The sequence below is a fragment of the Megalops cyprinoides genome, chromosome 18 (assembly GCF_013368585.1).
Source record: "Megalops cyprinoides isolate fMegCyp1 chromosome 18, fMegCyp1.pri, whole genome shotgun sequence".
Lineage (NCBI taxonomy): Eukaryota > Metazoa > Chordata > Actinopteri > Elopiformes > Megalopidae > Megalops > Megalops cyprinoides.
The window spans coordinates 27,543,391-27,668,641 of record NC_050600.1 but is presented as its reverse complement, the minus strand read 5'-3'; the positions used below and the strand labels follow the sequence as shown (position 1 = coordinate 27,668,641).

At 41.4% G+C, this 125,251-nt stretch overlaps 4 protein-coding genes, 1 non-coding gene and 1 pseudogene across 5 annotated transcripts; 2 read left to right on the top strand and 4 right to left on the bottom strand.

The window, feature by feature from the left end:
- Nucleotides 1-3,951: 3,951 nt before the first annotated feature.
- fnta (farnesyltransferase, CAAX box, alpha) lies at nt 3,952-17,480 on the bottom strand. The gene is made up of 9 exons (XM_036551361.1): nt 17,278-17,480; nt 14,540-14,625; nt 13,911-14,025; nt 13,234-13,338; nt 11,668-11,794; nt 10,230-10,378; nt 9,229-9,291; nt 7,509-7,680; nt 3,952-4,501 (listed from the first exon to the last, which is right to left on the bottom strand). The coding sequence occupies exons 1-9, from the start codon at nt 17,409-17,411 to the stop codon at nt 4,352-4,354; spliced, it is 1,101 nt and encodes a 366-aa protein (XP_036407254.1). The 5' UTR covers nt 17,412-17,480; the 3' UTR covers nt 3,952-4,351.
- A 1,255-nt stretch (nt 17,481-18,735) lies between these two features.
- On the bottom strand, nt 18,736-25,339 carry LOC118793048 (annotated as a pseudogene).
- Nucleotides 25,340-26,759: 1,420 nt separating this feature from the next.
- Nucleotides 26,760-26,832, bottom strand: trnak-cuu. Its single transcript has one exon. It is a non-coding gene; the product is annotated as a tRNA-Lys (tRNA).
- Nucleotides 26,833-27,189: 357 nt separating this feature from the next.
- LOC118793285 (zinc finger and SCAN domain-containing protein 21-like) lies at nt 27,190-39,095 on the top strand. Its single transcript, XM_036551396.1, has 3 exons — nt 27,190-27,590; nt 35,957-36,065; nt 37,381-39,095. The coding sequence occupies exons 1-3, from the start codon at nt 27,204-27,206 to the stop codon at nt 38,811-38,813; spliced, it is 1,929 nt and encodes a 642-aa protein (XP_036407289.1). The 5' UTR covers nt 27,190-27,203; the 3' UTR covers nt 38,814-39,095.
- A 7,275-nt stretch (nt 39,096-46,370) lies between these two features.
- On the top strand, nt 46,371-63,015 carry mmp17b (matrix metallopeptidase 17b). The gene is made up of 11 exons (XM_036550993.1): nt 46,371-46,559; nt 46,838-46,970; nt 48,941-49,088; nt 49,612-49,720; nt 49,858-50,035; nt 51,299-51,470; nt 52,573-52,646; nt 53,245-53,394; nt 54,642-54,872; nt 62,642-62,773; nt 63,008-63,015. The coding sequence occupies exons 1-11, from the start codon at nt 46,413-46,415 to the stop codon at nt 63,013-63,015; spliced, it is 1,482 nt and encodes a 493-aa protein (XP_036406886.1). The 5' UTR covers nt 46,371-46,412.
- Nucleotides 63,016-65,621: 2,606 nt separating this feature from the next.
- Nucleotides 65,622-75,268, bottom strand: LOC118793045 (mucin-2-like). Its single transcript, XM_036550992.1, has 7 exons — nt 73,154-75,268; nt 72,704-72,861; nt 72,263-72,384; nt 71,921-71,982; nt 67,069-67,169; nt 66,549-66,754; nt 65,622-65,633 (listed from the first exon to the last, which is right to left on the bottom strand). The coding sequence occupies exons 1-7, from the start codon at nt 75,190-75,192 to the stop codon at nt 65,622-65,624; spliced, it is 2,700 nt and encodes an 899-aa protein (XP_036406885.1). The 5' UTR covers nt 75,193-75,268.
- Nucleotides 75,269-125,251: the final 49,983 nt, after the last annotated feature.

Below are 125,251 nucleotides of genomic sequence, written 5' to 3'. Positions count from 1 at the left end.
GGGCGGCCAGAGCGAATTTTGACGCCTCGCCGCTCCCGGTGAGAACGTACAGTTAGCGTTCAGCTTGAATGCCGCGAAAACGCACACACGCACACAAAAAACACATCTAAAATGGGAAAGAGCTGTTGTGCGATTGACTGTACAAATACATCCAACAAGAAATCGGAGCTCTCTCTTTACAGACTGCCGAAAGCTAAAGAAAAGAGAAGCAAATGGATCGCCGCAATTCGCAGAAACAACTGGAATCCAGGCACCGAAACGTGGATTTGCGGTTGCCATTAAGGATAAGGATGTTTTATTGTCATTCCAGAACATGTTGTACATGAAAGGGAACGATATTTTTAATGTTAAATTTTGTTTCTTCAAAGCGAAAATTAGCTAGAATTTTTCCCATCTAGTTTTCTAATCGGTTTTAGCATACGTGCTAAATGGCTAAAGCCTGATTTATGCTTCTGCGTCGAATCGACGGCGTACCCCCGCAAAGTCCTCTGCGTCGCCGAGTACCCCTCCGCCGTCGCCTGACGTGCACCCGCAAGGGATGTGATTGGTCCGCTCAGTACACCATTTCCGGCATTTAGCTTTTCCGGTTTCTCCCACCCGCTATACCGCCATTTTTAAAGTGCTCGTATCGACCTGCGTGAAGTTGGCACCCCAAGTATTTAAAAAGTTCGAAATTTCGTTTGTGCTGCTATGGATTTGTAGATATAAACATTATATTTTTAGGTGATTAAGTCACCCAGCACCCAAACCTCCGAATTGCTCCAAAATGGTCTCATTCGTTTGTGCTACGTTTGTGCCGTAAAAAAAATCGTTTGTGCTGCTATGGATTTGTAGATGTAAACATTATATTTTTAGGTGATGACGTCACCCAGCACCCCAACCTCCTCCGAGTTGCTCCAAAATTCTCATTTGTTTGTGCCGGTTTGTGCCGTAAAAAAATCGTTTGTGCTGCTAATGGAATTGTAGATATAAACATTGTATTTTAGGCGATGACGTCACCCAGCACCCCAACCTTCTCCGAATTGCTCCTAAATGGGCACGTTAGTTTCTGCTACGTTTGTGCTGGTTTGTGCCATGATAATTTTCGTTCGTGCTTTGGATAAACACTGTACTTCATGGAAAAAATTCTGTGACAACTTCCAGAACGCTGCTCTCTCCATAACGAAGAAAGTGGGTTCTACTGTACAACGTTTTGCTGGTTGGTGCCCTGAAAAAGTTTTTTGGCATTACATTATTTTCTGATAGGCCTACACAGAGCGCTTCAATGCCAAGAGCAATAACGTTACATGGGATCCCAGTAAACTTACGTTGCAAAGCTATTTGGAAATGTCCAACACTTAAAAATGACAAGCACTTGTAGCTATTTTTTAAGCCAGCTAATTACTTACAAGGCCTGAGTTGGGGGGGGGGGGGGCAGCCGCAGCCTGCTGTACGCTCTGTATATTTTCCAGCTTTTTGTCCTTTGCCAATCACATGCCTGATAAACTGATAACATTTTAAAATGGTAAACTATGTAAGTCGCCTTGGATAAGTGTGTCTGTTAAGTGACAATAATGTAATGTAATGTAATATGTCAACCAAATTAACTTGGAATTTTTTTTTTGAGTTCATGAGGAGGATGTTTGCTGAGGATTTCATAATGTCATCCACCTCTTTAAGAACCCTACCACATATTCTGTCTTGCCTTTCATCTGCTGTAATTCTGCTCCTAATGCAATCCAAAGGTCTGCCTTTATCTGCCTTACAGTTTCAATCAGGGGAATAGAAGGCATAAAGAGGTGGGAGCAGCAGCAGACTGAATTGTGGTTTTCCATGCAAACTCATTCCACTCCAGACAGAAACAGCATTATAAACACAGAGTGTGTGAAGACACACTGCAAGGTATGCTGGGAAACAGACACCAACTCTTTCTTCATCTTTTCAAACAATGCAGGTCATAATTCACGCTCCTTTAACAAGAATCATATTCACTCAAAGTCATTTGAACACTCGTAAGAGAAACCTGTGTTGACGTCTTAACCAACATTTTGATGATGTACGTGAAACTTAAAGGGGACTCCCACGGGTCATCCAGCCTGTTTAGGATTATCCAGGTGACTGACATAGTGAGACCTCTACAGGTGTATAATATAAGAGACATGGTGGCAGACAGAGGCTGGGGCTGAAGTAAATTAAATAACATGATGAATGTGGGGTGGAATAACTGCCATGCTGATGTGCTAGTATTATTATTACTGCTCACGTATGTGGTTGTAGTGCAGTAATATACAGTATTGTTACAATTGCTGATCACATATGTATGGGGGTGATGGTCAACAGCTGCTTTTCAGCTTAATTTTGACTTTTTATTTCATATGTTTCAATACAAGTCCAAAAGAGCCCAGGTTGAGGTGCCTTCTAAAGTCTCGACACCTCCTGAGAAGGTGCACATTTCGGCATCAGGATATTGCTGCATATTGCCTTGTATAATTGCCATGAGTATGTCAATATGTACTCAACTTCCCATAGTTTTCTAAGATGTCTAGTTTCATATTATCCCACGGTAACTTGTTGTGATGCTTGAATGGTGTTGTGCTTGCATTTGCTGGTCTGGGAGTGTTGTTAGCCTCATCTGACACCGTTGCTCACATAACGTGGATGGATATGCTTATGTTCTTTTGTGCTGGAAGTCACTCTGGATGCAGACGCCTCTAAGTATGAATGTATGAAGTATGAACATATCTCTACCTTTGTCCTGATTACTACTGCACTTGCCCGCTGTCTGTGCCACCATTGAAAGATTTTGTATGCTACAGTTCAGACTTCTCCTCCCATAAACCAATGAACCTGTGCTCGCTTTTCTGAAGCCAGAGTTTAAACATTACAGTTGTGCTGTATTCACAAAGTGCAAATGTGATCGACAGTGCAAGTTTCAGCCATGATAAGTCATCAGCATCATCACTGAGCTCCCTTAGAATACGCTGCAGGAGCTGTAGCTATGATAGGAGTTACCACCCAAGGCCACATTCTCCCCTGGGATGTAATGGCCACACATGCACATGTCCATGTCCTTGGACTCATTCAGCAGTCTGATTAGAAAGGACTTCCCAATTTCTGAGTTGGAAATAACAGAAATCCACCCCTCCCCAGGACACACATCATGGTGTACAGAGCCTATGGTAATGTATAGCTTTTTCCAACGCCCAGTTCACAGAGTGACATCTGTGAGCTTTTCACGTAGTATAGAGGTTCAAGAGACATGCTGCACAGAAAGGCTAACTGTCAGAGGTCATGTTTGGAGCTATTGTCACCTTATACAGTCTTTTGTGCACTCAGAATCCTGAATGGTCAGAAAGTAGACAGGCTATTTTGAAAAGGATTAATGACATGAAGCCAAGGAGCCACACAGAACATTGTTCAAACTCAGACAGGCAAGCGCATGCCAGTACACACACACAAAAATACATGTATACAGGTCACACTGGTCACTATACAAACGGCTATCTGAACTACAGTCAAACTATTAGACATACAGCCATCATCACTTGCATACTGGAAAATGCTTACATTTCATTGTTTTTGCAAATGTAGCCATGTACCTGGTTTGATGGGAGATGTGGGGCTGTGGTAACCCTGGCGACGGTGCTGGTTTGCCAGGAAATATGGGGCTGCTGTAACCCTGGAGACAGGGCTGGTTTTACCAGGGAAAATCGATGGGGTCAAGTTGTTCCTTTTTGTGTGTTAAATGACACCCTAGAACAGGGGTCTCTCTGTGAAGCTGGACAGAGGGGGAGATCTCACAAGCTGCAGGCCATGCTGGTGACAAACGGACAAACCCAATTGCAGTGTCTGTGTTCCAACACACAACTCAGTGACAATATACCAAGGAAAGAGACCAGGACAACACAATCAAGATCAGAACTATTTTATTATTAGTTCTAGTGTACAAAAGATAACACAGTCTAAGCAACGCAGTTTGGTTATACAGTATTTTGGCAACAATAATTCCATCCTAATTTAGAGCTTTAGTTTTACTTCCCAGGGCAGGAGGTCCTGAGTTACTAGCACACATATACACATTTTCTGTTTCAGACTATTCTCAAATCAGGAAGCTGACCCTTCTGTTAATCTCCTGCATTATTATTCACCTGCCTGCGGCAGCTCTTACTTTATTGTAATCACCTTCAGGGCCAGGGAGCGCCAAAAGCTTCCGTGATTATCAGAGAAGTCAAGCTTTAGATTTGGTGTCAGGGCTCCATACAGAATATGCCAGCAGTTGCCTGGAGATAAGTACTCTGTTTACCAATGTGGTAACGATACAATGCTGCCTCAATGGAGCGCTCCCTCCCTGCACCACCAGGGAGCGTGGCACTCAATCATCGCCAGCCGTCTCCGGTGGGGCGGAGGAGGGCGAGCCGCCAGCACCATCACTGCTGCCATACCGGCTCTGCAGGGAGCGGCCCACATACCGCCAGTACTCCCGCCTGATGGTGTCTGTCTCCGAGGCCAGGAGCTCGCACAGCTGCCAGAGAGAGAGAGGACCCATTACTGCACCCATGCATGTGCACACCACTGTTGCTAAGAATGCCTAGCTGTAAAGTAGTCATTATACCAGTATACATCAATTTCGTGTTTTTTTTTTCAGAAAAAGTTCTGTGTGGAAAATACAGAAAATTAATATGTCCAGTATGTTTAGCAAACAAATGACTGCTAAATGATGTTTATGATATACAAGTTAATCAAGTCACAGGTGACACAACTCATAGGACTGTAGTCACTCACACACACACACAAGTGCTGGGCGGTGTACCGGTCCATCCGGTATACCGGTTTTAATTTCCCGTATGGTATGAATTTTTCATACACCGCCATACCACACATGGGATAGCTGAAACTACAGCTGTAATCCTGCGTTTTAACCGAACGCGAATTTTCGCTTCGCATTCCTCGCCCGGATTTGATTGCTTGCCTGAAAAATGAATGTGAGTGAATTTCTGCACGTCACAGCATTTTTAATTGCCAACGCTGCTAGCAAGCTGCTGAAGAGAGGGGGGCTTGGTTTCTAGCCCTACTTGAAGGCGATTGGCTTTCGCCAGGCGAAATTTTCGCTCGAGTTGAACATTTTAACTCAAGCGAACCGTTGCAAACGCTCATTTTGCGTCACTCGCAGTTTCGCCGCGATTAAGTCCACCCATTCGCCTACTGCCATTGATTTTTCGTGCGTTCGCGTCGCTCGTAAATTTCGCTTCGCGTTCGGTTAAAGCGCAGCTTAAAAGAAAAAAATGTGAAAGGCTATATTATATGTCAATATCACATTACGGAAAACATGGAAAACAGTGCAGATTGTCTGTAGTTTGTGTGCTTGCGAAAGCTACAACGTGAGATCGTTTAACATGGATGGCATTTATCGATTTAAATTACATTAAATGCTCATGACATCACAGCTTTTGTGAGGTCTGTGTTCTAAACGTTGTTGCTCATTGCACTCAACCTAACCTAAAAGTTTATTCTCAGTAAATTAAACCGATTTAACCAAATTTAGCTCCTTTTATAAATTTAATTTTGTAACACATTAAGAAAGCTATAAGATGAAGCATTTAAGAGAAAGCTTTGGGATTACTTGCCACTTAATTGTTCAAATTGCCATCCTTGTTAATTAAACAATCTCATGCTGTAGCTTTCGCAACAGCACACAAATTTCTGACAACCTGCTATGTTTCGCGAGCATGATCATTTATTGTAATTATTATTCTGTAAAGTATTTGTTTTATTGTTAATCAATGAGGATAAAGGGGAACAGGTTGAAAGTAATGATAGATTTAAAGGTAGTGTTTCCGCTTCCCCTGCTTCCAGCTCACCAGCCGCAACTGTGTAACACTTTGTACGTTTACAAAATTACACCGCCGAACGGCATACATGGGTACAGCTCGCTAGGTAGCAAGGTAGCATAACAGTCTTAACTGCTGGGAGAGGCTCCGTCGCTACGGTAGATTAAAGAACAGAAATCAGAGATGGAGGATGAAGAAAGTGAGACCGGAGATGTACCAGCAGAAATTGTGTGTCTGCAGTTATAGTTTATAGAACCATCTTAACATATTTTGAAAAAGAAGCAATGTTAAAGTTGTTGGCATATCTATTTTTAAGTTCTGTTTTTACTACGTTGCAGTTTGCACAATAAAAATTGTTTACATTCTGCAACTATTTCATGCATACTGATTCCTTCATATATTGTGTCATTTTGTGGGGCCAAGCAAACCCTGTGTTAATCAAAGCCTTCATTAAATACATGATGAAATTAAAATGTTAACCCGTGATATGCCGTGAAACCGCCAGAATCTTAAAAAATACCGTAATACAAATTTTTGGTCATACCGCCCAGCACTAACACACACACACACGCGCGCGCGCACAGGCTCTATGCCAAATAAATACACCTTTTATTACAGCAAATAATGAACCTGCCTCATTTGCATATAGCTCAGATGGAATTCAAATCTGTACGTAAGGCCCAATGTTGCAGTTTTGGACTATACCCATGTTGATGAATACAAGTAGAAACAAGCCTTTTTCAAAGTTGAATACAGCACAGGAGAAAAAAAAAAACATTCTAAGAAACCCAATTAAATCACACACATACACCAGAACATTTACTTCCCCAAATAAAAGAGATATTTCAGCTCTCAGTCAACTGGAAGGGGTGCAACTGAAGAATACTGAAATGAGCATAAATCATAAAAAAGAAAATGGTGAAATATATTTCCACTCTGTTACTAAGCCCTGCTGAATAATTCTGACTTATCTTTCTGACTTATTTGCATATTATTGCTATCAAGTTGTGCTGTTCATAACCTACAGTTTCCTACAGTTAAAGTAGGTGTGTGAAGGCAGTACTCCATATTCAGACCAGGGCATACATGCACTGTCCAATACTCTTTTGGGCCGTAAATCACATCACAATCACACAGTCATATTTCCGGGTTCAGGTTTTTTTTAATTTTTCTTTTGTTAAAATGAGAATCTGGGCTCACCTTCCAGCCTGCTGCAAGTGGCATAATTAGAGCCCTTAATCCTCTAGCCGACACCACTAGTAATTGGGACACCCTGTGAACTGTTAAACCCCCCTAGCACTCCCCATTTCATCCCATTCAGCCTGCAGCAAGAGAAGTCCCTCTACAGATGAAGGCGGCACAAAACCCCAAACCAGCTCCAATCAGGTAACATTAATGAATGTCTGCATTATACACCAGACTGGAAAGATTCAATCCAGCATTCGTATCCTGTCAGGCCTAGCCCAGTCTGGGTGATACCGTATACTCCAGCTGGACAAAACACAGAGCCTATGCTATACCCTTTGGCTAGCCAACACAATCAATGAGTCTATAGCACACCCTCCAGCTCACACCCCATGCAACATTACCCTTATAACACTGTAAGAATATGATGTATTACCTGGGTACCTAAGGTAAGATATTTAATTTTCTTAATTAATAATAAAAGTGTTAGCAATATGCTGCATGCCCAATGCTCACTTCCAAGGCCTTGCCCAGGGTCTCCTCCTGGTTGCCACTCGAGCCCTCTAGCATGTCCTCATAGATGTCCACCAGGAAGGAGGTCAGGTAGGGTGAGCTGCAGCTCTTCTGCAGCTCCAGCACCTGCTCCAGTAGGTTCTGGTAGGAGGCCAGCCCACGGTCCTGAAGAATCCTGCAGCAGGAAGCGGGAGGACCCACAGCATCACACCCCACCCATTCTTTGAGTAGCAAGCGTAATGATACTCCACCACAATGTGCACTCAGAAATATCTGGCAACTTTTTTAGTTGGACATACCATGCACTTAAAATTAAAACAAATAAATAATGACTAAAACAACTGTGATATAAAAATTGCATTAGGGCAATTAACTTAATTTTGGTATAAAGTACAGTACCTTTTGGATTATATTGAAATTTTTGACTTTTTCACAGAAAATCTTAATGTGCATCAAGCTTCAATTAGATACACGTTAAATGATAACTGTGACAGTAGTGATCTTTCTTCAGAATGTCACCTGATGTGCACTCCCTGGTGTGGAAGAGCTTATTATTCCACAGTGCAGCATTACATCACCTGCTAGAGAGGACAGTTCCTGTTTCCCATGCTAATATATACAAGCTAATCAACACGAAGAAGACAAGAGTCCCGCAGCCATTCCAGAACACCTCGACAGCAATGCACTGTGCCAGCTTAATAATGGTCCTCTAATGCCGTCATTTTACTTCAGCATCATTCCACTGAAGGCAATGCTCTGTCTGGCTCCAGTGAATATACACTGCCTAAAACATTTGCAGCGGCTAAATGATGGACCAATCCACACCAAGGAGTAGACTTCAAACAAGTTCATTTCAACAAACACAATCTAATGCATTTTCAGTGTGCTCCATTCTACAGACAAATCAGTCATTACCCCAAACGCAGAGCAATCACTTGCCCAAGTGGATCATTACTTCCATCTTTCATCTACACCATTTGAAAATTTCTTCCATATATGAGGAGAAGAAAAAAAAAACAGTACAAATACATATTAAATTCACTTCAATTTAAAAGAGCTAACTTAAGAGAAGATCTCATTCAAATCCATGTTTGCATTGATTTTTATTAGTTATGAATGTCAATTCAGAAACTTGGTATAAAACATTACTTAGTGCTAATTATACTTACTAACAATAAACACACACAGTTACTCCCAGAATGCAAGCCTCATCCTGTCTTAATGACAGTATCCCTATAATCCAAAAATCAGGTGCACCATGCTGCGATGCCGTCCATATCCACACCAAGCCTGAAACCTACACTTGCTCCTGGGGTGATACTAGTCTGAGGAGGTATTTCAATGCAGTGGTAATCCAATTAAAAGTGACCACAGCAACATCTACTGCACGTGTATGGAATGTCACTTAATTCTTGTGCTCACCTGTTTCTGAATATAAATTACATTACATTACTGCCGTTTAGCAGACAATCCAGGGTGACTTACATCAGTTTTTTTCCATTTATACAGCTGGATATTTACTGAGGCACGGGTACAGCAGCAGTGCCCCAGCGGGAAACTGAGCTGGCAACCTTTCAGTTACAAGTTCTGCTCTTTAACCACTATGCTACACTGCCAAATAAGAGTGTAAGTGACATTCACATTGATGTTACAGCTCAGAGCATGATCACATACCCTTTCAGATATTGACATTGATATCACAGCTCAGAGCTTGATCACATACCCTTTCAGATAGTTCCATGCACTCTCGTTGTGCGGGGCCTTTTTGATTTGCTCCAAACTGTACCTATGCAGGAGAAACAGAGAGAAACAGAGGTTTTAATGAAAGAAACAGACATCAGTCTTTTCTGTCTGAACTGGAATGAACACCACCTGAGTTATTCTAGAACCTTGTACTAGACTACATTCTTTATCAAGAGTTCCTTATCTTCTGTCAATGATACCAAATCGCAGATACTCATATTTAATGAGCTCTGATTGGCTAGTCACTTCCTGAGTGTGACCTCACTATAATAGTAAGTATAAATCAGTTCTAAAACCTCAATACATAAGGTCATGTAAATACATCAATGTTTATATAAATGTAAATAGAAATGGGCCCTGGACGATCCTTGATAGACCTGTTAAAGTGTGTGAATGGGGGGAGCATATACTTACAAATATAAAAACATATTGTTTATACAACTCCAATAAATGAGTTTATTTATATCATGCTACAGTATTCGGTAATTCACTGCCAAACTGATAAGTGTTCTGAAAAGAAATCAATGCATTCATGGACAGAGAAGCAGTGCTATAAAAGACAGCCATGCAGAGAGACTGAAGCAAATGGACCAAGCGAACCAAGCAAGAGGATCAAACCCCTGCAGCAGTATAATAGCATAGCAGAGCTCATCATAGTATAGCAAAGCATAATATAGCAAAGCATAGCATAGCGTGGCGCACACAGCATTGCACAGCACAGCATATCACAGCATAGTACAGCAAAGTAAGGCTTAGTGTTTCAGCACATAGCATTACATATCATAGCATAGCATAGTGCAATACTGCATAGCACAGCACAGTTACGCATAGCACAGCAGCATATACTGTAGCATTGCACTGCAGGGCCTTCAGCCAAAACAGCAGCAGGCCCTGATGGTTCACTCTTAGCCACACATGTGCATCCAACTGCATTAGACCCCTTAGTAACATGGGGTTGCCTGGGAGTGGGCCAGTACTCACTGCACTTCTCTGTCTAGCACGGCTGGATCCGAATATCCCGTGGTGTGGGAGATGACAAAATATCTCTGGTTCCAGGCCGAATTATTCCTCACATCCTCCTCTAGCAGCTGCTCCACAAACTCCAGCTCCCCATCCCACAGCTTATACTCCTGTAACATACACACATACACATGTAAGGCTCCAGCTCCCCATCCCACAGGTTATACTCCTGTAACACACACGCATACACACACAAACATGCACAATAGGGATGGGACAATAAATCAAAATTCGGTATATCACGATCCAAAAATATTACGATCCATCTTGTAAGTCAGAAAATGATATCACGATATTTGCTACTTTGTATTGCCCAATGATGCGCTAATAACTAGTTAATGCAAGTAGAGCTTTACCTGCACATGTCAAGTTCAATTAATTGTCTCTTGTTGCCCATTCACAACCAAGAAATTTATTTTCATTGTTGCTTTTGGTCCGAGCTAACTTAAGCCAAAGATAGTCTTTGCGTTACCTATCATACTGGACCGTAACTCCACCACATCCTTGGCAATGTATTTATGTAGCTAATGAAGTTGTGTAGAACAGTGGTTCTCAACCCGTGTGCCGCGGCACACTGGTGTGCTGGGAGGCAAAGTGAAGTGTGCCGTGGAATTTTGAGGAACCCGATGCGTTTTTATATAGATGTGTGTATGCACTTATACTCTGTGAAAAGACTGATGTTTTATATTGTACTATTAACCCTTTCACACGTAACTTATTTTTATGCTATGTAGCCCGCGTCATGGTTTGGTATACGTTTTCATTACCGTTATTAAGCTTCTCACAGTTTTCATTTAGCATTTGCTATATTTTTTAACATTAAATCGCTGTTTCCTCAAAGCTAAAATTAGCTAGGATTTTTCCCAATCTAGTGTTTTAACCACACCGGTTTTAGCATACGCGCTAAACAGCAAACCACACCGGTGTGACCATACGTGCGAAAGGGTTAATGGAGTAATGTTTTATTTTATTTATTTTATTTTAGTATGTTGCTGTTCATAATGTCGCACTGTCGGACAAGTTCTTGCTCCAATGCACTTCAATGCATTTTTAATAGATTATACGATTGCCTGTCTGATTTAACCATCTGTTTGATAATTATTTGACAGTCTGCTGTAGTGCAATATGGGTCTATCGAATCGTGGTGATATTGAATTGCGAACCTCATATCATATATCAAACTGAATCGGGAGATAACTATAGTGTCCCATCCCTAATGCACAATATGAAAGACTCCAGCGAACCAACCCACAGTTAATACTAATCAAACATATAAAGTATCTTGAATTTCTCTTCATACCTGGAACCAGTTTTGCTGCCCTTGTTTGTTTTTAAGAGTTTCTATGTCCTTCTAATAGTGTGGACCCAGACTGCAGATACTGCATCCATACATGCTTACCTGAATAACCCACTGCCTGTGCTGCCAAGCATGATAGTTCTTGGCGTCCTGGCTGAGGATGTCTGCAATGAATTCCAGCTCCTCAGATGGGTCATTCAGCCACTCTACCACCATGCGTCTATGGTGCCTGAGAGAAACACCACCACAGATGTTACCCCTCAACTCACAGAGATACCCATTACAGGTAACAGGGCGCACAGCCATAAAATAAAATAAACAAGTAGAAACAATCTAATGTTTTTTAGTTTGCCAGTGCAGAGAACGCCCACTTCACAGGCAGCCAGTGGAAAGACAATCCATTTTACAGGTAGTCAGTGTAGACACCACCCACCAGTGTAGAGACCACCCATTTTACAATTTTACAGACAGCCAGTGTAAAAATGATCTGTTTTACGAGTAGCCAATGTAGAGAAATGAGGAGAGGTGCGACATGACAGTAATTAGGTTGGCTGTAAAACAGGGAATCAGCTGCATTCTGAATCATCTGGGGAGGTCTGCTAACACTTCTGTGGAGGACAGGACAGGGCTTAAACCAAGAGTTGAGATATATGGGATGTTGTACAGTATGGATGTTGAATCTGCAACTCTGCATCACTGTCTGTGAAAGAAAGGTTACTATCAAGCACCACCCCCAGGTTCTTCGCACGCTGGGATGATGACAGTCATGACCATAATCACGACCACTTCACCAAACACTGTAACGGGACTATTTCACACTGCTGCTATTATTGTGGTGATGACAGCAGGATACAGGTTAACTTTACTCTTAAGCAAAATCTGGCACCATGTAACAATATTATTTAAACTAATACTAACCTACTCTCAGAACCTGCTTCGGGCCAATATTTCCATCCCCTGTCAACCTCACTGGCTATGGAATGGAACAGTTCTGATGAACAGTAGAGATGAACTGATGTCTTCTTACATGTTATGCCAGTGTTATCTTTTCCAATAATATTTTCCAGGAGTCTCTCAACTGCCTTTTCCTGGGGTCAGGGAATAATTTTCCAGTTCTTCCCCAATTGATCTGGGTTTTCTGGTTTTTTGATTCCATCTGGAAAATGCTCTCTGTACAGCACTTTGTGACAATCTTGATTGCAAAATGTGCAATAACAAATCAAATGTGTTTGAATGCTTGATAATGTTGCTTTAACAGATCACTGTTAGATTCATTTTATGTTTGTTTTAATATGATGCAGGCATTGCATGATGGCAGTCTTTTTCAGGTCTATCTGCTGTAATTCAGGGTGCCCTGCATCTGTAACTGCTCCGTGTCTCTCTCTGTATGTAACATTTCAGCCCACATCAATTACATTACATTACTGTCATTTAGCAGATGCTCTTATTAAGGAGAGACATAGGTCACAATTTTAAATATTTATACAGCTGAATATTTACTGATGCAATTGTGGGATAAATACCTTATCCAAGGGTACAACAGCAGTGCCCCAGTGGGGAATTGAGCTGGCAGCCTTTCAGTTACGAGTCCTGCACCTTACTGCTACGCCACACTGCTGCCTACTAGTCACTCTGAATGAAATAAATAGAGCATGTGATGGTGGTTACCAGACTTGGTAGTTCTTAGGCTGGTCCTCAATGATGGCGGTGATGTAGCGCATCTCCTCCCGCAGGTCCTTGTCCAGAGCCTGCAGCAGAACTCGCCGGTAGTGCCTGTGCAGCAACACACAGCCCAACAAAGACCATGCTTCCATCACACTGAAAGACGCATGCAAGATGTGAGGCTGGAAATTACATTTTGGGTCCCGTTGCAATCTCATCATTCCATGCCCTCCTAATGGCAGTAACATCTTCATAAATATCGTAATGTCCTAATGGTATTTATGTCATACATACACTACTTGTCAAAAATACCAAGAGTCAAAAACAGATAATCTGAATCAAAACAATCATGCAATCGTGAAATTCTTTATGAAGACTACAACTCTTGATCAGAATTTCATTTACAATTACATTTGAATTTATCACACCACCACTCATGAGCAGATTACCATATATCACAGATCAGTAACATTTTTCAAAGGGCATTTTATCTTATATAGGGAAACACCCTCTTAAGGAACTGAATTCACCTCTTTGGAAACAGTGGGATACTACAAATGTTAAAACTATACAGCATGGTTCTCCTGAGGACACATGGTTTCATTAAGGGTCTATGGTTTCCTTAAGGACCCTTGGTTTCCCTAAGGGTGCATGGTGTCCTTGAAGGCATATGGTTTCCTTACCATACAGTGTAGTTGGCAGCGTTCAGTTCAATGGCTTCAGCTGTCAGTGCCAACGCCCTCTCACTCTTCTCATCATTCTTCAGCAACGCCCGGAAATAATCATATACATCTGTGACTATGGGCAGCAGGGGTACACAGGACAATTTGAAAAATAAAAGAAATGAATTTAGAAAGATGCAAAAATGTGATTATAAAGAAGACAGACTCAGGCATCTCAAATATCTGAATTTCAGAAGGTGACCCAGGTTAGAGTAAAACCTACAGCTCATAACAAGCAATTCTAATTTGTGCTCACAGACCAAGCATATGTCTGCTTAGTCTTTTAGACTTTGACAATGAAAACTAGCTTCTATAAATGACTGCAACAGTACTTTCCTAATGCACTTTCTAAGAAAGTTATTCCTACATTTTTCTAAGCATTACACTTGCAGTAGGAAAATGAGGCACATGGGATGCAGCTGATTATTAACTAACTCCCTGGGTTTTCATTAACCATCAACCCAATGCAATACATCCAATTATTAATAGGGGGCAAGACTACAGTTTGGGAACCAATACCATAAAATTATCGTGTTGCCTCAGATGCATTAAGTTTGTAAGCACAGTTTCCTTCATGTGGTGTTTCTTACACTTCTCAGAGTATGCAATTTTCACAATGGGGTTGGGACCGTCATCCTGTGGAACTGGCTCAAGGTCTGCCCATTCTTTCCTGTCTCTGTAAGGATATCAGAAAACAGGTTCAGTGGCACATAGTATCCATAACTAGAAATGTTCCACAGATACTAACAGAGCAGGGTGTCATGATGATGATGATAATAAAGTCTGAATTCATGTTAACATGGGCCAGGACCATGGTATGACAAAGATCTCAAAGAAGACCACACTGGGGTATACAGAAGGTAGACCAACTTGAAAAAGACACAGACAGTGAAAGAAACTAAATGAACTTGCTGCGGCTCAGCTATTCCATTTGTGCATTTTTCGCTGCTGCTCCCATATTCAATTTCTATTTGACGTTGGTAGTAATGACATTGCGTGCAGGCTGTGGACCACCCCCCTCCTCTCACTCAGGTCTGCACCACCTGCAAGGACTCCACCCCAGTTCTGAACCCAAGCATTGGGGGGTTTTTCAAAACCTCAACCACCTCAGCAGCCCCAACTGAGTCTGTGAGCTTCAGCTTCCCTACAAGCTGGTGATCTACAATTCATTGTATTATAGGCGAAGACAGCTGAAACCACTGACGGTGATCAGTGATCAGTGATCAACATGAAATCTGAAAAAAATTAAGAGAAATCTAAAACTAAAACAAACTGCTGACACATGTAAATTCAAACAGCAGTGCATGGGGTTGTTTGTATTCGCACATGTTGTGATAATCACGTGACAACCAGGCGATCATGCTGCAGGCTAACTCTAACACAGGAGCCATGCAGAGAAAGCAGCCGCTTCCATTTTACTGTGTTGCATCCCTCATTTCATGTAGGCCACATTTCTTTACTCCATCTGTAGTGATCCACAGCTAAGCCTAAGGTGCTTTCACACTAGAGCTTTTGGTGCGGACCCCGAGTCTGCTTCAGCTGTTAGTTCGGTTCGTTTTGTTGACGTAATGCTGTTTTCCGAAGCCGGATGCACATCAGGGATCGTACCCGAGTCCTCCAGAAAACGGGGGTTTGGGGTATGGTTCACCTGAACCTCGCATTTGGTGTGAAAGCTATCCGATCTAACCAGGAAGTAAACGCTATTGATGATGTGTAATTTATTATTTGCTTGTCGTATCTAAAAACTATTTGGAAAATAACTGCAGGTAGCCACACTGTTCGCTCACCATTGAGGGTATGCGTGTACGCTCTGCAAGCAAAGCTGAAAATTAATTTCGCATTGCCGCCTGTCTCCGCAAAAACCTCCTTATCCGAGCAGCTCAGACAGCGGGAAGCATTTATGGCAGTGAAAATGCCGAACACGGTTATTTTGGTGCTGACACCATATTAACAAAAAGATGAATAAGATAAATATAGTGTGGCTTTCCATTCTGCCTCCCTTTTGCGTCGTTGCCTAGCGACATTGGTAAATAAAAGCTGCATGTTCCTTATGTGTTGATGATGTCAACGGACCAGGATTCGCAACCAAAAAATGTAACGTGAAAGGAGACCAGCGGGGGCAGGGGGAGGGGGGGATAATTGCACTTGAGTTCGGACCAGCAAAACGGTCCAAGTGTGGAAATAGCCATCAAGACGACTGTCTCTCTGCCTCTTGGACCACAGCTTTCCCTGAGTCATACGAGTCATCCTTCGATGACACCTTCTTCCTGTCCTTATTACTTCTAATGACAGCATTTATTTAAATGGATTATATTAGCACTGCTTCTAGTATAATTGTTAGTAGGAGGCATTCTGTATACAACCGCAGCACAGACCTTTAATGAATGAAATTCTCTCTTTATTGCTACCCAAAAGATAATTATCATCTTGGATTTCACGCCAAATAGAACACGATTATATCTACAATGTATGAAGTAGTGTGCAGTACATTAGTATGGATTGTACACTGTTTACCACTTCTCATCAAATGGTCTCAAATGGTCTGGGCAGAGTTAACCTACACTTGGTTGACACATACATTCTGAACGATCTCATTCCTCTCCATGCTTCGATCGAAGTTGCATGCGAGCTTTTGGGAAGCACTGGGTAATGTGCTTTTCCAGTCTGTGTGAAGAAACGTGGCCCTGGCTGTTCAATTGCTACGGTTTAGACTATGTAGCCTAACGTCTCTAGTTATGACTATTTTATTAGTGAATGTGCGTGACTAGTGATGGCCGCAGGGTTTATAAGGAGCCTATAGTAACGTTACACATATTTGAAAGCTCTACCAAATGGCAGTTTCATCAAATAATCCGTGTGACGTAATCAACAATCAAGCCTACTTTAACTATCTTAACAGCACATATGGTTTCTTAAATTTAGAGAGTCATATTCTTACGCTGGTAATGTGGCTAGTTACCTGCAATGTATTGGTCGCTGTGTACCTCACTACCTTATCTTACCGACCGTCTAGTCTCACCCGGTTATTTTACCAGATAGCTTACGCTACTTTGTTTTCATAATGCAGTTGTCCTAAATCTCCGGATTAGCTCTGCTATCAGGCAAGTTTTTTGCTTAACGTGTCATCTCTTTTCAAGGAAATAAAAACATGCTAGCTAGTTAGCTTTAATTTGCAACAGCTGTTTAGAGGAGCAAAATACAATGAATCAATTCATATTTCCTTGTTGAGTTTAGTATGTGTACTTTCGATTCGTACGGTGGAAATCCCTCACGGCATTGTAGCGGGTCCTTCTCCAGATTCAAGCGTGGATCCTTCCTACAAACCTACCTGTAAAACACATATCCTCCTCGAGGCTGGTCGCCTGCGTATTCGATCTCAGGATCCCCTCCAATCTCTTCCTCGCTTCGCTTCTCCTCCTGCACTTCTAGCACCACGTTGGATGGTTCTTCTAACCCCGACATTATGAGGCTTTCCTACCTCGTCCTGTGGCCGTAGATTTGTAGCTAGACCAACAGCAGGATGTCGGACCATCATTCTGGTGCACCGCAGACGTCATTTCCTATTTCCAACTATGCAATGCTTTGCTGTATTTGGAAGGGGTGGTCCGTTAGTCCTTACCTTTACAACAATGCAAGGTAAATCCACCGACTAGTGTAAGCAGTCATATTACAGCGCTTTGTTTATTCATTTAAATATAAATATGGAAGTTAGTTTGTGCTGCTTCAGAGTTTATATTAGTCTTATACCATTAACATTTAAGGAATTAAAATTCACATTTATTTTACATAATGCTGATTCATTTTAGTGCAAACCAAGTCATTTTGGCTGATTAGTGTCGGGTCTAAAAAAAACTTTTATTCGTATATTTTTGTTTAGGGTGACAGACTATTTGAACATAAGAGTGCAGAAAGTTCAGGAATACCAATGGCTTCACAACTAATATTACAGTACAACACAGAGGGTACTTATCTGTATCAGTAATAAGCAGTGTTCCCCCTGGGTGTGCTTCAGTGCTATCGTATCACTCCAACCAAAAGATTGTGGGCAAATGTATGTATATGTATTCACAGTCTAAAGGGGCAAGTCTTCCTTAAGTGACAGAGGGTGGTGAATTCTGTTCTGGCCATAGGATGCAGCTCACTACTGGGGAGCTAACCCTGAGACTATTTCCAAGCTAACACCTTCCTGTACGGATGCCAATGTTCAAGAATGGTTACTTTACAATTGCTCAATAGAGAAGTGGTATAAACATTTTGCATGAATCTGCTGTCTCAAAAGTAACACAACATTCCTGGATAATTTAAAACCCCCTGTACTGCTTTGGGTACCTTGCAAGCTGTAACTCATAGTCAATGCACACAGACTAGTTCTCGTGAATACAATACACTTCTTAACTTGGTTAATAGCCACAGTAGCCAACTGCTACAAATCCACTTTGACTCGAATAGTTGGGGACGAGAAATGCCTCATCATGATGAATGCATGACAACAGGACACCCTGAAAAGCATTCGCAGGCATTATCAAAATTGCATAAACCCCAAAGAGTAGTAGATTTCCAAGGAACATTTAAACAGAATAGCTCATGATTTAGGAAATCTGATCAGACATACCTCCACCTAGAAAAATATATTCATTTCATCAATTTCATATTCCTTCACACTACACAAATGTGCCTTTGATTGTTTAATTGAGCACTTAACCAGAACAGCTAGAAGTAAGTAACAGCATAACAGCTATAGTAACAGTGGAGACAAAAGCCCCAGTGCAATCTCCTCACTGGCCAATCACTGCTTGCCATTTCCATTGATGGGCAGCTTCTTGTAATCATCAGAGTCAAAGAAAGCCTTGATTTTCGGTCGGCTGGCCATGTTCTCAGTGAAAGCCTTCAGGGCAGGAAAGGAATCCAGGCAGGATGAACACAGAACCTGGTGGTTCAGCAGGACCTCGAAGAGACTAGTCAGCATATGAAATCTAGCCATGAAGAAGAGGACAATGATCATTACAATGGCAAAATTAGTCCAATTCACCACCACAGACTGCAGAAATTACAAACTGAGTAAAGGGTTCTAACAGCTTCCCCCAATATAGCATTTGAATCCATGTCTTGTGGAAGAACCAGCAATAAGTGTTTAATAGGATAGTACTGTGGCTTACCTATGTCATCAGTGAAAACACATATAGGCAGCAAAAAACAGTGTTCAGCACTTTCAGGTTAGAAACCAAATGGAATCCTAATTTATAGTGCCCATTATTCTAAAATCCAGAACCCTCACATGAACACATGTTTTTGTGAAATATTAAATGAAAACTCCACACTCCACTCAGTGTGGTCACAGGTGACCCTCAGTTTATCTACAGGTGCATATAGGTGACTGTCACATACTCCCAGTGTTTGATTAGAATACAGGTGACCCTCACCACTTGCAGGGATTCTACAGATGTCTGCAACTGAGGATATTTGTGAGCACTTGTAGCAATAACAGACTCATGCACTAAGACTTACACACCTGTCTTACCTGTGTTTAATCTAGATTCTTCAGTAATTGAAAATTTAGCTTAACCTAAGTAATATTCTATAAATATAAACATCAACATCAAAAGCTAATTAGCTAGCTAGATAGATAATAAGACAAAAGAAAAAGTTATGAAAATGAACTGAATAATTAATTAGATAGCTCCTGCATCATAACTCCAGGAAAAAGTAAACATAAATGCAGTTTATAAAAGTGAAAAATTTCTTTTGTTAGTTACAAGAATAAGCTATCTAGCTATTCAAAAGGGTGTTTTTGAAAGGACTTCTGAATAACCGTCTTGTCATAACCCCATAGTGATTCTGAAGTCTGAGGAAACAACTGCCAAGTCTGGTCTTTTGGTTTGCTGCCTTTTCAGGCCAGCACATGATCCTCATGAACACTTAAAGAGCCACTTCATTCCCTTTGTGTCTGAGAACAGTCTTAAACAGTGAGGCTGAGTATGGGGGGTATGACACTAGCACAGCTGTCATGGCGCAACTATGAGACCACAAATGGAAAGACTGTGAATGGCAGGGGCTTCTTGTAGCTAGAGAACCCTCATTGCATAAACTGTGGAAAGGCAGTTTACTGACACCAATCTAGAACTCTAGACACCATGTTTCAGAAGCCACTGTAATGCACTTAATGTATATCTTCAGAGTATTATCTTAGTTAGGTTGTTTCAGCAAAAAAAATGATTTACCTGGTCACCAACAAGAAAACCACTTTTGCTGCGGGCCAGAACTGCATCAACCTTAGCAAGATGGCCTGGGAGATCTTTTATGTACTGGTCTTTACCAGTTTCCTGAAAGAGAGAGTAACATGAAGGGAATGTGTCAGTTGCATCCACATGCTAACCTAGCATATTAGTTATGGCATGTTTACTGTAACCCAATAGTTCTGGTTCACCTAGGCAGTCCAATTTTTTCTACAAAAACCTACATAAGTTATTCTAGCAACAGTTAAAAGAAATTGTTCTGTTTCTAGCATAAATACATAAAAACTCTTCTATATGAAAGTTGTAAAAATTTTTGCCCCAGTATAATATACAATATTTATACAATATCTAGTGCATCAGATTTTGAGAAAAGAAAAAACAAAAAAGAAAGGAGAAGATTACGTGCAGGTATTTGACACGCAGGTCCTCCACACTGTCATTCATCATGTCAATAAGGGCTGCTTCTTTCTTATCTTTCCCATAAGTCCCTGGAAGGTCAGATGCTGCCTTTACTGTCTCATACCAGTTGGGATTTTCACACCCCTTGGACTATTAAAATACAGAGTATTTCTTTTCAAGATTGGCACAACAAATTATAGTGCAAATTGTTTGTCACTAACAGAAACTGATGCATGGCTTCCATAAAAGTGAAAAACATTGTTACCATGTTTGCGGCCCAGGTACCTCAGGATGGAATTGGAGTGGAAAAGAACAAAGTCTCCATCTTCAAACTTTGGCAGCTGGCCAAACACCTAAAAGAGGTCAACTCAGTCAGTCATTTGACAGCATCTCTTTCAGCTGCCTGAAAGACCACATTTTGTTCATATAAATCACAGCTATTACCAATTCTGCACTCACCACTATACAGACAATTTGATTAAGATGAACTCTTTCCAAAGCAACATATTACAGCCTCATTAATGTCTGTGGTAACTGACATTGTACTTAAAATTGCTCTACGAAAGTCATTTTTTAAAAACAAGTGAAAACTCATAAGCAGCAATATTTGCTCCTTGCATATGTGTATAGTGACCATGTATGGCCAGGTGGGTGCTGCTAGTAACATCTTGTAGGAGGACATTCATCTCTTGCAACAAGGCCCAACTTTTTATTGATGAGGTCACTGCTTTCTGAGACTGAGGTTCAGTTTCCAACTCTGTAAATATGCCCTTCACCACCTCAGACGTGTGTGCTCAAAGAGTCATTTATTTAAAACAGCTTGATACTGCCCCCAGGTGGCACAAGGGGTTCAATCACTTAAGGATTGTTCTATGAGAAAATAAACCTGAGGAAAGCATTGGTGCATTCTGAGTCCAAAGCTGCCTGAGCTGTGAGCTAGGGTCGCGTACTCTGGATATGATCAACATTTCCACTGGGTTTGTTTCTTAATTAGACAAAGTTGAAATTATAACTGTAAGATACTGTTTCTTTCCATGGTATATGGACTTCCAGATCACAAATGATTATAAACTCTCTACACCCACACAGCTTGCTTTCAGATCCCCTTTCATCCAGTCCTCGAAAGCCACCACATTCTCCTTTCACTCCTGGTCCTGGTCTGCCAGCATGAACCTCATGGCACCACGTCGCCCTGCCAGGACACAGGACACACCCATCAGCACCAACCCCAGAATGCATTATGGAACGTATCAGACACCAGGGATATATTCCATTACTTCAGAAATACCTTTCTGCCATATCTTCCTTATACCTCTCCCTTAATCCCTCAGTGAAACATGTTGAGGAAATGAAGTGATGCAAAGATAAAAAAGGGAGTTCCTAATGCAGTGAGGGAAATGGAGCATCTTTGCTCAATTACACATCATCATGTTCCAGTGAAACATTTAGCAGCTAGCAAATATGTGGGAACTTACATCACAGATCCTTGACAATGCCTCTCCATGAGGATACTGCTACGCATTTTCCACAGGAGGGGACAATTTTTAAAATGAATATATAGGTCCAGATGTTACAAGATAACTGGAATAAGCAAGACTACTTCCATGTCATTCCCACTCCATATCTCTTTTTATTTCAAACTCTAATGGTTTGCACATGAGTAATTTACATTGTTGTATAGGTGCACTGAATATACAGTATTCCACTTTGGTGAGAGCCATTTCTGAGCCGCATCATCACGTGATGTTCACAAGGAAGAAATTAAGGAATGGTACCTCTGAGTAAAGTATGTATGTGATGGTATAAGGAGGCACTGGAATGAAGAAAGAAAATTATTAACAGAAAGGTTGCAGCAAAAAAACGGGTTCCTTTTCTAGATTCGTCATGGTGCATTTGTGCAACCCAGTTAGTTCAAATACAGTTTTGTGACATAACAGCTTGCAATCGCTGAACTAGCTACTCGCTACTTACACTATATGGACAAAAGTATTTGGCCACAGCTGTTTTTCAGGGTTTAGGCTAGGCCCCTTATCTCCAGTGAAGGGCAATCTTAATGCTTCAGCATACCAAGACATTTTGGACAATGCTATGCTTCCAACTTTGTGGCAACAGTTTGGGGAAGGCCCTTTTCTTTTCCAACATGACTGTGCCCCAGTGCAAAAGTAGTGGTTTGATGAGTTCGGTGTGGAAGAACTTGACTGGCCCGCACAGAGCCCTGACCTCAACCCCATCAAGCACTTTTGGGATGAACTGGAACGGAGATTGCGAGCCAGGCCTTGTCGTCCGACATCAGTGCCTGGCCTCATAAATGCTCTACAGAATGAATGGAGCCTGAAACAGGAGACATAACATGTACAGATCCTCAGATATCTGATCAGTATCTGACTGCACTGACAATGAGTAATGCACAGAGAGACATAAATGTACAGGTCCTCAGATCAGTATCTGTCTGCTTTGTTAAAGACCATTGCATAGAGAGACATGAAAGGGGGAATGTATAAATTACCAATCTTTTTGGTCTTGGGGGAGGAACAGAGGTGTTTATTATCAACACAAGTAGTATAGATAGAAACACTATTGAAGTTGCGAAGATAGGCCTGCCATTAAATGTATTAATATCAAAATGAAATCATGGGGTCACATTACCTCACACAAAGTCAATATGCACGATTCCAAAGCAAACTTATCCAATGTTTTCTGAAGTCTTTATGAAACCTTTTCGGTAAGGCAACTAGCTAAGTTGTCTTAGAGACAGAGACAGTAGGTTGATTCTAGCTGGGAACAGCAAATCTCGATGCGAGGTAAAGGGCCCAATTCTCAGAGTTGTATAGGTATGGGGTAAAGGGCCTAACTCCTAGTGCTCTATAGATAAGGGGTAAAGAGCCTAATTTTCAGTTCTGTATAGGTATGGGGTAAAGGGCCTAACTCTCAGTTCTGTATACTGTAGGTATGGGGTAAAGGGCCTAAATCTCAGTTCTGTATAGGTATGGGGTAAAGGGCCAAACCGTCAGTGCTGTATAGGTATGGGGTATGCCCCACCAACCTATAATGTCACAGATGGTGCCATCCCAACATGACTGTGCCCCAGTGCACGAAGCAAAGACATGGTTTGATGAGTTTGGTGTGGAAGAACTTGACTGGCCCGCACAGAGCCCTGACCTCAACCCTATCGCGCGCCTTTGGGATGAAATGGAACGGAGATTGCGAGCCAGACCTTGTCATCCAACATCAGTGCCTGACCTCATAAATGCTCTACAGAATGAATGGGCACAAATTCCCACAGAAACATTCCAAAATCTTGTGGAAAGCCTTCCAAGACGAGTGGAAGCTGTTATAGCTGCAAAAGGGGGACCAACTCCATTTTAAAGTATATGTATTTGAATACAATGTCATTACAGTCCCTGTTGGTGTAATGGTCAGGCGTCCGAATTCCAGTGCTCATGTTAATAGTAGTGCTCAAAACCATACATAGTGTTCAAGTAGTGCTCAAAAAACATTTCTCCACCACAGTAGCTCAGTGGTAGAGCGCATGCCCCGCATGCATGAGGCCCTGGGCCCCTGTGAAGCAAACGAACCATACACATTTGACTTGGGAGATTGAAATATTCTATTCTGTGCACCTTCCCATGGAAAAATGGAAAGCTTTGTTTCCTTATTAATCTTTTTTGTTAATATGGTGTCAGCACCAAAATAACCGTGTTTGGCATTTTCACTATGCCATAAATGCGTCCCGCTGTCTGAGAGTGATGCGAGCTGCTCGGATAAGGAGGTTTTTGCGGAGACAGGCAGCAATGAGAAATGAATTTGCATGTTTGGTTGCAGAGCATACAGGCACAGTGTGGCTACTGCAATTATTTCCCTGAATAGTTTTTTGATGCGAATTGACACGTAGCTGTCCTCTAGTCACATTTAGTCATCAATAGCGTTTACTTCCTGGTTTTAGATTGGATAGCCTTCACGCCAAATGCGAATTGCACTGGAGTTCAGGTGAACTGTACCCCAGAACCCAGTTTTCTGGAGGACTCGGGTACGGTCCCTTGGTACGCACCCGAGTTCGGAAAACACCTTCTACATCAACAAAACAAACTGAACTAATGACTCAAGCGGACTCGGGTCCACACCAAAAACTCTAATGTGAAAGCACCCTGAGAATGGCAAGGGTTCCATCTGGAGCACCTGGAGTTTCATCTTTGAGCCCATTCCTATTAGTATCCACATCAGCCAGGATGTCTATGCAGACACTGTCACCACACTCAGAAAATGTCTTTATGTGGATGATCTTATCTGTGGAGCAGTTGGAGGCTGCGGATACTATACACAAAAGCAAAGGAAATCATGATGACTTCAGGTATGTCATTGTGCAAATGGAAAACAGATTCAAGTGAACTTCAGAAGAAATGAAAATAGGAAAAGGTGATAAAAAAAATTCTAAGATGAAAATTCAGTGATCTAAAGGTTCTGGGATTGACATGGAGACCCAGCTCTGATGATTTCATTGTTGAATCAAGCAGCCTGATGTAAATCCCAAAATAAAGAGGAAGAACACAAAATATGAGCTGCAAGAATTTTTAATCCAGTTGGACATCTGTTACCATTCACAGTTCAAGAAAAATATCTCAGAGACTTGGGAACAAGGTCTGAAGAGAGATGCACCACTGTCTTCCAACCTGTCCAGTAATTGGCAACAGTGGAACAGACTGACCTTAAATCAAAAGGTTCACTCCGGAGAGCTAAACCCATTTAACCTGCATCAGCCATATTGCTTTCTTGCTTTTCAGGCAAACCTAGAATTGTAAATAATAGGAAATAAACTGTATAAGAAGAAGCTTTATAAATATCTCCCATTGCCTACTCTGGGGTGAACTTTTTAAAAGTCAAAGCCTAAATTTGTTTTTGCAGGCCTAACACTTAAACACTCAGGGTTTCACATAGAATCATGACGTTGACATGACGTTGGAAATTATGGAATTGAAAAAAAGTTCAACCCCTTCCAGCCCATCAATCACATCCAATTAACAATACATGTAAATTGAGTTTTTGTGTAAGTATCTTTTTATTTGTTCTCTTTTGGCTGCTATTACGTCATCTTCGTATTACGTAGGTGATGCAGTGTTCAACAGCAAAGTGGGCATTTGGGGATGTACTTCAGCGATAGAGATTATGCTTTGCAAGTGTGAGGCCTCTCGTTCAATCCCCATTATTTCAAGTTTTGTCACAAGAGCAGTTGATCAAGAGCATGATTTCCCTGTTAACTACTGAGAAGCAGTAATTCTAAGCATTTCGAAAATTAGCCGCATAGTAACATGTAAATACGACTCGCTAACGAAAAGAACAAGGCCAGCTTGAACTGAATGTAGGCTTATTTTTAAAACAAGTGCTGAAGATAAACGTAGAAATCTGCCAGCTCCACTTTGCATTTCTTCAGTAGTGACAGCAATATCCATTATGGCTATAAATCATTGCAGACAGAACAAGGACAAAATGTTTCACGACCGGTACCTAAAACCGCCTATTGTGCAGATATTTCCGTCAGCGATTACAGTGTATTCCTCAGATTCATTCTGGCAACATGCTGCTACATTTACATTTACATTTATTTATTTAGCAGACGCTTTTATCCAAAGTGACTTACAAAAGTGCATACAGCAAGTATAGCGACAGTACGGGGACAGGATGTGTACAGTTCCACAATGAGACAGTTCTCAGCTGAGAGTAGCGTCTGTTTGAGGACACAGTACTATTAGATTTGTACAATTACAGCCTATAGGGCAACTAATACGATACACTTTCAAACGGCGGACTTCGACAACTTCAAACGGTGCAATGAGCGTCAGGGTAAAGGCGGCAACAAGAGACAATTTAAAAAGCACAGCAATTTACGACAGCACTGATGGGCGGGGGGGCAGCAATTGTGTGCTGGGTCAGTCCAGGTAGAGTCTGAAGAGGTGCTACCTTCGGCAACGCGATTTCACGGGTTTAACTTAATGTTGTTCATCCTCAGCAATGTGCTTATTGACATAGTTTGGCATTTTATTGTCCTTGGGGGTTTACAACCAATGCATGAAATGTCACACGTGCGCACAGACCGATACTGAACTTCGTAATAGTTACAGCAGTTTGGCATAAACTATAGCATACCATTGGGTAAAACTCCGAACGTAAAGGAAAAGGTCGTGCTCGCCCAACGTGGGGCTCGAACCCACGACCCTGAGATTAAGAGTCTCATGCTCTACCGACTGAGCTAGCCGGGCTACCATATAAATGCTTTTGTAATTCAAATCCAGGCTCGTATTGTAGGGAGCCGCTGGACCTGTCGATTCCTGCAGGAGACTGGTTTTTGGGGATCAACTGTTCTCCGCAAGTTTTAATTACTTTTAGATATATGTTGCAGGTGGCTTGAAACTATATTAGTCCCTGGTTCGACTAAACTTTGAAATAATAAAGGGACTAAATTACACAAGAGGCCAGTTGAGCAGTCGGATAACGGTTGCCTTCCTTCAGGGTAACTCAAAAGTATTTACGATGATGCTCCAATAGTTACGGTAGGTGCTCCGGAAACTAACTGCTTGTTTTCATTGCGTCACGCATATGCAGGAAGTCATGTAAGAATAGCCTACGTTACATGTTGAAATTCAGACTTGTCATCGTTCAGACGTTGCAAGCTCAAAACCAGCACATAGAACGCAATTCTAAAGTTATTGACGGATTTGAAAGGCGTGTGAAGTGGTCAGGTGGAAACTTTAAAATGTCAAACTGTGTCATTTTTCAGTCCCAGTTAGCCTCCATAATGGAGGTACTGGTTAAAGCGGCGGTGGCAGACATTAGCAAACTTGTGGATGACGGCTCTGCTGTTTTACGTTTGGAAATATCACAAAGCCAGAAAGAAAATAAACTGCTGAGGCGGAAACTCCAGCTGATGGAAGGCGAACTCAGGTCAGCTCGACAATGTTGGATGAGAAGCGCTGGAGGGCGAGAGAGCTCTGCTCTCAATCGATTTGGTGGTGCAAAGGTTTGCGATGCGTCTTTTAAAACGACTACTTATGGAGTTGTTGCTTGCTGGTCTTATGTCTTACTTGTACTAACATTTGAATTGCATTTAGTTTTACAAACAAATAAAAGAGAATTACAGTCAAAATCAATCTTGACATGAATGAGCCTGAATAAACCAATGTAGAGTTTTTGTTGGTGGTTGGCCAACAAAAGCGTTTAACTGCAGAGCAAAATAGGCAGGAGTGTGCGACCTATGGGCCCTTTTGTCCGGGTTTTGTGGTTGAACTGCCTTTGTTAGGGTATGTAGTGCATACTTCACCAACATGACCGACACATGCATATGTCTATTTGTGTATTGGCTCTTTCTTCAATGAGTTAGTTCCCCGTCCTTCCTTGTTTACCAGCATCTTCAATTCTACATCCATCACAGTACAAAGAACTACTTTTGTTTACACCTCAAGCTCAACCCACCTTTGACTTCATTGGGCAGACACTCCCTTCTCCCTTCCTGTCTTCTAAAGTGGGAGTGCAGTATGCTTGGTTCATTCACAAATATTTTTTCAGTAGTGTGAAATAAGTGGAAAGAGAGATTGTTTTTGCTTTCGTTTTGTACCAGTAATTAACTGTGATCAGAACTTGACTGGTTGATATACAGAGGACACATACTGTAATTGGTCAGGACAATGTTGCCATCAGTATATGCAATGTTGTAATCAACCATACTATTATTGCAACAGAATACATAAAGTTTGATATCAAGGACATTAAACCTTCACATTGAGACAAGCTATTGAGCAGGCCAAGCAGTTACACTGTTAATATCAATCATGAGGTTGTTAGTATTTAACTTTATTTGTCTGCAGTCAAGATACCCTGATATCAACCACTTTCACTGCTTAGTGTAATGCAAAACAGGTCTGCTAACCAAGATTCTGTGATGTGACACATGCAAATAGGAACATCAGAGGAGACATTTGCAATGTAAGTGGGGATACATGCAATTGAGATTGCAAGGACACACACATGAAAGATGTGTAATTGTGGTGCAATTAATTTGTAGTGGAAACATAGATTGACTGGTGTCAATTCAAAGGTAAATGGAAGGCAAGTGTCTCCTTTTACAATAACATTTGCATGTGTCTCCACTTAAAAGACTTAACCTGACTGTTTGATTTCCAGCTAGTTTGCAAAAGACATGAGAAATGTTTGACTATGCGACTTTGTTGTTTCAATCAACGACCAACACGTTGATATGCAGGAATACAAACATTGATGTCAAAGAGTAGTGTCGCTTTGTGAAATGTGACTCATGCTTTCAAATGATAATGATAACAAAGTAATTGGTGTTGCCTTCAAACCGAACTATAATGCGATCAACCGGAGACAGGTTGCAATCAGTTATTTGCATGGGGTATTCCACAGGCAGTGTTGATAATGGGAAGGTTGAGTAAATGTTAAAACTCCTTGCCATAGTTACTATGGATACCCATAACCAACTAAGCCCCCGTCCCAAGCTACCCACGTTCTACGGGTAGCCATCTCTCTAGCCACCCAGGACTATTGTCCGAGTTGATACCTAGCTATCTTATTTGACCACACAAGGCTGATTTCCACCAAAGCACTGAACTTACCTGAAGTAGAAGGCTGCCGTCTAATTAGGCCTGCACGATATGAGGAAAACCTGCAATGTGCGATAACATTGTTCAATATTGCGATGATGATACGACTTGCGATAAATAAACAAATACTGAAGTATGCATATTAGCTATACAGTTCATATGCCTTTCTGCTTTAATAGGTACACTGCTAACATAGACCCCAAACATTGATTAGCCTATGCTCATTGAATAAAGAAATGAAATAACGGAACGATTTGGTAATTATGTTTTATATAGTAACGTTGACTAACTAATAACACCAACAACAGATTATTGGTCGGAAATACAACAGAATCCGCTAACCCGGGCTGCCAGGTTTGGGATAATTGTTTTGTCTAATTGGTAGTGATTTCGTACTGGCTTGTGTGGCTGAAATGGCAATAGTTTGGTTTCCTTACTGAGATCGCGTCAACTTAAAATAAAACATGCATTTTAGCCATCAATTTCAACACTTGTTCCTGCGCAGAAATAGCCACAGTTTGTTTCCACGGTTAGCAGTTTATTGTAAGTAAACACTTGGCAGAGTGTTGTTAAGAGTTAGTGCTTTTTCCAAAGGGAACCTTGTCGGGAATCGGTTTTGATAGCGTGTAACACGATTTCATCTTTTTATTTGACGTCACTTGAAATCGGGCTGACTGTAGTTTATCACAAACACACGTATAGAGGGTATGCGTCGATGTCACTTTCCCACCATAATACGCTCCCTTAGTTGGACCGAGTGCAACATGACTGCGTTTAGTACGGGAAACTGCGAAACTGGGAGTAAAACAAATGATTATCTGCTTGGTCCATGGACATTGACATGTGGCCAGTAATCAAAAAAAGCAAAACTCCGGCCTTGCTAGCTAGAGTGTGGCTAATCATCGCTATCAGCTATCACTATAGCGGCTAACTTGCAGGTTCGTCTTTAGTAGTCATCGCTATCAGCAATAGCAAGTGCAACGGGTGGTATCTTGCGTTGTGTTTAATACAATGATACGTCGGTCGGCGAGCGAGCGAATTTCGAACCGAGGTTCTCACTGCTCGCTGCCAACCCCTTAAGGCCAGCGTCGTTGCCAGTTGAGCTAAAGGCAATTTGCCCTTAGCCTGTCGGCAACCAGGTCTCGGGGAAGTGACGTAGCCGCTGCAACCGCTCGGCTACCTGCTACCCGCCACCTAAGGCTTTTACGCAGGACTCACACGAGCTAATCACTTCAGCTCTGCTACACAAGTTCATCTTTATTAGCAATGGTGTCGCTTAGCCATATTCTCCTCTTCTTTAAGGATGAGACCCGAAGTTTTCAGCGGGGCGAAAACCATTATAAATCAGGGCATGTCGAGGAATTCAGTTGTTTTGAGGGCCATAGAGACAGAGCGCAATGCGTCATCGGAGGGAATACCACGCCCCCCGTGGGGGAAAACATTCCGCGAAGCTGAACGGGAGTGAATGGGAAACAGCTTTAACAAAAAATGTCAAAGCCAGCCTATTTCAATACCTTTCTGCCCGAAGAAAGGGCCAGATATATAGAGAAACTAAGTCTGATTGGACTCCCTCAGTGTCCTTTTTCTATGCCTAAATCAGTGTTATATGCATATGTTAATATATATATGTTTTTTTAGTTAAAATATAAATTGCAGTTACACTTGAGGCATAAAGACTTTGCCTGGTGAAACTGATGGCTGGCAACCAGTAGTGTATTGGCCATCGGGCATGCCGGGACAAATCCCGGTGGACCGTCAAAAAAGTTTTTACCGGCCCCCTCTGTGTGCCCATCATCTGATGGTTCATTTGGGAGGACTGAGAAATGAACGTTTATTTCAATAAAAAGATACCATAATTTCATGAATGCTTTCACTGTTAAGGCATGTTGCACAGCAGTTTTCAATGACACATGTTCGTATGTAATCCTCTGACACCGACAAAGTCACGTCACGATTAGTTCAAAGAGAGCTTAGTTGCGTAAGCGTACCAACAACACGCCCATCTAACCTAAGTAAAATAATGCATTGTCACCCCGTTTTTTTATTAACGCTAAATAAAACGAGACAAGTTTTCAATGTTAGCTGTGTGCCGTTATCACGGCAAGTAAGCTAGCTAGCTAAGAAGAAGGCCTTATTAAAAGTGACTAATGGATAAGCCATTTAGTCCGTGCAAACATGGAGATCGACCATAGATTGAGTACTTCGGTAGCTAGCTAGCTAGCTAGCTAGCTAGCTAGCTAACCTAGAGCAAGCTAGCTAGATAGCTAGCTAACTAACTAGCTAAACTAATATCTGGATAATTGGAATCAACCATATCAACCATATACAAATTTTTCCTTATGGGAAATTACAATGGGCTTCGCACACTATGCATTTTTTCTCAAGTTCGGATTCATTTCAGGAGCTGGGAATTTCCTGAATTAACCTGTTCGGTATGAGGATATATTTGGACTCATCAAATGTTTCGATATTTTCCGAAAATGTTAAGATTTAAGACTTGTAGTCCACTTTTCGAACGACATATCCAATAGAGCAATGCGGGGGGAACGTCCTGACAAATCAGATACCACCATCTCATTCGGGCATTCTGGGATGTTCAGTTTAGAAAACCGTTGGTTCTGAGCTCAGGTTTGCTAGTGGACGACGATGACGGCGGTTGGTAGTTGGCTAGCTAACAGACAACCGTAATCGTTATAAAATGGTTCAGTGCTTTGTCCCGGACTGCAGATTTTTCAGATTTCCAAAATAGTTTTACATTATGGAAACCGTGAATGTTATCAGAGAGACGTCTATCAAATGTAGCTAACTTAATGTGCATTTTCACTCGACTTGAGTGCCCAAATGTACACGTGTAAGCAGAATTATCTTTTTGTAAACATCAAGGTGTTTCTGACTGTAGATATGTCTCAAAGGCTTCCGGCGTTTTTCATCATTCAAAATCGTGGGCTAACAATCGGTCCACTTAGCAAGTTCGATGGGTGATGATGTGGTAACCTGACTTTGCTAGCTAGATAACTGGTTAGCTGTGCTACCTAACGTTACACTGGCCTACACTCACCGACACCCTGTAGTTCTTATCCCTCATGCTCGCCCTGACCAAACCGATGATATGGCCCCTCAAAATAACTAGATTCCTCCACATGCCCTGTTTTATAATGATTTTGCTGAAAACCTCGGGTCTCATCTTTGAAGAAGATGATATGGCTAAGCGACACCATTGCTAATAACGATGAACTTGCTATTGCTGATAGCGATAGCCGTTTTCACATATGAACTCCGGAGAAAGTGCGGAGAATCAGGTCCGCAACTTGGCTGGAACAGCCCTTTCACACATGTAGCACACAACAGGAGATGACACAGGCGTTCTCACCTACAGGGAATACTCCGGGAATGTCCTGCCTCCTGCACGCTCTACCCAGGCGCCGCCCCTCACCTAAACCAAACCGGAATATTTCCAGTAGGTGAGAACGCGTCTGTCACGGACAATCTCCTGTTGTGTGCTACATGTGTGAAAGGGCAATTCCGGCCAATCTCCGGCCCTGATTCTCCGCACTTTGTCCGGAGTTCATATGTGAAAACGGCTTATGGCTAAAAGACACCAATGCTGCTAACGATGAGCTTGCTGATAGCGATGACTGCTAAGAACGAGCTTGCAAGTTAGCCGCTACAGCGATGATTAGCCACACTCTAGCTAGCAAGGCCGGAGAGCGGGAATGAGAACGCTCCGTGGCTTCATGGGACGTGTAGTTTTTAGCCCGTGGTTGTACTAGCATATAAAATAAAAAAAAAATTAAAGTACGTAAAATTTAGTTTGAAACAATTAAAATAAACAATATAAGTCTCAAGTTGGGATCACAATATATAATCCGGAAATTGATGGTAAGCCATAAATCACTAGAAGTACTTCAAAAGTGCGTTTTAAAAAAAAGTCTATGATAACAACCTCAATAACTTCTTCGCACGCTTTGAAGCAAACAACTCCTCACCTGCTCACAAATCACCACCCCCTCCTGATGACCAGGTCTTGTGCCTATCTCCAGCCAGCGTGAAGAGCTCCGTCTCCAGAATCAATGCCCGCAAAGCTGCTGGGCCCGACAACATACCTGGCCGTATGCTGAAGGACTGTGCAGAGGAGCTCAAAGATGTCTTTACAGACATCTTCAACACCTCCGTGAGCCAGGCAGTTGTCCCTACCTGCTTCAAAGCAACCACAATAATACCTGTGCCAAAGAAGCCATCTCCATCCAGCTTCAATGACTACCGCCCTGTTGCACTGACGCCCATCTTAATGAAGTGCTTCGAACGGTTAGTCATGCAGCACATCAAATCCATCCTCCCTCCCTCCCTGGACCCATTCCAGTTTGCATATCGAGCCAACCGGTCCACAGATGACGCAATCTCCACTGCTATACATTCAGCCCTCACCCATCTGGAAAAGAAGGACTCATATGTGAGAATGCTGTTCATAGACTTCAGTTCAGCATTCAACACAATCATCCCCATGCAGTTAATTCAGAAACTGGATCACCTGGGCCTTAGCACTTCACTATGCAACTGGTTACTGGACTTCCTCACTGGAAGACCACAGGCAGTTCAGGTCGGCAACCACACATCCAGCAACATCATACTGAACACTGGAGCCCCTCAGGGATGTGTGCTTAGCCCCCTTCTCTTTACGCTGCTGACCCATGACTGCACACCAAAGTACAGCTCCAACATCTTCATCAAGTTTGCGGATGACACAACTGTGGTGGGTCTCATCACAAACAAAGATGAGGCTAACTACAGGACAGAGGTGAGCCAACTTGCCAAGTGGTGTGGCGACAACAATCTCTCCCTGAATGTGAAGAAAGCAAAGGAGATGGTCGTTGACTTCAGGAGAGAGCACACCCAGCATCATCCTCTGACCATCAATGGTGCAGCTGTGGAGAGGGTGAGTAGCACCAAGTTTCTGGGTGTGCACATAACAGAAGACCTCTCCTGGTCAAACAACACCACATCACTGGCCAAGAAAGCAATGTCTCTACTTCCTCTGCAAACTGAGGAGAGCCACAGCCCCAGTTCCCATCATGTGCTCCTTCTACCGTGGCACCATTGAGAGCATCCTTACCAGCTGCATCACTGTGTGGTTTGGGAGCTGCACCACCGCCAACAGGAGAACCTTGCAGCGCGTAGTGGATGCAGCAGAAAAGATCTCTGGTGCCTCACTCCCCTCCCTCCTGGACATCTACAACACACGCCTAGCCCGTAAAGCACAGAGCATTGCTGCTGACCCCACTCATCCTTCGCACACGCTCTTCAGTCCCCTCCCATCGGGGAGGAGATTCAGAAGCCTCCAGGCCCGTACCTCAAGGTTGAGGGACAGCTTCATCCACCAGGCTGTTAGGAAGTTGAACTCTCTTCCCTCCCTCAGCCATCTGCTCCAACACAGAACTGAACTTTGAAACCCCCCCCCATACTGAAGCCTGGACTATTCTCCACCCATCCCTACTCCCAACATTAATCACACGCAAACTCACACAGATCTGCACAGTCACTTTACTTATATAACAGTCTACATCATATTCCTGTGGAATCTGTATTTATATTTATATTTTTATATTTATTTTTTATATTTCTAAACCTACCATGTGCCTTGATGCCCTTGCTGTAAATATTTGTAGCTCGTTTCTGTGAAAATTCTTGTTCATGTCTCTCAGTGTCACAATGTCGAACTGTTGTATTGTCACCGTGGGCCTGAGAGAAACGCAATTTCAATCCTCCATATGTCCTGTGCATATTGGAGAATTGACAATAAAGTTGACTTTGACTTTGACTTTGAAAATGAATGGGGAATTTTACTTCCGACACCAGTGTGACGTAGTCACCTCGGTATTCTATTCAACCAGCGCTCGCTACGCCCCTGCCCCTTTCCGCTCATTGGTGGAGCATCAGTTTTAAGGGGTGCGTCATCTTACCTGGAAGAACGTGGCGGCGGGAGCACATAGCTCATGGGCCAAAACAAAGGGAGCGAGATTGGGCAGCCCTGTGATAGGTGAATTGTTCACGATTTTTCGGTCAGCACTAGGTCTAATTTTCATTTATTTTCTAGCTGTTTGACCTGAAGATGCTGTAAACACTTAAAAAGGCACTGACTTTCAGAAAAGGGCAGCACTGCACCCTGATAGCTGTAAGCATAGTGGTTGGGAAGCCAGTTGTACACTGGATTGTCAGCAGTGTAACTGGAGAAGAGAAGTGGACTGAGGCGATCCATGCTGTGTGTACAAAATATCAAGGCATGTGTCAGATATACCAGAGCACTTCTGCACCTGGAGAGCTAGAACACATCTTTGTGTTCTTCTGTATTGTCTATAACATTTTTGTGTGGGAAAGCATTATAATAGTGAATTAGCTTGCAGGATTCCAGGTACATGCGGCACAGTAAAACCAGGAAGAGAGACTTATTTGCTGAGTAGAAATACTTTGCGTGGTTTGATAAAGCAACAATTGAGACTGATCACATGGATAGTTCACTGAAAATTTCACACAAAATAACCCCTCATAAAGAGAAGTCATCTTCAACCTTTTTCTCTGTGTCTATGGACTTTTTTCTTAAATGAAATTTTTATTAAATGTAACTTTTCCATTGTCCACAGTACATGCATTCTTTTTTGTCTCATGATATGCATTTATTTAATTAAGCTCATGTGCTAAATGAATACATAATTAACTAAAATTTGACAATAGTATTTAATGACTCATAAAGATCATTTTATTTTTCTTACAGAATGCAGACATGGAGGATTACTTGCCTGAATCAGTTTTAATCAAGGAGGAAAGACCTGAGGACATGGAGAGTAATGACTCAAGGGGAAGACTAGAGGATAAAGGCCAGGGTAAACCACAGGAAACACAGTTTTTACTCTGACTTTAACCCAACACACATCAAATAACACATGATTCACTGTTGAGTCATTTCAACCCCATACACATCACGTTGCATATGAATCAATACTGAGCCACTTCAACCCTTCACATATGGCTCACGTGTCATTAGATGACCTTAAGCAGAGGTGGAAAACCCCAGCTTCAGAAGTAAAAGTCCTACCATGTATTCGTTCTAGCCATTCACTAAACAAGGTGATTTCACTAATTAGCTCCTCTACCTGGCTGAAGAGTTGTGCTAATTAAATTCAGCTGGTGTAGTGCAAAGGTGGAACAAATACATGGCAGGACTTTTACTTTCTTAAGCCGGGGTTTTCCACCTCTGACCTTAAGGTTTGAGTCAACATTTTGAGTAGACGTGAGTCACTCCAGGCAATGCTGGCACCCTAGTACTCACTGTGGCCAGGCCATGATTACACTACATTTGGCAGACATAGATTGTGCAGCTGACATAGGAGGAAGTAGCCTGGCACACACTGGTGGCTAAATCACAGGATCCTCAGGATAGGACTGATATTTTGAGTAAACATGTGTAGACATTGTTCACTATGTGGGTGGATGCAGATCTTGTGTTGTGTTAGAATTTGAGTCCCGTTTTGGGAAAGATTAAGTATGATGGAATTAAAACCACCGAAAATTGATATGAAATAAGTATTCAGCTCATACATCACATAAGGTGGAGTGAAGAAATACTGTATGTGCAGAAATTACATTTTTTTGTGGCACAATTCTGTAGTGATTTTGAATTATTTTACCTCCCTACCTAAGGTGTTCAGTACTTAACTGATTTTATTAAATGGCCACAGTAGGAATTCATTAGTGCTTGAATGTATGTATGTGCTACTGATAATTTGCTACAGGAATCAAATGAATCTGTTTTTGGAACATTAAATCACTCAAAGTGAGTACAAAGGGCCTTAAAATAACTAAACATGTGATGTCTCCAGTATGCTGCCCTTTATATATTAATGTGACATTTAAATAACATGGAAATGGTATCTTATTATTCTGGTTTGCAATAATCCTTCTTTATGAAGGTCAAGGTCTGATAGCAGGCAGACAGTGACCTAGGGAAAATAGAGCCTTGTGAAAGTTTACTTTTTAATTGGAAAAGGCTTGCCATGGGAAAACGCAGAGCAGATGTGGATTAGATTTGTATTCCAATCATTTCTGTAGATGGGAATTAGAGTGTAACGTTTCCTTCTTATTTTGTTGTAACGTGTGTAATTGTCCATTGAACAATGTGTGTTTTTGCATTAACTTCAGGTGTAATGGAGTCTAGTGCTCTGAAAGAGGAAGGGAAGAAACCTCAAGGTGAACAGCAGTTCTCTGTGCACCAGTGGGATGCCACACCTGCACCTGCAGAGAGCTCTCAGGGCCAATGGGACACAATGTCTGCACCTGCAGTGAGCCCTAAGGGCCAGTGGGCCGCAATGCCTGCAGCTGCAGAAGAGTTCACAGAGCCACACGCCACCAGCCAGGCTGCACAGCTGCTCAACAGACTGGAGGTGGTCCACAAGTCCGAGGAGGAGAATGAAAACAGTGCAGGGACTCTGAGTCACTCAGGCTCTCCCATGCACGTCAGTCCTCTGGGGTCAGCACTCACAGGCGCAGGAACAGAGAGCAGAGATCCAGGCCTCACTGACTCCCACAGGGAGGGCTCACAGTGTCCTGTAATTCTGAGAGACCAGCATCCTGTTCATACCACGCAGGCACGCTGCAGTCTGGCATCTTTAGGATCATTTGACACGGAATCTCTACACATCAAACAGGAGGTAGAGATGTCCTTAACTTGCAGTGATGGGGACTGTGCAGAGGTTGTGCATTCACCAACTGTACTGTCCAGACAAGGTAAGGAGAGAGAACAAGTGCAGCCGAAAGGTCTTTCTACAGTGTGCCCTCCTCAGGACATTATAAATCTTCTGAGGCTGCAGCAGCACACACGTATAGAAAACCATTATCAGTTGACCAGCAGGACTGGGACAGACAAGTTAAACATGGACATACCTGGACCATATATGAACAGACATTCCCCATGTGATGACAGCTGCAGTTTATCAAAAAGATACAAGGCTCATCACAAAGCTAACTCAGTAGAAAGACGGTTTGGTTGTTCATACTGCGGGAAAAGTTTCAGTCAGCAAGGTCACCTTAGAATACACCAGTTTATACACACAGGAGAGAAACCGTTCAGCTGCACTCAGTGTGGGAAGAGCTTCACTCATGTCCATGTTCTCAAAAGACATCAGAGTGTTCATACTGGACAGAGACCATACATTTGTGCTCATTGTGGGAAAAGCTTCACTCTGCAAGACAGCCTAAGAAGACATCAGCGAATTCATACAGGAGAAAAACCGTATGTTTGTATGTACTGTGAAAAACGATTCACTCAGGGAAGTCATCTTAAAATACACCAGCTAATTCACACGGGAGAGAAGCCTTTCAGCTGTGAACAATGTGGGAAGAGCTTCACTCAGTTGCATGTTCTCAAAAGGCATCAGAGTGTTCACACTGGACAGAGACCATACAGCTGTGCACATTGTGGGAAAAGCTTCACTCTGCAGGACAGCCTAACAAGGCACCAGAGAATTCACATAGGGGAGAAACCAGTTTTTCCCCCACAACTGTATGGTGCTGCAGGGTTGCCATTACAAGACTACTCCGCACCAATGTTGAATTTAAATTTTGAATTATTCTGAATTTTTTTAATCAGTAAGTTTTATTTTGGTTTTATTTTGCCCAGTAAAAAAGAATTTGTGCATGTTTGAGATTTTTTTTATTTACAAGTTTTTAAACTACCTTCAGACTTAACTGCATGTTTGTTTTGGAAAGAGAGAGCTGCTGTTCCAGTCGAATGTCTTGATGCGAACGCCAATATTAGTCGACTTTTGTTTCACAAGAGTACAGTATCGTTACTCCTTTGAGCTGTGTTATGCAAGGAATCCTGTTGTTGCTCAGGTATCACCACCTTGTCACATGCCATTTCCTGTTGTTAAATAATATTTTTACATTGGAATCTCCGATCCTTTTAGTAGCTAACTTACAAATTTCCTTCATTTAGTTGTCAATATTGTGAACAAATTGTTGGATAAAATTCATCCCTTTTGAGTTCTATGACAAGGTAATAAAGGTAAAATAAAAGTAACCAGTGTCTGATCTGTTATACCTTTCATTAGTTTGCCCACATTTGCTTGTTGAGCAACACTTTACCAGTGCCTAAGCCCCATCACGTATGGGTTTATTTTTACTTTTATCTACAGATTTATTCGTGTTCATTTTTCAAAATAGGGAACATCTGTTTTTTGAAAGAAAGTGCAAAAAACTCATAGTAAAAATTGGATTTAATTGTGATGAATATGAGTATTTTTCTTGCTGTGCTAGCTCGGCATTTGTGGATAGCTCAGTGTGACTAGAACTGAAAAATGAAAGCAGAAAGAAGCTTCACCATTTGACTGTGTCCCAAACCGTGCCCTGCATCCTACCCCACCCACCATACTGTGACTGTCTCAATACTATAGGAGGCAGAGTAGGACAGGGCTTGTTGTGAGTCTACAAAGGTCCTAGCTTTGCACCAGGGGGCTGAAACTGACAACCCATAACCCTTTGTGTTAGAGACAGTTCCAACTGTGGACGGCAACTCAGACTTCAAGCAAATATGAACAGTAGCACACAGGCTGTTAATGTCTTCACCATTGTTTATAAATAGTGAACCAAGGTTAATGTGTTGCATAAATGTCTTTGTATGGAAATAAAGCAACTGCCTGGCTATTTTTATTTATTTATCTACCAGGCTAGGTAAAGCTAACATGACACAACCAGGGATGCTGTTGTGGATGGGCAGTACTTCAGGCAGCAGTGGCTTTCAAGCCAAGAGAAGGAACAGGGGGATGAGCCATACCTGGCCCTCACTAAGAGGCTATAAAAGGAGCACAGCTGGCTGTGTCGGTGGAAGTTAAGAGAATTTTTAGTGTGCGTGTGAGGTGGTTTCTTATAATGTGTTTGACTGTTCCTCTGGATGGCTACCCACTCTGAGACGAGACCTGCACCTGTTCCTTGACTATTCTTTGGCTGGTTCCCTGAGTTATGGCTCTGGTAAGCGGCTTAGCTGTCCAGAGGGCTAGGAAAGTGGTAGGTTGGTTCCAGAGGAGTTAAGTTTTATTTTGTTTTTGTGTTTTTGCCAATAATGTGTTTTCCCAGTGCCCAGTGTTTTCACTGTTGGGATCATATTTGTTGCTGTTGACTGAATATTATACATGCTAGCCTTCCCAGCGGCCTGCCTTCTGTGGTATCATATATATATATATATATATATATATATATACACACTATATAGACAAAAGTATTTGGCCACAGCTGTTTTTCAGGGTTTGGGCTAGGCCCCTTATCTCCAGGGAAGGGCAATCTTAATGCTTCAGCATACCAAGACATTCTGGACAATGCTATTTGTTCAAAATGCTTCCAACTTTGTGGCAACAGTTTGGGGAAGGCCCTTTTCTTGTCCAACATGACTGTGCCCCAGTGCACAAAGCAAGGACTATAAAGACATGGTTTGATGAGTTCGGTGTGGAAGAACTTGACTGGCCCACACAGAGCCCTGACCTCAACCCCATTGAGCACCTTTGGGATGAACTGGAACGGAGATTGCGAGCCAGGCCTTGTCGTCCGACATCAGTGCTTGGCCTCATAAATGCTCTACAGAATGAATGGGCACAAATTCCCACAGAAACACTCCAAAATCTTGTGGAAAGCCTTCCAAGACGAGTGGAAGCTGTTATAGCTGCAAAAGGGGGACCAACTCCATATTAAAGTATGTGTATTTGAATACAATGTCATTACAATGTACAGGCGTCCGAATACTTTTGTCCACATAGTGTATATATATATATATATGTATATATATATATGTATATATATGTAGTTAATTGGCTTGCTGAATAGCTATATTCACTGGCTAGTTCCTGACCTCTGTGGATGATATAGCTTGCTAGCAGTAGACATTTAATCATGTTGGCTTTCGTAAGGGGTTTCCAGAGAGGGAAGTAGGAGAACGAGGGTCAATTGAGATGCCCTTAGTACTGTTATTTGGCCCATGACAGGCCATGCCCACCCACCTGCAATGGGAGAATGCCCTGACCTCCTAAAACAATGCAGCACCCCCCCCCCCTCCCAAGCGGGAATTTAACATAGCTATGTTGGCATGAGGGATGACAGTAAGAAAAATAGTTCATAAACCCATAAAGAAATTACATTTTACTTCAAATTAGATTTTTTTGTATTAATCAATGGCATTAAATGAAAAATGAAAAGAATTTTTCCAATGAGCAATTCACAGACACAAATTCATGGTCTGAGTGTGCTAGCCAACCCCATAAAGAAAGTTCTTGCATTATTGTAGTGCAATCTGAGGGTCAGATTAGCCTAGTATACCACATTAGGAAGACCCTGAGCTGTAATGAAAAAATTCTGAGTGAAAGTTACCATCCAACTAACACATATGCAGAAAAGTAGTCATCTGTCTGAAGGTGGCTTTGCTTTCTGACAGTGTCATGACAATGAATGATCATGTATGTTTTTCACAGCATTACAGTAGTGGGGTCAGTGGAAGAAATTACAGATATTTGTCAAAACACAATGATGTGTCAAATATAAAAATAGAGAACACTTAAGTTCTAGCAGAAAAACAAATTATTTGCTCCCTGCAGAAGAATCCAAAAAAGAACAGTAAAATACCACAGCTTAATGTCTTTATTTCAAAAGGACATGGCCATGGCCTATTTTTGTTGTACCCATGTCCTGGAGTTAACAGTACAGTACCTCATTCTCACATACACACACAGACTGGTGCATGGAATAAATCAGCCAGTGCATTTTTCTGATTTCATAGTCCTAAAGGCTAACCATTTAATCAGGGGGTGTGAACAGAGACCAGCTCTATCAAGTAGGTAGGGCAGGTGCCATTTAAAACCTTAAAAAAACAGAAGCAGAGTCTTAGCTTCCACTATGAATTTTACTGATAACCAGTTCAGGTCAACCAGGACAGGGCTGATGTGGGCAGTTTTACACCCTGACAGCTCTGGTTTGCCTAGGAAGTAAGCTGGCAGGCTTCCAAAGATTTACTGCACTGCAGTAATCAGTCTTAGAAATCATATGTTTGCTATGTAGATTTATTCAAACCGCATATTATTCCAAAGGTGCTATGCATATTTATTGCAAAAAATTTTTAAAAAGTTTCCTTCATCTTATATGAACCCAGGTTCAGCCCTGCCTTCCTTATAAAATGATGGACACCACCAGCTGCAAGTAAGGTTCAGTATGGGAAATCTGCATAGAACTGAAGGGATATGGCACTGCTTTGTGGGGTCTCCCACCATTGCATTCATAATGTATAGCCAAGCATCAAAGGAACCTCAGTTGCCAAGACGACAGCAAGTTCAACTCAACAATTGAAGGACTCCGACATTCCCTTACAACACACACCCCATTCACACTTTAACTCCCTCTTCTTTTGGGAGGTCTAAAAATACAGCTTTGCCTTGTTCATCCCTCCCTCCTCCCACAGGACCTTTGACCCCTCTAAATGACCACATTCAGATGGGTCAGATCTGTTGTCATGACAACACAGAAAGGTTTTTTTTTCTTTATTTTGTAACACAACACTTCTAGCTGCAGCCAAGTAACTGACCCTGGAAGCAGTGTGAAGTTTATCCAGTTGCTGAAGATAAGCAGCATTTTATTTGGTGAAGAGGGGATACACCTTACAATGTATTGTATTTGTCAAGAAGCATTATTGTATACTGACGTAGTGTAACTGTTGCTCTGGTTGCTCAATAAATAGACACATATACCGGCACAAGGTTGTAAATGTGTTTCCTGTTCCTCTAACTCCCTGTGGAAGACCAGTTTGCATGCAGCAGAGCACATTACATCTGGAAATGCTCTGTTGCCCCCCCCCCCCCCCTCCTCCAATCTCTGTCTCTCTCCTAATATACAGTGCACGGTTTCAGCACATGTAAATGCACTTAACTCACCGCCGTACTCTCTCACCCTCCTCTCACTTTCTCCATCACTCTATTTTTGCCTCTTTCTCTGTCTCTTCCTCATTTCAAATTCTCTGTGCTGGCATAACAATAAAGTGAATTGTGTTGCCAGAACGTGTCATGACAGAACAGAATATAAATTATGTCAGGCATAATGGCACACTATGCCTTCTTTCTGCTTGCTCCTTTCATTCTAGAGGAAGAAAAGAGAAACATTCACTTTATTTTTGAACAGTACAAATTCCCCCTTTCCTTGCCATACACCCCTGCTGACACAGGTCTATCTCTCTCTCTCTCTCTCTCTCTCTCTCTAGCTTTCTGTCTCTTGCTCTCTCACTCTACTTGATAATATAATTAGCAGTAGCACTACTCACTAATAATTATTACATTAAAAATAATCTAAAATAGTAAATTGCAGTCCAAGTTTTGATGCAGATGTGTAATAAAGGTTTGGAAAAAGTATGAAATAAAATATTCTTTCGTTTTAATGTCACAACCTTAATGTGTATGTATGCATGTGTTTTAATGCTAAAAATGGTTAGTGGGTTGGCATATATTGTTTTGTTACACATGACACAATGGCAAACAATGCATTGACTATAGCAGAGAAAGAGAAAGAGAAATGGAGACATCTGTGCAGATCTTCATCTTTTAATTTTTTAAAATCCTTTCATTAAGAAGATTTAATGCTTAACCCCCCCCCCCCCCCCAACCACTGCTATCTGTAATCTCAAAGAAGCCTCAGTCACAGGCTAAGTGCTCTTCTTCTCTCTCTCTCTCTCTCTCTCTCTCTCTCTCTCTCCATCTGTTTGTGTGTTAGGCCAGCGGACTCTGGGGGACCAAAGTTATACCCTGTCATTTGTTCTTAATACCAGGCAGGAGAAAAGAGTGGAAGAGGGGGAACGTTTGAGTGTGTGTGTGAGGGACAGAGAGAGAGAACATAGACAGGAGGTGATCACACAAAATCCTTTTAATAAATGTAAAGAGGCTTTTTTGAAGTGATATTTTCTTCACTCCCCTCCCTGCCCTGAGGCAGGGGTGAGGGGGTGTGGGGTTTGAAGAGGAGCCTATTGTAAGAACTCGAAGTGGGGGGTAGAGAGAGGGAAGGAGAAGGACACATCTGACCAGAGGGCAAGAGGGAAAGATCGCGCAGACACGGTAAGCAACTCATCACAATCATCCTTGTGAACTCTTTTCCTCTTTGGCCTGTACTTCTCTCTGCTACACCCATGTGTATGTTTGTGTGTGTGTGTTTGTGTGCGTGCGTGTGTGCGATGCTGTGAATGAGTAACTAAATGTGTGCATGTGTAAGTGTATGTATGCATGTGTGTGTGCGTGCGTGTGTGTGTGTGTGTCATACTATGAATGGGTGATAGAATGTGTGCATATCTGTGCGTGTGCATGTGTGTGGGCATGTGTGACGCTATGAACAAGTGAATGTTTGCATGTGAGAATATGTACCTGTTTGTGTGAAACCATGAATGGGTGACTGCGCGTGTGTGTGTGCATGTGTATGTGTGATACCATGAATGGGTGACTGAATAAAATGGATAAATGGACCAGTGTGTAGGTAAATGAAGCTATTAACAGATGGGTTTGTTAATGCAAGTGGACCCGCTTTTCTTCAATCACTTAACAGTCTGCTCGTCATTTCTCTCTACTTTCTGAGCCCTTCTGTCCCCCCTCCCCTGGGAATGGAGCCCACAGTTTAATTTTCTGCTCTCTGTCTCCACTCCCACATCCCGCTCCTTAACAAAGCCACACCAGCTAATTTAATTAAAGCCTCGCATGTCCTCTCTCTCACCATCACTCCTGTTTTGCCTATGAAATTAATCCCTTCCTTCCCCCTCGGCCGCAGAAAGGGTAGCACTCTCCCTATTTTTCCTCAGCCTATGTTGTGCCTATCTGTTCACAATCCCTGTATTTTTCATTCTCTTACAGTGCCACTGTTATACACTGCTATTTGCCAAGCAGAGGCTGACTGATACTTTGAGAATTGTACTGAACTGAAGTAAGGAGAGAGTGGTAGGTCATCTCTCTCACTGCAAAGTCAAAACACTAGTTACAGAGCTGTTGTAAGCCTTTGTAGCCTAATTTGGCCTACAGTTTTTGTGATATAGTCATTTTCAAATGTCTGAGGTAAAACATATTCCTCATTTCAGTGTTTTTTGGCTCCTGAAAAGTGAAATGAGATGAAAAAAATACAAGCAGAGTCAGACTAAGGGGAGATTTCTGTTTGCAGACATAAAACAGTGAAAACCAGGGTTTCATCTAGAGTGCAACTTGTTCTGTTGCTGTTTAATGGCACAATACCCTGTATGCATATAATACAGTGGTGCTTGAAGGTTTGTGAACCCTTTAGAATTTTCTATATTTCTGCATAAATATGACCTAAAACATCATCAGATTTTCAAAAAAAATATTATACTACTATACTACATACATACATTTATTTATTGAGGAAAATGATCCAATATTACATATCTGTGAGTGAACAAGTATAATATTTTTGTCTCATCCATAATCCATAATATTACTCATGTTAATTATTTTTGATTGCTGACACCGAAGGCTAAGGACTGCTGCAATCCTCCTCTCTGCCTGTCTGTGAGGATCATAGACAGTGCAGACTGGAGTTTCTCAGCTGCAGCTCTTTCAGACAGTATATTTCCTCCTCTAGCAATGTGGACTAGCATTCAGCACAAAACTTTTTCTCTGAACCTCAATGCTTCTGTTAGTGACACATACTAGATTCATTGTATTCAAATATGAATGTTTTCTCACTTATTATGTGCCATTGCACTTGCCTGAGTACCATGAGTCACATGTTATCAGTGAGCCCAAAATGATTCTTGCAAACAGATCGCCTGATTCTTACAATGGAAAGTAAAAATAACATTGGTATATGAGTGATTCTTTTCCAGTGTTTTGATCACTATATGTGGTGAATTCTTTTATCAGTAATTCTTAGAAAGGGCTGCACTGGATTTACAGTAATTATTATTAAAAGGATATTGCTGGATTGGAATTCATAAACATCCGACTGGATCGCTGGATATTGGTGGATTGGCAGATTTATGCACTGAAGGTAACAGAGATAACTTAGTTTTGATTATTGTTATGAACTGGACATAAATAATGGGCAGACTGACTGATTGATGCACTTGTAGAAACAGTGTTGATTTAATATTTACTGTTACGAGCAGGATGGTTGCTGGGTTGGACTAACCGGTTGACTGAAGGAAACGCAGTGCCGACAGGATGAAGGTGCCACTCTGGATCTCACTTCTTTTGTGCGTCTACAACTGTACGGGAGCCGTCCCTGCTGCCATGGTAACACTGACCAGCCAAACTGCCTCTTCTTCTGCCCCTGTGAGCCCTACAGAGGATGTGAGTGCGGAGCTGGTGGTGAGTGCAGGGAAAGAAAGAGATCTCAGCTTATTCGATTGGCAGACAGGACACTGCTGTTACCTGAGTAAATACCTCATTTTATGGGTGATTAATAATTACAAAGACCTGTACACTGTAAGAGCTCTCTTACAGTGAAATAACTGTGTAATGGTAGGTTTGCATGCTCAGGTCTTTATGACGCATAATGCATGTCATATAGGCCACCCACGGTACATTCAGCCTGCTCTCACTGTCCCTAACCATTCTCTATCTGTCTCTCCTCTTCCCTGATGTAGGATTGGCTGACACAATATGGCTACCTCCCACCTGCTGATCTCTCCACAGGACAGCTACAGGCCTGGACAGCCGTCACTCAGGCTGTTAAAGCCATGCAGAAATTTGCCGGTCTCAAAGACACAGGAGTAGTAGGTAAAACAATGAAGAAACTGGCCTCCCATGAGCCTTTGATAGCATCCAGAATACAAGCCTGTCTAAAAAGCAACATTTGGGTATCTGAGATTAAGTAATGAGCGTGTCAGGACTATTTAATTACTGTGTGCCTATTGGTCTTTCCTGGCCCATAGTGAGCACCCATGAACTGAATTAGGAGGGGGTGTGAGACCAAACTGGAGCTGCAGAGTGGGTCATGTGATGTCACTGCCACTACACTTTAGAATAAGGATTTCATACCAGCAGAGTATACATCATATATTTACTATCATTAGTGAGTAAATCTTTAATTTATAGATTTTTGTTAATGGGAGAGCTCTGCCCTTTTAAACTTGGCTGGAAATAAAAGAATAGATTTGAACTGTTTTGTATGTCATAGTGTAGACAGGCTGTTACTTTCAGATTTCACTCTAAGCATCCCAAAATTCAAGCACTGGGTTATTTTCTATCTGTTACCAACAGAACTGAAAATTAGTTTTTTTGGACCAGAACCCCACAACTAAAAAATAGCAGTGAACACAAATTGTAAACTAATTTGCTGGACAGGGAAAAAAACTGCCCCACTGCCCACTCTGAGATTAAGGGAATGAGTTGTCCCTTGTCCGTTGTGACCTCATTAAGCTCAAGAAGCTTGGATCTGTTCCAGACTATAAACGGTTCATTCTTAAAAGCAGAGTGACAAATTAATGCATTCTAACAGCCTAAAGTAACAGCCTGACTCATTACTTATGAGTACCACCATACCTATTGCAAGTGGTATGTAGGGTACAATGCCATAGCCCAGTCAATGTCCTTAAATTGTTTAAGTCATAAAATAATAATTTCACTCACGTTATTTACTTGTCTCCATGATATTTGCCACTCTGTAATCTACACTACTATAGCGCAGTAAGACATCAAATCCTTAACTAAACGCATGTCACTTACTTGTCTCAATGATATATGGCACTGTGTAATCTACAGTGGACTAGCACTGTCACTGACCAAAACCAGTCTAGTGTGACAAACGTTACCACAGTCATAGCTGCCTCAGTTATAGGTGCCTCGGTCACAGCTGCCACAGTCACAGCTGCCTCAGTTATAGCTGCCTCGGTCACAGCTGCCACAGTAGCAGCTGCCTCAGTTATAGCTGCCTCGGTCACAGCTGCCACAGTCACAGCTGCCTCAGTTATAGCTGCCTCGGTCAGAGCTGCCACAGTCACAGCTGCCTCAGTTATAGCTGCCTCAGTCACAGGTGTCTCAGTAATAGCTCCCTGACTCACAAGTGTCTCAATGATACATCTGGCAGTCATAGATGCCTCAGTAATAGCTGCCTTAGTCAAAGGTGTCTCAGTTATAGCTGCCTCAGCTATGGGAGTTTCAGCAGTCTGCACTACATTCTGTCCCCTTAGTTCTCATACTTCCTATCTTAAGATTCAATGAGGGGTTTTCATTTCATTGGTAATTACTTTACATGTTAGGTTTCATGGTATTCAATTCCAGTTCCTAGATTCAGTTTATTTGAATGTATTACAGTATAATGATTTTTTGTTCATTACATGCCATTACCCTCAATGGAGTATTGTATTGTATATGAATCAAGCCAAGATTATTCTCATAAGTAGACTGCTTGGATTCTCTCAAGTCATCAAGTCCCTCTCCACAGCAGGTTTGATTGACTAAGAGAGACTCCATCCATTTATCATGGTCTCTTCCTTATAATCCTGTCTGTTCAACACAACTGATATGTCTTTATGTGCCAATGGATTTTTTTTATACCCTATGCTATTCTGGTCTAATTTGTGACACTGTAAATGCTCGTCTCCCTCTATTTATTTATTTATTTAGAAATAAGAAAATATGAATTTTTAGTATAATTATGTATTGATTATGAATAAATAATAGATTACATTTATGTATACGTAAATATTTTCTTATTTACCTTGTTGGCACATGACCCCTTTTCTCAGATGAGGACACCCTAAATTTAATGCGCACACCACGCTGTTCACTCCCAGATGAAGATGTGAAGCACACACACTCACTGGATTCCCAAATGCCTCTGCACAGACAGAAGAGGGGCACGTCTACTTGGACTCACAGGAATATCAACTGGAGGTTTCTGTGATTCTATTTGTATAATACTCTCCTGCTCTTCTCAATTTCAATTACTCTTTCACAGTAGTACAATTGTGGATTCTTCTTTGGTGTTGTCAGGCACCTTCATTTGAGCATTCCCATGTTTAACACCTGTGGGTTTGAGCTTTTCCATGTTTAACACCTGTTAGTTTTAGCTGTGCATTTTTAACATCTGTGTATTTTAGCCGTTCCATATTTAACACCTGTGTGTTTCAGTAAGGAGAAGACGCTGTGGTGAACTGCCAATAGATAGTCCTGGTTTCTGCTGTTGCCTCTGTGATTTACTTTGCATTTTACCTTTGTCAGCTAAACCACAAGAAAGTTCATGTATGAACAGTGTTAGCTGTGGAACGTGATAAGCACTTGATTATCACTGATTATTGGCCTCATTCTGTCTTAAATGTATTGGTGGGACTTTTTCTCTGTGCTTATTGGGTATGTAAAGACTATGGAGTCATCTCTGTCTCTCTCATTACTGAATAGTTACTGCTTGTGCCTCTAGGTTGCGGTCATACCCTGTATCCTCAGTACTTTCCCGTGAGATGATTCGTTCCCTGGTGTTCTACGCTCTGAGGGTCTGGGCAGAACCAACCCAGCTAGAGTTCCATGAGGTTCACTTCAACAATATTATTCACTCTAACCTCCTGAGAATCTGTGATGATTTGTTAGCATTAGAACTGTAGTCAGCATTCAGAGACATTAATGGACTGACAGGTTTCTGTTTTTACCTGCCTTCTTTCTTGGTCAGGTGGGAAGTCCAGGGGCAGCAGACCTACAGGTGGACTTCCTACATGGTTCCCATGGCGATGGTTACCCATTTGATGGACTTGGAGGCGCAGTGGGCCATGCCTTCTTCCCGTCTGACCCTAAAAGAGCAGGTGGGGTTCACCTTGATTCAGAGGAAGACTGGGCCTTCCGACAACCAGGTGAGTCTCCAAGAACCACCAAAAGAGTGAAAAAAGGTGTATGACTAAATGTTTCTTACAGTTATACATCTGTCAATCATGCTTTCATCTTCAAATGCTTATTGACGTGTTTCCAGAAAAGTTATACTTGATTTCAGCCTGGAAAAACATGCTATTTTACAACTGCTGCACCTCACCATGGCTGTCTAGTAGGTCACCTTCTAGTATGGTAGTTCACATGGCTAGCAGTGGGTCACTCAGAAGCAGACATGTTTGTTGTGATGTTTTGGAATGAGGAGTCTTAATGTTTTCATTTATGTGGGTATCACTGTCACAATTAAGCAAAACAACAAGTAAGGTTCCTAAAAATGTATTTCTACTATCTTAATGCATACAAAGAGGAGAGAAAAGATGAAGTAACTCATTTTTATAATTATTACTTCCCTGATTGAGTTAAAGTAAACAAGCTGTTTGTGCACAGGTGCTGATGCTGACATTAGCAGATATTCTACAGCACTGATTCTCAATCCTGCTCCTGGAGCCCCAGTGCTCCGCACGTTTTCCATCTTTCCCTGCTCTACCTACGTGACTGAACTCATCAGTGGCACTTTTGATTAGCTGAGCACACCTGATTTAATCAAGAGCATGTTAATCACACTAATTTCAAGCAAGGATAGATAGATGATATGCAGGACAGGGGGTCTCCAGGAGTAGGATTGAGAAACACTGTTCTACAGGTATACTACTGCAGCTTAAGCACACAGAGAGCTGGACTGGAGAAACACAGCTCTGTTTAACATGGAGATGGGGCTGTGTGCATTCTAATGCTGTTGGGAAAACTTTTTATACATTTATTTAAGCAGTAATTTAGCTGATTTCTTCACATGAAACCACAGAGTTCCACTGATAATGATATTTAAAGATGTCAAACTGCACTCCAAAATTAATATGTGGGATTTCTTTATGGCTCTCTTCATTTCATTTAACTGTAATTAATAACATAAATCGATAAAGTGTACACAGAATGATGTAGATGACCAGTAGCCTGCATTTTTCTCTAATGCTCTGTTAACAGCTGCCATGTAGGGATAGAATGAAAGCCTGACCTCTGCTCTCTTGAGTGGATCTGAGGTCTGATGTGTAAATAATAAAATTGTTGGAACTGCAGAAACCTGAATGCACATGGGCCAGGATCACTGAGAACAGAGCGTATGAGAGAGTGACCCTGTCCTACATCAGTCACTGCTGACCTGTCAATGCACCCCATCAACCCCCTCCCCCAAGCCTCAGAGGGCACGGACCTGTTCACGGTGCTGGTGCATGAGTTTGGCCACGCCCTGGGCTTGTCCCACTCCTCCGCCCGGCGCTCTGTGATGAGGCCTTACTACCAGGGCCCAGCGGGAGACCCTCTGCACTTCACCCTGGGCCCCCCCGACAGAGAGCAGATCACCAGACTGTATGGTAAAAACACTCCCCCTCTTTGCTGCCTCCCTCAAACCCTCTGCTGCCTCTCTGCCTTGCTGGCGTGCTGTACACTCTCACCTCTCTACTGCCTCTCTGCCTCACCACTGTGCTGCACTCTCTCAACCCCTCTGGCTGCCTCTCCACCTCACTAGCATGCTGTAATCTCTCAATCCCTCTGCTACCTCTCTGCCTCACCAGGTTGCTGTACTCTCTCAACCCCATCTACTGCTTCTCTGCCTCTCTGCTTCTCTGAATCACCTGTGTGCTGTACTCTCTGATGATAAATAGGTCCTGTGGGGAAATTTTTTATTACAGAAGAGGTGGCCAAGCAAAGCAGGGGCCAAAATTTACAAGTGACTTTGCCAAATGGTCAGTGTAAAAATTTCAGATTATGTTATTATTCATCCACATATTCATTTGCATGTCATTTAATTTTATGCTGTATTTGAGGCAGAGGTGATGGACTGGAAGGTTTACCTGAGATACACTGTAGCTGTCAGGATAACTCCTCTCCTTGCTTAAGAGCTCCCTCATTTTTGTCTGCACTGTTATTTCATGTTTTTCACAAGACTAACATTTATAGTCATAGCAGTAATCCATTTCTTAATGGATTTGTTTTTTTCCTTTCACAGTGTTTCAGGGGCCATACACACAGGCGCCTCGATCAGCTACCCCTGCACCACAGCGTAGACACAGTTGAATGAGATTGCACTGAGTATGCCATCTCTGGGGGAACAGGTCTTAGAGATATAACAACCTAACAAGCTACAGTAAAAGACAGAGGAGTATTCTGGGGCATCATTCCCCCTGTACTCTGTGTTTCCCCTGCTGTTTCGCACAGGAAATAGGGGCCGATTGATTGGATGATTTTGGCTGTGTTTCTGATTGTGCTTGTGCTTGTGTCTGATGTTGTTGTGCAGGTAAGAGGGATCACCTCCTGACCACAGATCTCCCTGGTCTGGCTCTGCAGCCTCGTCTCAGACACAGAGGACACAGCACTGGAGAAACACAAAGGTGACACACAGATGCAAATGCACTTAATATATCAATCTATAGTCTGTCATATATTAACAACTCCTCTCTTTCACACGCAGCAATACTGTTGATCGCTGTTCCACCACCTTTGATGCAGTAGCCAAGATTAGAGGGGAGACTTTTTTCTTTAAAGGTAATGAATGAGTGGAATTTGACTGTTTTTAAGGCAAGTATGCTATCTGTAACATGGCAAGTTATTTGGGGAAAAGATATACTGTATCTTATAGGATGCAGAACATTCTGTTGCCCTCTGTTGGTGATCTCTAATATTGCAGAATTTAGCTTTATCAGAGTGCAGTACATGTAGCTTCAAGTTCATAACCTCAGCATGCTCCTCAGCACAAGCAACAGGAACACAAGCTACACACACACATACATATTTACATATATATGCATATATATAAGAATGCAGTCTTATTATTATGAGATAGCTTCTGTGGGAAGCAACACACTGAGTGTTAAAATGCTCACATTGGTAGGATGTCACCGACACAGGGAGGCTGTGCAGAGCATAATAAGAATCTGATAATAAGAAAACCCTGGTCTCAAACTTACACCTTGCTGGTCCACCTCAGGATTTGCTTGTCTCATTGCCACGCCACAAGCAAAAGCTTTTCTGTAGTTTGTAAATATAGTATGGATCATACATATGATGATAGTTATAATTATAAACATAAGAGTGATCAGTTGTTTCCCTATATCTCCCTTCCCTCCTCTCTCCCTTCTCTAAGGGCCCTACATGTGGCGTGTCAGCAGCGGGGCGTTGGTTTCAGGCAAGGCTGCCTCAACGCGGAGGCTGTGGAGCGGCCTGCCTCCTAACTTCACCCCTCTCCGTGCCGTGCTGGAGAGACACTCAGACCATGGGATAGTCTTCATCACAGGTTTGTCTCTCTCTCTCTCTCTCTCTCTCTCTCCAATACAGATGAATACAGGTAAACAGTGCACTCATATGGCCTGACGTGTGCACATAACGAACAGACACAACAGTCAAACAAGGCTAACTAGAAATACACTATATGGACAAAAGTATTTGGACGCCTGACCAGTACATCAACAGGGACTGTAATGACATTGTATTCAAATACATATACTTTAAAATGGAGTTGGTCCCCCTTTTGCAGCTATAACAGCTTCCACTCTTCTTGGAAGGCTTTCCACAAGATTTTGGAGTGTTTCTGTGGGAATTTGTGCCCATTCATTCTGTAGAGCATTTATGAGGTCGGGCACTGATGTTGGACGAGAAGGCCTGGCTCGCAATCTCCGTTCCATTTCATCCCAAAGGTGCTCGATGGGGTTGAGGTCAGGGCTCTGTGCGGGCCAGTCAAGTTCTTCCACACCGAACTCATCAAACCATGTCTTTGCTTCGTGCACTGGGGCACAGTCATGTTGGGATGGCACCCTCTGTGACATTATAGGTTGGTGGGGCATACCCCATACCTATACAGCACTGACGGTTTGGCCCTTTACCCCATACCTATACAGAACTGAGATTTAGGCCCTTTACCCCATACCTACAGTATACAGAACTGAGAGTTAGGCCCTTTACCTCATACCTATACAGAACTGAAAATTAGGCTCTTTACCCCATATCTATAGAGCACTAGGAGTTAGGCCCTTTACCCCATACCTATACAACTCTGAGAATTGGGCCCTTTACCTCGCATCGAGATTTGCTGTTCCCAGCTAGAATCAACCTACTGTCTCTGTCTCTAAGACAACTTAGCTAGTTGCCTTACCGAAAAGGTTTCATAAAGACTTCAGAAAACATTGCTTTGGAAAGCTTTGGAATTGTGCATATTGACTTTGTGTGAGGTAATGTGACCCCATGATTTCATTTTGATATTAATACATTTAATGGCAGGCCTATCTTCGCAACTTCAATAGTGTTTCTATCTATACTACTTGTGTTGATAATAAACACCTCTGTTCCTCCCCCAAGACCAAAAAGATTGGTAATTTATACATTCTCCCTTTCATGTCTCTCTATGCAATGGTCTTTAACAAAGCAGACAGATACTGATCTGAGGACCTGTACATTTTATGTCTCTCTGTGCATTACTCATTGTCAGTGCAGTCAGATACTGATCAGATATCTGAGGATCTGTACATGTTATGTCTCCTGTTTCAGGCTCCCAGTACTGGCTGTTCAAGGACCTCTCTCTCCAGCAAGGGTACCCTCGTCCCCTGTCTGATCTGGTGGCAGGGGGAGAGAGGGCAGAGCAGGGTCTGGTGTGGGACACAGACAAGGGGGCAGTTTGGGGGGAAAGAGAGACAGTGAGGGTGGCAGGAGCTGGAACCAGTGAGGCCTGGAGGGAGCTCCTCAGTGCAGGAGTTAATGGGATTACCACAGAGAGAGACGGTGAGAAAAATGGAGGGAGGGTGTGTGAATGTGAGGGAGTGTGTGAGCATGTCTGAGCCAGTTTGTGTGAATGTGAGGGAGTGAGTATGAATGTGAGGGAGTGTGTATGAAGGTAATGGAGTGTGTCTGCATGTCTGAGCTAGTATGTATGTGTCTGAGCGACTGTGTGTGAATGTGAAGGAGTGTATGTGTGCATGGCTGAGTTAGAATGTGTAAATATGAGGAAGAGTGTGTGAATGTGAGAGAGTGTGTGTGTGTTTGAGTGAGCGTGTGTGAATGTGAGGGAGTGTGTAGGCCTGTCTGAGTGAGCGTGTGTGAATGTGAAGGAGTGTGTGTGTATATGCATGTCTGAGAATGTTAGTATGTATATGTGAGTATGTGAGAAAGTGTATGCATATGTCTGTTAGTGTGCAACTATTTGTGGGAGGCAGTAGTCCCTGTTCCTACCTGAGCTGTCTGTTCTGTATGCTATTGCATTTGTTCTTATCTATTAAAAGAATTCACAGGTATAGCTTGGTTAACCCTGAAAGAGTGAGGGAATAGTGGCAGGTTCGTAGTATCAAGTATCTAGCTAGCGCTGGACGACATGTATTTTCCCTGTACTTCAAGCAGAAGCCACAGTCTGTTGCCAAATACACTTCACAGAACTGAAGAAGCAGGTTAGCTGCATTTGACGCGCAGTATCATGCATCAGTTAACAGAACATTCCCAAAACCACTGCTTTCTGGTGTGTTTTTTGTCATGGAGACAGTTGCCACCGCAGATTCTTGATGTGTGAAAGATGAAAGAAAGGTAAGGTTATGGTATTGTTAGCGTGATTGTGAATCACGCTAACAATCCGATAGTTTTATTCTTCCTCTTTTTCTTCTGACCCCGATCGGGTTGCTTGTATACAGCTAAGCCGTACCCACACTCGTTCTCCGGTTTTTGTTGTTTTTTCATCCCTTTTTTCCCATAGACTCCCATTCATTTTCAAAATCACCCCCCTCACACTTCATGGCCTTCTCACTCGGTCACTTTTCACCCCACAGCCACCAGACCTCACATGTTGCCTCAGAGCAAATCACCCGACACTCATCCAAGACTGACTTGACCTGCACTCTTCTTTTTGTCATTTTCTCATCAGTTTTTTTACTCATTTATTCATCCCTCCATCCTGCCATTGACTTAAATTCATTTTTCAAAGCCCTATCACACGGTCACACTTAGGCCTTCAGCAAACGTACCTCATATGCTGGCTCAGGTCATGCCACCCAACACTCATTGAAACCCATACTAACCCACACTTGTCTTTTTGTCATACACTCATCCCTCCATCCTCCCATTCACCTCAAGTTCATTTTTAAGGTCTTACCACTCGGTCACCTTTCGGCCTACGGTCACAGTACCTTACATGCAGGCTCAGGTCATCCTACCCAACACTCACTGAAACCCATACTGGCCCACACTCGTCTTTTACTCGTTTATTCATTCTTACATCCTCCCATTCACTTCCGTTCATTTTTCAAAGTCTTACCACTCGGTCACCATTTGACGAATAGCCACGGGACCTAATATGCTGCTTTGGGTCATGTGACCCAACACTCACCAAAGGTGGGTGTGTCCCAAGTAACCATATTGTTTACCCTAGCAACCACTCAGCAAAAACCTAGCAACCACCTATCAAACACTTAGCAACACTTTGGCAAGCGCCTAGCAACACCCTAGCAGTGCCCCAGAGACCATATTGTTTACCCTCGCAACCACTTAGCAACACCCTAGCATCCACCTAGCAACCACTTAGCAACACCCTGGCAACCACCCAACAATCCCCTAGTAACCACCTAGCAACAGCCTAGCAACCACCTAGTAACGCCCTGGCAACCACCTAGAAACAGCCTAGCAATACCGTAGCAACCACTTAGCCACATCCTAGCGATCGTCTCATATATGTTAGCATGTTTTCTCAGCCAGGTCGCAATCACACTCTGCATTTTCTTCAGCAAATGCACTTTTCTAGTTTCACATGTACCTGTTTGTAATTTAGCCTACATTAATCTCATTAATTCATTCTGATCAACGATACAACCAAAAGTCAGAAAACGTCATCATATATGATTCTTTTACATGTAAAATTAGCAAGCGCATTTGTTTCTGATTTAGATTAGATTAGATTAGATCAGATTCAACTTTATTGTCATTGTACAGGTACAAAGCCAATGAAATTTATGAAAGTTAGCATCTAACCAGAATTGCAAAAAAATAGTATTATTTACATAACGTGCGGTTAAGAGTAATTACTCCAGTATAAGTGATGCTATATTTTACAGTATGTACAGTGTTAACAGATTATTAAATATGTATAATATATTAATGTGTTATACATAGGGGGGTGAAGTGGACAGAGTTGGAAAGGGGAGTGTATATATAAGGGTTGAATGTACAGTATAGACAAGATATGTACAGATGATTGTATGTACAGCAGTGCAAATATAAAAGTAAAAGTACAGAGACAGTACAGTAATGAGTGCAATAATGCTTAGCGCTGTGGTGCAGAGTTCAGCAGGGTCACAGCCTCAGGGAAGAAGCTCTTCCTGAGCCTGCTGGTGCGGGAGCGGAGGCTCCTGTAACGTCTGCCTGATGGGAGGAGAGTAAAAAGTCCCTGGTTAGGGTGGGATGCATCCTTAATAATGCTTTTTCGCCCTGCCCAGGCAGCATTTGTGATAAATGTTCTCAATGGTGAGCAATTGGGTGCCGGTGATCCAGTTTTCACCACCCGGTGGAGTGCTTTGCGGTCTGACGCGGAGCAATTGCCATACCACACTGAGATGCTGTCAATGGTACAGCGGTAAAAGTCCACCAGTATCCTAGGACACAGGTGAGCTTTTCTAAGGCTCAGCAGAAAGTAAAGGTGCTGCTGCGCCTTTTTGATCAGAATGGAGGAGTTCAGGGACCAGGTCAGCTCTTCCGAGATGTGGACGCCAAGGAATTTGAAGCTTGATACACGCACCACTGCAACTCCGTTGATGTAGATGAGGGCGTGTGTGTGGCTCCTAGCTCGCCTGAAGTCCACAATGATCTCCTTGGTCTTCTGGGTGTTAAAGGCCAGGTTGTTGTCGGCACACCATGCAGCCAGGTGCTGGACCTCGTCCCTGTAGGCTGTCTCGTCATTCCCTCTGATCAGGCCTACCACTGTGGTGTCGTTTGCAAACTTGATTATGGTGTTACAACTATGTACAGGAGTGCAGTCGTGGGTGAAGAGGGAGTACAGAAGAGGGCTCAGCACACAGCCTTGCGGCATGCCAGTGTTCAGGGTGAGAGTGGAGGAGGAGAGGTTGTCTAATTTAACAGATTGGAGTCTGTTAGTCAGAAAGTCCAGAGTCCAGTTGCAGAGGGATGTGCTAATACCAAGCTGGCTAAGCTTGGAGATCAGCTCGGAGGGGTTGAATGCTGAGCTGAAGTCAATGAACAGTATTCTGACGTAAGAGTTGGGACTGTTCAGGTGGGTCAGGGCAGAGTGGAGTGCTGTGGAGATGGCGTCCTCTATTGACCTGTTGGTGCGGTAAGCAAACTGATAGGGGTCCAGGGTAGTGGGCAGACAGGATTTCAGTTGTGATAAGACCAGTCTCTCAAAGCACTTTGCAATGATGGGGGTGAGTGCAAACGGTTGGAAGTAATTCAGGGCCATAGCAGTGGAGTGCTTCGGCACAATGGTGGTGGTCTTGAAGCTTGTGGGGACAAGTTGCTGGGCCAGAGACAGTTTAAAAATGTCCGTGAAGACCCCGCCAGCTGCCCTGCACAGACTCTGAGCACGCAGCCAGGTATTCCATCCGGGCCAGCTGCCTTCCGTGCATTCACCCTGCTCAGGGTGGCGCAAACATCAGAGATGGAAAGTGAGAGAGGCAGTTCACCAGGTGGGAGATCCGCTTTGTGGGTGACCTCCTTGTTTCCCTGGTGAAAGTGAGCGTAGAAGTGGTTGAGCTTGTCAGGGAGGGAGGCAGAGCTGGATGCAGGGTGCTTGTCCTTTTCCCAAATAAAAAATCCAGACATTTTCCAGACTTTTTCAAAACTGATCATTATTTTTTTAAGACCTCGACTTTATGCAGTTTTGTGCTTGCATCAAAAAGTGCATCAATTTTACACGAACATGTTTCACCAAGAGCACAGTCAGAACAATAAACGTATGAATAAATGAATGAATGGATGGATGGATGGATGAATGACCACAATATGGTTGCACTGCTAAATCAGATTTAGCTATTTTCACTCAATTGCAGAAACTAAACACACCTAAACTAATGAATTCTATTGTAATACAATAGTGCTGGAATAAAGCATCATGTTTGGTATGATTTCACTTTTGTTGAAACAATCTGGGTCAGAGAGCGATTATTATGGTGGCTAGTCTGTGCCACAGACTGTGGTACAGTTAAATTGTGTTGAATTCAAAATAAAAATATTTCTTATCAAGCCAGTCCTCACAAATTGAAATTGGGTGGCAAAAAGAGAGGCTTGTGTCACTCAGCAAGATTGCTGTATGTGTGAGGTTAACAGTATTGCTAATGAACCAGGAACTGAAATGTGTGTTACCATAAAGGTAACTGCAGCTAACATCCCAGTCAGTCAGCATGTTCAGCTAGTCAGACATAATGTTACACCAGAGAGTGTAGGAGGGAGATGGCTCACCAATGCTGCCTCTCCCATGCTGACAATGTCGATGTTTTTTGCACAAAATTTACAATATGCTTTTGTGTTGGACTTAGGGTCCGGTGCAATCCAATTTTTAAACTTCGGGTGTTGGAGCCATACAGTAAGTTCGAAAACACGCAACGACCCATTTCTGCCGGCAGCAGTGGGCTAGCTACGTGTGTCAACTTAGTAACAGCAGGCTGCGGTCCAGACCAACATTGCGAGTTTCACTGTTAAAGGAAAAGCTTGCTCAGTGTGAAACACTAACTGCAGGCAAGATAGTTCTCACGGCATAAGAACAGATGGATTAAAGTTTACTAATTCATATAGCTACGTGGAAGCTAACATTACCATGTACAGACGTGTCTATGTACAAACTGCTCTAATTACACATCATCCTCATGGGCGTGCAGCCATGGCCTTATTGCATATTTACATGACATGACACTGATAAAGTTAATCTGATTCAAGTTAATTTTTTTTCTGCTATTGTTAATTTGCTAAACAGACCGAGTCCTAGCAGTTGATAATCTAACGCAGTTTGCTGTAACGTTAGCCATATGCTGTAGTTGACGTTACAACTACGATCTTCACGGTACATTATACAGGTTGTAGTCATTGCATCAGATTGTCATGAGAAACAACAACAAAAAACATTATAAAACAAATTTTACCTGGACGTCCTCTCACGGAGTGCGTTGTCTGCTTCACACATGTGAGATGTTTACTTCCTAGTTTCGGACGCCCGTTCAACGAATAACGCGACTGGCCTACTCAAGTTGACAAGGTAACACGAACTTTGATTGGATATCACTCCAGCACATTTATGTGACCAGATTAGATCAACTTTTTATTTGCTTTTCTTCATATATTACGTATTTAAAATGTTTTTGTGCATTTGTGCAGACTGTCAAATTCTTCTATGAGCTAACCTTTTTTCCAGACTTTTTCAAGACTTTCACAGAAAATTCCAGACTTTTCAAGGTCTGGAAAACAGCAATTCAAAATTCCATATTTTTTAAGACTTTCAAGACCTGCGTAAGCACCCTGTGGATGGGGGCACAGCACTGGGTGGTTTGAAGTCCATGATTATCTGTATGCCTTGCCACAAGTGCCGGGGGTCCGAGGAGTTGAATTGTTCTTCAATCCTCTGTTTGTATGTGTGTTTAGCTTGGGAGATTCCCCTCCTCAGGCTGGCCCTGGTTGAGATGTAAGCATCCCGGTCTCCAGACCTGAAGGCTGGCTTTGAGCAGGACGTGAACTTCACTATTCATCCAGGGTGTCTGATTGGGGGAAGCTTTTATTTGTTTTTGTGTCGTCACTCTGTCCACACACCTGTTGATGTGATCCAGGGCAGAGTTGGTGTATGAGTCAATGTTAATCTGAGAGTCTGTGGTGGCATGGGCAGCAAACACACTCCAGCCTGTGTGCTGGCATTGGTGCTGAAGAGCAGAGTCAGCACCCTCCAGCCAGATCTTGATGGTCCTCATTGTGGATTTCACACTTTTAATGACCGGGCTATACTTGCGAAACAGGAACAATGAAAGATGACCAGACTGTCCCAGGTGGGGGAGGCCAGTGGCTTTGTAGGCATCAGCCACATTTGTATAGATGTGATCCAAAGTTTTATGTCCCCTTGAGGTGCATGAGACATTTTGGTAAAATCCTGGAAGCACAGTACGTAGGTTGCAGTGATTGAATTCCCCATCTACAAGAAATTTTAGAAATATCTTTTGCTGTGTCACTGATATTTTCTCTTGCAACGTATGGTCCCCTTAAAATAAATTCCCGTTCACTTTTCCTTAAATAGTGGCTATTTTGTTTTAGGCTGATTGAGTCAGTATGCACATTGATTTTAAACAGGCTGCAACTGACATATTTTTCATGCTGGCCAATTACCATAGCACAGATGGGCTTATATCAAAGTCTTTATTATATCAATATGTTGTGTTAATCGTGTGGTCTGTGAATGGAACAAATCCATTTTGCCTTAAGTCTGTTATCGGTACAGTGCGGTGAATACAATGCATGTCCCCATAGCCCTTCTCACCGAGTGTTGCCCGCTAATGGCAGGCACCTGATTTTTATGTCAGTATTTCTTGTAAGAGGAGTGTACTTGTAGCAATAGTGTAGCAATATAATTTCAATGGGAACAAACATATATAAAAATGTATATATAAATACATACAACAGCAGAATCGCACAGTAAAACAGTCAGGTTACAACATAGATCTGAATTCCTCTGAACTAGCTTTGCTATTACCCACTGAGCTTGCTGAATAGTCTATAAAGTTGAAAATAAAATGCATGTTCATGCTGTATTTTCAGTTAGCCAGCTTTCTAGATGAATGCCTCACTGGATGCATATAGTCAAATGGCTAGATATCTTACTAATAAGGTTGAAGATCAATTTACTTTGCTCTGTAGTTTATAATGGTGATGCATTAGTTTTGCTAGCTGTGTCTGTGTCATGATAGTGAAATACTTATCAATTACAGACCCCATGAGCTATTTTGATAAAAAGCTAGCTCAGTAGCTGGATAGTTGGATTGTTAACTTGCTAGCTAACTTTAATTTAAGCCTACTAACTCGCTTGCTAAATTAATTGCTGGCTATAATTCTGAGTATTCTCTGATCTTGTGAATCACATGGGAAGTGGATTAGCCTTACAAGCTAGCTTCCTCTTTGAAAATTGTAAAAAAAAAAAAAAAAAAGGTGGCCTCTGATAACCTAGCAGAGCTGTGTCACTTTCACTGACTCTCCCATGTTTGACATATAAAGCCTGAACAATCACATTCTCTTAAAAGGACCTGGTTACAAAAACAACTGTAGTCATTCCGCCAACTTGTTAAGGAATAGCGCTTGCTCAGGTTATGTGAGGTAAAGCTGTATGACATGTGTAACTTAGCTCCTTCATAGTATCAGTAACTTTAATGGCAGACCTGTTTTGCAACAGAATAACTGCATTTACCTCTGTTGATTTTTTGTCTGTGTAGCCCTGGTGTTTTGTGCTCAGCAGCATTTTTTGTGGAGATGATTTTATCTATAAATAATTATATGTCTGCACGTAATACTGACGGTGTCCTCTGCCTATTTGTCAGGGTCTGTCTACATCTTCAGAGGTCTTTCCTACTGGAAGTTTCCCGCTCCAGGCTCTGAACCAGAAGAAGGGTATCCTCGATCCCTGGCCACTGACTGGCTGGACTGCCCTCACCCTTCTCCATCTCTCCCTGGTGGACTTTCTTTGTCCCCTCCCACTGATAAGCATGAATTTTTTGAAAAGGAGAGAGAGGGGGAGAGACAGGCAGAGGAGGACATGAGTAGAGGCAGAAAAAGAGAAACTGACAGAGGCGCAGACAGGAGAGACAGGCTGCAGTACTGGTCCTGTCCTTGCCTGAGCCAGGCACCAAGGGACAATGTAATTCAGTATGCGAGTCTCTGTCTCTTCTTGCTTCTGCTTCCTCTAGCTGTGTGAGTGCTTTAAAGAGACTGAGTAAAGCTTCCACACACAAACAGAAAGACAGGAGAGAAAAACAGGGGAGGTGGAATTTCGAAGAAGAGAGAGAGAGGTCATCCAGAGTGACTAAAGCACTTTTCACATCCAAAGAGCTGTATCTTTCCTCATGCTTGAAAGCAGAATGAGAAGCCTGGTGATCCTCTGTCTACACAGTGTTCACAGATCAACCTCAGGTTTAGTGTTTCTGTCTCTTGATTTAGTGACCTTCTCTAGTCCTTCAGTGGCAGATGAGGAATATTTTCAAAATCAAGGGACTTCACAAAGGAAATGAATTGCACAGAAGTTTTCCTACAGACGTCTGTGCCGGTCAGTATGGTTGGTGGTGCTTCCTGAATGAAGCTCTGCCCCTGCACTAACTATCCTGTCAGTCTTCTGATGACTGACACATGCACAGAGGAATCATGGCTTACATAACTGTCATGCTTAATATTGTATTGCCAGTGCAGTGATATCATACAAAACTGAGGTCCCTCTTTGGAGCTTTGGGGAGAAAAGCTGGCTGTCCTCACATGCACTATGTACAACCTGTTGTGTGCAACCATGGAAACTGCAACACCCTCACTCTCAATCTCACCCTCATTGATATTTACAGGGCAGAACAGAGTGAGAGATTTTGGAGCATGTCCCAACAATGCTTGACCATAATTGAGAGTTGTATGGATATTTGGCAGTGTGCTAGCAACATTTAAGCACGGAAGTCAATGTAGTTTGGTAGCTAAAAGCGTGTGTGTTCATTTATTTATTTGCTATTTTCCAATATGATTGATCAGTGCTAGGTTGCAAGATTACCAGAACTAGCTTGTCTGTGAAAATAGCTACTGTGGGCTTGGAGGTGTGTCTCCTGGGAGACATATTGCAAAGTGCTGTTGATCTATATAAAGAGATCTTGTGGTCCCACTGTAGTTGCTAAATACTCCTTCCTCTTTTTATATAGGCTGGGTATGCCAGTTCCTATCTCTTCATTGTCATCCTGTTGATCCTGTAGTTTCTGTAGCCTTAACCATTACCTTTGTAGTCATGTACTTCAACAAATCTTTCTGTTTCTCTGTGTTAATCAGTCCCTCATGGTGTTGAAGACTGAAACAGGTTTTCATGTTCTGGGAAAGAAGGTCCAAAGCCACACTCTCATGGCACATAACTCAGTTTCCAGTGTTAAAGGGCTTTAAAGTTTTCTGTTTCTAACTCTCTTGTCCTCTGGCATCTACACTTAAGGACAATGAGTTGTGGCATAGTGGTAAGGAGCAGGGCTTGTAACCAAAGGGCCACTGCTATTGTACCCTTGGGCATGATACCTAACTCATAATTGCCTCAGTAAATATCCTGCTGTGTAAATGGATAAAATTGTAACCTGTATAAGAACATCTGCTAAAGTACAATAACGTAATGTAATATAAGGCTCAGTATAATATAAGCCACTACACACCACAGAAAGAAACACAGAAAGACACTGGGGCAGAAGCAGAAAGAGAGGGAGGGAGACAGAAAAGGAGAGAGAGAGAGAGAGAGAAAGAAGGGAAGGTATCAGGTACTTAATGAAAGCCCATACTAGTTACCTGAAAGCTATGAATAAGTGTCACAATTTTATAGGAATATGAATGCAACATGTTTTTACAATGAAATGATAAAAATGCATTTTTAATAAAGTGACAAGGTGTTTACACAGTATTTGTATTATGCACAGGATTTAAGACATTACATACCCCCTCATTTAAGTAATAAATATGCTTCTGACATTGTAACCCAATCAAGCAGCATCTTTTAAAAACATAAGCAGCTTTCAAATTTTGTTCAATGTTTTTACAAGAACACATTTTACTGTAAACTAATGTGGTGGCATTCAAAACAGTTGATTTGAAATAATAGCTATATATATATATTTGTACACATTGTAGTTTTAAATAACACACAAAAATATTTTAATAAGATTTAGACAAGCTATATCAGCAGGACTATATCGCCAGTTCTTTTTAATTCTTTTCAATGTAAAATTTCATCATTTTTTAATTTGAATGGTGAATGTAATACTAATAGCATTGTATTATTATAATATTACACACTGAAGATAAGATTGTGCCATATAAATGTTGATAGTAAAGTGAGAAGGTCATTGTGATGCCAGTGAGCGCTTTTGTAGACTGCTCTCATACTGCTGACAGCGAGGCCTCGCTGCAGACTGTATGTGGTAGCTCAGGGAAAGCGTGACGGAAGTTGACCTGAACAAGCCTGGAGGATCAGTGATAGAAAAGACAAAAATTCATCAACAACTCCACTATTTATAATGATGTCATTTATAAAGAGCTTTTAGAATATGTTTTCTAATCTGAACATCTTTTAAGTGTTACTGTCTCACCTCCTTAGAAGAGGCCGTTGCGAGTTGTGTACTGTACATTGTATGACCTCCGTCTGTGCCAACGCCTTCTCAAAGCTGCACAGCATCCACACAGCATGCACTGCAGTACAGAGGGAGAACAGTCAATCTTACACAACATGTAGTGCACTACAGATGCAGAACAGTCAATCATACACAGTATGCACTGCAATACTGAGAGATAGCTGTCAACCCCTCACAGCATGCACTGCAATACAGAGAAAGAGTTGTCAATCATTCATAGCATATACACCAATAGAGAGAGAGCTGTCAAACAGCAAGTACCTCAAGCAAACAAAAAGATCCCATACATATAATGTGCATTCTGATGGGGACATACCCACTGTGCAAAACTCCCTGTGGACAGACCGATTTATTAAAATTGTCGGGGCGCTGCGTCATCACGTATCCCTCGGAGTTTAGTTGCACTGTTGCCAAGTCCTGATTCACATGTCAATGTTTCGTAGATAATATACAAACTCCGCGAGTAGCATTTTGTTACTAGCCTGTCAGAACTTCTGACAATGCGTAAAAATATATCGCAAATAATGTGTATTCCTGTCTGGTAACATCCGCGTGCGAATATTTACCTATATAAATATGTTTGTGGTGCTTTATACATTTGTCCCACTCTACTGAATTTAATAGCAACTTCTGTAGCTAGCTATTATAGCTGTCCAATATAGCGACTGCACTAATTCTAGAAAATTCTTGTAAAGCAGATCTTGCCGATTCAGCCTTCGGCAGAAAAGCTAATTGGTTAAGGTCTAGACGCCATCTAGTGGCTAGTATTAGACTCGTATGTACTGGTTTTAATTTCTTTATTCCTTTGTGTTCTTTTGTACAGAGACCACACCAATACAGATATTACTGTTCAGTTGAAGTTTTAATAAAATCTGGATTTCAATAGCCTCTCATTTTTGCCTAATCATCTTTCTGGCAGAGGATTGGAGTGATTTCAGTCAGAGCCCAGCACATATACACCTCTAGATATTTAACACCTACACACACACAGATCTTAGTTATCTCTCTAACCAGCAGTTCACTGCTCTGCCACACACATGCAGTTTCTCTCTCTCACATGCACACACACACACACGCACACACTGATTGGTGCACTTACACACAGGAGGATCCAGAGAGGAATAAGTATGATGGCGATCCCACATGGGATGATGATGGCTAGAGCCCACCCAGGGAAACGGCCTCCCCCTGCAGCACTGGTGTTCCCTCCCAGGGATGTGGTCAGGAGCAGGGTAGGGCGGAACATGGTGGTGGTAGTGGTAGTGGTGGTGGTGGCAGTAGTGGAAGTGGTGGTGTCTGTTAGGCCTGCAGGATAAACAGCAGATCATTCTGTCATCAGAAAGGTTAGATACTTGCTTCTCTTCCACCAACTTATGCACAGTACATTCCTCAGGTAGAAGCCCCGCTTGCATTTGGTTGTATTTAAATTACAGTTTCAGCCTGTTAATCAACCTGCCATTTCATCGATGGCTGTATCCTGTATTCTGCTTGCTGTGCCACAACAGCCCCTATAGTCCCATGTTGCCCCTTCAAAGTGACAGCGCTCACCAGTCAGAGCATGGCCAAAGAGTTGCCAGGGAAGAGAACCTAAAGTCAATATGTCACTCAGGCAAACATACTGCTAATTTTCAGGATTTCCGCCAAGAAGCTGCTGGGTTGGTTGATGTCATTTTCCTGGAAGACGTATGTGCAGTTGGCCTGAATCACATTATTGGTGAGACTGCAGGAATAAACAGAGAATTCAGACAAACTCAACCATACATATGAACATTGACTTTACAAATAAATCCCTCACAAATTGAGGTTGAATTTAGGTTCTGAAATGAGATGAGATTCACATCAGTCAATCTATCAATTAAAATGTCTTTCAACAAAACACATTTGAAGGAACTATTTCAAAGTATGAAACCAAACTTCAAGGTAATACAACTTATTTTTAGAAGGTAATACAACTTAGTTTTATGGTGAATAATTAAGGTTAACCTGAACTTAAACAAAATTTACGATGCAACCAGAGGCCACTGCTAAGAGGAGGCAAGGGAAGCCAAGTCTACCTAAAATTAATGAAAAGTTTTTAAATATCTCACCTTTTCCTCATTACATAATTAATTAATTCAATGCACCAATGCATGTTCTTATGACTGTTGTTTTGACCTGAGATATTTAGTAAAATAGTGCCAACTATTGAGCATTTTGGGCTGCAGCAGGAGATTATGCAGCCGGGCCTCCAATTTAAAATTATGGCTGCTTCCCAATATTGCTAAATTGTGTCTTTTCCCTGCATCTTTGCGTCCTCTGTGACCTGGAAATAAATAATTGGTCACCATCTTAAGGACAATTCCAATTCTGTAGGAGACATAACCATAAAGTAAGCAAGACATGTCCCTGTTTGTCTCTTTTAGTGGAGGATGCACCTATGCATGCTCATGTGGAACTTCTCCAAGGATTTGAAACCTCAACCGTGACACATTTCGTATTATATGCATTTTTATATTGTTGCGATACATATACAGTCACTACAGAAATGTACAAAAAATATGTATGAAATGTTTAAAATATTTACAAAAGGCCTCTTTCCATTCCTACAAGTCAAGCCTATGCACTATTCAGTAATTAATTACATATTCTCTAATGTCTCCACTTTTTTTAAAGAAGTTCTACAAAGTTGGTTACAATACCAATTTCATCCACCAGAAAATACAGAACAAGTCTTACAACGAATCATATGGCTGAACTCCAACGTTATGATGGATAGAACAATGATTTTTTGGAAGCAAATGTTTGACAAAGGCATAATTTTTTATAAAGGATATGGTTGATGAAGAAGGTAAACTCATGTCATATGCACAACTAATTCATATTTATGGAACTGTTTGCACATTACAGCAATGCAATCAACTTATCGGATCTTTACCACAAACGTGGAAAAGGAAAATTAGAAATGGTACTGGATACCAGTTAGTCTCTAGGCCACATATGAAAATGGTAACTTGGCTAAAAAAACAAAGATTAATAAAGATATCTACAAATTTTACTTAAGAACAAATAACTTAGTTGCCATACCAAATAAGATTTTAGATAGCTGGGAAAAATGTTAGATACACCAATCCTATGGAATCAGATCTTCTTAATCCTTTATAAAAAAAACCCACTAGATTCAAAAATAAGATATTTCCAATACAAACTAATATATAAATTCCTGGCAATGAAAAAGATGTTAAATATCTCGGGAATTTACCCATCCCCCATATGCCGATTCTGCCCAGAAGAGGTGGAATCTGTAGAGCATTTGTTTTGGTATTGTCCGATTGTGTCCTTATTTTGGACAAAGGTTCAAGAATGGTTATCAATGCAGGATGTTTGTTTTCAATTAAACTTGTTTACAGTGATACTGGGCGATATATCAAAACACTCTCACACAATACACAACATAATTATATAGCTGGGTTGACATCAGTGGAAACTCTAAGAATTGAAAGATTCAAGAACTTTGTCAACTATTATTGTAGAACCGAGTGTCTTATGGCACATGAAACAGGATCTTTATCTTATGCCAAAACATGGGATAAAGTTAGAGGGGCTGAAGGATGGAATTGGTAAAATATTTAAACAAAGAAGATAAAGAATAATGAAATATATTGTATACATAAGGGAGAAGACAGAACAAGATGTTGTCCTCCTCTGGGGGAGCTGCATTTTTTTTCCCTCCATGTACTTATACATACATTTATTTTGTCCATTTGTTGGTCCAGCCATAGCTTGTCCTTTCCACTCTGTCTATGGGGAGGGTAAGGGGGGAGGAAGGGCTGGGGTGGCTAAAGGGTGGGAGGAGGGGGTCTATTTAAAAAAAAAAGATATCATGCATGCTGCACGTTTGTATGTCTAATATGGTTTCTTTCATGGTCTTATTTTCTTTAACAATATTGTCCATTTCCTTAGTCAAGAAAAAAAAGTGAACAGACCTAATATTTCCCAATGGCTAAGGGAAATGTCATCTTGCCTAAAAAAAATATTACTCTGAGTTAGTCTAACTTTATCGAAGTATAATAATTATTTATTCATCAATGCTGTAGTTTTAAAGCATGTTAGTTTTAATGTTTCACTGACTCGGAAATGTACAATAGTGTCATGATTTAAAGGTGATATCTTTATCTGGTACAAACACTACTGTATAAATGGTTTGACAAATTAAAAATAATGGTATTGTAGTTATTTTAATAATATTTAATATTTATTTAATAAATTCTAAAATATATATATGTCTGCAAGCAACAAATAAATTATATTTATCTCATGGATTTTCAGGACAAAACATTATTCAAAATGAGATGTAATATTTTTAATCTAACAAAAACTCAGTAAATTGTTTTAATACAAAATGCCATTTTATGGGTGATACATTGTTTTAGCAAAATAGTCAAATTAACCATGCATTCCATGTTAAAAAAATGTCTGTCCTTAAGAGGGAAGGGATTCCTGTTAAACGTCATCCGAAACTTCCCAAATTAAATTGTAATCTCTGTGATTGGACGTCTTCATGGCGACATAGCAATTTATGACCACAGTTTAGCTCCGCCCGGAAGCATGGGTATACGTCAGCTTGCACAGAACTCGATCTGCGGGCGCGTTAACATAATAGTTTATGATGATCCATTTTACTCCAAGCTCAGATCATTTCAGTACTACCTCAGTCAATTCAACGCCAGTGTAAATACATGCGTAGTACATTTTTTGCATTATACAGTTTTATTTAGCTACCTTACTCTAACAGTTTGCTTCGCTTACTACTAGTTAGCTAGATACTGTATGTAGCTATTTTGGCTAAAAGGCTAACGGTAGTTTGGAAATTGCCTACATGGCTGAAGTGGACAACATCTGAGTCGGATATAACATGACTCATTTCAATCCATAGTAGAAAAACGCTTTAAATCACTGCGTAGACCAAAACCTGCTACTGGTTCAAAGAATATATCTCTCTTTTCAGTCCTGGTATGAGAAGTTAGAGTGTTTTACTGGTAACATGGTCTCCAAGCGAATTGTAGCTACTGTTGGCAAAGTCTTCTTAAATGGTCAAAAATGGGATTTGATAATCTCTGTTGATTGACAAAGGTTGGAAAAGGCATGTAATACGAAAGAGCATGTCAGGGTAATTATTTTAGCAAGTCTACCGGATAGAATCATGGTTTACCATGCAGTAGATGAAGGCGCGTCTTCGTAACGAAAAATACTGCGTATAACGCATATACAATAACATATCTGAAACGTTTGGTCGATCCATCCTTGCTGGAGCGACAGACGCTGTGTTTTTAGAGGTAACAATGAAGACAAAGATTCCGGGACGTAGTGCGACTTACTCGAAGTAAATGCTCGGAATGAAGTTCTGACTGTGCATTTTTAATCTTCAGCTTTGTCCTCCGGAATGTCAAAACAACCCAGAATGATCAAATTGACGCCATCTAAGGCTATTGTTTTGCTTGGGAGATAGGTGAAACTACTGACATTGCCTGTCGTTTCCAGCTCTTCATTATCCTACGTTCTGGGGAATCATTCTAAAACATTTCGTTTTTTTGATGTTTAGGGTGGCCGCCATGCCCAGTCAAACAGTGAAATTTCCCTTATTAATTTTCATGTCTTAAATGCCGTGTTTGTTTTCACAGGCAGCTGGCAGTGTGCAGGGAGAGTACAAGAGGATTCAGGTCAGGAGACAGTGCATTGGAGCATGAGACAGTTGCCACATATCCAGGACAGCACTTGTGGAAGTCCAGGAAGCTGCAATTTCCTCAGATTGTAAACATTTTGAATACTTAAAAAAATCAGAGATTACAGTGGTTTGGGAGCATAAATTAGTATGTGTTCAAGTGAACAGTTAAATCCTGTGTTACTGTCAATCTTCTATTTTGGTATGAGGAAGTTTTTCATAGCCACTGTCACCTTGGTCTTGGCTTACTTGGATGTCCTCAATGTATTGAGCATTTTATAATGTATGTGAAAATATTTATGCAAATTAATTATATTTGAATTGTAAGCAGTGAGCTTGTATTGTATTGCATTTGTTGCCTAATCAACTGTAGAGCTAAGTAATACAAAAAAAAAAAAAAAAAAAAAAAATTCACCATGACTAACTACCCCCGGATGCATCCCCCTATCCCCAGCCTCAGGCTGACAACTCTGCAGCCACTACTAGATGCAACAGACCAAAGCAGTATATTGGCAGTATATTAGCAGTTTTATCAGTTACATTTTCTCTCTGGCTTTTATTGTTTGTAACTTTCCATGAATCTGTCTAGCCAAGCAAACAGTCTGGCTAGCTGATAGAACTTGACAGACTAATTGAACAGACCAATATCTTGGAATTTATGGTGAAGTATGTCTGTGTGGCCTGTTTGTGTGGGTCTGGAGTCATGGGTGATCAATGAGAAGGATTGTTTGTTTGGGACTAGGGTGATCAAAGGTGCAATTCTGTTTTCTTACCTGAAGTTTGCTTGTGGAAAGACAAAAGGACTGGCCCCTGGATTGTTCAGAATTTTGTTCAGCTGGAGGTTAAGAACAAAGCAGAGGTGACAGAACATTGTATGTTGGTAATTGGTAGATGTCTTGGTAGGTAAGTTAGCTAATAACCGAACTCCAATTTGTTGCACATCACATCATTGAAAAAAATGTGCACCTGTCTGAGATAGTGTGGAATTATTGTTGTAGATACATTATTTAGGAACATTTCTTCAACAGTGATGCTGAGGACATGTAATGCAGCACATTTGAGTTATAATGCTGAATTTTCGTTTCTCTGCATGCCACTACACAGATGAGACTCACCAGGTCATTGATCTGGTCTTGGATCTGGTTGTAGGTGCTGTTCCTCACTTCGATGCGTTGGGATATGCTGACGTTGCTGATCTGGAAGCCCAGCGTTAAGGCAAAGGAATTTTCTGTGATTTCTGAAAAATAAAAGTGATAGGTATTGACATTAAAATGACTTCGTGGAACCTCTCTCTTGAGATGAACATTATTGGGTTTGAGAGCTTTATAGTCTCATGTACTACAGGGGTTATTCAACTTTCCAAGATCAGGACCCACTTAATGAGTATCCTTTTTGTGACCTTCCTCAGTTGACAATGTACCCAGAGAGTATTTTTGAGTAAATGGTTTTTGTTAATATTATTTTATAACTATACATATAAAGGTGTAATATATATGACTGTCTATAATGTGGGAGGGGCATTACATAGTATGGGTGTGTTGGAAGGGAGGTCTTACTCTCATAGGTCAGATTCTGAACCCTCACAGGGTCAGATAGCTGAGCTCTGACTCGAGCATCGAAGAGGAAGCTGGCTGTATTCAGAATTGCGCTCTCGCTGGGGGCTGGTTGCTTGGTGATGAACACTAGCCGGATGAAGATACGCACCAACCCAATTCTACAAAACACAAACCAAACATTATCACTTGCTGCAGAGTGTAGATCAGTCATGCAAGGGGCAGGAAATCCTGGTCCTCAACCAAAAATACTTCAAATTTCTGTACTATTTGAGCATTTTTCCTGTAATCACATCAATTATAAGGCTATAATTGCAGGTGACAGGCAGACTATGGTTCATAGCTGTTTATCTGTTTAGCTGTATATATCTGGAAAGGCCTAAAACTTAAGAACCATCCTTGCCTAATGTTGTATGAATGGATATTGGATAAAGTTTACAAACATACACATACATCGTAGAAGGGCTTCTTGTTTCAGCCAGTGCTGTATCAGTGGTGGATTTAGCTGTTGAAGACTTTGTTGTCGTATAGGGGGCTACAGTTGTAGGTGTAGGAGACATTGTAGCAATGTTTGTTGCAGTTCCAGTTTGTGAACTCTTGGCAGTAGTTGGAGCTGTAAATGTATGAGTCTGTGCAGTGGACACTGAAGTTGGTTTTGCTTGGGAATTTGTTGTATAGCTGTTCTTGGGGGCTGATGTTGTGGCATCTAGACCTGTTGCTGTTGTATAATTAGTAGTGGAGGTCACAACTGCAGTTGCTGAATTCATTGTGGTTGTCAGAACTGCGGTTAGAGATTCTGGAGAAGTTGTCAGCGTGGTTGTTTGAAAAACAATAGGTGAGGATGCTGGAGAAGCTGCTGTGGTTGAGGTAGCAGAATCTGCTGTTGGAGTTGTTTGAGAGGTTGTTAATGCCATGTTGGTGGGCAGTGCAGTTCTATTTGAGAGAGGGGCTTCAGTTATTGCTTTCAGAGGTGGTGTCATGCTGGGAATTGTAGCTGCCATGGAGGGAGAATTTGAAATGGTTGTTTCTGTTGCCATTGTCACCATGACAGCCTTTGTGGTTGTTTCCAAAGTGGTGGATGCAGTTTCCTGAGAAGTAAGACCCGTCTTTGTAATAGTGGACACAGTCAATGTGTTCATGGTAGTGAGGGCTGTTGAGCCACCTGTAAATGCACTTATTGGAGAATTGGTTGTAGTCATTTGGGGCATTGTAGTTGCAGTTGAAGACGTTGCCTCTGTTGTGGCAATGGAAACCACAAATGGGGTTGATAACGAACTTGATGTGATTGTAGAAGTAGGAGCTGGACTTGTCGTTGCAGAACTAGTTGGGGTCACTCCTGCAGTTGGAGAAAGTGAAGTGGTTGTTGTTCCTGTAGCTGCAGATATCTCTGTGTTTGTTGCAAGTTTTGTGGTGTGAGCTGCAGATGTTGGTTTTGCAGAGATTATTGTTGTATCTGTTGATGTAGTAATTGGAGAGTTTGTTGTTGTAGCTTCTACTGTAGTTGCTGAAGAATAGGTTGTTGTACCTTGTGCTGTAGTTGTTGAAGAGTTAGTTGTTGCAGCTTTTTCTGTCGTTGTTGGAGAATCAGTTGTGGTCTTCACTTTTAATGTTGGTGGAGGATGTGTTAATGTAGCTTGAGATGTAGTTGTTGAGGAATATGTGGCTGTAGCTTCTGCTGTCATTGTTGGAGAATCAGTTGTGGTTGTCAGTTCTACCACTGTTGAAGAATACGATGTTGTACCTTCTGATGTAGTTCTGGGAGAATAAGTTGGAGCTTCTGGTAGAGTTGTTGGAGAACCAGTTGTAGTCATCATTTGTACTGCTGATTGAGAATATGTTGTTGTATCTAGTGCTATAGTTGTTGGAGAATAGGGTTTTGTAGCTTGTGCTGTAGTTGTTGAAGAATAGGTTGTTGTCACTCCTACTTTAGCTGTTGGAGAATTTGTTGCTGTAGCTTCTGATGTAGTTGATTGGGAGTATATAGTTGTATCTTTTGCTAGAGTGTTCAGAGAATAAGTTGTTGTGGATTCTACTGTCATTGTTAGAGAACCATTTGTGGTTGTCAGTTCCACTGTTGTTGGAGAGAATGTTGTTTTGGCCTGTGCCATATCTGTTGGGGAAGATGTTGTTGTAGCTTGTGTTGCTGTTATTGGAGAGTATGCTGTTATACCTTGTGCTTTAGATGTTGGGGTTGTTGTAGCTTCTACTGTAGTTGTTGGAGAAATCATTGTTGTAGTTTCTACTGTAGGTGTTGGATAAATCATTGTATCTGTGGTGGTGACTGTAGAAAACATTGTTGTCATTTCTGCTGCAGTTGTTGGAGCATGAGTTGAGGTTGTGAGTTCTGCCTTTGTTTGAGATAATGGTGTACTTTCTGCTGTGGATGTGGGAGAAGTCATTGTTGTAGTTTCTGCTGTAGTTGTTGGATAAATCATTGTTGTAGTTTCCGCTGTAGTTGTTGGAGCATGAGTTGTGGTGTTGAATTCTGCCATTGCTTGTGATAACCTTGTAGGTTCTGCTGTGTTTGTTGAAGAAATCCTTGTTGTTGTTTCTGCTTTAGCTGTTGGAGAGTTTGTTGCTGTACCTTTTGCTGTAGTTGTTCGAGAATTTCTTGTTATACCTTCTGCTGTAGTTGTTGGAGAAATTGTTGTTGTAGTATCTGTTGTTGATGTTGTGGAGTAGGTTGTTGTAGTTTCTGATGTAGTTGTTGGAACATCAGTTGTAGTTGTGAGTTTTGCCTTTGTTTTAGATGATGGTGTACTTTCTGCTGTTGTTGCAGAAATCATTATTGTAGTTTCTGCTTTAGGTGCAGGGGAGTTTGTTGTTGCTTCTACTGTAGCTGTTAAAGAGTTTGTTGTTGCAGCTTCTGTTGTAGTTGTTGGAGATATCGTTGTAACTTCTGCTGTGGTTGTTGGAGAAATCATTGTTGTAGTTTCTACTGTGGTTGTTGGAGAAATTGTGGATTCATTTCTGGTTGCTGGGGAAATAGTTGTAATTTCTGCTATAGTAGTTGTGGAATCTGTTGAAGTTTCTGCTCTAGGTGTTGGAGAACTTGTAGTTTTTGCTGTGGTTGTTGGAGGAATTATTGTTGCAGTTTCTGCTGTAGTTGTAGACATCATTGTTGTATTTTCTGGTTTAGTTGTTGGAGCATGAGTTGTGGTCTTCAGTTCTACTGTTGGTTGTGGTAATGTAGTTTCTTTTGTATTTGCTGAAGATATCGTTGTTGTAGTTTCTTCTTTACCTGCTGCAGAGTTTGTCACCATAGCTTCTACTGTAGATGGTGGAGAAATAGTTGTTGCAGTTTCTGCTATGGTTTTTAGAGTAAACAAAATTGTAGTTTCTCTTGTGGTGGTTGGAGAAAAGATTGTTGTAGTTTCTGCATTAGCTGCTGGAGAGTTTGTTGCAGTTGCTTCTGTTGCAGTTGTTGGAGACCTCGTTGATGTCATTACTTCTGTGGTTTTTGAAGCATTAGTTGTTGTGGTGGATTCTACTGTTGTTTGAGCTGATGCAGCTGCAGATGTTGTTGGAGAAATTGTTGTAGTAGTTTCTTCTGTGGCTATTGGTGAAAAAATTGTTATAGGTTCTGCTGTGGTGGTTGGAGGATTTGTTGTAGTTTCTGGTTTAGTTGATGGAAGGTTTGTTGCTGTTGCTTCTGCTGTAGTTATTGCAGAGGTTGTTTTCGCTTCTGCTGCAGTTGTTGGAGAGTAAGTTTTAGTATCTTCTGATGTAGTCGTTGGAGAACTCCTTGTTGTAGTTACTTCTGTGGTTGTTGGAGCATTAGTTGTGAATTCTACTGTTGTTTGAGCTGATTTAGCTGCAGATGTAGTTGTTGGAGAAATGGTTGTTGTAGATTCTGTTGTAGTTGTGGGAGACATTGCTGTAGCTCCTGCTGTAGTTTGTAATGAAATTGTTGTAATTTCTGCTGTGGTGGTTGGGGAAATGGTTGTAGTGTCTGGTTTAGCTGCTGGAGAGTTTGTTGCTGTTGCTTCTGATGTAGTTGTTGGAGAGGTTGTTGTTGTGGCTTCTCCTGTGGCTGTTGGAGAAATGGTTGTTGTAGTTTCTGTTGTAGCTGTTGGAGAAATTGTTGTAACTCCTGCTGTAGTTTGTAGTGAAATTGTTGTAATTTCTGCTGTGGTGGTTGGAGAAATAGTTGTAGTTTCTGGTTTAGATGCTAGAAAGTTTGTTGCTGTTGCTTCTGATGTAGTTGTTGGAGAGGTTGTTGTAGCTTCTGTTGTAGTTGTTAGAGACCTCGTTGTTGTCGTTTCTTCTGTGGTTGGAGCATTAGTTGTGGTTGTGGATTCTACTGTTGTTTGAGCTGATGTAGCTGCAGATGTAGTTGTTGGAGAAATTTTTGTTGTAGTTTCTGCTGTGGTTATTGGGGAAATCTCTGTTGTAGTTTTTGCTGTGGTTATTGGAGAAGTCTTTGTTTCGCTTGTGGTTGTTGCAACTTTCGTTGTGGTGGTGAATTCTACCGTTGTTTGAGCTGATGTTGTAGTCTCAGCTGTAGTTGTTGGAGGAATCATTGTTGTAGTTTCTGCTGTGGCTTTTGGAGAAATGGTTCTTGTAGTTTCTGTTGTAGTTGTGGGAGACATTGCTGTAACTCCTGCTGGAGTTTGTTGTGAAATTGTTGTAATTTCTGCTGTGGTGGTTGGAGAATTGGTTGTAGTGTCTGGTTTAGCTGCTGGAGAGTTTGTTGCTGTTGCTTCTGATGTAGTTGTTGGAGAGGTTGTTGTTGTGGCTTCTCCTGTGGCTGCTGGAGAAATGGTTGTTGTAGTTTCTGTTGTAGCTGTTGGTGAAATTGTTGTAACTCCTGCTGTAGTTTGTAGTGAAATTGTTGTAATTTCTGCTGTGGTGGTTGAAGAAATGGTTGTAGTGTCTGGTTTAGTTGCTGGTGAGTTTGTTGCTGTTGCTTCTGATGTAGTTGTTGGAGAGGTTGTTGTTGTAGCTTCTGTTGTAGTTTTTAGAGACCTCGTTGTTGTCGTTTCTTCTGTGGTTGTTGGAGCATTAGTTGTGGTTGTTGATTCTACTGTTGTTTGAGCTGATGTAGCTGCAGATGTAGTTGTTGGAGAAATTTTTGTTGTAGTTTCTGCTGTGGTTATTGGAGAAATCTCTGCTGTAGTTTCTGCTATGGTTATTGGAGAAATCTTTGTTTCTGCTCTGGTTGTTGCAGCATTAGTTGTGGTGGTGAATTCTACCGTTGTTTGAGCTGATGTTGTAGCTGTAGCTGTAGTTGTTGGAGAAATCATTGTAGTTTCTGCTGTGGCTTTTGGAGAAATGGTTGTTGTAGTTTCTATTGTAGCTGTTGGAGAAATTGTTGGAACTCCTTCTGGAGTTTGTAGTGAATTTGTTGTAATTTCTGCTGTGTTGGTTGGAGAATTGGTTGTAGTGTCTGGTTTAGTTGCTGGTGAGTTTGTTGCTGTTGCTTCTGATGTAGTTGTTGGAGAGGTTGTTGTTGTAGCTTCTGTTGTAGTTTTTAGAGACCTCGTCGTTGTCGTTTCTTCTGTGGTTGTTGGAGCATTAGTTGTGGTTGTGGATTCGACTGTTGTTTGAGCTGAAGTAGCTGCAGATGTAGTTAGAGAAATTTTTGTTGTAGTTTCTGCTGTGGTTATTGGAGAAATCTCTGTTGTAGTTTCTGTTATGGTTATTGGAGAAATCTTTGTTTCTGGTGTGGTTGTTGCAGCATTAGTTGTGGTGGTGAATTCTACCGTTGTTTGAGCTGATGTTGTAGCTGTAGCTGTAGTTGTTGGAGAAATCATTGTAGTTTCTGCTGTGGCTTTTGGAGAAATGGTTGTTGTAGTTTCTGTTGTAGCTGTTGGAGAAATTGTATCTCCTGCTGGAGTTTGTAGTGAAATTGTTGTAATTTCTGCTGTGGTGGTTGGAGAAATGGTTGTAGTGTCTGATTTAGCTGCTGGAGAGTTTGTTGCTGTTGCTTTTGGTAGAGTTGTTGGAGGAATCATTGTTGCAGTTTCTGCTGTGGCTTTTGGAGAAATGGTTCTTGTAGTTTCTGTTGTAGTTGTGGGAGACATTGTTGTAACTCCTGCTGTAGTTTGTAGTGAAATTATTGTAATTTCTGCTGTGGTGGTTGGAGAAATAGTTGTAGTTTCTGGTTTAGTTGCTGGTGAGTTTGTTGCTGTTGCTTCTGATGTAGTTGTTGGAGAGGTTGTTGTTGTAGCTTCTGTTGTAGCTGTTAGAGACTTCGTTGTTGTCGTTTCTTCTGTGGTTGTTGGAGCATTAGTTGTGGTTGTGGATTTGACTGTTGTTTGAGCTGATGTAGCTGCAGATGTAGTTGTTGGAGAAATTTTTGTTGTAGTTTCTGCTGTGGTTATTGGAGAAATCTCTGTTGTAGTTTCTGCTATGGTTATTGGAGAAATCTTTGTTTCTGGTGTGGTTGTTGCAGCATTAGTTGTGGTGGTGAATTCTACCGTTGTTTGAGCTGATGTTGTAGCTGTAGCTGTAGTTGTTGGAGAAATCACTGTAGTTTCTGCTGTGGCTTTTGGAGAAATGGTTGTTGTAGTTTCTGTTGTAGCTGTTGGAGAAATTGCTGTAACTCCTGCTGTAGTTTCTAGTGAAATTGTTGTAATTTCTGCTGTGGTGGTTTGAGAAATGGTTGTAGTATCTGGTTTAGTTGCTGGAGAGTTTGTTGTTGTTGTAGCTTCTGTTGTAGTTATTGGAGACCTGGTTGTCCTTTCTTCTGTGGTTGTTGGAGCATTAGTTGTGGTTGTGTATTCTACTGTCGTTTGAGCTAATGCAGCTGCAGATGTATATGTTGGAGGAGTTGTTTTTGTAGTTTTTGCTGTGGTTATTGGAGAAGTCTTTGTTTCGCTTGTGGTTGTTGCAACTTTTGTTGTGGTGGTGAATTCTACTCTTGTTTGAGCTGATGTTGTAGTCTCAGCTGTAGTTGTTGGAGGAATCATTGTTGTAGTTTCTGCTGTGGCTTTTGGAGAAATGGTTGTTGTAGTTTCTGTTGTAGCTGTTGGAGAAATTGTTGTGTCTCCTGCTGGAGTTTGTAGTGAAATTGTTGTAATTTCTGCTGTGGTGGTTGGAGAAATGGTTGTAGTGTCTGGTTTAGCTGCTGGAGAGTTTGTTGCTGTTGCTTCTGATGTAGTTGTTGGAGAGGTTGTTGTTGTGGCTTCTCCTGTGGCTGCTGGAGAAATGGTTGTTGTAGTTTCTGTTGTAGCTGTTGGTGAAATTGTTGTAACTCCTGCTGTAGTTTGTAGTGAAATTGTCTTAGTTTCTGCTGTGGTGGTTGAAGAAATGGTTGTAGTGTCTGGTTTAGTTGCTGGTGAGTTTGTTGCTGTTGCTTCTGATGTAGTTGTTGGAGAGGTTGTTGTTGTAGCTTCTGTTGTAGTTTTTAGAGACCTCGTTGTTGTCGTTTCTTCTGTGGTTGTTGGAGCATTAGTTGTGGTTGTTGATTCTACTGTTGTTTGAGCTGATGTAGCTGCAGATGTAGTTGTTGGATAAATTTTTGTAGTAGTTTCTGCTGTGGTTATTGGAGAAATCTCTGCTGTAGTTTCTGCTATGGTTATTGGAGAAATCTTTGTTTCTGGTGTGGTTGTTGCAGCATTAGTTGTGGTGGTGAATTCTACCGTTGTTTGAGCTGATGTAGCTGTAGCTGTAGTTGTTGGAGAAATCATTGTAGTTTCTGCTGTGGCTTTTGGAGAAATGGTTGTTGTAGTTTCTATTGTAGCTGTTGGAGAAATTGTTGGAACTCCTTCTGGAGTTTGTAGTGAATTTGTTGTAATTTCTGCTGTGTTGGTTGGAGAATTGGTTGTAGTGTCTGGTTTAGTTGCTGGAGAGTTTGTTGCTGTTGCTTCTGATGTAGTTGTTGGAGAGGTTGTTGTTGTAGCTTCTGTTGTAGTTTTTAGAGACCTCGTCGTTGTCGTTTCTTCTGTGGTTGTTGGAGCATTAGTTGTGGTTGTGGATCCGACTGTTGTTTGAGCTGAAGTAGCTGCAGATGTAGTTAGAGAAATTTTTGTTGTAGTTTCTGCTGTGGTTATTGGAGAAATCTCTGTTGTAGTTTCTGTTATGGTTATTGGAGAAATCTTTGTTTCTGGTGTGGTTGTTGCAGCATTAGTTGTGGTGGTGAATTCTACCATTGTTTGAGCTGATGTTGTAGCTGTAGCTGTAGTTGTTGGAGAAATCATTGTAGTTTCTGCTGTGGCTTTTGGAGAAATGGTTGTTGTAGTTTCTGTTGTAGCTGTTGGAGAAATTGTTGTATGTCCTGCTGGTGTTTGTAGTGAAATTGTTGTAATTTCTGCTGTGGTGGTTGGAGAAATGGTTGTAGTGTCTGGTTTAGCTGCTGGAAAGTTTGTTGCTGTTGCTTCTGATGTAGTTGTTGGAGAGGTTGTTGTTGTGGCTTCTCCTGTGGCTGTTGGAGAAATGGTTGTTGTAGTTTCTGTTGTAGTTGTGGGAGACATTGCTGTAGCTCCTGCTGTAGTTTGTAGTGAAATTATTGTAATTTCTGCTGTGGTGGTTGAAGAAATGGTTGTAGTTTCTGGTTTAGCTGCTGGAGAGTTTGTTGCTGTTGCTTCTGATGTAGTTGTTGGAGAGGTTGTTGTTGTAGCTTCTGTTGTAGTTGTTAGAGACCTCGTTGTTGTCGTTTCTTCGGTGGTTGTTGGAGCATTAGTTGTGGTTGTGGATTCGACTGTTGTTTGAGCTGGTGTAGCTGCAGATGTAGTTGTTGGAGAAATTTTTGTTATAGCTTCTGCTGTGGTTATTGTAGAAATCTCTGTTGTAGTTTCTGTTATGGTTATTGGAGAAATCTTTGTTTCTGGTGTGGTTGTTGCAGCATTTGTTGTGGTGGTGAATTCTACCGTTGTTTGAGCTGATGTTGTAGCTGTAGCTGTAGTTGTTGGAGAAATCATTGTAGTTTCTGCTGTGGCTTTTGGAGGAATGGTTGTTGTAGTTTCTGTTGTAGCTGTTGGAGAAATTGCTGTAACTCCTGCTGTAGTTTCTAGTGAAATTGTTGTAATTTCTGCTGTGGTGGTTTGAGAAATGGTTGTAGTATCTGGTTTAGTTGCTGGAGAGTTTGTTGTTATTGTAGCTTCTGTTGTAGTTATTGGAGACCTGGTTGTCGTTTCTTCTGTGGTTGTTGGAGCATTAGTTGTGGTTGTGTATTCTACTGTCGTTTGCGCTAATGCAGCTGCAGATGTATATGTTAGAGGAGTTGTTTGTGTAGTTTTTGCTGTGGTTATTGGAGAAGTCTTTGTTTCGCTTGTGGTTGTTGCAACTTTCGTTGTGGTGGTGAATTCTACTCTTGTTTGAGCTGATGTTGTAGTTTCAGCTGTAGTTGTTGGAGGAATCATTGTTGTAGTTCCTGCTGTGGCTTTTGGAGAAATGGTTCTTGTAGTTTCTGTTGTAGTTGTGGGAGACATTGCTGTAACTCCTGCTGGAGTTTGTTGTGAAATTGTTGTAATTTCTGCTGTGGTGGTTGGGGAATTGGTTGTAGTGTCTGGTTTAGCTGCTGGAGAGTTTGTTGCTGTTGCTTCTGATGTAGTTGTTGGAGAGGTTGTGGTTGTGGCTTCTCCTGTGGCTGTTGGAGAAATGGTTGTTGTAGTTTCTGTTGTAGCTGTTGGTGAAATTGTTGTAACTCCTGCTGTAGTTTGTAGTGAAATTGTTGTAATTTCTGCTGTGGTGGTTGGAGAAATAGTTGTAATTTCTGGTTTAGTTGCTGGTGAGTTTGTTGCTGTTGCTTCTGATGTAGTTGTTGGAGAGGTTGTTGTTGTATCTTCTGTTGTAGTTTTTAGAGACCTCGTTGTTGTCGTTTCTTTTGTGGTTGTTGGAGCATTAGTTGTGGTTGTTGATTCTACTGTTGTTTGAGCTGATGTAGCTGCAGATGTAGTTGTTGGAGAAATTTTTGTTGTAGTTTCTGCTGTGGTTATTGGAGAAATCTCTGCTGTAGTTTCTGCTATGGTTATTGGAGAAATCTTTGTTTCTGCTCTGGTTGTTGCAGCATTAGTTGTGGTGGTGAATTCTACCGTTGTTTGAGCTGATGTTGTAGCTGTAGCTGTAGTTGTTGGAGAAATCATTGTAGTTTCTGCTGTGGCTTTTGGAGATATGGTTGTTGTAGTTTCTATTGTAGCTGTTGGAGAAATTGTTGGAACTCCTTCTGGAGTTTGTAGTGAATTTGTTGTAATTTCTGCTGTGTTGGTTGGAGAATTGGTTGTAGTGTCTGGTTTAGTTGCTGGTGAGTTTGTTGCTGTTGCTTCTGATGTAGTTGTTGGAGAGGTTGTTGTTGTAGCTTCTGTTGTAGTTTTTAGAGACCTCGTCGTTGTCGTTTCTTCTGTGGTTGTTGGAGCATTAGTTGTGGTTGTGGATTCGACTGTTGTTTGAGCTGAAGTAGCTGCAGATGTAGTTAGAGAAATTTTTGTTGTAGTTTCTGCTGTGGTTATTGGAGAAATCTCTGTTGTAGTTTCTGTTATGGTTATTGGAGAAATCTTTGTTTCTGGTGTGGTTGTTGCAGCATTAGTTGTGGTGGTGAATTCTACCGTTGTTTGAGCTGATGTTGTAGCTGTAGCTGTAGTTGTTGGAGAAATCATTGTAGTTTCTGCTGTGGCTTTTGGGGAAATGGTTGTTGTAGTTTCTGTTGTAGCTGTTGGAGAAATTGTATCTCCTGCTGGAGTTTGTAGTGAAATTGTTGTAATTTCTGCTGTGGTGGTTGGAGAAATGGTTGTAGTGTCTGATTTAGCTGCTGGAGAGTTTGTTGCTGTTGCTTTTGGTAGAGTTGTTGGAGGAATCATTGTTGTAGTTTCTGCTGTGGCTTTTGGAGAAATGGTTCTTGTAGTTTCTGTTGTAGTTGTGGGAGACATTGCTGTAACTCCTGCTGTAGTTTGTTGTGAAATTGTTGTAATTTCTGCTGTGGTGGTTGGGGAAATGGTTGTAGTGTCTGGTTTAGCTGCTGGAGAGTTTGTTGCTGTTGCTTCTGATGTAGTTGTTGGAGAGGTTGTTGTTGTGGCTTCTCCTGTGGCTGTTGGAGAAATGGTTGTTGTAGTTTCTGTTGTAGCTGTTGGAGAAATTGTTGTAACTCCTGCTGTAGTTTGTAGTGAAATTGTTGTAATTTCTGCTGTGGTGGTTGGAGAAATGGTTGTAGTTTCTGGTTTAGTTGCTGGTGAGTTTGTTGCTGTTGCTTCTGATGTAGTTGTTGGAGAGGTTGTTGTTGTAGCTTCTGTTGTAGCTGTTAGAGACTTCGTTGTTGTCGTTTCTTCTGTGGTTGTTGGAGCATTAGTTGTGGTTGTGGATTTGACTGTTGTTTGAGCTGATGTAGCTGCAGATGTAGTTGTTGGAGAGGTTGTTGTTGTAGCTTCTGCTGTGGCTGTTGGAGAAATTTTTGTTGTAGTTTCTGCTGTGGTTATTGGAGAAATCTCTGTTGTAGTTTCTGTTATGGTTATTGGAGAAATCTTTGTTTCTGGTGTGGTTGTTGCAGCATTAGTTGTGGTGGTGAATTCTACCGTTGTTTGAGCTGATGTTGTAGCTGTAGCTGTAGTTGTTGGAGAAATCATTGTAGTTTCTGCTGTGGCTTTTGGAGAAATGGTTGTTGTAGTTTCTGTTGTAGCTGTTGGAGAAATGGCTGTAACTCCTGCTGTAGTTTCTAGTGAAATTGTTGTAATTTCTGCTGTGGTGGTTTGAGAAATGGTTGTAGTATCTGGTTTAGTTGCTGGAGAGTTTGTTGTTGTTGTAGCTTCTGTTGTAGTTATTGGAGACCTGGTTGTCCTTTCTTCTGTGGTTGTTGGAGCATTAGTTGTGGTTGTGTATTCTACTGTCGTTTGAGCTAATGCAGCTGCAGATGTATATGTTGGAGGAGTTGTTTGTGTAGTTTTTGCTGTGGTTATTGGAGAAGTCTTTGTTTCGCTTGTGGTTGTTGCAACTTTCGTTGTGGTGGTGAATTCTACTCTTGTTTGAGCTGATGTTGTAGTTTCAGCTGTAGTTGTTGGAGGAATCATTGTTGTAGTTCCTGCTGTGGCTATTGGAGAAATGGTTCTTGTAGTTTCTGTTGTAGTTGTGGGAGACATTGCTGTAACTCCTGCTGGAGTTTGTTGTGAAATTGTTGTAATTTCTGCTGTGGTGGTTGGGGAATTGGTTGTAGTGTCTGGTTTAGCTGCTGGAGAGTTTGTTGCTGTTGCTTCTGATGTAGTTGTTGGAGAGGTTGTGGTTGTGGCTTCTCCTGTGGCTGTTGGAGAAATGGTTGTTGTAGTTTCTGTTGTAGCTGTTGGTGAAATTGTTGTAACTCCTGCTGTAGTTTGTAGTGAAATTGTTGTAATTTCTGCTGTGGTGGTTGGAGAAATAGTTGTAATTTCTGGTTTAGTTGCTGGTGAGTTTGTTGCTGTTGCTTCTGATGTAGTTGTTGGAGAGGTTGTTGTTGTATCTTCTGTTGTAGTTTTTAGAGACCTCGTTGTTGTCGTTTCTTTTGTGGTTGTTGGAGCATTAGTTCTGGTTGTTGATTCTACTGTTGTTTGAGCTGATGTAGCTGCAGATGTAGTTGTTGGAGAAATTTTTGTTGTAGTTTCTGCTGTGGTTATTGGAGAAATCTCTGCTGTAGTTTCTGCTATGGTTATTGGAGAAATCTTTGTTTCTGGTGTGGTTGTTGCAGCATTTGTTGTGGTGGTGAATTCTACCGTTGTTTGAGCTGATGTTGTAGCTGTAGCTGTAGTTGTTGGAGAAATCATTGTAGTTTCTGCTGTGGCTTTTGGAGGAATGGTTGTTGTAGTTTCTGTTGTAACTATTGGAGAAATTGCTGTAACTCCTGCTGTAGTTTCTAGTGAAATTGTTGTAATTTCTGCTGTGGTGGTTGGGGAAATGGTTGTAGTGTCTGGTTTAGCTGCTGGAGAGTTTGTTGCTGTTGCTTCTGATGTAGTTGTTGGAGAGGTTGTTGTTGTGGCTTCTCCTGTGGCTGTTGGAGAAATGGTTGTTGTAGTTTCTGTTGTAGCTGTTGGAGAAATTGTTGTAACTCCTGCTGTAGTTTGTAGTGAAATTGTTGTAATTTCTGCTGTGGTGGTTGGAGAAATAGTTGTAGTTTCTGGTTTAGTTGCTGGTGAGTTTGTTGCTGTTGCTTCTGATGTAGTTGTTGGAGAGGTTGTTGTTGTAGCTTCTGTTGTAGCTGTTAGAGACTTCGTTGTTGTCGTTTCTTCTGTGGTTGTTGGAGCATTAGTTGTGGTTGTGGATTTGACTGTTGTTTGAGCTGATGTAGCTGCAGATGTAGTTGTTGGAGAAATTTTTGTTGTAGTTTCTGCTGTGGTTATTGGAGAAATCTCTGTTGTAGTTTCTGCTGTGGTTATTGGAGAAATCTCTGTTGTAGTTTCTGTTATGGTTATTGGAGAAATCTTTGTTTCTGGTGTGGTTGTTGCAGCATTAGTTGTGGTGGTGAATTCTACCGTTGTTTGAGCTGATGTTGTAGCTGTAGCTGTAGTTGTTGGAGAAATCATTGTAGTTTCTGCTGTGGCTTTTGGAGAAATGGTTGTTGTAGTTTCTGTTGTAGCTGTTGGAGAAATGGCTGTAACTCCTGCTGTAGTTTCTAGTGAAATTGTTGTAATTTCTGCTGTGGTGGTTTGAGAAATGGTTGTAGTATCTGGTTTAGTTGCTGGAGAGTTTGTTGTTGTTGTAGCTTCTGTTGTAGTTATTGGAGACCTGGTTGTCCTTTCTTCTGTGGTTGTTGGAGCATTAGTTGTGGTTGTGTATTCTACTGTCGTTTGAGCTAATGCAGCTGCAGATGTATATGTTGGAGGAGTTGTTTGTGTAGTTTTTGCTGTGGTTATTGGAGAAGTCTTTGTTTCGCTTGTGGTTGTTGCAACTTTCGTTGTGGTGGTGAATTCTACTCTTGTTTGAGCTGATGTTGTAGTTTCAGCTGTAGTTGTTGGAGGAATCATTGTTGTAGTTCCTGCTGTGGCTATTGGAGAAATGGTTCTTGTAGTTTCTGTTGTAGTTGTGGGAGACATTGCTGTAACTCCTGCTGGAGTTTGTTGTGAAATTGTTGTAATTTCTGCTGTGGTGGTTGGGGAATTGGTTGTAGTGTCTGGTTTAGCTGCTGGAGAGTTTGTTGCTGTTGCTTCTGATGTAGTTGTTGGAGAGGTTGTGGTTGTGGCTTCTCCTGTGGCTGTTGGAGAAATGGTTGTTGTAGTTTCTGTTGTAGCTGTTGGTGAAATTGTTGTAACTCCTGCTGTAGTTTGTAGTGAAATTGTTGTAATTTCTGCTGTGGTGGTTGGAGAAATAGTTGTAATTTCTGGTTTAGTTGCTGGTGAGTTTGTTGCTGTTGCTTCTGATGTAGTTGTTGGAGAGGTTGTTGTTGTATCTTCTGTTGTAGTTTTTAGAGACCTCGTTGTTGTCGTTTCTTTTGTGGTTGTTGGAGCATTAGTTCTGGTTGTTGATTCTACTGTTGTTTGAGCTGATGTAGCTGCAGATGTAGTTGTTGGAGAAATTTTTGTTGTAGTTTCTGCTGTGGTTATTGGAGAAATCTCTGCTGTAGTTTCTGCTATGGTTATTGGAGAAATCTTTGTTTCTGGTGTGGTTGTTGCAGCATTTGTTGTGGTGGTGAATTCTACCGTTGTTTGAGCTGATGTTGTAGCTGTAGCTGTAGTTGTTGGAGAAATCATTGTAGTTTCTGCTGTGGCTTTTGGAGGAATGGTTGTTGTAGTTTCTGTTGTAACTATTGGAGAAATTGCTGTAACTCCTGCTGTAGTTTCTAGTGAAATTGTTGTAATTTCTGCTGTGGTGGTTTGAGAAATGGTTGTAGTATCTGGTTTAGTTGCTGGAGAGTTTGTTGTTATTGTAGCTTCTGTTGTAGTTATTGGAGACCTGGTTGTCGTTTCTTCTGTGGTTGTTGGAGCATTAGTTGTGGTTGTGTATTCTACTGTCGTTTGAGCTAATGCAGCTGCAGATGTATATGTTAGAGGAGTTGTTTGTGTAGTTTTTGCTGTGGTTATTGGAGAAGTCTTTGTTTCGCTTGTGGTTGTTGCAACTTTCGTTGTGGTGGTGAATTCTACTCTTGTTTGAGCTGATGTTGTAGTTTCTGCTGTGGCTTTTGGAGAAATGGTTCTTGTAGTTTCTGTTGTAGTTGTGGGAGACATTGCTGTAACTCCTGCTGGAGTTTGTTGTGAAATTGTTGTAATTTCTGCTGTGGTGGTTTGGGAATTGGTTGTAGTGTCTGGTTTAGCTGCTGGAGAGTTTGTTGCTGTTGCTTCTGATGTAGTTGTTGGAGAGGTTGTGGTTGTGGCTTCTCCTGTGGCTGTTGGAGAAATGGTTGTTGTAGTTTCTGTTGTAGCTGTTGGTGAAATTGTTGTAACTCCTGCTGTAGTTTGTAGTGAAATTGTTGTAATTTCTGCTGTGGTGGTTGGAGAAATAGTTGTAATTTCTGGTTTAGTTGCTGGTGAGTTTGTTGCTGTTGCTTCTGATGTAGTTGTTGGAGAGGTTGTTGTTGTATCTTCTGTTGTAGTTTTTAGAGACCTCGTTGTTGTCGTTTCTTTTGTGGTTGTTGGAGCATTAGTTGTGGTTGTTGATTCTACTGTTGTTTGAGCTGATGTAGCTGCAGATGTAGTTGTTGGAGAAATTTTTGTTGTAGTTTCTGCTTTGGTTATTGGAGAAATCTCTGCTGTAGTTTCTGCTATGGTTATTGGAGAAATCTTTGTTTCTGCTCGTGGTTGTTGCAGCATTAGTTGTGGTGGTGAATTCTACCGTTGTTTGAGCTGATGTTGTAGCTGTAGCTGTAGTTGTTGGAGAAATCATTGTAGTTTCTGCTGTGGCTTTTGGAGATATGGTTGTTGTAGTTTCTATTGTAGCTGTTGGAGAAATTGTTGGAACTCCTTCTGGAGTTTGTAGTGAATTTGTTGTAATTTCTGCTGTGTTGGTTGGAGAATTGGTTGTAGTGTCTGGTTTAGTTGCTGGTGAGTTTGTTGCTGTTGCTTCTGATGTAGTTGTTGGAGAGGTTGTTGTTGTAGCTTCTGTTGTAGTTTTTAGAGACCTCGTCGTTGTCGTTTCTTCTGTGGTTGTTGGAGCATTAGTTGTGGTTGTGGATTCGACTGTTGTTTGAGATGAAGTAGCTGCAGATGTAGTTGGAGAAATTTTTGTTGTAGTTTCTGCTGTGGTTATTGGAGAAATCTCTGTTGTAGTTTCTGTTATGGTTATTGGAGAAATCTTTGTTTCTGGTGTGGTTGTTGCAGCATTAGTTGTGGTGGTGAATTCTACCGTTGTTTGAGCTGATGTTGTAGCTGTAGCTGTAGTTGTTGGAGAAATCATTGTAGTTTCTGCTGTGGCTTTTGGGGAAATGGTTGTTGTAGTTTCTGTTGTAGCTGTTGGAGAAATTGTATCTCCTGCTGGAGTTTGTAGTGAAATTGTTGTAATTTCTGCTGTGGTGGTTGGAGAAATGGTTGTAGTGTCTGATTTAGCTGCTGGAGAGTTTGTTGCTGTTGCTTTTGGTAGAGTTGTTGGAGGAATCATTGTTGTAGTTTCTGCTGTGGCTTTTGGAGAAATGGTTCTTGTAGTTTCTGTTGTAGTTGTGGGAGACATTGCTGTAACTCCTGCTGTAGTTTGTTGTGAAATTGTTGTAATTTCTGCTGTGGTGGTTGGGGAAATGGTTGTAGTGTCTGGTTTAGCTGCTGGAGAGTTTGTTGCTGTTGCTTCTGATGTAGTTGTTGGAGAGGTTGTTGTTGTGGCTTCTCCTGTGGCTGTTGGAGAAATGGTTGTTGTAGTTTCTGTTGTAGCTGTTGGAGAAATTGTTGTAACTCCTGCTGTAGTTTGTAGTGAAATTGTTGTAATTTCTGCTGTGGTGGTTGGAGAAATAGTTGTAGTTTCTGGTTTAGTTGCTGGTGAGTTTGTTGCTGTTGCTTCTGATGTAGTTGTTGGAGAGGTTGTTGTTGTAGCTTCTGTTGTAGCTGTTAGAGACTTCGTTGTTGTCGTTTCTTCTGTGGTTGTTGGAGCATTAGTTGTGGTTGTGGATTTGACTGTTGTTTGAGCTGATGTAGCTGCAGATGTAGTTGTTGGAGAAATTTTTGTTGTAGTTTCTGCTGTGGTTATTGGAGAAATCTCTGTTGTAGTTTCTGCTATGGTTATTGGAGAAATCTTTGTTTCTGGTGTGGTTGTTGCAGCATTAGTTGTGGTGGTGAATTCTCCCGTTGTTTTAGCTGATGTTGTAGCTGTAGCTGTAGTTGTTGGAGAAATCATTGTAGTTTCTGCTGTGGCTTTTGGAGGAATGGTTGTTGTAGTTTCTGTTGTAGCTGTTGGAGAAATTGCTGTAACTCCTGCTGTAGTTTCTAGTGAAATTGTTGTAATTTCTGCTGTGGTGGTTTGAGAAATGGTTGTAGTATCTGGTTTAGTTGCTGGAGAGTTTGTTGTTATTGTAGCTTCTGTTGTAGTTATTGGAGACCTGGTTGTCGTTTCTTCTGTGGTTGTTGGAGCATTAGTTGTGGTTGTGTATTCTACTGTCGTTTGCGCTAATGCAGCTGCAGATGTATATGTTAGAGGAGTTGTTTGTGTAGTTTTTGCTGTGGTTATTGGAGAAGTCTTTGTTTCGCTTGTGGTTGTTGCAACTTTCGTTGTGGTGGTGAATTCTACTCTTGTTTGAGCTGATGTTGTAGTTTCAGCTGTAGTTGTTGGAGGAATCATTGTTGTAGTTCCTGCTGTGGCTTTTGGAGAAATGGTTCTTGTAGTTTCTGTTGTAGTTGTGGGAGACATTGCTGTAACTCCTGCTGGAGTTTGTTGTGAAATTGTTGTAATTTCTGCTGTGGTGGTTGGGGAATTGGTTGTAGTGTCTGGTTTAGCTGCTGGAGAGTTTGTTGCTGTTGCTTCTGATGTAGTTGTTGGAGAGGTTGTGGTTGTGGCTTCTCCTGTGGCTGTTGGAGAAATGGTTGTTGTAGTTTCTGTTGTAGCTGTTGGTGAAATTGTTGTAACTCCTGCTGTAGTTTGTAGTGAAATTGTTGTAATTTCTGCTGTGGTGGTTGGAGAAATAGTTGTAATTTCTGGTTTAGTTGCTGGTGAGTTTGTTGCTGTTGCTTCTGATGTAGTTGTTGGAGAGGTTGTTGTTGTATCTTCTGTTGTAGTTTTTAGAGACCTCGTTGTTGTCGTTTCTTTTGTGGTTGATGGAGCATTAGTTGTGGTTGTTGATTCTACTGTTGTTTGAGCTGATGTAGCTGCAGATGTAGTTGTTGGAGAAATTTTTGTTGTAGTTTCTGCTGTGGTTATTGGAGAAATCTCTGCTGTAGTTTCTGCTATGGTTATTGGAGAAATCTTTGTTTCTGCTCTGGTTGTTGCAGCATTAGTTGTGGTGGTGAATTCTACCGTTGTTTGAGCTGATGTTGTAGCTGTAGCTGTAGTTGTTGGAGAAATCATTGTAGTTTCTGCTGTGGCTTTTGGAGATATGGTTGTTGTAGTTTCTATTGTAGCTGTTGGAGAAATTGTTGGAACTCCTTCTGGAGTTTGTAGTGAATTTGTTGTAATTTCTGCTGTGTTGGTTGGAGAATTGGTTGTAGTGTCTGGTTTAGTTGCTGGTGAGTTTGTTGCTGTTGCTTCTGATGTAGTTGTTGGAGAGGTTGTTGTTGTAGCTTCTGTTGTAGTTTTTAGAGACCTCGTCGTTGTCGTTTCTTCTGTGGTTGTTGGAGCATTAGTTGTGGTTGTGGATTCGACTGTTGTTTGAGCTGAAGTAGCTGCAGATGTAGTTAGAGAAATTTTTGTTGTAGTTTCTGCTGTGGTTATTGGAGAAATCTCTGTTGTAGTTTCTGTTATGGTTATTGGAGAAATCTTTGTTTCTGGTGTGGTTGTTGCAGCATTAGTTGTGGTGGTGAATTCTACCGTTGTTTGAGCTGATGTTGTAGCTGTAGCTGTAGTTGTTGGAGAAATCATTGTAGTTTCTGCTGTGGCTTTTGGAGAAATGGTTGTTGTAGTTTCTGTTGTAGCTGTTGGAGAAATTGTATCTCCTGCTGGAGTTTGTAGTGAAATTGTTGTAATTTCTGCTGTGGTGGTTGGAGAAATGGTTGTAGTGTCTGATTTAGCTGCTGGAGAGTTTGTTGCTGTTGCTTTTGGTAGAGTTGTTGGAGGAATCATTGTTGTAGTTTCTGCTGTGGCTTTTGGAGAAATGGTTCTTGTAGTTTCTGTTGTAGTTGTGGGAGACATTGCTGTAACTCCTGCTGTAGTTTGTTGTGAAATTGTTGTAATTTCTGCTGTGGTGGTTGGGGAAATGGTTGTAGTGTCTGGTTTAGCTGCTGGAGAGTTTGTTGCTGTTGCTTCTGATGTAGTTGTTGGAGAGGTTGTTGTTGTGGCTTCTCCTGTGGCTGTTGGAGAAATGGTTGTTGTAGTTTCTGTTGTAGCTGTTGGAGAAATTGTTGTAACTCCTGCTGTAGTTTGTAGTGAAATTGTTGTAGTTTCTGCTGTGGTGGTTGGAGAAATAGTTGTAGTTTCTGGTTTAGTTGCTGGTGAGTTTGTTGCTGTTGCTTCTGATGTAGTTGTTGGAGAGGTTGTTGTTGTAGCTTCTGTTGTAGCTGTTAGAGACTTCGTTGTTGTCGTTTCTTCTGTGGTTGTTGGAGCATTAGTTGTGGTTGTGGATTTGACTGTTGTTTGAGCTGATGTAGCTGCAGATGTAGTTGTTGGAGAAATTTTTGTTGTAGTTTCTGCTGTGGTTATTGGAGAAATCTCTGTTGTAGTTTCTGCTGTGGTTATTGGAGAAATCTCTGTTGTAGTTTCTGTTATGGTTATTGGAGAAATCTTTGTTTCTGGTGTGGTTGTTGCAGCATTAGTTGTGGTGGTGAATTCTACCGTTGTTTGAGCTGATGTTGTAGCTGTAGCTGTAGTTGTTGGAGACATCATTGTAGTTTCTGCTGTGGCTTTTGGAGAAATGGTTGTTGTAGTTTCTGTTGTAGCTGTTGGAGAAATTGCTGTAACTCCTGCTGTAGTTTGTAGTGAAATTGTTGTAATTTCTGCTGTGGTGGTTTGAGAAATGGTTGTAGTATCTGGTTTAGTTGCTGGCGAGTTTGTTGTTGTTGTAGCTTCTGTTGTAGTTATTGGAGACCTGGTTGTCCTTTCTTCTGTGGTTGTTGGAGCATTAGTTGTGGTTGTGTATTCTACTGTCGTTTGAGCTAATGCAGCTGCAGATGTATATGTTGGAGGAGTTGTTTTTGTAGTTTTTGCTGTGGTTATTGGAGAAGTCTTTGTTTCGCTTGTGGTTGTTGCAACTTTCGTTGTGGTGGTGAATTCTACTCTTGTTTGAGCTGATGTTGTAGTTTCAGCTGTAGTTGTTGGAGGAATCATTGTTGTAGTTCCTGCTGTGGCTATTGGAGAAATGGTTCTTGTAGTTTCTGTTGTAGTTGTGGGAGACATTGCTGTAACTCCTGCTGGAGTTTGTTGTGAAATTGTTGTAATTTCTGCTGTGGTGGTTGGAGAATTGGTTGTAGTGTCTGGTTTAGCTGCTGGAGAGTTTGTTGCTGTTGCTTCTGATGTAGTTGTTGGAGAGGTTGTTGTTGTGGCTTCTCCTGTGGCTGTTGGAGAAATGGTTGTTGTAGTTTCTGTTGTAGCTGTTGGTGAAATTGTTGTAACTCCTGCTGTAGTTTGTAGTGAAATTGTTGTAATTTCTGCTGTGGTGGTTGGAGAAATAGTTGTAATTTCTGGTTTAGTTGCTGGTGAGTTTGTTGCTGTTGCTTCTGATGTAGTTGTTGGAGAGGTTGTTGTTGTATCTTCTGTTGTAGTTTTTAGAGACCTCGTTGTTGTCGTTTCTTTTGTGGTTGTTGGAGCATTAGTTCTGGTTGTTGATTCTACTGTTGTTTGAGCTGATGTAGCTGCAGATGTAGTTGTTGGAGAAATTTTTGTTGTAGTTTCTGCTGTGGTTATTGGAGAAATCTCTGCTGTAGTTTCTGCTATGGTTATTGGAGAAATCTTTGTTTCTGGTGTGGTTGTTGCAGCATTTGTTGTGGTGGTGAATTCTACCGTTGTTTGAGCTGATGTTGTAGCTGTAGCTGTAGTTGTTGGAGAAATCATTGTAGTTTCTGCTGTGGCTTTTGGAGGAATGGTTGTTGTAGTTTCTGTTGTAGCTGTTGGAGAAATTGCTGTAACTCCTGCTGTAGTTTCTAGTGAAATTGTTGTAATTTCTGCTGTGGTGGTTTGAGAAATGGTTGTAGTATCTGGTTTAGTTGCTGGAGAGGTTGTTGTTATTGTAGCTTCTGTTGTAGTTATTGGAGACCTGGTTGTCGTTTCTTCTGTGGTTGTTGGAGCATTAGTTGTGGTTGTGTATTCTACTGTCGTTTGAGCTAATGCAGCTGCAGATGTATATGTTAGAGGAGTTGTTTGTGTAGTTTTTGCTGTGGTTATTGGAGAAGTCTTTGTTTCGCTTGTGGTTGTTGCAACTTTCGTTGTGGTGGTGAATTCTACTCTTGTTTGAGCTGATGTTGTAGTTTCAGCTGTAGTTGTTGGAGGAATCATTGTTGTAGTTTCTGCTGTGGCTTTTGGAGAAATGGTTCTTGTAGTTTCTGTTGTAGTTGTGGGAGACATTGCTGTAACTCCTGCTGGAGTTTGTTGTGAAATTGTTGTAATTTCTGCTGTGGTGGTTTGGGAATTGGTTGTAGTGTCTGGTTTAGCTGCTGGAGAGTTTGTTGCTGTTGCTTCTGATGTAGTTGTTGGAGAGGTTGTGGTTGTGGCTTCTCCTGTGGCTGTTGGAGAAATGGTTGTTGTAGTTTCTGTTGTAGCTGTTGGTGAAATTGTTGTAACTCCTGCTGTAGTTTGTAGTGAAATTGTTGTAATTTCTGCTGTGGTGGTTGGAGAAATAGTTGTAATTTCTGGTTTAGTTGCTGGTGAGTTTGTTGCTGTTGCTTCTGATGTAGTTGTGAGAGAGGTTGTTGTTGTATCTTCTGTTGTAGTTTTTAGAGACCTCGTTGTTGTCGTTTCTTTTGTGGTTGTTGGAGCATTAGTTGTGGTTGTTGATTCTACTGTTGTTTGAGCTGATGTAGCTGCAGATGTAGTTGTTGGAGAAATTTTTGTTGTAGTTTCTGCTTTGGTTATTGGAGAAATCTCTGCTGTAGTTTCTGCTATGGTTATTGGAGAAATCTTTGTTTCTTGTGTGGTTGTTGCAGCATTAGTTGTGTTGGTGAATTCTACCGTTGTTTGAGCTGATGTTGTAGCTGTAGCTGTAGTTGTTGAAGAAATCATTGTAGTTTCTGCTGTGGCTTTTGGAGATATGGTTGTTGTAGTTTCTATTGTAGCAGTTGGAGAAATTGTTGGAACTCCTTCTGGAGTTTGTAGTGAATTTGTTGTAATTTCTGCTGTGTTGGTTGGAGAATTGGTTGTAGTGTCTGGTTTAGTTGCTGGTGAGTTTGTTGCTGTTGCTTCTGATGTAGTTGTTGGAGAGGTTGTTGTTGTAGCTTCTGTTGTAGTTTTTAGAGACCTCGTCGTTGTCGTTTCTTCTGTGGTTGTTGGAGCATTAGTTGTGGTTGTGGATTCGACTGTTGTTTGAGCTGAAGTAGCTGCAGATGTAGTTAGAGAAATTTTTGTTGTAGTTTCTGCTGTGGTTATTGGAGAAATCTCTGTTGTAGTTTCTGTTATGGTTATTGGAGAAATCTTTGTTTCTGGTGTGGTTGTTGCAGCATTAGTTGTGGTGGTGAATTCTACCGTTGTTTGAGCTGATGTTGTAGCTGTAGCTGTAGTTGTTGGAGAAATCATTGTAGTTTCTGCTGTGGCTTTTGGAGAAATGGTTGTTGTAGTTTCTGTTGTAGCTGTTGGAGAAATTGTATCTCCTGCTGGAGTTTGTAGTGAAATTGTTGTAATTTCTGCTGTGGTGGTTGGAGAAATGGTTGTAGTGTCTGATTTAGCTGCTGGAGAGTTTGTTGCTGTTGCTTTTGGTAGAGTTGTTGGAGGAATCATTGTTGTAGTTTCTGCTGTGGCTTTTGGAGAAATGGTTCTTGTAGTTTCTGTTGTAGTTGTGGGAGACATTGCTGTAACTCCTGCTGTAGTTTGTTGTGAAGTTGTTGTAATTTCTGCTGTGGTGGTTGGGGAAATGGTTGTAGTGTCTGGTTTAGCTGCTGGAGAGTTTGTTGCTGTTGCTTCTGATGTAGTTGTTGGAGAGGTTGTTGTTGTGGCTTCTCCTGTGGCTGTTGGAGAAATGGTTCTTGTAGTTTCTGTTGTAGCTGTTGGAGAAATTGTTGTAACTCCTGCTGTAGTTTGTAGTGAAATTGTTGTAATTTCTGCTGTGGTGGTTGGAGAAATAGTTGTAATTTCTGGTTTAGTTGCTGGTGAGTTTGTTGCTGTTGCTTCTGATGTAGTTGTTGGAGAGGTTGTTGTTGTATCTTCTGTTGTGGTTTTTAGAGACCTCGTTGTTGTCGTTTCTTTTGTGGTTGTTGGAGCATTAGTTGTGGTTGTTGATTCTACTGTTGTTTGAGCTGATGTAGCTGCAGATGTAGTTGTTGGAGAAATTTTTGTTGTAGTTTCTGCTGTGGTTATTGGAGAAATCTCTGCTGTAGTTTCTGCTATGGTTATTGGAGAAATCTTTGTTTCTGCTCTGGTTGTTGCAGCATTAGTTGTGGTGGTGAATTCTACTGTTGTTTGAGCTGATGTTGTAGCTGTAGCTGTAGTTGTTGGAGAAATCATTGTAGTTTCTGCTGTGGCTTTTGGAGATATGGTTGTTGTAGTTTCTATTGTAGGTGTTGGAGAAATTGTTGGAACTCCTTCTGGAGTTTGTAGTGAATTTGTTGTAATTTCTGCTGTGTTGGTTGGAGAATTGGTTGTAGTGTCTGGTTTAGTTGCTGGTGAGTTTGTTGCTGTTGCTTCTGATGTAGTTGTTGGAGAGGTTGTTGTTGTAGCTTCTGTTGTAGTTTTTAGAGACCTCGTCGTTGTCGTTTCTTCTGTGGTTGTTGGAGCATTAGTTGTGGTGGTGGATTCGACTGTTGTTTGAGCTGAAGTAGCTGCAGATGTAGTTAGAGAAATTTTTGTTGTAGTTTCTGCTGTGGTTATTGGAGAAATCTCTGTTGTAGTTTCTGTTATGGTTATTGGAGAAATCTTTGTTTCTGGTGTGGTTGTTGCAGCATTAGTTGTGGTGGTGAATTCTACCGTTGTTTGAGCTGATGTTGTAGCTGTAGCTGTAGTTGTTGGAGAAATCATTGTAGTTTCTGCTGTGGCTTTTGGAGAAATGGTTGTTGTAGTTTCTGTTGTAGCTGTTGGAGAAATTGTATCTCCTGCTGGAGTTTGTAGTGAAATTGTTGTAATTTCTGCTGTGGTGGTTGGAGAAATGGTTGTAGTGTCTGATTTAGCTGCTGGAGAGTTTGTTGCTGTTGCTTTTGGTAGAGTTGTTGGAGGAATCATTGTTGTAGTTTCTGCTGTGGCTTTTGGAGAAATGGTTCTTGTAGTTTCTGTTGTAGTTGTGGGAGACATTGCTGTAACTCCTGCTGTAGTTTGTTGTGAAATTGTTGTAATTTCTGCTGTGGTGGTTGGGGAAATGGTTGTAGTGTCTGGTTTAGCTGCTGGAGAGTTTGTTGCTGTTGCTTCTGATGTAGTTGTTGGAGAGGTTGTTGTTGTGGCTTCTGTTGTAGCTGTTAGAGACTTCGTTGTTGTCGTTTCTTCTGTGGTTGTTGGAGCATTAGTTGTGGTTGTGGATTTGACTGTTTTTTGAGCTGATGTAGCTGCAGATGTATTTGTTGGAGAAATTTTTGTTGTAGTTTCTGCTGTGGTTATTGGAGAAATCTCTGCTGTAGTTTCTGCTACGTTTATTGGAGAAATCTTTGTTTCTGGTGTGGTTGTTGCAGCATTAGTTGTGGTGGTGAATTCTACCGTTGTTTGAGCTGATGCTGTAGCTGTAACTGTAGTTGTTGGAGAAATCATTGTAGTTTCTGCTGTGGCTTTTGGAGAAATGGTTCTTGTAGTTTCTATCGTAGCTGTTGGAGAAATTGTTGGAACTCTTTCTGGAGTTTGTAGTGAAATTCTAATTTCTGCTGTGGTGGTTGGAGAAATGGTTGTAGTGTCTGGTTTAGCTGCTGGAGAGTTTGTTGCTGTTGCTTCTGATGTAGTTGTTGGAGAGGTTGTTGTTGTAGCTTCTGTTGTAGTTTTTAGAGACCTCGTCGTTGTCGTTTCTTCTGTGGTTGTTGGAGCATTAGTTGTGGTTGTGGATTCGACTGTTGTTTGAGCTGATGTAGCTGCAGATGTAGTTGGAGAAATTTTTGTTGTTGTTTCTGCTGTGGTTATTGGAGAAATCTCTGTTGTAGTTTCTGTTATGGTTATTGGAGAAATCTTTGTTTCTGGTGTGGTTGTTGCAGCATTAGTTGTGGTGGTGAATTCTACCGCTGTTTGAGCTGATGTTGTAGCTGTAGCTGTAGTTGTTGGAGAAATCATTGTAGTTTCTGCTGTGGCTTTTGAAGAAATGGTTCTTGTAGTTTCTATTGTAGCTGTTGGAGAAATTGTTGGAACTCCTTCTGGAGTTTGTAGTGAAATTGTAATTTCTGCTGTGGTGGTTGGAGAATTGGTTGTAGTGTCTGGTTTAGCTGCTGGAGAGTTTGTTGTTGTTGCTTCTGATGTAGTTGTTGGAGAGGTTGTTGTTGTGGCTTCTCCATTGGTTGTTGGAGAAATGGTTGTTGTAGTTTCTGTTGTAGCTGTTGGAGAAATTGTTGTAACTCCTGCTGTAGTTTGTAGTGAAATTGTTGTAATTTCTGCTGTGGTGGTTGGAGAAATGGTTGTAGTGTCTTGTTTAGCTTCTGGAGAGTTTGTTGCTGTTGCTTCTGATGTAGTTGTTGGAAAGGTTGTTGTTGCTTCCGTTGTAGCTGTAGGAGACCTCGTTGTTATCGTTTCTTCTGTGGTTGTTGGAGTATTAGTTGTGTTTGCGTATTCTACTGTCGTTTGAGCTAATGCAGCTGAAGATGTATATGTTGGAGGAATTGTTTTTGTAGCTTCTGCTGTGGTTATTGGAGAAATCTTTGTTTCGGTTGTGGTTGTTGCAGCATTATTTGTGGTGGGGAATTCTACTCTTGTTTGAGCTGATGTTGTAGCTTCAGCTGTAGTTGTTGGAGAAATCATTGTTGTAGTTTCTGCTGTGGCTTTTGGAGAAATGGTTGTTGTAGTTTCTGTTGTAGCTGTTGGAGAAATTGTTGCAACTCCTGCTGTAGTTTGTAGTGAAATTGTTGTAATTTCTGCTGTGGTGGTTGGGGAATTGGTTGTAGTGTCTGGTTTAGCTGCTGGAGAGTTTGTTGTTGTTGCTTCTGATGTAGTTGTTGGAGATGTTGTTGTTGTGGCTTCTCCTGTGGCTGTTGGAGAAATGGTTGTTATCGTTTCTTCTGTTGTTGTTGGAGCAATAGTTGTGTTTGCGTATTCTACTGTCGTTTGAGCTAATGCAGCTGCAGATGTATATGTTGGAGGAATTGTTTTTGTAGTTTCTGCTGTGGTTATTGGAGAAATCTTTGTTTCGGCTGTGGTTGTTGCAGCATTATTTGTGGTGGTGAATTCTACTCTTGTTTGAGCTGATGTAGCTTCAGCTGTAGTTGTTGGAGGAATCACTGTCGTAGTTTGTGCTGTGGCTTTTGGAGAAATGGTTGTTATAGTTTCCATTGTAGCTGGTGGAGAAATTTCTGTTATTCCTGCTGTAGTTTCTAGTGAAATTGTTGTAATTTCTGCTGTGGTGGTTGGAGAAATGGTTGTAGTGTCTGGTTTAGTTGCTGGTGATTTTGTTGCTGTTGCTTCTGATGTAGTTGTTGGAGAGGTTGTTGTTTTAGCTTCTCCTGTGGTTGTTGGAGAAATGGTTGTTGTAGTTTCTGTTGTAGCTGTTGGAGAAATTCTTGTAACTCCTGCTGTAGTTTGTAGTGAAATTGTTGTAATTTCTGCTGTGGTGGTTGGGGAAATGGTTGTAGTTTCTGGTTTAGCTGCTGGAGAATTTGTTGCTGTTGCTTCTGATGTAGTTGTTGGAGAGGTTGATGTTGTAGCTTCTGTTGTAGCTGTTAGAGATTTCGTTGTTGTTGTTTCTTCTGTGGTTGCTGGAGCATTAGTTGTGGTTGTGGATTCGACTGTTGTTTGAGCTGATGTAGCTGCAGATGTAGTTGTTGGAGAAATTTTTGTTGTAGTTTCTGCTGTGGTTTTTGGAGAAATCTTTGTTTCTGGTGTGGTTGTTGCAGCATTAGTTGTGGTGGTGAATTCTCCCGTTGTTTGAGCTGATGTTGTAGCTGTAGCTGTAGTTGTTGGAGAAATCAATGTAGTTTCTGCTGTGGCTTTTGTAGAAATGGTTGTTGTAGTTTCTGTTGTAGCTGTTGGAGAAATTGTTGTGTCTCCTGCTGGAGTTTGTAGTGAAATTGTTGTAATTTCTGCTGTGGTGGTTGGAGAAATGGTTGTAGTGTCTGGTTTAGCTGCTGGAGAGTTTGTTGCTGTTGCTTCTGATGGAGATGTTGGGGAGGTTGTTGTTGTAGCTTCCGTTGTAGCTGTTGGAGACCTCGTTGTTATCGTTTCTTCTGTGGTTGTTGGAGCATTAGTTGTGTTTGCGTATTCTACTGTCGTTTGAAGTAATGCAGCTGCAGATGTATATGTTGGAGGAATTGTTTTTGTAGTTTCTGCTGTGGTTATTGGAGAAATCTTTGTTTCGGTGGTGGTTGTTGCAGCATTAGTTGTGGTGTTGAACTCTACTCTTGTTTGAGCTGATGTTGTAGCTTCAGCTGTAGTTGTTGGAGGAATCATTGTCGTAGTTTGTGCTGTGGCTTTTGGAGAAATGGTTGTTGTAGTTTCTGTTGTAGCTGCTGGAGAAATTGCTGTTACTCCTGCTGTAGTTTCTAGTGAAATTGTTGTAATTTCTGCTGTGGTGGTTGGAGAAATGGTTGTAGTATCAGGTTTTGTTGCTGGAGAGTTTGTTGTTGTTGTAGCTTCTGTTGTAGTTATTGCAGACCTGGTTGTTGTTTCTTCTGTGGTGGTTGGAGCATTAGTTGTGGTGGTGAATTCTACCGTTGTTTGAGCTGATGTTGTAGCTGCAGATGTAGTAGTTGTAGAAATTTTTGTTGTAGTTTCTACTGTGGTTATTGGAGAAATCTCTGCTGTAGTTTCTGCTACGGTTATTGGAGAAATCTTTGTTTCTGGTGTGGTTGTTGCAGCATTAGTTGTGGTGGTGAATTCTACCGTTGTTTGAGCTGATGTTGTAGCTGTAGCTGTAGTTGTTGGAGAAATCATTGTAGTTTCTGCTGTGGCTTTTGGAGAAATGGTTCTTGTAGTTTCTATCGTAGCTGTTGGAGAAATTGTTGGAATTCCTTCTGGAGTTTCTAGTGAAATTGTAATTTCTGCTGTGGTGGTTGGAGAAATGGTTGTAGTGTCTGGTTTAGCTGCTGGAGAGTTTGTTGCTGTTGCTTCTGATGTAGTTGTTGGAGAGGTTGTTGTTGTAGCTTCTGTTGTAGTTTTTAGAGACCTCGTCGTTGTCGTTTCTTCTGTGGTTGTTGGAGCATTAGTTGTGGTTGTGGATTCGACTGTTGTTTGAGCTGATGTAGCTGCAGAAGTAGTTGGAGAAATTTTTGTTGTTGTTTCTGCTGTGGTTATTGGAGAAATCTCTGTTGTAGTTTCTGTTATGGTTATTGGAGAAATCTTTGTTTCTGGTGTGGTTGTTGCAGCATTAGTTGTGGTGGTGAATTCTACCGCTGTTTGAGCTGATGTTGTAGCTGTAGCTGTAGTTGTTGGAGAAATCATTGTAGTTTCTGCTGTGGCTTTTGAAGAAATGGTTCTTGTAGTTTCTATTGTAGCTGTTGGAGAAATTGTTGGAACTCCTTCTGGAGTTTGTAGTGAAATTGTTGTAATTTCTGCTGTGGTGGTTGGAGAATTGGTTCTAATGTCTGGTTTAGCTGCTGGAGAGTTTGTTGTTGTTGCTTCTGATGTAGTTGTTGGAGAGGTTGTTGTTGTGGCTTCTCCATTGGTTGTTGGAGAAATGGTTGTTGTAGTTTCTGTTGTAGCTGTTGGAGAAATTGTTGTAACTCCTGCTGTAGTTTGTAGTGAAATTGTTGTAATTTCTGCTGTGGTGGTTGGAGAAATGGTTGTAGTGTCTTGTTTAGCTTCTGGAGAGTTTGTTGCTGTTGCTTCTGATGTAGTTGTTGGAGATGTTGTTGTTGTGGCTTCTCCTGTGGCTGTTGGAGAAATGGTTGTTATCGTTTCTTCTGTTGTTGTTGGAGCAATAGTTGTGTTTGCGTATTCTACTGTCGTTTGAGCTAATGCAGCTGCAGATGTATATGTTGGAGGAATTGTTTTTGTAGCTTCTGCTGTGGTTATTGGAGAAATCTTTGTTTCGGTTGTGGTTGTTGCAGCATTATTTGTGGTGGGGAATTCTACTCTTGTTTGAGCTGATGTTGTAGCTTCAGCTGTAGTTGTTGGAGAAATCATTGTTGTAGTTTCTGCTGTGGCTTTTGGAGAAATGGTTGTTGTAGTTTCTGTTGTAGCTGTTGGAGAAATTGTTGCAACTCCTGCTGTAGTTTGTAGTGAAATTGTTGTAATTTCTGCTGTGGTGGTTGGAGAATTGGTTGTAGTGTCTGGTTTAGCTGCTGGAGAGTTTGTTGTTGTTGCTTCTGATGTAGTTGTTGGAGATGTTGTTGTTGTGGCTTCTCCTGTGGCTGTTGGAGAAATGGTTGTTATCGTTTCTTCTGTGGTTGTTGGAGCATTAGTTGTGTTTGCGTATTCTACTGTCGTTTGAGCTAATGCAGCTGCAGATGTATATGTTGGAGGAATTGTTTTTGTAGTTTCTGCTGTGGTTATTGGAGAAATCTTTGTTTCGGCTGTGGTTGTTGCAGCATTAGTTGTGGTGGTGAATTCTACTCTTGTTTGACCTGATGTAGCTTCAGCTGTAGTTGTTGGAGGAATCACTGTCGTAGTTTGTGCTGTGGCTTTTGGAGAAATGGTTGCTATAGTTTCCATTGTAGCTGCTGGAGAAATTTCTGTTATTCCTGCTGTAGTTTCTAGTGAAATTGTTGTAATTTCTGCTGTGGTGGTTGGAGAAATGGTTGTAGTGTCTGGTTTAGCTGCTGGTGATTTTGTTGCTGTTGCTTCTGATGTAGTTGTTGGAGAGGTTGTTGTTTTAGCTTCTCCTGTGGTTGTTGGAGAAATGGTTGTTGTAGTTTCTGTTGTAGCTGTTGGAGAAATTGTTGTAACTCCTGCTGTAGTTTGTAGTGAAATTGTTGTAATTTCTGCTGTGGTGGTTGGGGAAATGGTTGTAGTTTCTGGTTTAGCCGCTGGAGAATTTGTTGCTGTTGCTTCTGATGTAGTTGTTGGAGAGGTTGATGTTGTAGCTTCTGTTGTAGTTGTTAGAGACCTCGTTGTTATCGTTTCTTCTGTGGTTGCTGGAGCATTAGTTGTGGTTGTGGATTCGACTGTTGTTTGAGCTGATGTAGCTGCAGATGTAGTTGTTGGAGAAATTTTTGTTGTAGTTTCTGCTGTGGTTTTTGGAGAAATCTCTGTTGTAGTTTCTGTTATGGTTATTGGAGAAATCTTTGTTTCTGGTGTGGTTGTTGCAGCATTAGTTGTGGTGGTGAATTCTCCCGTTGTTTGAGCTGATGTTGTAGCTGTAGCTGTAGTTGTTGGAGAAATCATTGTAGTTTCTGCTGTGGCTTTTGGAGAAATGGTTGTTGTAGTTTCTGTTGTAGTTGTTGGAGAAATTGCATCTCCTGCTGTAGTTTGTAGTGAAATTGTTGTAATTTCTGCTGTGGTGGTTGGAGAAATGGTTGTAGTGTCTGGTTTAGCTGCTGGAGAGTTTGTTGCTGTTGCTTCTGATGGAGTTGTTGGGGAGGTTGTTGTTGTAGCTTCCGTTGTAGCTGTTGGAGACCTCGTTGTTATCGTTTCTTCTGTGGTTGTTGGAGCATTAGTTGTGTTTGCGTATTCTACTGTCGTTTGAAGTAATGCAGCTGCAGATGTATATGTTGGAGGAATTGTTTTTGTAGTTTCTGCTGTGGTTATTGGAGAAATCTTTGTTTCGGCTGTGGTTGTTGCAGCATTAGTTGTGGTGTTGAACTCTACTCTTGTTTGAGCTGATGTTGTAGCTTCAGCTGTAGTTGTTGGAGGAATCATTGTCGTAGTTTGTGCTGTGGCTTTTGGAGAAATGGTTGTTGTAGTTTCTGTTGTAGCTGCTGGAGAAATTGCTGTTACTCCTGCTGTAGTTTCTAGTGAAATTGTTGTAATTTCTGCTGTGGTGGTTGGGGAAATGGTTGTAGTGTCTGGTTTAGCTGCTGGAGAGTTTGTTGCTGTTGCTTCTGATGTAGTTGTTGGAGAGGTTGTTGTTGTGGCTTCTGTTGTAGCTGTTAGAGACTTCGTTGTTGTCGTTTCTTCTGTGGTTGTTGGAGCATTAGTTGTGGTTGTGGATTTGACTGTTTTTTGAGCTGATGTAGCTGCAGATGTAGTTGTTGGAGAAATTTTTGTTGTAGTTTCTGCTGTGGTTATTGGAGAAATCTCTGCTGTAGTTTCTGCTACGTTTATTGGAGAAATCTTTGTTTCTGGTGTGGTTGTTGCAGCATTAGTTGTGGTGGTGAATTCTACCGTTGTTTGAGCTGATGCTGTAGCTGTAACTGTAGTTGTTGGAGAAATCATTGTAGTTTCTGCTGTGGCTTTTGGAGAAATGGTTCTTGTAGTTTCTATCGTAGCTGTTGGAGAAATTGTTGGAACTCTTTCTGGAGTTTGTAGTGAAATTCTAATTTCTGCTGTGGTGGTTGGAGAAATGGTTGTAGTGTCTGGTTTAGCTGCTGGAGAGTTTGTTGCTGTTGCTTCTGATGTAGTTGTTGGAGAGGTTGTTGTTGTAGCTTCTGTTGTAGTTTTTAGAGACCTCGTCGTTGTCGTTTCTTCTGTGGTTGTTGGAGCATTAGTTGTGGTTGTGGATTCGACTGTTGTTTGAGCTGATGTAGCTGCAGATGTAGTTGGAGAAATTTTTGTTGTTGTTTCTGCTGTGGTTATTGGAGAAATCTTTGTTTCGGTTGTGGTTGTTGCAGCATTATTTGTGGTGGGGAATTCTACTCTTGTTTGAGCTGATGTTGTAGCTTCAGCTGTAGTTGTTGGAGAAATCATTGTTGTAGTTTCTGCTGTGGCTTTTGGAGAAATGGTTGTTGTAGTTTCTGTTGTAGCTGTTGGAGAAATTGTTGCAACTCCTGCTGTAGTTTGTAGTGAAATTGTTGTAATTTCTGCTGTGGTGGTTGGGGAATTGGTTGTAGTGTCTGGTTTAGCTGCTGGAGAGTTTGTTGTTGTTGCTTCTGATGTAGTTGTTGGAGATGTTGTTGTTGTGGCTTCTCCTGTGGCTGATGGAGAAATGGTTGTTATCGTTTCTTCTGTTGTTGTTGGAGCAATAGTTGTGTTTGCGTATTCTACTGTCGTTTGAGCTAATGCAGCTGCAGATGTATATGTTGGAGGAATTGTTTTTGTAGTTTCTGCTGTGGTTATTGGAGAAATCTTTGTTTCGGCTGTGGTTGTTGCAGCATTATTTGTGGTGGTGAATTCTACTCTTGTTTGAGCTGATGTAGCTTCAGCTGTAGTTGTTGGAGGAATCACTGTCGTAGTTTGTGCTGTGGCTTTTGGAGAAATGGTTGTTATAGTTTCCATTGTAGCTGGTGGAGAAATTTCTGTTATTCCTGCTGTAGTTTCTAGTGAAATTGTTGTAATTTCTGCTGTGGTGGTTGGAGAAATGGTTGTAGTGTCTGGTTTAGTTGCTGGTGATTTTGTTGCTGTTGCTTCTGATGTAGTTGTTGGAGAGGTTGTTGTTTTAGCTTCTCCTGTGGTTGTTGGAGAAATGGTTGTTGTAGTTTCTGTTGTAGCTGTTGGAGAAATTCTTGTAACTCCTGCTGTAGTTTGTAGTGAAATTGTTGTAATTTCTGCTGTGGTGGTTGGGGAAATGGTTGTAGTTTCTGGTTTAGCTGCTGGAGAATTTGTTGCTGTTGCTTCTGATGTAGTTGTTGGAGAGGTTGATGTTGTAGCTTCTGTTGTAGCTGTTAGAGATTTCGTTGTTGTTGTTTCTTCTGTGGTTGCTGGAGCATTAGTTGTGGTTGTGGATTCGACTGTTGTTTGAGCTGATGTAGCTGCAGATGTAGTTGTTGGAGAAATTTTTGTTGTAGTTTCTGCTGTGGTTTTTGGAGAAATCTTTGTTTCTGGTGTGGTTGTTGCAGCATTAGTTGTGGTGGTGAATTCTCCCGTTGTTTGAGCTGATGTTGTAGCTGTAGCTGTAGTTGTTGGAGAAATCAATGTAGTTTCTGCTGTGGCTTTTGGAGAAATGGTTGTTGTAGTTTCTGTTGTAGCTGTTGGAGAAATTGTTGTGTCTCCTGCTGGAGTTTGTAGTGAAATTGTTGTAATTTCTGCTGTGGTGGTTGGAGAAATGGTTGTAGTGTCTGGTTTAGCTGCTGGAGAGTTTGTTGCTGTTGCTTCTGATGGAGATGTTGGGGAGGTTGTTGTTGTAGCTTCCGTTGTAGCTGTTGGAGACCTCGTTGTTATCGTTTCTTCTGTGGTTGTTGGAGCATTAGTTGTGTTTGCGTATTCTACTGTCGTTTGAAGTAATGCAGCTGCAGATGTATATGTTGGAGGAATTGTTTTTGTAGTTTCTGCTGTGGTTATTGGAGAAATCTTTGTTTCGGTGGTGGTTGTTGCAGCATTAGTTGTGGTGTTGAACTCTACTCTTGTTTGAGCTGATGTTGTAGCTTCAGCTGTAGTTGTTGGAGGAATCATTGTCGTAGTTTGTGCTGTGGCTTTTGGAGAAATGGTTGTTGTAGTTTCTGTTGTAGCTGCTGGAGAAATTGCTGTTACTCCTGCTGTAGTTTCTAGTGAAATTGTTGTAATTTCTGCTGTGGTGGTTGGAGAAATGGTTGTAGTATCAGGTTTTGTTGCTGGAGAGTTTGTTGTTGTTGTAGCTTCTGTTGTAGTTATTGCAGACCTGGTTGTTGTTTCTTCTGTGGTGGTTGGAGCATTAGTTGTGGTGGTGAATTCTACCGTTGTTTGAGCTGATGTTGTAGCTGCAGATGTAGTAGTTGTAGAAATTTTTGTTGTAGTTTCTACTGTGGTTATTGGAGAAATCTCTGCTGTAGTTTCTGCTACGGTTATTGGAGAAATCTTTGTTTCTGGTGTGGTTGTTGCAGCATTAGTTGTGGTGGTGAATTCTACCGTTGTTTGAGCTGATGTTGTAGCTGTAGCTGTAGTTGTTGGAGAAATCATTGTAGTTTCTGCTGTGGCTTTTGGAGAAATGGTTCTTGTAGTTTCTATCGTAGCTGTTGGAGAAATTGTTGTAACTCCTGCTGTAGTTTGTAGTGAAATTGTTGTAATTTCTGCTGTGGTGGTTGGAGAAATGGTTGTAGTGTCTTGTTTAGCTTCTGGAGAGTTTGTTGCTGTTGCTTCTGATGTAGTTGTTGGAAAGGTTGTTGTTGCTTCCGTTGTAGCTGTAGGAGACCTCGTTGTTATCGTTTCTTCTGTGGTTGTTGGAGTATTAGTTGTGTTTGCGTATTCTACTGTCGTTTGAGCTAATGCAGCTGAAGATGTATATGTTGGAGGAATTGTTTTTGTAGCTTCTGCTGTGGTTATTGGAGAAATCTTTGTTTCGGTTGTGGTTGTTGCAGCATTATTTGTGGTGGGGAATTCTACTCTTGTTTGAGCTGATGTTGTAGCTTCAGCTGTAGTTGTTGGAGAAATCATTGTTGTAGTTTCTGCTGTGGCTTTTGGAGAAATGGTTGTTGTAGTTTCTGTTGTAGCTGTTGGAGAAATTGTTGCAACTCCTGCTGTAGTTTGTAGTGAAATTGTTGTAATTTCTGCTGTGGTGGTTGGAGAATTGGTTGTAGTGTCTGGTTTAGCTGCTGGAGAGTTTGTTGTTGTTGCTTCTGATGTAGTTGTTGGAGATGATGTTGTTGTGGCTTCTCCTGTGGCTGTTGGAGAAATGGTTGTTATCGTTTCTTCTGTGGTTGTTGGAGTATTAGTTGTGTTTGCGTATTCTACTGTCGTTTGAGCTAATGCAGCTGCAGATGTATATGTTGGAGGAATTGTTTTTGTAGTTTCTGCTGTGGTTATTGGAGAAATCTTTGTTTCGGCTGTGGTTGTTGCAGCATTAGTTGTGGTGGTGAATTCTACTCTTGTTTGACCTGATGTAGCTTCAGCTGTAGTTGTTGGAGGAATCACTGTCGTAGTTTGTGCTGTGGCTTTTGGAGAAATGGTTGTTATAGTTTCCATTGTAGCTGCTGGAGAAATTTCTGTTATTCCTGCTGTAGTTTCTAGTGAAATTGTTGTAATTTCTGCTGTGGTGGTTGGAGAAATGGTTGTAGTGTCTGGTTTAGCTGCTGGTGATTTTGTTGCTGTTGCTTCTGATGTAGTTGTTGGAGAGGTTGTTGTTTTAGCTTCTCCTGTGGTTGTTGGAGAAATGGTTGTTGTAGTTTCTGTTGTAGCTGTTGGAGAAATTGTTGTAACTCCTGCTGTAGTTTGTAGTGAAATTGTTGTAATTTCTGCTGTGGTGGTTGGGGAAATGGTTGTAGTTTCTGGTTTAGCCGCTGGAGAATTTGTTGCTGTTGCTTCTGATGTAGTTGTTGGAGAGGTTGATGTTGTAGCTTCTGTTGTAGTTGTTAGAGACCTCGTTGTTATCGTTTCTTCTGTGGTTGCTGGAGCATTAGTTGTGGTTGTGGATTCGACTGTTGTTTGAGCTGATGTAGCTGCAGATGTAGTTGTTGGAGAAATTTTTGTTGTAGTTTCTGCTGTGGTTTTTGGAGAAATCTCTGTTGTAGTTTCTGTTATGGTTATTGGAGAAATCTTTGTTTCTGGTGTGGTTGTTGCAGCATTAGTTGTGGTGGTGAATTCTCCCGTTGTTTGAGCTGATGTTGTAGCTGTAGCTGTAGTTGTTGGAGAAATCATTGTAGTTTCTGCTGTGGCTTTTGGAGAAATGGTTGTTGTAGTTTCTGTTGTAGTTGTTGGAGAAATTGCATCTCCTGCTGGAGTTTGTAGTGAAATTGTTGTAATTTCTGTTGTGGTGGTTGGAGAAATGGTTGTAGTGTCTGGTTTAGCTGCTGGAGAGTTTGTTGCTGTTGCTTCTGATGGAGTTGTTGGGGAGGTTGTTGTTGTAGCTTCCGTTGTAGCTGTTGGAGACCTCGTTGTTATCGTTTCTTCTGTGGTTGTTGGAGCATTAGTTGTGTTTGCGTATTCTACTGTCGTTTGAAGTAATGCAGCTGCAGATGTATATGTTGGAGGAATTGTTTTTGTAGTTTCTGCTGTGGTTATTGGAGAAATCTTTGTTTCGGCGGTGGTTGTTGCAGCATTAGTTGTGGTGTTGAACTCTACTCTTGTTTGAGCTGATGTTGTAGCTTCAGCTGTAGTTGTTGGAGGAATCATTGTCGTAGTTTGTGCTGTGGCTTTTGGAGAAATGGTTTTTGTAGTTTCTGTTGTAGCTGCTGGAGAAATTGCTGTTACTCCTGCTGTAGTTTCTAGTGAAATTGTTGTAATTTCTGCTGTGGTGGTTGGAGAAATGGTTGTAGTATCAGGTTTTGTTGCTGGAGAGTTTGTTGTTGTTGTAGCTTCTGTTGTAGTTATTGCAGACCTGGTTGTTGTTTCTTCTGTGGTGGTTGGAGCATTAGTTGTGGTGGTGAATTCTACCGTTGTTTGAGCTGATGTTGTAGCTGCAGATGTAGTAGTTGTAGAAATTTTTGTTGTAGTTTCTACTGTGGTTATTGGAGAAATCTCTGCTGTAGTTTCTGCTACGGTTATTGGAGAAATCTTTGTTTCTGGTGTGGTTGTTGCAGCATTAGTTGTGGTGGTGAATTCTACCGTTGTTTGAGCTGATGTTGTAGCTGTAGCTGTAGTTGTTGGAGAAATCATTGTTGTAGTTTCTGCTGTGGCTTTTGAAGACATGGTTCTTGTAGTTTCTATTGTAGCTGTTGGAGAAATTGTTGGAACTCCTTCTGGAGTTTGTAGTGAATTTGTTGTAATTTCTGCTGTTGTGGTTGGAGAATTGGTTGTAGTGTATGGTTTAGTTGCTGGTGATTTTGTTGCTGTTGCTTCTGATGTAGTTGTTGGAGAGGTTGTTGTTGTAGCTTCTGTTGTAGTTTTTAGAGACCTCGTCGTTGTCGTTTCTTCTGTGGTTGTTGGAGCATTAGTTGTGGTTGTGGATTCGACTGTTGTTTGAGCTGATGTAGCTGCAGATGTAGTTGGAGAAATTTTTGTTGTTGTTTCTGCTGTGGTTATTGGAGAAATCTCTGTTGTAGTTTCTGTTATGGTTATTGGAGAAATCTTTGTTTCTGGTGTGGTTGTTGCAGCATTAGTTGTGGTGGTGAATTCTACCGTTGTTTGAGCTGATGTTGTAGCTGTAGCTGTAGTTGTTGGAGAAATCATTGTTGTAGTTTCTGCTGTGGCTTTTGGAGAAATGGTTCTTGTAGTGTCTGTTGTAGCTTTTGGAGAAATTGTATCTCCTGCTGGAGTTTGTAGTGAAATTGTTGTAATTTCTGCTGTGGTGGTTGGAGAATTGGTTGTAGTGTCTGGTTTAGCTGCTGGAGAGTTTGTTGTTGTTGCTTCTGATGTAGTTGTTGGAGAGGTTGTTGTTGTGGCTTCTCCATTGGTTGTTGGAGAAATGGTTGTTGTAGTTTCTGTTGTAGCTGTTGGAGTAATTGTTGTAACTCCTGCTGTAGTTTGTAGTGAAATTGTTGTAATTTCTGCTGTGGTGGTTGGAGAAATGGTTGTAGTGTCTTGTTTAGCTTCTGGAGAGTTTGTTGCTGTTGCTTCTGATGTAGTTGTTGGAGAGGTTGTTGTTGTAGCTTCTGTTGTAGTTTTTAGAGTCCTCGTTGTTGTCGTTTCTTCTGTGGTGGTTGGAGCATTAGTTGTGGTGGTGAATTCTACCGTTGTTTGAGCTGATGTTGTAGCTGCAGATGTAGTAGTTGGAGAAATTTTTGTTGTAGTTTCTACTGTGGTTATTGGAGAAATCTCTGCTGTAGTTTCTGCTACGGTTATTGGAGAAATCTTTGTTTCTGGTGTGGTTGTTGCAGTATTAGTTGTGGTGGTGAATTCTACCGTTGTTTGAGCTGATGTTGTAGCTGTAGCTGTAGTTGTTGGAGAAATCATTGTTGTAGTTTCTGCTGTGGCCTTTGAAGAAATGGTTCTTGTAGTTTCTATTGTAGCTGTTGGAGAAATTGTTGGAACTCCTTCTGGAGTTTGTAGTGAATTTGTTGCAATTTCTGCTGTGGTGGTTGGAGAATTGGTTGTAGTGTCTGGTTTAGTTGCTGGTGAGTTTGTTGCTGTTGCTTCTGATGTAGTTGTTGGAGAGGTTGTTGTTGTAGCTTCTGTTGTAGTTTTTAGAGTCCTCGTCGTTGTCGTTTCTTCTGTGGTTGTTGGAGCATTAGTTGTGGTGGTGGATTCGACTGTTGTTTGAGCTGAAGTAGCTGCAGATGTAGTTAGAGAAATTTTTGTTGTAGTTTCTGCTGTGGTTATTGGAGAAATCTCTGTTGTAGTTTCTGTTATGGTTTTTGGAGAAATCTTTGTTTCTGGTGTGGTTGTTGCAGCATTAGTTGTGGTGGTGAATTCTACCGTTGTTTGAGCTGATGTTGTAGCTGTAGCTGTAGTTGTTGGAGAAATCATTGTAGTTTCTGCTGTGGCTTTTGGAGAAATGGTTGTTGTAGTTTCTGTTGTAGCTGTTGGAGAAATTGTTGTATGTCCTGCTGGAGTTTGTAGTGAACTTGTTGTAATTTCTGCTGTGGTGGTTGGAGAAATGGTTGTAGTGTCTGGTTTAGCTGCTGGAGAGTCTGTTCTTGTTGCTTCTGATGGATTTGTTTGAGAGGTTGTTGTTGTAGCTTCCGTTGAAGCTGTAGGAGACCTCGTTGTTATCGTTTCTTCTGTGGTTGTTGGAGCATTAGTTGTGGTTGCGTATTCTACTGTCGTTTGAGCTAATGCAGCTGCAGATGTATATGTTAGAGGAATTGTTTTTGTAGTTTCTGCTGTGGTTATTGGAGAAATCTTTGTTTCGGCTATGGTTGTTGCAGCATTAGTTGTGGTGGTGAATTCTATTCTTGTTTGAGCTGATGTTGTAGCTTCAGCTGTAATTGTTGGAGGAATCATTGTCGTAGTTTGTGCTGTGGCTTTTGGAGAAATGGTTCTTGTAGATTCTGCTGTAGCTGCTGCAGAAATTGTTGTAACTCCTGCTGTAGTTTCTAGTGAAATTGTTGTAATTTCTGCTGTGGTGGTTGGAGAAATGGTTGTAGTGTCTGTTTTAGCTGCTGGAGAGTTTGTTGCTGTTGCTTCTGATGTAGTTGTTGGAGAGGTTGTTGTTTTAGCTTCTCCTGTGGTTGTTGGAGAAATGGTTGTTGTAGTTTCTGTTGTAGCTGTTGGAGAAATTGCATCTCCTGCTGGAGTTTGTAGTGAAATTGTTGTAATTTCTGCTGTGGTGGTTGGAGAAATGATTGTAGTGTCTGGTTTAGCTGCTGGAGAGTTTGTTGCTGTTGCTTCTGATGTAGTTGTTGGAGAGGTTGTTGTTGTAGCTTCTGTTGTAGTTTTTAGAGTCCTCGTTGTTGTCGTTTCTTCTGTGGTGGTTGGAGCATTAGTTGTGGTGGTGAATTCTACCGTTGTTTGAGCTGATGTTGTAGCTGCAGATGTAGTAGTTGGAGAAATTTTTGTTGTAGTTTCTACTGTGGTTATTGGAGAAATCTCTGCTGTAGTTTCTGTTACGGTTATTGGAGAAATCTTTGTTTCTGGTGTGGTTGTTGCAGTATTAGTTGTGGTGGTGAATTCTACCGTTGTTTGAGCTGATGTTGTAGCTGTAGCTGTAGTTGTTGGAGAAATCATTGTTGTAGTTTCTGCTGTGGCCTTTGAAGAAATGGTTCTTGTAGTTTCTGTTGTAGCTGTTGGAGAAATTGTATCTCCTGCTGGAGTTTGTAGTGAAATTGTTGTAATTTCTGCTGTGGTGGTTGGAGAAATGGTTGTAGTGTCTGATTTAGCTGCTGGAGAGTTTGTTGCTGTTGCTTTTGGTAGAGTTGTTGGAGGAATCATTGTTGTAGTTTCTGCTGTGGCTTTTGGAGAAATGGTTCTTGTAGTTTCTGTTGTAGTTGTGGGAGACATTGCTGTAACTCCTGCTGTAGTTTGTTGTGAAATTGTTGTAATTTCTGCTGTGGTGGTTGGAGAAATAGTTGTAATTTCTGGTTTAGTTGCTGGTGAGTTTGTTGCTGTTGCTTCTGATGTAGTTGTTGGAGAGGTTGTTGTTGTAGCTTCTGTTGTAGCTGTTAGAGACTTCGTTGTTGTCGTTTCTTCTGTGGTTGTTGGAGCATTAGTTGTGGTTGTGGATTTGACTGTTTTTTGAGCTGATGTAGCTGCAGATGTAGTTGTTGGAGAAATTTTTGTTGTAGTTTCTGCTGTGGTTATTGGAGAAATCTCTGCTGTAGTTTCTGCTACGGTTATTGGAGAAATCTTTGTTTCTGGTGTGGTTGTTGCAGCATTAGTTGTGGTGGTGAATTCTACCGTTGTTTGAGCTGATGTTGTAGCTGTAGCTGTAGTTGTTGGAGAAATCATTGTAGTTTCTGCTGTGGCTTTTGGAGAAATGGTTCTTGTCGTTTCTATCGTAGCTGTTGGAGAAATTGTTGGAACTCTTTCTGGAGTTTGTAGTGAAATTCTAATTTCTGCTGTGGTGGTTGGAGAAATGGTTGTAGTGTCTGGTTTAGCTGCTGGAGAGTTTGTTGCTGTTGCTTCTGATGTAGTTGTTGGAGATGTTGTTGTTGTGGCTTCTCCTGTGGCTGTTGGAGAAATGGTTGTTATCGTTTCTTCTGTTGTTGTTGGAGCAATAGTTGTGTTTGCGTATTCTACTGTCGTTTGAGCTAATGCAGCTGCAGATGTATATGTTGGAGGAATTGTTTTTGTAGCTTCTGCTGTGGTTATTGGAGAAATCTTTGTTTCGGTTGTGGTTGTTGCAGCATTATTTGTGGTGGGGAATTCTACTCTTGTTTGAGCTGATGTTGTAGCTTCAGCTGTAGTTGTTGGAGAAATCATTGTTGTAGTTTCTGCTGTGGCTTTTGGAGAAATGGTTGTTGTAGTTTCTGTTGTAGCTGTTGGAGAAATTGTTGCAACTCCTGCTGTAGTTTGTAGTGAAATTGTTGTAATTTCTGCTGTGGTGGTTGGAGAATTGGTTGTAGTGTCTGGTTTAGCTGCTGGAGAGTTTGTTGTTGTTGCTTCTGATGTAGTTGTTGGAGATGTTGTTGTTGTGGCTTCTCCTGTGGCTGTTGGAGAAATGGTTGTTATCGTTTCTTCTGTGGTTGTTGGAGCATTAGTTGTGTTTGCGTATTCTACTGTCGTTTGAGCTAATGCAGCTGCAGATGTATATGTTGGAGGAATTGTTTTTGTAGTTTCTGCTGTGGTTATTGGAGAAATCTTTGTTTCGGCTGTGGTTGTTGCAGCATTAGTTGTGGTGGTGAATTCTACTCTTGTTTGACCTGATGTAGCTTCAGCTGTAGTTGTTGGAGGAATCACTGTCGTAGTTTGTGCTGTGGCTTTTGGAGAAATGGTTGTTATAGTTTCCATTGTAGCTGCTGGAGAAATTTCTGTTATTCCTGCTGTAGTTTCTAGTGAAATTGTTGTAATTTCTGCTGTGGTGGTTGGAGAAATGGTTGTAGTGTCTGGTTTAGCTGCTGGTGATTTTGTTGCTGTTGCTTCTGATGTAGTTGTTGGAGAGGTTGTTGTTTTAGCTTCTCCTGTGGTTGTTGGAGAAATGGTTGTTGTAGTTTCTGTTGTAGCTGTTGGAGAAATTGTTGTAACTCCTGCTGTAGTTTGTAGTGAAATTGTTGTAATTTCTGCTGTGGTGGTTGGGGAAATGGTTGTAGTTTCTGGTTTAGCCGCTGGAGAATTTGTTGCTGTTGCTTCTGATGTAGTTGTTGGAGAGGTTGATGTTGTAGCTTCTGTTGTAGTTGTTAGAGACCTCGTTGTTATCGTTTCTTCTGTGGTTGCTGGAGCATTAGTTGTGGTTGTGGATTCGACTGTTGTTTGAGCTGATGTAGCTGCAGATGTAGTTGTTGGAGAAATTTTTGTTGTAGTTTCTGCTGTGGTTTTTGGAGAAATCTCTGTTGTAGTTTCTGTTATGGTTATTGGAGAAATCTTTGTTTCTGGTGTGGTTGTTGCAGCATTAGTTGTGGTGGTGAATTCTCCCGTTGTTTGAGCTGATGTTGTAGCTGTAGCTGTAGTTGTTGGAGAAATCATTGTAGTTTCTGCTGTGGCTTTTGGAGAAATGGTTGTTGTAGTTTCTGTTGTAGTTGTTGGAGAAATTGCATCTCCTGCTGTAGTTTGTAGTGAAATTGTTGTAATTTCTGCTGTGGTGGTTGGAGAAATGGTTGTAGTGTCTGGTTTAGCTGCTGGAGAGTTTGTTGCTGTTGCTTCTGATGGAGTTGTTGGGGAGGTTGTTGTTGTAGCTTCCGTTGTAGCTGTTGGAGACCTCGTTGTTATCGTTTCTTCTGTGGTTGTTGGAGCATTAGTTGTGTTTGCGTATTCTACTGTCGTTTGAAGTAATGCAGCTGCAGATGTATATGTTGGAGGAATTGTTTTTGTAGTTTCTGCTGTGGTTATTGGAGAAATCTTTGTTTCGGCTGTGGTTGTTGCAGCATTAGTTGTGGTGTTGAACTCTACTCTTGTTTGAGCTGATGTTGTAGCTTCAGCTGTAGTTGTTGGAGGAATCACTGTCGTAGTTTGTGCTGTGGCTTTTGGAGAAATGGTTGTTGTAGTTTCTGTTGTAGCTGCTGGAGAAATTGCTGTTACTCCTGCTGTAGTTTCTAGTGAAATTGTTGTAATTTCTGCTGTGGTGGTTGGAGAAATGGTTGTAGTATCAGGTTTTGTTGCTGGAGAGTTTGTTGTTGTTGTAGCTTCTGTTGTAGTTATTGCAGACCTGGTTGTTGTTTCTTCTGTGGTGGTTGGAGCATTAGTTGTGGTTGTGGATTCGACTGTTGTTTGAGCTGATGTAGCTGCAGATGTAGTTGGAGAAATTTTTGTTGTTGTTTCTGCTGTGGTTATTGGAGAAATCTCTGTTGTAGTTTCTGTTATGGTTATTGGAGAAATCTTTGTTTCTGGTGTGGTTGTTGCAGCATTAGTTGTGGTGGTGAATTCTACCGTTGTTTGAGCTGATGTTGTAGCTGTAGCTGTAGTTGTTGGAGAAATCATTGTTGTAGTTTCTGCTGTGGCTTTTGGAGAAATGGTTCTTGTAGTGTCTGTTGTAGCTGTTGGAGAAATTGTATCTCCTGCTGGAGTTTGTAGTGAAATTGTTGTAATTTCTGCTGTGGTGGTTGGAGAATTGGTTCTAGTGTCTGGTTTAGCTGCTGGAGAGTTTGTTGTTGTTGCTTCTGATGTAGTTGTTGGAGAGGTTGTTGTTGTGGCTTCTCCATTGGTTGTTGGAGAAATGGTTGTTGTAGTTTCTGTTGTAGCTGTTGGAGAAATTGTTGTAACTCCTGCTGTAGTTTGTAGTGAAATTGTTGTAATTTCTGCTGTGGTGGTTGGAGAAATGGTTGTAGTGTCTTGTTTAGCTTCTGGAGAGTTTGTTGCTGTTGCTTCTGATGTAGTTGTTGGAGAGGTTGTTGTTGTAGCTTCTGTTGTAGTTTTTAGAGTCCTCGTTGTTGTCGTTTCTTCTGTGGTGGTTGGAGCATTAGTTGTGGTGGTGAATTCTACCGTTGTTTGAGCTGATGTTGTAGCTGCAGATGTAGTAGTTGGAGAAATTTTTGTTGTAGTTTCTACTGTGGTTATTGGAGAAATCTCTGCTGTAGTTTCTGCTACGGTTATTGGAGAAATCTTTGTTTCTGGTGTGGTTGTTGCAGTATTAGTTGTGGTGGTGAATTCTACCGTTGTTTGAGCTGATGTTGTAGCTGTAGCTGTAGTTGTTGGAGAAATCATTGTTGTAGTTTCTGCTGTGGCCTTTGAAGAAATGGTTCTTGTAGTTTCTATTGTAGCTGTTGGAGAAATTGTTGGAACTCCTTCTGGAGTTTGTAGTGAATTTGTTGCAATTTCTGCTGTGGTGGTTGGAGAATTGGTTGTAGTGTCTGGTTTAGTTGCTGGTGAGTTTGTTGCTGTTGCTTCTGATGTAGTTGTTGGAGAGGTTGTTGTTGTAGCTTCTGTTGTAGTTTTTAGAGTCCTCGTCGTTGTCGTTTCTTCTGTGGTTGTTGGAGCATTAGTTGTGGTGGTGGATTCGACTGTTGTTTGAGCTGAAGTAGCTGCAGATGTAGTTAGAGAATTTTTTGTTGTAGTTTCTACTGTGGTTATTGGAGAAATCTCTGCTGTAGTTTCTGCTACGGTTATTGGAGAAATCTTTGTTTCTGGTGTGGTTGTTGCAGCATTAGTTGTGGTGGTGAATTCTACCGTTGTTTGAGCTGATGTTGTAGCTGTAGCTGTAGTTGTTGGAGAAATCATTGTTGTAGTTTCTGCTGTGGCCTTTGAAGAAATGGTTCTTGTAGTTTCTATTGTAGCTGTTGGAGAAATTGTTGGAACTCCTTCTGGAGTTTGTAGTGAATTTGTTGCAATTTCTGCTGTGGTGGTTGGAGAATTGGTTGTAGTGTCTGGTTTAGTTGCTGGTGAGTTTGTTGCTGTTGCTTCTGATGTAGTTGTTGGAGAGGTTGTTGTTGTAGCTTCTGTTGTAGTTTTTAGAGTCCTCGTCGTTGTCGTTTCTTCTGTGGTTGTTGGAGCATTAGTTGTGGTGGTGGATTCGACTGTTGTTTGAGCTGAAGTAGCTGCAGATGTAGTTAGAGAAATTTTTGTTGTAGTTTCTGCTGTGGTTATTGGAGAAATCTCTGTTGTAGTTTCTGTTATGGTTATTGGAGAAATCTTTGTTTCTGGTGTGGTTGTTGCAGCATTAGTTGTGGTGGTGAATTCTACCGTTGTTTGAGCTGATGTTGTAGCTGTAGCTGTAGTTGTTGGAGAAATCATTGTAGTTTCTGCTGTGGCTTTTGGAGAAATGGTTGTTGTAGTTTCTGTTGTAGCTGTTGGAGAAATTGTTGTATGTCCTGCTGGAGTTTGTAGTGAACTTGTTGTAATTTCTGCTGTGGTGGTTGGAGAAATGGTTGTAGTGTCTGGTTTAGCTGCTGGAGAGTCTGTTGTTGTTGCTTCTGATGGATTTGTTTGAGAGGTTGTTGTTGTAGCTTCCGTTGAAGCTGTAGGAGACCTCGTTGTTATCGTTTCTTCTGTGGTTGTTGGAGCATTAGTTGTGGTTGCGTATTCTACTGTCGTTTGAGCTAATGCAGCTGCAGATGTATATGTTAGAGGAATTGTTTTTGTAGTTTCTGCTGTGGTTATTGGAGAAATCTTTGTTTCGGCTATGGTTGTTGCAGCATTAGTTGTGGTGGTGAATTCTATTCTTGTTTGAGCTGATGTTGTAGCTTCAGCTGTAATTGTTGGAGGAATCATTGTCGTAGTTTGTGCTGTGGCTTTTGGAGAAATGGTTCTTGTAGATTCTGCTGTAGCTGCTGCAGAAATTGTTGTAACTCCTGCTGTAGTTTCTAGTGAAATTGTTGTAATTTCTGCTGTGGTGGTTGGAGAAATGGTTGTAGTGTCTGTTTTAGCTGCTGGAGAGTTTGTTGCTGTTGCTTCTGATGTAGTTGTTGGAGAGGTTGTTGTTTTAGCTTCTCCTGTGGTTGTTGGAGAAATGGTTGTTGTAGTTTCTGTTGTAGCTGTTGGAGAAATTGCATCTCCTGCTGGAGTTTGTAGTGAAATTGTTGTAATTTCTGCTGTGGTGGTTGGAGAAATGGTTGTAGTGTCTGGTTTAGCTGCTGGAGAGTTTGTTGCTGTTGCTTCTGATGTAGTTGTTGGAGAGGTTGTTGTTGTAGCTTCTGTTGTAGTTTTTAGAGTCCTCGTTGTTGTCGTTTCTTCTGTGGTGGTTGGAGCATTAGTTGTGGTGGTGAATTCTACCGTTGTTTGAGCTGATGTTGTAGCTGCAGATGTAGTAGTTGGAGACATTTTTGTTGTAGTTTCTACTGTGGTTATTGGAGAAATCTCTGCTGTAGTTTCTGTTACGGTTATTGGAGAAATCTTTGTTTCTGGTGTGGTTATTGCAGTATTAGTTGTGGTGGTGAATTCTACCGTTGTTTGAGCTGATGTTGTAGCTGTAGCTGTAGTTGTTGGAGAAATCATTGTTGTAGTTTCTGCTGTGGCCTTTGAAGAAATGGTTCTTGTAGTTTCTGTTGTAGCTGTTGGAGAAATTGTATCTCCTGCTGGAGTTTGTAGTGAAATTGTTGTAATTTCTGCTGTGGTGGTTGGAGAAATGGTTGTAGTGTCTGATTTAGCTGCTGGAGAGTTTGTTGCTGTTGCTTTTGGTAGAGTTGTTGGAGGAATCATTGTTGTAGTTTCTGCTGTGGCTTTTGGAGAAATGGTTCTTGTAGTTTCTGTTGTAGTTGTGGGAGACATTGCTGTAACTCCTGCTGTAGTTTGTTGTGAAATTGTTGTAATTTCTGCTGTGGTGGTTGGGGAAATGGTTGTAGTGTCTGGTTTAGCTGCTGGAGAGTTTGTTGCTGTTGCTTCTGATGTAGTTGTTGGAGAGGTTGTTGTTGTGGCTTCTCCTGTGGCTGTTGGAGAAATGGTTGTTGTAGTTTCTGTTGTAGCTGTTGGAGAAATTGTTGTAACTCCTGCTGTAGTTTGTAGTGAAATTGTTGTAATTTCTGCTGTGGTGGTTGGAGAAATAGTTGTAATTTCTGGTTTAGTTGCTGGTGAGTTTGTTGCTGTTGCTTCTGATGTAGTTGTTGGAGAGGTTGTTGTTGTAGCTTCTGTTGTAGCTGTTAGAGACTTCGTTGTTGTCGTTTCTTCTGTGGTTGTTGGAGCATTAGTTGTGGTTGTGGATTTGACTGTTTTTTGAGCTGATGTAGCTGCAGATGTAGTTGTTGGAGAAATTTTTGTTGTAGTTTCTGCTGTGGTTATTGGAGAAATCTCTGCTGTAGTTTCTGCTACGGTTATTGGAGAAATCTTTGTTTCTGGTGTGGTTGTTGCAGCATTAGTTGTGGTGGTGAATTCTACCGTTGTTTGAGCTGATGTTGTAGCTGTAGCTGTAGTTGTTGGAGAAATCATTGTAGTTTCTGCTGTGGCTTTTGGAGAAATGGTTCTTGTCGTTTCTATCGTAGCTGTTGGAGAAATTGTTGGAACTCTTTCTGGAGTTTGTAGTGAAATTCTAATTTCTGCTGTGGTGGTTGGAGAAATGGTTGTAGTGTCTGGTTTAGCTGCTGGAGAGTTTGTTGCTGTTGCTTCTGATGTAGTTGTTGGAGAGGTTGTTGTTGTAGCTTCTGTTGTAGTTTTTAGAGACCTCGTCGTTGTCGTTTCTTCTGTGGTTGTTGGAGCATTAGTTGTGGTTGTGGATTCGACTGTTGTTTGAGCTGATGTAGCTGCAGATGTAGTTGGAGAAATTTTTGTTGTTGTTTCTGCTGTGGTTATTGGAGAAATCTCTGTTGTAGTTTCTGTTATGGTTATTGGAGAAATCTTTGTTTCTGGTGTGGTTGTTGCAGCATTAGTTGTGGTGGTGAATTCTACCGCTGTTTGAGCTGATGTTGTAGCTGTAGCTGTAGTTGTTGGAGAAATCATTGTAGTTTCTGCTGTGGCTTTTGAAGAAATGGTTCTTGTAGTTTCTATTGTAGCTGTTGGAGAAATTGTTGGAACTCCTTCTGGAGTTTGTAGTGAAATTGTTGTAATTTCTGCTGTGGTGGTTGGAGAATTGGTTGTAGTGTCTGGTTTAGCTGCTGGAGAGTTTGTTGTTGTTGCTTCTGATGTAGTTGTTGGAGAGGTTGTTGTTGTGGCTTCTCCATTGGTTGTTGGAGAAATGGTTGTTGTAGTTTCTGTTGTAGCTGTTGGAGAAATTGTTGTAACTCCTGCTGTAGTTTGTAGTGAAATTGTTGTAATTTCTGCTGTGGTGGTTGGAGAAATGGTTGTAGTGTCTTGTGTAGCTTCTTGAGAGTTTGTTGCTGTTGCTTCTGATGTAGTTGTTGGAAAGGTTGTTGTTGCTTCCGTTGTAGCTGTAGGAGACCTCGTTGTTATCGTTTCTTCTGTGGTTGTTGGAGTATTAGTTGTGTTTGCGTATTCTACTGTCGTTTGAGCTAATGCAGCTGAAGATGTATATGTTGGAGGAATTGTTTTTGTAGATTCTGCTGTGGTTATTGGAGAAATCTTTGTTTCGGTTGTGGTTGTTGCAGCATTATTTGTGGTGGGGAATTCTACTCTTGTTTGAGCTGATGTTGTAGCTTCAGCTGTAGTTGTTGGAGAAATCATTGTTGTAGTTTCTGCTGTGGCTTTTGGAGAAATGGTTGTTGTAGTTTCTGTTGTAGCTGTTGGAGAAATTGTTGCAACTCCTGCTGTAGTTTGTAGTGAAATTGTTGTAATTTCTGCTGTGGTGGTTGGGGAATTGGTTGTAGTGTCTGGTTTAGCTGCTGGAGAGTTTGTTGTTGTTGCTTCTGATGTAGTTGTTGGAGATGTTGTTGGTGTGGCTTCTCCTGTGGCTGTTGGAGAAATGGTTGTTATCGTTTCTTCTGTGGTTGTTGGAGCAATAGTTGTGTTTGCGTATTCTACTGTCGTTTGAGCTAATGCAGCTGCAGATGTATATGTTGGAGGAATTGTTTTTGTAGTTTCTGCTGTGGTTATTGGAGAAATCTTTGTTTCGGCTGTGGTTGTTGCAGCATTAGTTGTGGTGGTGAATTCTACTCTTGTTTGAGCTGATGTAGCTTCAGCTGTAGTTGTTGGAGGAAACACTGTCGTAGTTTGTGCTGTGGCTTTTGGAGAAATGGTTGTTATAGTTTCCATTGTAGCTGGTGGAGAAATTTCTGTTATTCCTGCTGTAGTTTCTAGTGAAATTGTTGTAATTTCTGCTGTGGTGGTTGGAGAAATGGTTGTAGTGTCTGGTTTAGTTGCTGGTGATTTTGTTGCGGTTGCTTCTGATGTAGTTGTTGGAGAGGTTGTTGTTTTAGCTTCTCCTGTGGTTGTTGGAGAAATGGTTGTTGTAGTTTCTGTTGTAGCTGTTGGAGAAATTCTTGTAACTCCTGCTGTAGTTTGTAGTGAAATTGTTGTAATTTCTGCTGTGGTGGTTGGGGAAATGGTTGTAGTTTCTGGTTTAGCTGCTGGAGAATTTGTTGCTGTTGCTTCTGATGTAGTTGTTGGAGAGGTTGATGTTGTAGCTTCTGTTGTAGCTGTTAGAGACTTCTTTGTTGTCGTTTCTTCTGTGGTTGCTGGAGCATTAGTTGTGGTTGTGGATTCGACTGTTGTTTGAGCTGATGTAGCTGCAGATGTAGTTGTTGGAGAAATTTTTGTTGTAGTTTCTGCTGTGGTTTTTGAAGAAATCTCTGTTGTAGTTTCTGTTATGGTTATTGGAGAAATCTTTGTTTCTGGTGTGGTTGTTGCAGCATTAGTTGTGGTGGTGAATTCTCCCGTTGTTTGAGCTGATGTTGTAGCTGTAGCTGTAGTTGTTGGAGAAATCAATGTAGTTTCTGCTGTGGCTTTTGGAGAAATGGTTGTTGTAGTTTCTGTTGTAGCTGTTGGAGAAATTGTTGTGTCTCCTGCTTGAGTTTGTAGTGAAATTGTTGTAATTTCTGCTGTGGTGGTTGGAGAAATGGTTGTAGTGTCTGGTTTAGCTGCTGGAGAGTTTGTTGCTGTTGCTTCTGATGGAGTTGTTGGGGAGGTTGTTGTTGTAGCTTCCGTTGTAGCTGTTAGAGACCTCGTTGTTATCGTTTCTTCTGTGGTTGTTGGAGCATTAGTTGTGTTTGCGTATTCTACTGTCGTTTGAAGTAATGCAGCTGCAGATGTATATGTTGGAGGAATTGTTTTTGTAGTTTCTGCTGTGGTTATTGGAGAAATCTTTGTTTCGGCGGTGGTTGTTGCAGCATTAGTTGTGGTGTTGAACTCTACTCTTGTTTGAGCTGATGTTGTAGCTTCAGCTGTAGTTGTTGGAGGAATCATTGTCGTAGTTTGTGCTGTGGCTTTTGGAGAAATGGTTGTTGTAGTTTCTGTTGTAGCTGCTGGAGAAATTGCTGTTACTCCTGCTGTAGTTTCTAGTGAAATTGTTGTAATTTCTGCTGTGGTGGTTGGAGAAATGGTTGTAGTATCAGGTTTTGTTGCTGGAGAGTTTGTTGTTGTTGTAGCTTCTGTTGTAGTTATTGCAGACCTGGTTGTTGTTTCTTCTGTGGTGGTTGGAGCATTAGTTGTGGTGGTGAATTCTACCGTTGTTTGAGCTGATGTTGTAGCTGCAGATGTAGTAGTTGTAGAAATTTTTGTTGTAGTTTCTACTGTGGTTATTGGAGAAATCTCTGCTGTAGTTTCTGCTACGGTTATTGGAGAAATCTTTGTTTCTGGTGTGGTTGTTGCAGCATTAGTTGTGGTGGTGAATTCTACCGTTGTTTGAGCTGATGTTGTAGCTGTAGCTGTAGTTGTTGGAGAAATCATTGTAGTTTCTGCTGTGGCTTTTGGAGAAATGGTTCTTGTAGTTTCTATCGTAGCTGTTGGAGAAATTGTTGGAACTCCTTCTGGAGTTTCTAGTGAAATTGTAATTTCTGCTGTGGTGGTTGGAGAAATGGTTGTAGTGTCTGGTTTAGCTGCTGGAGAGTTTGTTGCTGTTGCTTCTGATGTAGTTGTTGGAGAGGTTGTTGTTGTAGCTTCTGTTATAGTTTTTAGAGACCTCGTCGTTGTCGTTTCTTCTGTGGTTGTTGGAGCATTAGTTGTGGTTGTGGATTCGACTGTTGTTTGAGCTGATGTAGCTGCAGATGTAGTTGGAGAAATTTTTGTTGTTGTTTCTGCTGTGGTTATTGGAGAAATCTCTGTTGTAGTTTCTGTTATGGTTATTGGAGAAATCTTTGTTTCTGGTGTGGTTGTTGCAGCATTAGTTGTGGTGGTGAATTCTACCGCTGTTTGAGCTGATGTTGTAGCTGTAGCTGTAGTTGTTGGAGAAATCATTGTAGTTTCTGCTGTGGCTTTTGAAGAAATGGTTCTTGTAGTTTCTATTGTAGCTGTTGGAGAAATTGTTGGAACTCCTTCTGGAGTTTGTAGTGAAATTGTTGTAATTTCTGCTGTGGTGGTTGGAGAATTGGTTGTAGTGTCTGGTTTAGCTGCTGGAGAGTTTGTTGTTGTTGCTTCTGATGTAGTTGTTGGAGAGGTTGTTGTTGTGGCTTCTCCATTGGTTGTTGGAGAAATGGTTGTTGTAGTTTCTGTTGTAGCTGTTGGAGAAATTGTTGTAACTCCTGCTGTAGTTTGTAGTGAAATTGTTGTAATTTCTGCTGTGGTGGTTGGAGAAATGGTTGTAGTGTCTTGTTTAGCTTCTGGAGAGTTTGTTGCTGTTGCTTCTGATGTAGTTGTTGGAAAGGTTGTTGTTGCTTCCGTTGTAGCTGTAGGAGACCTCGTTGTTATCGTTTCTTCTGTGGTTGTTGGAGTATTAGTTGTGTTTGCGTATTCTACTGTCGTTTGAGCTAATGCAGCTGAAGATGTATATGTTGGAGGAATTGTTTTTGTAGCTTCTGCTGTGGTTATTGGAGAAATCTTTGTTTCGGTTGTGGTTGTTGCAGCATTATTTGTGGTGGGGAATTCTACTCTTGTTTGAGCTGATGTTGTAGCTTCAGCTGTAGTTGTTGGAGAAATCATTGTTGTAGTTTCTGCTGTGGCTTTTGGAGAAATGGTTGTTGTAGTTTCTGTTGTAGCTGTTGGAGAAATTGTTGCAACTCCTGCTGTAGTTTGTAGTGAAATTGTTGTAATTTCTGCTGTGGTGGTTGGAGAATTGGTTGTAGTGTCTGGTTTAGCTGCTGGAGAGTTTGTTGTTGTTGCTTCTGATGTAGTTGTTGGAGATGTTGTTGTTGTGGCTTCTCCTGTGGCTGTTGGAGAAATGGTTGTTATCGTTTCTTCTGTGGTTGTTGGAGCATTAGTTGTGTTTGCGTATTCTACTGTCGTTTGAGCTAATGCAGCTGCAGATGTATATGTTGGAGGAATTGTTTTTGTAGTTTCTGCTGTGGTTATTGGAGAAATCTTTGTTTCGGCTGTGGTTGTTGCAGCATTAGTTGTGGTGGTGAATTCTACTCTTGTTTGACCTGATGTAGCTTCAGCTGTAGTTGTTGGAGGAATCACTGTCGTAGTTTGTGCTGTGGCTTTTGGAGAAATGGTTGTTATAGTTTCCATTGTAGCTGCAGGAGAAATTTCTGTTATTCCTGCTGTAGTTTCTAGTGAAATTGTTGTAATTTCTGCTGTGGTGGTTGGAGAAATGGTTGTAGTGTCTGGTTTAGCTGCTGGTGATTTTGTTGCTGTTGCTTCTGATGTAGTTGTTGGAGAGGTTGTTGTTTTAGCTTCTTCTGTGGTTGTTGGAGAAATGGTTGTTGTAGTTTCTGTTGTAGCTGTTGGAGAAATTCTTGTAACTCCTGCTGTAGTTTGTAGTGAAATTGTTGTAATTTCTGCTGTGGTGGTTGGGGAAATGGTTGTAGTTTCTGGTTTAGCCGCTGGAGAATTTGTTGCTGTTGCTTCTGATGTAGTTGTTGGAGAGGTTGATGTTGTAGCTTCTGTTGTAGTTGTTAGAGACCTCGTTGTTATCGTTTCTTCTGTGGTTGCTGGAGCATTAGTTGTGGTTGTGGATTCGACTGTTGTTTGAGCTGATGTAGCTGCAGATGTAGTTGTTGGAGAAATTTTTGTTGTAGTTTCTGCTGTGGTTTTTGGAGAAATCTCTGTTGTAGTTTCTGTTATGGTTATTGGAGAAATCTTTGTTTCTGGTGTGGTTGTTGCAGCATTAGTTGTGGTGGTGAATTCTCCCGTTGTTTGAGC

What these genes read in the sequence shown, in the direction of transcription:
- LOC118793285 (XM_036551396.1), top strand. Translation starts at nt 27,204, where the DNA reads ATGTTGAAATTCAGACTTGTCATCGTTCAGACGTTGCAAGCTCAAAAC. An exon ending in ATCGATTTGGTGGTGCAAAG is followed by an intron (nt 27,591 to 35,956) that starts GTTTGCGATGCG and finishes TTTTTCTTACAG; the next exon opens with AATGCAGACATGGAGGATTA. An exon ending in ACTAGAGGATAAAGGCCAGG is followed by an intron (nt 36,066 to 37,380) that starts GTAAACCACAGG and finishes CATTAACTTCAG; the next exon opens with GTGTAATGGAGTCTAGTGCT.
- mmp17b (XM_036550993.1), top strand. Translation starts at nt 46,413, where the DNA reads ATGAAGGTGCCACTCTGGATCTCACTTCTTTTGTGCGTCTACAACTGT. An exon ending in CCCAGCTAGAGTTCCATGAG is followed by an intron (nt 49,721 to 49,857) that starts GTTCACTTCAAC and finishes TTTCTTGGTCAG; the next exon opens with GTGGGAAGTCCAGGGGCAGC. An exon ending in GATTACCACAGAGAGAGACG is followed by an intron (nt 54,873 to 62,641) that starts GTGAGAAAAATG and finishes CCTATTTGTCAG; the next exon opens with GGTCTGTCTACATCTTCAGA.
- fnta (XM_036551361.1), bottom strand. Translation starts at nt 17,411, where the DNA reads ATGTCGGGGTTAGAAGAACCATCCAACGTGGTGCTAGAAGTGCAGGAG. An exon ending in CCTAAGAACTACCAAGTCTG is followed by an intron (nt 11,795 to 13,233) that starts GTAACCACCATC and finishes TGTTTCTCTCAG; the next exon opens with GCACCATAGACGCATGGTGG. An exon ending in ACAGGCAGTGGGTTATTCAG is followed by an intron (nt 10,379 to 11,667) that starts GTAAGCATGTAT and finishes TGTATGTTACAG; the next exon opens with GAGTATAAGCTGTGGGATGG.
- LOC118793045 (XM_036550992.1), bottom strand. Translation starts at nt 75,192, where the DNA reads ATGGCAGAATTCAACACCACAACTCATGCTCCAACAACTACAGCGGAA. An exon ending in AAGACCAGATCAATGACCTG is followed by an intron (nt 71,983 to 72,262) that starts GTGAGTCTCATC and finishes CTTAACCTCCAG; the next exon opens with CTGAACAAAATTCTGAACAA. An exon ending in TTTCCACAAGCAAACTTCAG is followed by an intron (nt 67,170 to 71,920) that starts GTAAGAAAACAG and finishes TTATTCCTGCAG; the next exon opens with TCTCACCAATAATGTGATTC.